This window comes from Nicotiana tomentosiformis, chromosome 8, assembly GCF_000390325.3.
Source record: "Nicotiana tomentosiformis chromosome 8, ASM39032v3, whole genome shotgun sequence".
Lineage (NCBI taxonomy): Eukaryota > Viridiplantae > Streptophyta > Magnoliopsida > Solanales > Solanaceae > Nicotiana > Nicotiana tomentosiformis.
The window spans coordinates 129,157,023-129,301,201 of record NC_090819.1 but is presented as its reverse complement, the minus strand read 5'-3'; the positions used below and the strand labels follow the sequence as shown (position 1 = coordinate 129,301,201).

Here is a 144,179-nt window from a genome sequence, read left to right as displayed (position 1 = left end):
TGAAAAAAGAAAACTCATAAATTTAAGATTAAGAGGAATGCTTATTTTATATTAAAGTTTTGGAGTTTCTTTTTTGAGTGTTGTTGCTAGATACCACATATAAAATAATAGAATAGAGAAAAAATATAAAAAAATACTAAAACGATAAATAGAAAATTGGGAGGTAGCCGAAAGGGGCAATGACTACAAAAGAAACCTATTAAAACCAAATATCGTAGGGTATAATTATACTTCATTTTTTTTTAGTTTCATAAGTAAATAAATACTTTACAAGATACTTTATACTCCCAATTTTAAAACACCCAACAAGAAATATGTATTACTAATATCCGTATTATTAATCTCTGCGTTACTAAGTTATACATGCACCTCGGTAAAGTTCATCGACTTTGAGCTTGGATTGTTACTGATTTGATGTTAACAAGGAGCAGAATTCTCTACCACCATATGTCAAAACCTATGACTAAAATGTACATAACTCGATGTCTTAATTCGAATTGACATTTAGTCAAAATAAACCTAGATCACCAACATATTGCATACATAGTTGCTTTGGCTGTACATATGATCATATATTCTTCTTCTTTCTTAAGAAATTGGTTGATGTCATAAATATTCGAATATAGTTTATTTTTATAATCAATTTTGCAAATTTACATAAAAACAATTACTACTATAAACGTAAGCATGTTGTCAGTCCAAAATGAAGAAAAGGTCAAAATAAGTACAAAAGAATTATGTAAATAATAAAATAAAATAAAATAAAATAAAACCAATTTCAACTTGTTGATTTTCACTTCGTTAGAAAATTAAGTAATCACCAAGAATTATGACGGGATAGTTAGGATCCTTCGAGAGCGGATCTATAGCCTTAATCATGGGGCACGTGTACTCGTGATTCTTTCGTCAAATTAAATATTTTATATTTGTATTTTCTAGAATTGTTCCAATATTATGTATTGATACTCATGCTCTATATTAATTGAATATTACACTTGTTTCAATACTTAATTATTTACTCAAAGAAATACAGATCAATTCTCACTTTATATTTTTTCCTCAAATGAAAAAATTCTAATAAAGAGGGCTTGTTTGTTCGTTTAATTAATCTTGCGCAATACGAAATCAGATTAGTCAGTAGCAAAGTAGTACGGGATCCGTGTGGAAAACAGAATCAATTGCACGTGTTGGCCATGACTTTTGAAAAAATTGTCTTTGGTTTACGTCATAATGAGTGAATATTATATTTCAACGAAAAATAAAATACTGCTGAAATGATAAGGATGGAGAGCAAATTAAATAATGGAATGGAGAGCCGCCTAAAAATTTGTTTTCTTTTTTGTTTTGGGAGTGAGTGAGGGTAGCCGCTGATTTGCAACTTGGCCCACTAAGTATTGAGGAGTGGCGAATCTACCCTGCTAAAGAAATTATATATTCAGTGAAAGTAGTAGTATAACTATAAACCAAGCAGCTAGTAGTGTAAAAATTGAAATCATAAGAATCGGCTAGTAGTATAAAAATTAAAATCATAAGAAAGGGCAGTCCGGTGCACTAGAATTATAAGAATGATAAATAAAAATAGGTATAAACAATGTTTAAAAAGCGTGGGCGTAAAACGAGACGTTTTACATATTTCTCAAAGAGGCATAATGTTACAACCCAGATTTTTGAGTTGTAACTTCGGCCAGGAACAAGTGAGAAAGGGTCCTTCTGATGGTCTAACGTAGAGACGTCTACTCGGGCAACTTGGGCTTTTTAATTTTAAGCATATATAAGGGGGTATAGGTGATGAAAGCTCCGACCTGCCTCCCCCATGCGTGCTGCCACCGAGCCGCATAAAACGAGCTGCCTTGGGGGCGAACCCCAAGGGCCTGCCTAGATGACTCAAGGGAGTGTCAAAGGTATCCATGCGAGTTTGGGAACTCGTATGGGCTGCGCAACGCCTTAGGGCTTGCGTTGGGCATCAATAGGGAAGTGGAGGCTGCTATCGTGGAACGGCCAGCCCCGCGGGCTGCCGAGTGTTGGAAAGAGACCTCCACGCCGATTGGATACTTGACGCACCTGTCATAGGGGCATCATGTGTCGACTTGTGAGCATGGCTTTGGTTCAGCCATGCAAGCAAGGGTCCGTTGGCCTAAAGGTGCAGGTGTTGGCGACACTGCACTACTTCGGAATGGAAGCGTGCTGCAAGAGGGCTATGTATGGGCATGGCACGAAAGAGGCGCATGACAATGGCCAAGGACTAAAGGTTGCCTTACTCGGGCGAGGCACGAGCTAGTCGCGGATGCACTAGACGAGTGTAAGCTTGAGGATTGGGCTGTACACGCGAGAGCGATGCTCAGTCTTTGGCTAAGGACAAGACATGTCCTAAGCCAAGTCCCCAGGGCGCGCAAGGATTGTGATCCTAAGGTGGAGCGCCACGACATGTCTAGGGCCAAGGGCCTAGGCATCTTACGGGCGGCACAAGTTGGGGCGAGGCCCCGACCTACAGGCACAGGATCGTGCTTGGGAAATCCTGGGACGGATACGAAAGGCTGGCCCGCGACACGAATGGGGAGTCCGCGGGCGCCGCACGGGCGGAGCATGTGCCGCTACCCAATGTAAGGAAATGGGCCCGTGACACTTGGTATCAGAACAGAAATAGAATCATTCTAATACGACTTGGTATCAGAACAGAAACAAAATCATTCTGATACGACATGGTATTAGAGTTGATTGAGGCCATACTTTGCCATGGCACAATGTCAAAGCAAATGGTGGATATGGCTTGTACATTTTGGATGTCAGTGCCGAGATCACGTCAAAGCAGAGATTGATGTTCATATGCCACCAAAGATTGAGAACCAGATACTAATGGTCGACGAAGGAAATGGGTGATTCCATTGTCTTTCGTCAGTCTAAGGTGCTACTGAATGAGGTGATATGCCGATGAGTCGGATGGCCAAGAGAATGCCATGTTTGCCAGGTCGCGTAACCATATTACGAAGAGTAGGCCATGGACTATAAACTTAGGGCATGATCTTAGCGGAGATCTTACCAAGGATGCGTACAACGCATCAAGCTGAGTGTCTTTCCTTCGGGAAAAGACTTTGGATTGCCTGAGGGCATTGCCAAGGTGAGGAAAAGAATTTGAAAGCATAGCAAAGCAAGCGGAATGGGGCAAGTTCCCAGGTTTAGACGGGGTCATCATTCTGGAAAGCGGTATGTCGAATGATCGGGGACCGAGAGTGTCCAAGTGCGTGGCACACCGAACCGGGAAGCCGTGCTAGCAGGACCGAGAGAGTACCTGGCTATAGGGCGAGTATTGAAGTACTACCGGCAGCATTGGCTACTTGCTGAGGAAGTGACGGACGGAAGACAAAGAACTTTGTCCGGAAAGGCAGCGACGCTATGACTTTGGGAATGTAGTACTCACCGAGGGTCGTCTCAAGAGCTGGCCGAATGCCAAGTGAGACGACAGGGCTAATATGTATCCTCCACATTGAGTGTGGGAGGATCCCACCTATGCAAGAGGCATAAGGGCGAAGTCATGAGTCTGGGAGCGAACACATCTTCAAGGTTGGGGGCAAAGAGAGCCACAGGAGCAGAATGCTACGTGAGCTATGCCAGGGGCGTTTGAAGGTCAAGTAAGCGATGGAGCTACTTGGACCGCGCCAAGGAGGGCGTCATAATGCTACAGGAGCGAAAGGCTACGGGAGCCATGCCAAAGAGGGCATCTTGAGGGCTACGGAAGCGGATACTACGGGAGCGACGTCGAAATAGCACATTGAGGTGCTAACCTTTGAAGTAAAGCTTCAGACAGACATGAAGACCGTGAGGGTCATGGTGTGATTTGACTAGTGTGAGTCAATCACAAAGTTAGACACCAGAGGGTGCAAGTGCGGAGGCACTTTCCAAGTGAACACCGAATGGAGGTAAAGTGCAGAGGCACGCTTGGAAGATACTTGGGAGGAGGAGTGCATGGCGCACGACTCCTTTTTGAGAAAGGACTTCGAGGAAGTCCAACCCACCGGACTAAGGGAGCTGGAATAGGCATACCTGATGGGGCAGACTCCGGGATGTCTTAAACCATTATGTGCCATCGGGACGATGACATTATGAGTGTGGGAGGATGTTACAACCCAGATTTTGGAGTTGTAACTTCGGCCAGGAACAGGTGAGAAAGGGTCCTTCTGATGGTCTGACGTAGAGACGTCTACTCGGGCAACTTGGGCTTTTTAATTTTAAGCATATATAAGGGGGGGTATAGGTGATGAAAGCTCCGACCTGCCTCCCCCATGCGTGCTGCCACCGAGCCGCATAGAACGAGCTGCCTTGGGGGCGAACCCCAAGGGCCTGCCTAGATGACTCAAGGGAGTGTCAAAGGTATCCATGCGAGTTTGGGAACTCGTATGGGCTGCGCAACGCCTTAGGGCTTGCGTTGGGCATCAATAGGGAAGTGGAGGCTGCTATCGTGGAACGGCCAGCCCCGCGGGCTGCCGAGTGTTGGAAAGAGACCTCCACGCCGATTGGATACTTGACGCACCTGTCATAGGGGCATCATGTGTCGACTTGTGAGCATGGCTTTGGTTCAGCCATGCAAGCAAGGGTCCGTTGGCCTAAAGGTGCAGGTGTTGGCGACACTGCACTACTTCGGAATGGAAGCGTGCTGCAAGAGGGCTATGTATGGGCATGGCACGAAAGAGGCGCATGACAATGGCCAAGGACTAAAGGTTGCCTTACTCGGGCGAGGCACGAGCTAGTCGCGGATGCACTAGACGAGTGTAAGCTTGAGGATTGGGCTGTACACGCGAGAGCGATGCTCAGTCTTTGGCTAAGGACAAGACATGTCCTAAGCCAAGTCCCCAGGGCGCGCAAGGATTGTGATCCTAAGGTGGAGCGCCACGACATGTCTAGGGCCAAGGGCCTAGGCATCTTACGGGCGGCACAAGTTGGGGCGAGGCCCCGACCTACAGGCACAGGATCGTGCTTGGAAAATCCTGGGACGGATACGAAAGGCTGGCCCGCGGCACGAATGGGGAGTCCGCGGGCGCCGCACGGGCGGAGCAGGTGCCGCTACCCAATGTAAGGAAATGGGCCCGTGACAATAAGCTCTATAGATATTTAATTTTGTAATATTTTATAAAATAATATAATTATAATAAATATTTATAAACAGATAAAATTGCATAAAAATTAAAGAAAACTATATATATGTGTGTGTGTGTGTGTGTGCGCGCGCGCGCGCGTACGCGCTCTATCCCCATAAAAAAACTAGTCAAAACAATATATTATACGCTACTTAGAAGCACAAGTAACTTAAGTCGAAAAGAATAAAGTTTTCTACATGGAGGAACAAAAAGGATGACTAACCTACAATTTGAACGTTGAACTTGCTGCTATAAAGGAGAATATAGTTCTCTTTGTATTTGAAAAAAAAAATTAAATATTCGTTGCTTTTAGAAGATATTAGCAGACTAACAGACAAGATAAAGAATTGGGAAATATCATAAATTAGCGCTTCAATCCATAAAAAAGGTTTTGACTTTTAAATTTAATATATTTCAATTCCTTTTTAAAACTTTTGAGTAATTATCAAGCTTAATTTTCAGAATTTGGGTATTATATGAATGACTTATTCAACAATTTTTGTTTTAATTTGAAAAAGTTTTTGGGCTTACGTCTCACTAAAAAAACGCGCCTCAAATTTTCGGGCGTACGCGTCTTGAGACTTTCGCCCCAAACCACCGCCTCAGGGCATTTTTGGTACGCCTCTCCCAGGACTCGTCCCGAAAACGTCTTTTAAAACACTGGGTATAAAATGACAAAGAAATTTGCATACCAACATATATAACATTAACCTGCATTCGTTGGTTAAAGTAGAAAACTTAGCATTCAATGATTATTTACGTGTGTGAAATAAATTATTTGTAAGATTATTTAGTTGAACCAGGTACGCGCAATTTTGTCTGGACATATTAAAAAGGATTATTTAGTCAAATTAGTAAACGATCTCTCTATTTTTAGACACCCCATTATTACGATCGTGATTACCTATTACTTCTTTAGATAGAGTTAAGCGCAAAAATACAAAGAACTAATGAAGCTAGGACATAAATTTTAAAAAGATAAAAGCCAAATTTTATGGGCGAAGAAGCTGATATCAACCAATTACAAGTTCTTCTTTTTCTCTATTTTTTATACTCCATTTCTTTTGCTAGCAGCTATTATTGGGAGGTGGAATGATGTTGGGATCGATAACTTCTCGATTAGCAGTATCACTAAAAGAAAGCACTTTACTTTTAGGCTTTTAGCAGAAAGTGTTTGAACGGTTTAATACTCATTATTACAAAAAAAAAACACTTAAAAGAAGTACACTATAGTATTGTTTAAGATAACTGCGGGAGTGGGAATGTGAAGGGTCCGCGTGTAAAACCTCTTCCTTTTGTTCTTAAATATTTTTAAAAACTAGGCACCCGCAAAAACATTCTAATTATTATGAAATACACTATAAAAAGTTTACATTTTTTTTAATTTTACGTAGATAGACATTTTAAAAATACAATTAAATACTCAATTTGATATTTAAAAGAAAAAGCAAATCAATTAAACTACAGAAGTTACATTTTGACATTGTAGACATACTCTTATTCACGACTTACTTTAGACATTTAAAAGTCAACTACTTGAGAATGAAAATAATGGTTATTAATTTTTCCCAATAAACCAAGAATTGAATGCCCCTTATAAGTAAAAAAAAGTTGTAAAAAGAAATTGAGCCTTTCGATCATAAGCGACTTTGTTTACCCGAAAAACAGATATAGTTGAATTTATACGTAGTTCTAAGGATACATGGTATAACTTGGTACAAATTAGAAAAATAAGTAAAGATATATCGAATATTAACTGTAAAAAGAAATGAATACAAACACAAATTGAGCAGAGAATGATTGATAAGTGAACAGGATAAATCAATATCAAAAGCCCCAAAAAGGATAATATTTGCTAGATGTTATGTAAATCTCAATAAAATCTAAATTTGAGAATGTATGAATGTACGAATGTATGAATGTACAAATGTATGAATCAATCCATCCTTTACAAATGTTAACCACTCCTAATATAGTGGAGGAATCCTACTTTGGATATAATTTAAAATACATACTGGGGATCCACGCTTTTCTTTGATTCAAGCCGTGATTTCAGCCGAGATTCTCTCCCCAAATGCGGCTATAACGACTTTGTTGTTCCTTGGCTCGGTCTCGATCTTGGTCGGTCTCTGGGTCTCGAGCTCGACCTTGACTTGATCTCGGTATTTGATTGGTCTCTGGATCTCGAGCTCGACCTTGACTCGATCTCGATACTGATCGGTCTCTGGGTCTCGAGCTCGACCTTGACTCGATCTCGGTACTGATCGGTCCCTGGGTCTCGAGCTCGACCTTCCAACTTCACATCACAACTCGATATTATAATAATGAACATTGGTCCATCATGCTCCAATCTTGATTAGTCGCATGAAGGGCAAACTCGGTTTTGACCGTATACAGATAGTCCCCTCGTTTCTCGGAAAGATGATGGCGAGAAACGATATGTTTTTTCAACCTCTGACTAGATAAATACTGACGTCTGCGATGAGCCCGATTATGACGTATGTGGCAAATGTCTCGTCGGTCCAGTTACCAAAGTATTAAATGTGCGTCAGTCGATGGTCGGCCACTGCAAAATTTGAACCGTCACTGTGAAATCTATAAATAGCCCCTTCTTCATTATTTCAAACTTTTACCTTCAAATCTCTTTCATTCCAATCTTCACAATTCTTCGCCTTACCCAAGCTCTCTATTTCCAGATTTTGGAATTTCTTCTCTTGTTCTTCTCAAAACACCAAATACTTCACTCTTCCTTCTTCTTTGTTCACAAAAATTTAGATGGCAAAAATATCTAAAACTGTTCCGCAGAAAGAGGCTGCTTCCTCATCTCGGCCGGCCAGCGAGAAAACAGTGGTGGAGCCATGCCTTGAAGAACTTGTTCCCGGGGAGTGGGGGGGTGTATTATTGATTCCAATTTAAAGGTCGAGAAACCTTCATCGGTGGTTGGTCGATGCGAGCCGGTATCGAGATATATATGCTTGATACTAAAAAATCTTCTAGACATGGTAAAAAAAATGCAATTAGGAAAATAAAGAGGTTGTGATACCGGGACCAGATGAGGCGATCACTACCCACGTGGAAGGGTACCTCAGTGTTTACATTTATCCTTTCATGCTGGGTCCCCTCGATTTAGTCATCGTCGATTTTTGCAAGAAATACCAGGTGACCCTCGGTCAAATTCACCCTTCTTTTTGGAGGATTGTGATATTGCTACGTTTCTTTGTGAGCAAAATCGACGGGCTTCCCTTCACCCTGAACCACCTCGTAAGATTATGTAGCCCCTGTCTTTACCGAGGTGGGCTGATAAAGATCTAACGCCGGGCCACCAAGGCGTTCACCTCGAGTATAGATGAAGACAAAGATCGGGGTTGGATAAGCCGGTTCGTTCGAGTGAAGACCTCAGACTTAATCCTGACTGAGAATATGCCATTTTTCCGAGAAATGGAATATGAACCGTAAGTGTGATCCCGTTTTTAGTTTTTGTTGTTTTTACTTCTTCATATTTTCTTATAAGTGTTTTTCTTGACGTATCCATTGCTTGGATGCTGGGTGCGGTTCCTCATCTCGAGAACTGGGTCAGGAGCTTGGTTTTGACATCAACATACGCCGAGCGCGCATGGCGCGATTTGTCAAAGGGCTAGTGAGAGGCTCGTACTCATGGTAAACCTTCTTCTTGGCTCACTGATTTGTTTACCGTTCAAGCATTTTTTTCAGGCATAAGTTTTACTTACTTTTCTTTCTTTGTAGGTCTCAGAAAAGATGCGGTTATGAGACCCCATAAGGTGATGAAGAAGCTTTACCGCCTATCTCAAAATCGGAGAAGATGATTAAGAGAAAAGGGGCCTCGGACTCCGAGGGCAAAAACCCAAGAAGAGAGCGGCTTGTAAACCCAAGGTGAACATAATCCCTCTAACTATGGAGTCAGTCCTAAGTCTAAGAGATGAAGAAAAAGAAGAAAGTGACTCCAGGCTGGTGGCCCATGCACGGGCTAGCACCGATACTCAAAATACTTCGGTATCGTTGGGAGTTGATACTGATCCGTCCAGGCTTGATGAGGTCGAGGAGGAGACTTTGACCCAAGTTCTCGAGCCGAGGGGGACCAAGGATGTTTTACCTCTGGGCAAAGAGACCGTCGAAGAAGCTGTGGATGCCGGTGTGAAAATCGAGCTTGAGGCTCCCCAAGACGGAGGTGAGACCTAAAAAGACCTACTCAGGGCAATAGAGATCGGGGATTCCCCCTCTTTCCTTTCATTTTCCCAGTCGATGATACGTGATGCTCAAGCTGTGGAGACTTTTCATGGGGAAGGAGCCCATGGAGAGGAGGATCCTTTCCGTGGTTATTTTATCGGGGTAGAAGATGTCACTGGTCCGAGTGACTTAGAGGCTCCGAAGAAGAGCTCGAGCGAGGTGGGAGCGCTTTGCCTTTTCAACGAAGCCCAATAGGTCCTGAATCGGGTAAGTTTATACTTTCTTTGCCAATTTTCATACTTGTGTTTTTATTTCCTTGTATAATCCTTCTTTTTATTTTTGTAGGCTTCTATGATTCATCACGAGGCATTTTCCCAATCCCTAGGGGAGCTGAGCCGGTACGAAGCCGAAGTTCGAAGGCTTTCTGAGGAGAGAGATGCCTTCAAGCTTCTCAGTGAGCAGAGATAAGGAGAAGTAAAAGGACTTGGGGCTGAGCTAGAAGCATCTCGAAATGAACAAGCTGAGCTGGCCGAGCAGGTAAAAAGAATCTTTAAATTTAATGATATTGACTTGGGAATGATGGCTAATAGTTTGGTCCCGCAGGTCGAGCAAAAGTTTGATGTGATCAGGCAAATTTGTTTTGAAGTGGACGCAATGAAATCAAAGGCCGGGGTATGGAAGAAGAACATGGACCGCCTCGCCTCAGAAAAGGAGACTGCCCGAACTCAACTGGCTTCGGCTGAGGCCCAACTCCGAAGCTTGAAAGAGAAAGCCTTGGTGCAAGCCAAGAAAATCGAGGAGTTCCAGTATCGGTTGAGCTCAACAAATTCTGATTGAGAGAGACTGGCCACAGAACTTGCAGCGGCCAAATCGGAGGTCAAAAAAACCATGGCCAATGCTGATACAATGGTGGCCGTTTATCGATCTGATGCCGAAGCTGCTCAGGTTCAAGCAAAGGAGCTTGCTGAGGCTGCTCAGGCTCAAGCAAACTGGGTTGCCGAGCATGCTAAATGCTAGTCTCGAAGGGAGACTCTCGAAGAGATCCATGCTCGTGGCTTAGATCTTATAGCCGAGATCGAGAAATCTAAGGAGCTTGAAGTCGAAACCAGAGTGTTGGCCTTACCCGATGATGATGATACCGGGAGTACGATTGGATCTGAAAGTGAAGGGGGCCTTGAGGGCGAAGATGCTGCTCCCGAGGTCGAAGATGCTGCTCCTAGAGAGGACTAAGTCCTTTAGTATTTTTTATGTTTATTGTAAGACCGTTTTGGTCTTTTGTAGATAAATTTGATCGGGCCATGATGCCCTTGTAAATGATTTTTGACATGTATAAAAAACTTTCTTCCTTTATGCCTTATAGAATTGTGAAGTTGTATTCTAAGGTCGGGGTTTAGATAATATGATCAAAACCGAACTAGTGTAGCCCTTAGGCCTTTTAATCGAGTGAGTGCTTGCTCGAACGCAAAGTAAAGTAACACTTAGGTTTTTATTTGAGCGAGGATGGTCTTTCGAACTCAAAGAATAAAACAACCCTTAGGCTTTATGGTCAAGTGAGTGCTTGCTCGAATTCGAAGTAAAGTAACCCTTAGGTTTTTAGTTGAGCGAGGACGGTCTCTCGAACTCAAAGCAGAAAACAGCCCTTAGGCTTTATGGTCGAGTGAATGCTTGCTCGAACTCGAAGTAAAGTAACCCTTGGGTTTTTGTAAAAAGTATTATTTATGGTTTTGTCCCCTTTCCGACTTGAAAGAGTTTCTTATCATTCATATTTGTGAAATTTGTAATGCCTTAGCATGAAATAGGGAATTGTTCGAGAGTTCGAACAATTTTGTACTCATAAGAGTTTTTGAGGCTTGACATTATCGAAATTCGGACATTTTAACCGGTTTATGAGTGATTTTGGAGGCCTGTTTTGATACGGAATTCGGACGTCTCCAATTCGTGTTAATTCAGTCGTAGCTTCTTTAGTCTGGGATTTGCGTCTTGGACTTATTTTCCTGTTTTACTTTCGAGCTTTCCCGAAATATCAGTCCCCGAGTGGGGTGGCCGTGACCTATAGAAATCCCTCTTTAGTTCGGGATTTGCCTCTTGGGCTTATGATCTTCGGAGTTTATATAATTTGATCTCGTTGATTTTTCGGATGGTAGTCTTCGATTTGCGGGGGTAATCATTCGAACTCCGGTCATGGTCGACCCTTAAGAATATTTGCATAATAGATCGAGAATATGAAGTAGAAGAACCTTTCTGAGGTATGAGATATCGGTAAAGAAGAAATTTCTCTTTATAAGTCAATATACATGCGTTCATGTTTTGTGCCAGGGCTCGAGCAAACTATGCGGGCATGGTTCGTTTGACCATTTGGCCGTTACAATTTTTTCCTATCGAGACCATGTTGACATGAAGTAACTTCCTTGCATCGAACTTGATATTCGAGGGCAATGGCCCCCAGTATTCGAGGTTGATTTGTACAGAGGCCTCAGATACTGTTGAATTGTTCTAAGTTAGCACGATCAATGGCTGCCTCATCAAAAACCTCACCGGAAAACCCATTTGGGATAAAACCGGTCTAGGGGGAAAAGAGTGCAACACGTGCTTTCAGACCTAATGGCTTCGAGTTGAAGAGTCCATCCCTTTTTCTGGTTGAACACCTGCAAGGGTTAGTTTCGAAATACAAATGAACATGGGAGGGTCGTACCTTAGTAGTAGTATCGTTTTAGGTGCGATACGTTCCAATTTCTTAGTAGTTGTTTGCCGTTTAACACACCGAGCTTATAGGATCCTTTTCCGATGATTTCGAGAACCTGATACGATCCTTCCCAGTTCAGACTTAGTTTCCCTTCATTCAGATTTCGTGTGTTGAGGGTGACTTTTCTTAGCACCAAGTCCCCAATTTTAAATTGTCGAAAATTGGTTCTTCGATGGTAGTACCTTTCGACCCGTTGTGTATGGGCTTCCAATCGGACGAGAGCGGCTTCTCATCTTTCGTCCAACAATTCTAGGCTCGTATTCATGGTTTCGTTATTCGACTCCTCTGTTGCATATCGAAACATGATGCTAGGTTCTCCGACCTCGACCGGGATCAGAGCTTCGGCACCATAAACCAACGAGAATGGTGTTGCTCTAGTACTGGATTTTGATGTTGTGCGGTATGCCCATAGGATATCTTGTAGTATTTCTCTCCATTTTCCTTTGGCGTCAGTCAATCTCTTATTAAGATTTTGGATGATGGTTTTGTTGGTCGATCCGGCTTGTCCGTTCCCACTGGGATGATAAGGTGTTGATAGGATCCTCGAGAAATTTAGTTACTTTGCTGCGATGAATTATTTTCCAGTATCACAAATAATCTCGGATGGCATCCCGAATCGACATATGATGTGGTCCTAAATGAAGTCTATAACTTCTTTTTCTCTGACTTTCTCGAAATCCTGTGCTTCAACCCATTTAGAGAAATAATCAGTCATAAATAAAATAAATTGAATTTTACCTGGGGCCGATGGGAGGGGGCCAACGATGTCCATTCCCCATTTCATGAAATGCCTTGGAGATAGGACTGAGTAGAGTAGCTCCCCGGGTTGATGAATCATGGGCGCATGTCTTTGGCGTTTCTCACATTTTCGAACGAACTCCCTTGCATCCTTACCCATATCGGTCCAATAATACCCTGCTCTGATTACTTTGTGGACCAGCGAATTGGCACCAGAATGGTTTCCGCAAGTTCCCTCGTGAATTTCCCGTAGGATGTAATCGGTATCTATTGGTCCCAAACATATTGCCAATGGTCCATCGAACGTCCTTCTAAACAGCGTTCCATCTTCGAACAAGGTGAACCGTGTTGCCTTTGTGCACAGAGTTCTCGATTTCTTTGGATCTGATGGAATTTCCCGTTCTTGAGGTACTCTATATATTTATTTCTCCAATACCAGGTTAAACTTGTGGAGTTTATCTTGGTGTGACCTTCTTCGATTACCGGTCTCATGAGTTGTACGACAATCCCCGAGTTGAGTTCGTCATCTTCAACCGATGAACCTAAGTTTGCAAGAGTGTCGGCCTCGCTGTTCTGTTCTCGGGGTACATGGTGCAAGGTCCATTCCTTATATCGATGTAGAGTCACATGTATTTTATCCAAGTACCTCTGCATTCGATCTTCTAGAACTTCGAAAGTCCCGTTAACTTGGTTTACCACGAGGAGGGAATCACACTTAGCCTCTACGACTTCCGCTCCCATGCTTTTAGCTAGTTCGAGACCTGCAATCATGGCCTCATACCTGGCCTCATTGTTAGTCAATTTTGTAGTTCTGATAGACTGTCTAACTACATTACATATGGGTCATTTTAGTACGACGCCTAGTCCGGACCCCTTCGCGTTCGAGGCACCATCCGTAAAGAGGGTCCAGACTCCCGAAGAGCTACCCGATTTTATAAGTAGTTCTTTTTTAATCTCGGGTACGAAAGCCGGCGTAAAGTTAGCCACGAAGTCCGCCAAGATTTGAGATTTGATGGTGGTTCGGGGTCGATACTCAATATTGTACCCGCTGATTTTTATGGCTTATTTGGCCAATCAACCCGAAAGCTCGGGTTTGTGCAAAATATTTCGTAGAGGATAAGTTGTTACAACATATATCGGATGACACTGAAAATATGATTTTAGTTTCCTAGAGGTGCTTATTAATGCAAGCGCCAATTTCTCTAAGTGTGGATATCTAGTTTCGGCCTCGCCTAAGGTCCGACTAACATAATAAATAGGGAATTGCGTACCTTGGTCTTCTCGAACCAGAACTCTACTTTGTGTTATCTCTGAGACAGCTAAGTACATGTAAAGCTGTTCATCTACTTTCGGGGTATGAAGCAGCGACATGCTGGTTAAATACCGCTTTAGTTCCTCCAAAGCCTGCTCGTATTCTGGAGTCCATGCAAAGTTGCTTTTCTTCTTAAGTAGTGAGAAAAATTGGTGGATCCTATCTGAGGACCTCGAAATGAATCGTCCTAGGGCAGCTATCCGTCTCGTTAGCCTCTGCACGACCTTTATATTATCTACTACTGTGATGTCCTCGGTAGCTTTGATTTTATCGGGGTTGATCGCGATTCCTCGATCTGACACCATGAAACCAAGAAACTTGCCAGAGCCAACCCCGAATGCACATTTTTCGGGATTGAGATTCATATTGTACTCACTCAGCATGTCGAAAGTTTCCTACAAATGCTTTAAATGGTCATCTGCTCGCAGGGACTTAACTAACATGTCATCAATATAAACTTCCATTGATTTTCCTATTTGTTTTTTGAACATTTGGTTTACTAGGCATTGATAAGTTGCACCAGCATTTTTAGACCGAATGGCGTTACGTTATAACAGTAGGTACCGTACTTAGTGATAAACGAGGTCTTTTCCTGATCCTCCAGGTTCATCTATATATGGTTGTACCCGTAGTAGGCATCGAGAAAAGTGAGAGTCTCGTGGCTGGCCGTGACATCGATTATACGATCGACATTAGGCAAAGAAAAAGAATCCTTAAGGCATGCTTTGTTTAGGTATTTGTAATATATACACATTCTAAGTTTGTTTCCCTTATTAGGGACTACCACCATATTTGCTAGCCATTTGGGGTATTTTACTTGAATGGATCCTATTTTAAGAAGTTTGGTTACCTCGTCCTTCATGAAGGCATGTTTGACCTCGGACTGGGGCCTTCTTTTTTGCTTTACCAGATGGAATTTCGGTTCCAAGCTTAGTCTATGAGTGGTTATTCCCGGTGGGATCCCTGTCATGTCAATATGGGACCAAGCAAAATAGTTCATGTTAGATATAAGAAATTGAATAAGCTTTTTCCTGAGCTCGGGATCTAACCCCGTGCCCAGGTATACCTTTCGCTCGGGCAAATGTTCGATTATAGTGATTTTCTCCAGTTCTTCGATCGTTGATTTGGTAGCGTCAGAATCATTGGGGACCAAAAAGGATCGAGGGATCCCATAGTCATCATCTTCGTCAGTCTTCTGCTTTTCTAGTTGGGTCGAGGCTGACGTTTGTGATTGCTATTTGGTATCCCATTTCTCCTTCGAATCTGATCCCTTTGTCGATGATAGTGAAGATATCAGAATTACTTCATCGACGCCAAACATTTCCTTTGCGGCCGGTTGTTCCCTGTAGACCGTTTTGATTCCCTCCGATGTTGGGAATTTCAGAACCTGGTGAAGGGTCGAGGGTACTGCTCTCATGTTATGGATTCATGGCCTCCCGAACAGGGCGTTATATCTCATATCGCCCTCGATCATATGGAACTTCGTTTCTTGGATGGTCCCGACCCCTTTTTACTGGCAAATGTATCTCACCCTTAGTAGTTTCACACGCCATATTAAATCCGTTTAGTACCAGGGTTACAGGCACGACCTGGTCCTGTAGACCGAGTTGCTCTAAGACCCTTGATCGAATGATGTTGGCCGAACTACCTAGATCAATTAACACATACTTAACTTGGGGTTGCATGATTCCTTTCGCGTCTTCGTCACTAAAGGACAAGGTTCCTTTAGGTGTGTAATCCTGAGTCCGAGATCGCTTCTATTTTACAATCGACATCTTAGTGCGTTTAAGCACCGGCTCCTCGGGGACATCGATCCTCTGATGATCATGTGGATGATGTGTTGTGGCTCTTCTTATTCGTTTTGTCTATTGAAATCTCTATTTTTGAAATGGTTTTTGGCTCGGTCACTTAAAAATTCTCGAAGGCGCCCTTCATTGAATAACCGGGCTACCTCTCTCTCAATTGCCTGCAGTCTTCAGTTCTGTGGCCATGGGTGCCATGGTACTTGCACATTTGATTGGGACTTCTCTGGGCTGGATCAGATTGCAGAGGTCGAGGCCACTTAGTATCTTTAATGCGTCCGATAGCCGACACCATGGTGGATGCATCAATGTTGAAGTTATATTCTGATAACCTTGGTGCTTTCTTAGGTCCGGTATGCCTGTCGAACCCATTCTTGTTCATCAGCCCCCGAGACCCTTGGCCTCGATCACTTCTCATTTTGCCTCGTACGGAGTTGCCTGCAGGTTTGCTACCCCTACGATCTCTGTTATACGGCCAATATCGGTCCTTGTTCGACCTTGGTTCTCGGTCGATGTCCCTTTTAATAACAGACCCAGAACCCAACTGGTCACCTTTGACTCTAATCTTCGATTGATATCGATTGTATACATCGGCCCAGGTAACATCCGGGTACTCAATCAAGTTCTGCTTCAACTGTAGTGAAGCCATCGAGCTTCGTTCGTTCAGTCCTTGAGTGAAAGCTTGAACAACCCAATCCTCCGTGACCGGTGGTAGATCCATTAGTTCTATTTGGAAACGAGATACGAACTCTCTTAGCATCTCGTTATCTTTTTACCTTACCTTGAAAAGGTCCGACTTCCTAGTCTCGACCTTTATGGCTCCGACATGTGCTTTTACGAAAGAATCTGCAAGCATAGCAAAAGAATTGATAGAGTTAGGCGGTAAATTGATACCATATCATTGCCCCCTTTGAACGGGTTTCCCCGAACTTCTTCAATAATACAAATTCGATCTCGTCCTCTTCTAGATCGTTCACTTTAATGGCACATGTGTAAAAGGTGACTTGTTCTTTAGGGTCAGGCGTCCCATTATATTTAGGAATTTTGGGCATGCATAACTTCTTGGGGATCGGTTTGGGAGCCGCGCTTGAGGGGAAAGACTTTTGTACGATTTTTTTGGAATCCAAGCCTTTCAATACCGGTGGTGCACCCGAGATCTGATCAACCTTAGAGTTATAAGTTTTTATTTTTTTGTCGTTTGCTTTAATCCTCTTTTCTCCTGACTCAATTTGTTTTGTTAGTTCCTCGAGCATCCTAATAATTTTGGGATTAGTCCCCGATTCTTGTTCATTTGATCTTACTTCAGTTGACCCCGTTTTGTGGGTGACTTTTCTGGGTGGACCGAGCTCGGCCCTCCTTGGTGCCTGGGTTTGGCTCTGCAACTGAGCTATTGCTACCTGTTGAGCTTGCAATATTTTGAAAATCATACGCAGGCTGATCCCGTCTTCTCCAACATTTTGGGTATTTCGAACTGCATATCGAGTTCTACCATGAATGCTATTTTCGGGGTCAGAATGTTGGTTTGCCTTAATGGCCACATGTGAATTAACGTTAATTGAATCTACGACTCGAGTTCCAACGGGATAGATGAGTGGCCTTTCATCCCCGGTCGTCAGGTTGTTGTTCTCATCTTGAAGACCAACTTCGTTGTCGATAGGTAGGGCCATTAATTGAGAGTTCATCATTTTTAACCTTAAATCAAATACATTTCCAAGAGCAAGCGTAAAATGGTGTGTTTTACAGAGATTCGTACCAAATAACCACTGTTATTCTTAGTCCCACGGTGGGTGCCAAACTGTTTACCCGAAAAACAGATAGAGTTGAATTTATACGTAGTTCTAAGGATACGTGATATAACTTGGTACAAATTGGAAAAATAAGTAAAGATATATAGAATATTAACTGTAAAAAGGAATGAATACAAACCCAAATTTCTGTGGTGAGTGACAATTGTCTTTCTTCTTTTGCTTTACTGTCATTGATTGGTTGTTGCATGTCTCTCATATTATGCTTGATCTTTTGCTATGTAATATAAGTAACCATGATTATTTCATTTTGGATGTTTGTGTTGATAGAGAATAAGGTAGTAGGAAAACTGGAGAAAGTGAGAGCATGAAGCCTACCAGAATTTCCTTGGAAATGTTTCTTTTCTTTTCCCTCATCTTTATTAACATACTAAAGTTTGTTAGCAGTTTCTTCACCTTTTCCTCTAACTCTTTCTTCTAAAAAGAATATATATTTTCTTCAATATCAAAGCATGAAAAAGCTATTTCGTTGAAAACCATGTTTCTTGTCCGTACAAATTTCTGCATCAAAATGAGCATTGGAGTAGTTAGAGGAGATGAAGTCTATATGTGGCTTCAAAAGTTCATCTTAACTTCTGCTTATGTGCTTTGTTAAATGACACAATGCTGAAAGTTCAGACCCTGACTTCTTCTACTACGAGTCAAACTAGGAAGCTGTAAAAATACAGAAGAAACAAAGAAAGTTAATTTGGATGAGTCTCTAAGCACACCTAATGAAACTATTTCCTGAGTTGGGGACACTTATTCTACTTTTTCCCTTGCGACGTAGATGTAGTATAAACCTGCTTGGTTGAAGTTAAATCCATTTCAGTAAAGAGAAACTTAGGAACTCAATAGGATTCGTTATACTAAAAAGTTTGGATATTGCTTTCTGGTTATTTCAAAATCAAAAGAAAATGATCCATAAGAATCCAAACCTGGAAGTGGATAAAACATTTGATTCATGATAATAGTTAGTAATTGTTACAAATATTTTTTTTTTCTTTCAGGGGATAAAGATAGAGGTGAGCACAAAGCAGAAGTATTTCTCTAAACTGTTTTCAGATATAGTATAGTTCCTTCATTTGCAAATTATTGTTGAAAGATCTAGGGGAAAATAGTTGTGCTGCGATATTTGTTCCTTACTTTACAGATTCTGGAAAGGGAAAAGAAGATTTGAAGTTTCAAATAACTGTAGCTGGGTGAATACTTGATAAATCCATTCTTGTTAAGGCTATTTATGTTCTAAGTTTCCTTTGGAGGTTACACATCTGATAAGCATCGATTTGAACATTTAAAAAGTAAAACAGTTGTACCAAAATGTTTTTGGAGTTTCAAATGTAAAAACGGTGAGAATGTAAATCTTAATTTGAAATGATATCTTTACATGTGTAGTTTATGATGTTATCTTCATATGATTGTTTATTTTAATAGAAATGATTATACTTGAAATAGAGCATTAGTTTTGTGGCGTAAAGTTCAGTGTCATATAAGTCCAAACGTGATCAGAGTGTCTTTTCAGGAGACAACTTTCTTTTCAAAGAAACACTGCATTGTTGAATACCTTATGTGATTGTTAGTTATCTTCTTCCTCAAGTTTCTGAGATTCTAGCATCATGTTTGTTTGGAGATTGCTCTTTGGAATACTTTTGACAGAGGGAGGAAAATAATATCGTGATGTGAATGATAGAAGTGACCTAGAGCTTGTTTAGCCAAGATTCTATGATGCCACAAGTACTTTTTGGAAATTTAAGGTGTTTGGCCAAGGCAGATGTAATACTCATTAAGAAAAGGGTAATTAGGTAAATTGCAAAAAAGAGAGCAACAAATAAATAAATAATACAAGACAAACAAAAAGAAAGAAAGAATACAATTAAGTGGGCTTAGCCCATTGGTTAACGTGACAGAAGCAGGTACATAAAATAGAGGTCGAGGTGCCGGAGATCGTGTTATTGTGAATCAAGGGAAATGGAATGCTGGTAGAGGTCAGGCGAGAGTTTTTGCATTTAGTAGATAAGATGATCAGGCCTCGAATGTTGTGGGTATAGGTATTCTTTCTGTATGTACATTTGATACACTTGCGTTGATTGATCCGTGATCTACTCACTCCTATGTGTCCTCATACTTTGCTTTGAGTTTTGGTAGACAACCTGAGCTATTGAATGATCCTTTTCTAGTTGCTACTCCTATTGGAGAGTCTCTATTAGCTGAATACGTGTATCGTGCTTGTCAAATTCAGGTTGAGTGTAGAGATACTCTAGCTGACCTTATTGTACTTGATATGATTGACTTTGATAGGAATTGATTAGTTATATTCTTGTTATACTATCGTCGATTGTCATGCAAATAGACCCACATAAATGCTTAATCGAAAGCTTTGTCCTCCTTCCCCCCCACCAGGTCGAAAAGAAGAAGCTTGCTCTACCGACCCAAAAGGCTTTTGCCGTGATATTACATGTACAATTACGATGCTTGCTCCGAATGGAAGAGAGAAGGCTTTCCTATTGGATGTTCCAAACGCACAAACAAAATAATGTAGTCAGCGGAAGAAGTTAGTTAAGTTTCAGATAACGAACAAACCTAGTTTTATCCTAAAAGGGGGTCAGGTTCCAGAGATTTGCAAAGTTGTATCTTTTATGAAGGCTCAACGGCTTCTGAAGAAAGGTTTCTTGGGTCTCTTAGCTATTATATATGACACAAGAGAGGAAACAATTAGTATATAAAATATACCAGTGGTGAGAGAATTTTCTGATGTATTTCCTGAGGATTTACAAGGATTACCTCTACTACTAGAAATAGACTTTGGTATTGATTTGCCACCTGGCACACATCCCATATCGAGACCCCCATGTCGGATGGCACCATCAGAGTTGAAGGAGCTAAAGCAACAATTGCAGGATTTGTTAGGTAAGGGTTTTATCAGACCGAGTATATCTCCCTGGGGTGCACCAGTACTGTTCGTAAAGAAGAAAGAGGGATCTTTGAGAATGTGCATTGACTACATACAATTAGATAACCATACACAATAAATATCCTTTGCCTCATATAGATGACATGTTTGATCAGTTACAAGGAGCTGCCCTATGGTCTCGTTATCATCAGCTTAGAATCAAAGGTGAAGATATTTGTAAGACTTCTTTCAAAACTCGGTACGGGCACTATGGGTTTCTTGTGATGCCTTTCAGACCGACTAATGCTCCAGTTGTATTCATGGATTTAATGAATAGAGTGTTCAAGCCGTTTCTGCATAGATTTGTAATAGTATTTATTGATGATATGCTGATATATTCTCGTAGCCAAGGTGAACACGAGAATCATTTGAGGACTGTGCTGCCGACATTGCAAAAACATCGGCTTTATATATGCTAAGTTCTCAAAGTGTGAATTTTGGCTAGACATAGTATCATTTCCGGGGCATGTTGTATCTAAATATGGAATTAGGAATTATGGTAGATCCTAAGAAGACAAAAGCTGTGCAGAAATGCCAGACCTACTTCTCCTATAGAGATTCACAGCTTTTTAGGCTTAGTAGGCTAATGCATGCGTTTTGTGCAGGATTTCTCCAGAATAGCAACGTCACTGACTAAGCTAACACAAAAAATGCAATGTTTCGGTGGATGGAAGAATGTGAGAAGAGCTTTCAAAAACTCAAAACGTGTCTGACAACAACACCAATATTAGCTTTATCATTGGGTTATGGAGGATTTACGGTATTCTGTGATGCATCAAGGGTAGGATTAGGATGTGTTCTCATGCAAAATGGTCGCGTTATAGCTTATGCTTCGAGACAATTAAAAAAGTACGAGGAAAACTATCCTACACACGATTTGGAGATGGTTGCAGTGATATTTGCTTTAAAACTTTGGAGGCATTACCTATACAGTGAAACTTGTAAGATTTATACTGACCATAAGAGTTTGAAGTACATTTTTCAACAGAGAGATCTGAATCTTCGGCAGCGTCGGTGAATGGAACTACTCAAATACTATGACTGTTCTATTTTATATCATCTTGGAAAAACTAATGTGGTGGCTGATACATTGAGCAGAAAATCTATGGGAAGTTTGGCACATATAGCTCATACAAAGAGACTTTTGGCCAATGATATTCAGAGACTTGAAGGTACATGTATCAAATTTAGTGTGGCTTGTGTTCAAGCCAAGTCTTCATTACTCGAGCGTATTAAGGGCACCCAATTTGAGGGTGAGCGATTATGCAAATACAGAGATGAGGTCTTAGCTGGTAAAAGAAAGGATATGATTGTTGAAAGTGACGGTGTTCTTTGAATGGGTAACATGTTATGTGTAGCAGACGTAGATGGGTTAAGACATGCTATTCTTGAAGAAGCCCACAACTCTAGATACACTATACATCCTGGATCCACAAAAATGTACCATGACCTGAAGCAATTTTATTGGTGGGAAGGCATGAAGAAATATGTTGCTAACTTTGTTTCTAGTTGTTTGACTTGTTAGCAGGTCAAGGCTGAGCATCAATGACCCACAGGACTACTACAACAAATTGAGATTCCAGAGTGGAAGCGGGAAAGAATTACCTTGGATTTTGTGATTGGACTACCCCGTATCCTTAGAGGTTATGATTATGTGTGAGTAATTGTAGATCGACTAACAAAATCAGCACACTTTTTGCCAGTGAAGACTACATATGGTGGAGTGAGGTATGCACAAATATTTATGAACGAAGTTGTCCGACTTCACGGAGTTCCAGCATCCCTCATCTCTGATAGAGGATCACAATTTACTTCATGCTTTTGGAAATCCTTTCCCACTTGTGAGAAATTATTGGGTTTGTTGTTGTTGTTGTTTTGAAAATCCTTTCAAGAAGCATTGGGTAAACGAGTAGATCTTAGTATTGCATTTCATCCATAGACAGTCTGGCAGTCAGAACGTACAATACAAATCTTGGAGGATATGTTGAGAGCTTGCATTCTTGAGTTTGGAGGTAGTTGGGATGCTTATCTACCTTTAGCTGAATTTGCTTACTAAATAGCTTCTAGTCGAGTATTCAAATGGCACCGTACGAAGCATTGTATGGTAGAAATGTCGTTCTCCTGTTGGATGGTTTGAAGCTGGTTAGACTAATTTATTGGGACCCGACTTAGTACAAGAAGCTATTGACAAGGTCCAATTAATCAGGCAAAGATTACTCACAGCTCAAAGCAGACAAAAATCTTATGCAAATAAGAGAAGAAGAGATTTAGTGTTCACAATTGGGGATAGAGTGTTCCTACGGGTCTCCCCTATGAAAGGAGTGATTGTCATGACCCAAACTAACCCTGTCGTGATGGCGCCTATCGTGGAATTAGGCAAGCCGACACATTTCCAAAACAAACTAATATTTCATTTCAAAGAGACATTCAAGGCTATTTAACATAAAAACCTTCGTAAAGGAGTTCAAATCAAAACAAAAGCCTGAATAGGTGTTACTAGTCATGAGCATCTACTACAATTTGCCTGACAATATCGAGACTAACATAGTCTGGAAAATAGCTAAATACAACTAAAGGAAGATAAGAGGGAGAAGAGTAGGGCTGCGATCACCAGGCAACTTCCTTGCTATCCCCGAGAAAATCTGCAACCGGAATAGTCAACAGCCGCTACCGTGTCCAGCTACACCTGGATCTACACACAAGGTGTAGGGAGTAATGTGAGTATGCCAACTTAGTAAGTAACAACAGTAAATAAAGACTAAGAAGTGGTGACGAGCAATAAAGCATATAAAGTTCATATCATGAAATCTCATGAAAATACAACATGCTTTAAAAATCAGTGTTTAAATCAAATCATCTCGTTTAAACCCAGTTCCTGTAAAAATCATTTAAAGATATTTTTCAACAGTTTTTCAAACAAAGGCTCAATGCAAAGGTGAGCAAAAATGATGAAATCATAATCATCCCCTCGGGCAACATCAATCGTATACAGCCCCTCAGGCAAACCTCACAATCATTCATATACAACCTCTCGGTCATACCTCACAATCACTCATGCCTCCCGGGCATACCTCACAATCACTCATGCCTCTCGGGTATACCTCACAATCACTCATTCCCCTCAGGCATACCTCACAATCACTCATGCCTCCCAGTCACTCAGCACCCGACACTCACACTCAGTAGGTACCTGCACTCACTGGGGGTGTGTACAGACTCCGGAGGGGCTCCTTTAGCCCAAGCGCTATATCAAGCCAAATCATGGCATAAATTAATCAGGCCCTCGACCTATATCAAACATGTTGCGACGTGTAGCCCGATCCCATAAATATCCTCACAAATCAGGCCCTCGACCTCACTCAGTCATAAACCTCTCAAGCCACTCGGGCTCTCAGTAAAACATGGTATTCAGCCCGAAACAACATTTATAAGCATCAAAATAGAGTAATAAAAACTGAGTTATGCAGTAAACAGGTATAACCATGACTGAGTATAGAATTTCAATCGAAAACAGTGAGAGGACAGTAAGAAAAGGCCCCTAAGGCTCCAAACAGCACTAGCACAAGGCCCAAAAAATGACATTCAACCCAATTTACAGAAACTCTTTCTAAAACATATAAGTATCATATGGTTTCAACAAAATACGCAACTTTATAGTTGCCACGGGATGGACCAAGTCATAATCCCCAATAGTGCACGCCCACACGCCAGTCACCTAGCATGTGCGTCACCTCAAAATAGTAGAATGATACAAAATCCGAGGTTTCATACCCTCAGGACTAGATTTACAATCGTTACTTACCTCAAACCGGTCAAATCTCTACCCCGCGATGCTCTTGCCTCTCGACTCGGCCTCCAAATGTTCTGAATCTATTCACAATCTGTACAATACCATCAATATATGCTAATGGAATGAATTCCACAAGAAAAATTATCAAATTAGCCCAAAATCCCAAAATCGGCTCAAAACTGGCCCTTGGGACCACATCTCGAAATCTGAAAAAATTTACAAAACTAGAAAGCCCATTCACTAACGAGTCCACACATATGAAATTTATCAAATTCCGACCTCATTTGGTCCCTCAAATCCATAAATCAAATTCTCCAAAATCCCAACCCCTAACCCCTCATTTTCACCCCTAATTTCCACTAATTACATGATTAAACAATGGAAAATCACTATAAATACAAGTATTAGGGCTCAAGCAACTTACCTCACTGATATCCTCTTGAATCCCTCTTCGCAATCATTCCCAAAAGCTTCAAAACCGATTGAAAATGGTGGAAATGAACCAAAATTCGCGAAGTGTGCTATCTATACATTCTGCCCAGGTTTTCGCACCTGCGGGCTCTTTCCCACGCCTGCGAGACCGCACCTGCGCTCAAAACTATCGCATCTGTGGAACTCACTTAAGAGCCTAGGTTCTGCATCTGCGGACCAAAACCTCGCGCTTGCGAAAGCGCGTCTGCGCATTTTCTTCTTCTTCTTCTCCGAAGCCTGCCGAGAATCCACCTCTCCGCATCTGCGCCCCAGGCCTCGCACCTGCGGGCTTGCAGATGCGACCTCACCTACGCACTTGCGTACCCAGCCTGCCTTGACACTGTCGGCACCTGTGAACTCCCACGCACACCAGCGACCTTGCACCTGCGACTCCCCTTCCGCAAGTGCGGAAACACCAGCAGAATACACACCATCAGCTCTCAAACACCAAAAACCAATCCGTCGACCATCTGAAACATGCCCGAGGCCCTCGGGACTTCAACCAAAAATACCATCAAGTTATATATCAACATACAAACTTAGTCGAACCTTCGAATCACTCAAAACAACATCAAAACACCAAATTACCCTCGGATTCAAGCCTAAGAACTTTTAAACTTTCAAATTCGACAACCGATGTTGAAACCAACAAAACCACATCCGAATGACCTCAAATTTTTCTCACACGTCACACATGACACTACGAACCTAATCTAACTTCCGTAATTTCATTTCGACCCCGATATCAAATTTTCCATTGCCGACCAAAATCGCCAAATTTCTAACTTTCGCCAATTCAAGCCTAATTCTACTACGGACCTCCAAATCATATTCCAAAATCACCTAATGGAGCTAATGGAATCATAAAAATTCAAATCCGAGATCGTTTACACATAGGTCAATATCCGACTGACTTTTCCAACTAAAACTTGTAAATAGGAGACTAAGTGTCTCATTCCACTCCGAAACCACTCCGAACCTGAACCAACTAACCTGGTATAACATAATACGGCCGAATAACACATAAAGAAGCAGAAATGGGGGAAACTGGGCTATAACTTTTGGAATGACCGGCCGGGTCGTTACATCCTCCCCTTCTTAAACAACTGTTCGTCCTTGAACGGGTCTAGAAACATACATGGCGTCTGAAATAGGCGTGGATATCTGCTCCGCATCTCTCGCTCGGTCTCCCAGGTGGCCTCCTCTATAGGCTGACCTCTCCACTGCACCTTCACCGAAGCTATGTCCTTTGACCTCAACTTTCAAACCTACCAATCCAAAATGGCCACCGGCTCCACATCATAAGTCATATCACCCTCCAACTGAACCGTGCTGAAATCCAAAACATGGGACGGATATCCAATATACTTCCGGAGCATGGAAACATGAAACACTGGGTGCACGCTCGACAAGCTGGGTGGCAAGGCAAGCTTATAAACCTCCTCCCCTATCCTCTGAAGAACCTCAAAAGGCCCAATGAACCGGGGGCTCAACTTGCCCCTTTTCCCAAACCTCATAACACCCTTCATGGGTGATACCTTCAGCAAACCCTTCTCCCCAACCATGAAAGATACATCACGAACCTTCCTGTCTGCATAGCTCTTCTACCTAGACTGCACCGTGCGAAGCCGCTCTTAAATCAATTTCACCTTATCTAATGCATTTTGGACCAAGTATGTACCCAAGAGCCTAGCCTCATCCGGCTCGAACCATCCAACCGGAGATCTACACCTCCTCCCATATAAAGCCTCGTACAGAGCCATGTGAATACTTGACTGATAACTGTTATTATATGCAAACTCCGCGAGTGGAAAAAACTGGTCCCATGAACCCCCAAAGTCAATGACACAAGCGCATAACATGTCCTCCAATATCTGAATAGTGAGCTCGGACCGCCCGTCCGTCTGCACCACCTCTATCTTCTTCGAATCCACCTGAATACCCTCACTGGACACCACGTCCCCCAAGAATGCTACTGAACCGAGCCAAAATTCACACTTGGAAAACTTTGCATAAAGCTTCTTCTCCCTCAATCTCTGTAATACAATCCTCAAATGCTGAGCGTGCTCCTCCTGGCTACGAGAGTACACCAGGATGTCATTAATGATTACAACAACGAATGGGTCCAAATAGGGCTGGAATACACTGTTCATCAAATGCATGAACATTGCTGGGGCATTGGTCAGCCCAAAAGACATCACTAAGAACTCATAATGGCCATATCGGGTCCTGAAAGCTGTCTTAAGAATATCCGAATCCCGAATCTTCAGCTGGTGATAACTGGACCTCAAATCAATCTAGGAGAACACCCTCGCTCCCTGAAGCTGGTCAAATAAACCATCAATACGAGGCAAAGGATACTTGTTCTTGACTGTGACCTTGTTCAACTGCCTGTAATCAATGCACATCCTCAAGGAACCATCCTTCTTCTTCACAAATAGAACCGGTGCACCCCAAGGTGACACACTAGGCTAAATAAACCCCTTATCAACGAGTTCCTGAAGCTGTTCTTTCAATTCCTTCAACTCCGCCGGTGCCATACGATACGGTGGAATATAAATGGGTTGAGTGACCGACACCAAATCAATACTGAAGTCAATATCCCTGTTAGGCGGCATGCCCGTCAGGTCTACAGGAAACACATCCGGAAAATCACGTACCACCGGAACATCAATGGCAGGAGTCAGTGCACTAACATCCCTCACAAACGCCAAATAAGATAGGCGATCCTTCTCAACCATACCCTGAGCCTTCAAATATGAAATCACCCTACTAGGTACATAATCTATAGAACTGCTCCACTCAACCCTCAAAATCCAGGCATCACCAAGGTCACGGTCTTAACGTGACAATCTAGAACAACATGACATGGAGATAACCAATCCATGCCCAATATCACATCAAAGTCAACCATACTGAGCAACAATAAATCCACTCGGATCTCCAGACGCCCAATAGTCACCACACATGATTGATATACGCGGTCCACAATAATAGTATCTCCCACAGGAGTAGATACATGAATAGATGAAACTAAAGACTCACGGGGCATATCTACAAAATGGGCGAAATACGAGGAAACATATGAATACGTAGAACCAAGGTCAAATAATACTGAGGCATCTCTGTGACAAACTGAGACAATATATGTAATCACAACATCTGAAGCAATAGCATCTGATCTGGCAGGGAGGGCATAGAAACGGGCTTGGCCACCCTTGATCTGCCTCCCCCTCTAGGGCGACCCCTAGCTGACTGACCTCCACCCTGAGCTGACTGGGTGGGTGGTGAAGTAACTTGTTCTGAAGTCAAAGGCTGACTCCTCTGCTGAGATAGACCTCCATGACGATGAGGACACTGCCTCCACATATTCCCAAACTACCCACACTCAAAACAACTCCCTGGTGCTGGTGGCGGGAACTGAAGGGAACCCTTAGCACTAGGATAACTGGTAGAAGAACCTGGTATGGAGGAGCTTTGAGCTGATGGAGCACGGGATGAACTCTGGTCTGGAAGGGCACTAAGTGATGAGTGGCCCTAATGAGAACTGTGAGAACCATGGCCAGATGATCCACCACGGTGAAATGGCCGAGCTGACTGAGCCTGTCTGAAATGACGACCTCTACCGTGCTGGAACTGACCCCCAAAAGGAGCACCACCAAATCCACCCTGACCACGAGGCCTCTTGGCCTCCCTATCAGCCCTCTCCTGACCGCGAACCATCTCAATCTGTCGAGCAATGTCGACAACCTCATCAAAGGTAGCACCAGACACCCTCTCTCTGGTCATAAGCAACTGTAGCTGAAAATTGAGACCATCAATAAACCTCATGATCCTCTCCCTGTCCGTGGGAACCAACCAGATAGCATGACTAGCCAACTCCGAGAATCGCATCTCATACTGCTTCACAGATATATCACCCTGGCGAAGCTGCTCAAACTGTCTGCGCAGCTCCTCTCTGCGGGACCGAGGCACGAACTTCTCCAAAAAGACCACGGAGAATCGCTGCCATGTAAGGGATGCTGCGCTAACAGGCCTACACCTCTCGTAAGTCTCCCACCATCTGAGTGCAGCCCCAGAAAACTAAAAAGTAGTGAATGAGACCCCACAAGTCTCCAAAATACGAGCAGTATGGAGTATCCTCTGACATCTATCCAAGAAGTCCTAAGCTATCCTCTCTCTCTGTGCCACTGAAAGGTGGTGGTTGGAGTCTCCCAAACCTCTCTAACCTACGCTGATCATCCTCAGGCATAACAAGAACCACATAATTCTGTGCAGCTACAACCGGCTGGGCTAGTGGTGCCCTTGGTGTCTGGAGTCCCTGACCAACCTCCTCGGGTGTGCGAGCGACGGGATTCTGAGTGCCTGTGCCTCCCCCGACCTGAGAAGTGGCTGCGGTCATCGAGATAGAGACCGCCTGAGCAAGGCTGGTACACACTATCGGAATCTGAGTTAGGGCCTCCTGAAGACCTGGAATCACAATAGGAACATGTGGTGTTTGAGTTGGTGCATCAACAACTGGAATCTGGTCCTGATCTGGGGCAACTAGTTGATCTGTAGGCACTGCCCCAGCTGCGGTGCGTGTTGCACCTCTTCCCCTACCACGGTCTCTACCTCGGCCTCTCGCGGTCCTGGCTGGTGGTACTGGTGGCTGGCCCTCCTGGCCGGTAGTACGAGTCCTCACCATCTATGGGAGAATGAAACAGCAGATGTTTAGTTACTAGAATCAACAGATTCGCACGACAAGAATTCAAGAATGCGGAATTTCCTAAGGGTTCTGCAACCTCTCGAAGATAATAACAGACGTCTCCGTACCGATCCGCAAGACTCTACTAAACCCGCTCATGACTCGTGAGACCTATGTAACCTAGGCTTTGATACCAACTTGTCACGACCCAAACTAACCCTGTCATGATGGCGCCTATCGTGGAACTAGGCAAGTTGACTCATTTCCAAAACAAATCGATATTTTCATTTCAAAGAAAAATTCAAGGTTATTTAACATAAAAACCTTCATAAATGAGTTCAAATCAAAACAAAAGTGCAGAAAAGAAAAGCCCGACATCGGGGTGTCACTATTCATGAGCATATACTATAATTTATCTGATAATACTGAGACTAACATAGTCTGAAATATAGCTAAATACAACTAAAGGAAGATAAGAGGGAGAAGAGCATGGTTGCGATCACTAGGCAGCTACCTTGCTATCCCCGAGTAAATCTACAACCGGAATAATCAACAATCGCTACCGTGTCCAGCTACACCTGGATCTACACACAAGGTGCAGGGAGTAACGTGAGTATACCAACTCAGTAAGTAACAACAGTAAATAAAGACTGAGCAGTAGTGACGAGCAATAAAGCATATAAAGTTCATATCATGAAATCTCGGTAAAATAGAACATGCTTTAAAAATCAGTGTTTGAATCAAATCATCTCGTTTAAACCCAGTTCCAGTAAAAATCATTTAAAGATATTTTTCAACAGTTTTTCAAACAAAGGCTCAATGCAAAGGTGAGCAAAAATGATGAAATCATAATCAGCCCCTTGGGCAACACCACTCGTATACAGCCCCTCGGGCAAACCTCACAATCACTCGTATACAGCCTCTCGGTCATACCTCACAATCACTCATGCCTCCCGGGCATACCTCACAAACACTCATGCCCCTCGGGCATACCTCACAATCACTCATGCCTCCCAGTCACTCATCACTCGACACTCGCACTTAGTAGGTACCTGCGCTCACTGGGGGTGTGTATAGACTCCGGAGGGGCTCCTTCAGCCCAAGCGCTATATCAAGCCAAATCATGGCATAAATCAATCAGGCCCTCGGCCTATATCAAACATGTTGCGGTGTGCAGTCCGATCCCATAAATATCCTCACAAATCAAGCCCTCGGGCTCACTCAATCATAAACCTCTCAAGTTACTTGGGCTCTCTGTAAAAAGGGTATTCAACCCGAAACAATATTTATAAGCATCAAAATAGAGTAATAAAAACTGAGTTATGCAGTAAATAGGTATAACCATGACTGAGCATAGAATTTTAATCGAAAACAGTGAGAGGACAGTAAGAAAAGGCCCCTAAGGGTCCAAACAGCACTGGAACAAGGCCCAAAATATGGAATTCAACCCAATTTATAAAAACTCTTTCTAAAGCATATAAGTATCATATAGTTTCAACAAAATACGCAACTTTACAGTTGCCACGGGACGGACCAAGTCACAATCCCCAACAGTGCACGCCCACACGCCCGTCACCCAGCATGTGCGTCACCTCAAAATAGTAGAATGATACGAAATCTGGAGTTTCATACCCTCAAGACTAGATTTACAATCGTTACTTACCTCAAACTGGTCAAATCTCTACCCCGCGATGCTCTTGCCTCTCGACTCGGCCTACAAATATTCAGAATCTATTCATAATCAGTACAACACCATCAATATACGCTAATGGAATGAATTCCACAAGAAAAACTATCAAATTAGCCCAAAGTCCCGAAATCGGCTCAAACCTGGCCACCGGGCCCACGTCTCGAAATACGACAAACTTACAAAACTAGAAAGCCCATTCACTCACAAGTCCACACATATGAAATTTATATAAATCCGACCTCATTTGGTCCCTCAAATCTATAAATCAAACTTTCCAAAATCCCAAGCCCTAACCCCTTATTTTTACTAATTACATGATTAAACAATGGGAAATCACCATAAATACGAGCGTTAGGGCTCAAGAAACTTACCTCACTGATACCCCCTTGAATCCCTCTTCGAAATCACTCCCAAAATCTTCAAAACTTAGTGAAAATGGTGGAAATGAACAAAAAATCGCGAAGTGTGCTATATATACATTCTACCCAAGTTTTCGCACCTGCGAGCTCTTTCCCGTGCCTGACCACACCTGTGCTCAAAACTATCGCACCTGTAGAAATCACTTAAGAGCCCAGGTTCCGCATCTGCGCCCCAAAATCTCGTGCCTGCGAAAGCGCACCTGCGCATTTCCTTCTGCTTCTGCGAAGCCTGCCCAGAATTCTCCTCTCCGCATATGCACCCCAGGCCTTGCACATGTGGGGTCGCAGATGCGACCTCACCTATGCACCTGCGGACCCAGCCTAATCGACACTGTCCGCACCTACGAACTTACACGCGCACCAGCGAACTCGCACCTGCGACTCCCCTTCCGCAGGTGCGGAAATACCAATAGAATACACACCAGCAGCTCTCAAACACCAAAAACCAATCCGTCGACCATCCAAAACATGCCCGAGGCCCTAGGGACCTCAACCAAAAATACCATAAAGTCATATATCAACATACAAACTTAGTCGAACCTTCCAATCACTCAAAACAACATCAAAACACCAAATTACCCTCGGATTCAAGCCTAAGAACTTCTAAACTTCCAAATTCGACAACCGATGCCGAAACCAACCAAACCACGTCCGAATGACCTAAAACTATGCAGACATGTCACACATGACACTACGAACCTACTCCAACTTCCGGCATTCCATTTTGAACCCGATATCAAATTTTTCACTACCGACTAAAATCGCCAAATTTTTAGCTTTCGCCAATTCAAGCCTAATTCTACTATGGACCTCCAAATCACATTCCAGACGCACTCCTAAGTATCAAATCACCTAACGAAGCTAACGGAACCATAAAAACCCAAATCCTAGATCATTTGCATATAGGCCAACATCTGGTTGACTTTTCTAACTTAAACTTCTAAATAGGAGACTAAGTGTCTCATTCCATTGTGAAACCACTCCGAACCCGAACCAACTAACCCAGTATAACATAATACGGCTGAATAACAAATAAAGAAGCAAAAATTAGAGATACGGGGTTGTAACGCTCGGAACGACTGGCCGGGTTGTTACAATGATGCGGTTTAAAAAAAGAGGTAAGTTGAGCCCGAGATTTATAGGACCGTATGAGATACTAGGCCCAGTGGGAGATATGGCTTATCGTTTGGCACTTCCTCTTGAGTTGTATTTTATTCATCTAATGTTTTATGTCTCAATGCTAAGAAAATATATATCAGACTCATCTTAGGTTCTTGAAGTACCTACTATACCGCTTGATGAGAAGTTGTCTTACGAGGAGGAGTCGATGGCTATTGTTGATAGACAAGTAAGAAAGCTACGATCAAAATAGATTGAGTTCTTGAAAGTCTTATGGAGAACTTATGTAGTTGAAGAAGCTAATTGGGACTTGGAAAGTAGAAAAAGATATGCAAGTGAAGTATCCTCATTTATTTCAGTCACAGGTATGTACCTGAGCTAAATTCGGGGACCGAATTTCATAAGGTGGGGAGAATGTAATACTCATTAAAAAGGGTAATTAAGTAAATTGTAAAAAAAGGAGCAACAAATAAATAAATAATACAAGACCAACAAAAAGAAAGAAAGAATATAATTAAGTGGGCTTAGCCCATCTGGTTAACGTGGCAGAAGCTAAAAGGGGTTGAAAAAGAGAAAATCGCCTTTAGCCAACGCCAAATGCCGTGACAGAAGCATCAACAGGGAAAACGAAGGGGGGGGGGAGGGGAGTTTCTGGTGTTGCCTCAATTACAAATACCGTTTCCATTTAAACATTGACATATATTCTTTAGTCTCAACAATAAGCTCCAGGTAATTACATATATTTTTCCTTCTTCTGAAACAATAGTAATTTTTATATATATGATTCCTTGCGAGACTAAGTAAATATAATGTTGGGATTTGATTCTGAGATAAAAAGAAAAGGTTAGGGAACTTAAAGAAATCCATAAGACTTTTCATGAATTAAGTGGGTATATTATATGAATAGGCTAAAAGGTTACAGGTTGTGGGCTAGTTGAATTACTCATAGTATGGGTAAATATAATTCGGTAAATTGATGGTCAACCATGAAACTCTGAGGGTTTATATATTCTAAATTAGTTATGGATTAGCCTAAACAAGGAAATTAACACGATATCGGTGTTGATGTGGTTATAGATTGATTGAAGAAAGTCATACAGATCATTCGAGGTCACAAGTTTTGGTATTTCACACGAGTACTGTGAGTAGTAACCTTATCGCAATTGTGTTTTTATAACTTATATGATTTACACATGATTTTTAATATGAACATGTTATCGATTATTTTGAATTTGCATGTGAGACACATCATTTACTCGATATGATACCGAAATAATTGTTTGTGATGATTACAATTGTTATAAATATTCTCATTGTTACTAGATATGTTTTACCGTTACTTGATATATGATTACAGTTACCGAACGAAATTACATGACTTGATAAGAACTGAAATGCCCTGTACTGTTTTAAAAATATTTTCATATGCGTATTGACGGATTATAATGACAAGAATAGATGGGAGGAGACTTTGAAGGATCCTGTAGTTAACAACAGGTTCGTTAGACCTGGTGCACCTTGTATATACAGATTACCGATTATAGTTATAGCCCTCACTAGTGGGAAGGTAGAACTAGCATACAATTACAGTTTTCTCCCGAGTAGTGTAATGACTCAACCGAACATTTTAACTTTTAGAACCCCGTTCCTCTAAATAAAACTCTCTGTATGTGTTTTTATTAATTTATGACTTGCGGGGATGGTTGGTTCAGAATTTAGAAGTGATCGGGTTGAAATCGGAACAATTGGTTCCTTAGTTTGGCTTTTAAAGACCAAGTTTGACTTAGGTCAATATTTTGAGAAAACGATCCCAGAATCGGGATTTGACAGTTCCAATAGGTTAGTATGATGATTTCGGACTTGGGCGTATGTTCGAATCGGGTTTGGAATAACCCGGGAGCGTTTTAGCGCTTAATAGTGAAAGTTAACTATGTGAAGGTTTAAAGTTCTTTAAATTTGGTTTGGAGTAGGTTTTAGAGTAATCCAGGTCCGTTTGAAATTGTGAGTTTGGGAATAGTTTTGTATGGTGATTCAAGACTTGCACGCAAAATTTGGTGTCATTCCGAGTAGTATAAGTATATTTCGGCGCGTTCAGAGTAAGTTTGAGGAATTTGAAATTTCTAAGATGAATCAATTTGGTTTGGGGTATGATTCTTAGATTTGATGTAGTTTTACACGTTCTGAGAGTTCGAGCGAGTCTGTTTTATGATTTCAAACTTATTGGTATGTTCGGGCGGGGCCCCGAGGGCCCCGAGTGTTAACTGGACGAGGCTCAGACCAATTTTAGAATTTGGAGGAAGAACTGAAGTTTTTTGCTTCTGGTACGTTCGCACCTACACTTGGACAACTGAATGTGCGACCCTCGTAGATGCGAATTTTATTCGCAGAAGTGGAGAGGGAAGGGGAGGCCATCGATCGTAGATGCAGAATTATAGCGCACCTGCGAACGCGCAGGTGCGAAGCAGGGTGCGCAGATGCGAAGTTGGTCTAGGCGAGTGAAACTTGAACCTGCGAGGAACTTTCGCAGGTGCGAAGCCGCAAGTGCGGTTACTCCATCGCAGGTGCGAAAAATCTGCTTGGGCAAAACCTTAAAAACAGACGAGGCTCAGTTCATTTTAGTCTGTTTTTCTTCCATGTTTGGGCGATTTCAGAGCTTTTTGAGAGGGGCTTTTCACTAGCAACTTGAAGGTAAGTTAATTCTACACACTTTGAGTTTAATACATAGATTATGGATAGATTAAAATATGTAAATCTTAGAAATCAAGGGTTTAGATGAAAAACCTAGATTTTTATAAAAATGAGATTTTATCCACAAAAATGGTTATGGAATTTGATAGAAATTATATATTTGAGTTCTTGAGATTATGGGTAACGTCTTCCTCTGAAAATTTCCGGAATCCGAGCACGTGGGCCCGGGGTGAATCTTAGGAATATTTCCATTTTGGATAGGGTAATTTATTTAATAGCTGAATTTCGAATTATTGAACATGCATTAATTATTTTATATAATTTTTGGATAGTTTCGGATTTTTTGGCATCGAATTGAGGTTTTTACGCGACATTTGATCGGAAAAGTGGACTTTGAGACAAGGTAAGTTTCTTGTGTAATCTTGTGAGGGGAAATTTACCCCATAGATGATTTAAATTAATAATTGTTGCTAAATGTGGGGGCTACGTACGCACGCGGTGACGAGAGTCCGTACGTAGCTACTATTTATGCTAAAGTCCGGGTAGTTTAGGACTCAAATCATGAATTACGTGTATAAATTATATTATTTATTTAATTAAATTATTTTAAATATATTGTGAATTGTTAGTGAAGTATAGTAAAAGATGGAAATCTAATATACTTAATTTTTCTGTATAAATTATTTTATTGTTAAAAGAAATTGTGCATCCTCTCCTATTAATCTATCAATGAATAAACTCTCATTCCGGAGGTACATAAGAAAATGTCCTCCTTTCTTGTGGAGCGGCCCGAACGCCGCGGCAATATAGATGCATCTATGGATCGTGCTGCACGTCCCTCGGCAGTATACACGACACTCTGGATCGGGCCGTACGACCTCGGTAGAAATCGTGCCTACTAATAATAATAATTACACGATACTTTGATACTTTAATTGCATCTTGTGAATTTAATTAATAAATTGGTAATTATTGCATTTGAAGGAATTTAATTATTTCTGTTGGTTAAATAAATTTATTGTTAACTCGGTGAATCATGTTGATTTAAAATATTTCTATTTTTATTTTATTTATTATTATTGACCCTTAGTGAGTGTCAAAGTCGACCATCTCGTCTCTACCTCTTCGAGATTAGGCTTGATACTTACTAGGTACATGTTGTTTACGTACTCATGCTACACCTGCTGCACTTTTTGTGTAGGACCTGATACATGTGCTATAGTTGGACCTATCGGCGCGCACCCACGATATCTAGAGGCTTAGTGGTGAGCTGCCCTTCTGAGCCATTCTAGAGCAACCAGTGCCTCTTCCTGAATTTTTATTCGGTCTATTCTATTTCAGACAGTATTTGAAGTTTTGTATAATCTACCAGATGCTCATACACTTGTGACACTAGGTCTTGGTACACACACTAGTAGAATTTGTGAATTTAATTATTGTCTTGATTATTGCAAGTAAGAAGAGTTTAATTACTCGGTTAATTTTAAAGAATAGAATATGGGTTTAAATTATTGGTTGGCTTGCCTAGCTGTAGTGTTGGGCGCCATCACGTCCTATAGGTGAAATTAGGTCGTGACAATATGGTATCAGAGCACTAGGTTTACGTAGGTCTCACAAGTTATGAGCAGACCTAATAGAGTATTGCGGATCGGTACATAGATGTCTGTACTTATCTTTGAGAGGATATAGGGTGTTAGGAAACTACCTTTCTTCATATTCTATCGCCCAATCGATGTAGCACTAAATATATTTCTCTTATTCTCTCACATATGGTGAGAACGTGCTCTAATGAGGCTCCAGACCAGAGAAAAGCTACTCCCCCAATTACTAGAGGCCGAGGCAGAGGGAGGGCTCCAGCCCGTGGTAGGGGCGAGGACGTACCAGGACTATTCCAGTTATGCAGCCAGTGGGTCTAGAAAAGAATCCCATTGTTGAGAAACAGGGTGAGGTGCCTGTGGCAGAGCCAGCTCCGGTGGATTTCATGTCTGCACCGGGATTCCAGGATGTCATGGGTCGTATGCTGCGGTTCATGGACACTATGACCCAGGCCAGTTTTTTTTCCGGCAGACCCAGCCACATCTCAGGCGGGCGGGGGAGAACAGACTCCAACCACACAAGCTTATGGGCAGAAAACTGCTGTATATCAGACCTAGGATGCACTACCCGTGGGTGGAGCCCAGCAAGTTGCAACTGCTATACCTGAGCCCAGGCCAGCTGCAGCTAGCGATCCGTAAAAACTATTGGATAGATGGACTAGACTACATCATCCTGTCTTTGGGGGTGAGTCACATGAGGATCCCTAGGACTTCATTGATCACTGCAGGGACAGACTGCACAACATGAGGATATTGGAGTCTCATGGGGTTGACTTTGCTATTTTTCAACTAGAGGGCCGAGCCCGTAGATGGTGGAAGTCTTATCTTTTTGGAAGACCAACAGATTCTCTTCCCATGACTTGGGACAGGTTCACCCATATTTTCCTGGACAAGTATATTCCACCCTCCCAGAGGGAAGAGTTCAGGTGTCAGTTGGAGCAGCTCCAGCAGGGGCAGATGTCAGTGACCGATTATGAGGCGAGATTCTCTGAGTTATCTCGCCTGCGCTTATGATACTCCCTACTGAGGCGGAGAGAGTGCCGAGGTTTGTTGCGGGTTTACATACTGGCATTCAGGACACTATGGCTCGAGAGGTTGAGATGGGTACTTCTTATGAGCTAGTCTTGGAGATAGCCCGGAGGATTGAGGGTGTGCGTCAGCGTAGCCGAGAGTAGTTGATGAGAGATAAACGGTTTAGGTATTCTGGAGAGTTCAGAGGTGATTCGTCTGGGGGAAGAGGTCAGTTCGTGAGAGGGCAGTCCAGCAAGCACCCATATACTGTACCACCACCTCCTCGGGGTCCTCCAATGCAACCTTATTTCAGTGCTATGACAGAGAGTTCTTATCGTCCACCAGCTATTCATGGTTCTTCCAGTGGGTATTCAAGTTCCTAGGGTCACACTTCTAGTCAGCAGCCCATCGCACCGAGAATTTGTTACAAGTGCGGGGATCCCAATCATATGTCGAGATTTTTTCCAAGACTTCGGGGTAGACCAGTGCAGCAGGGTCAGCAACCTATGATTACCGCACCAGTTGCTCCACCAATCGTCCGACAACCAAGAGGTGGAGGGCAGGTGGGTAGGGGCCGTCCTAGAGGTGGAGGTCAGCCAGGCGGAGGCCAGTCAGTTGGCGCTCCAGCTCAGTTCTCTGCTTTTACGGCCAGACCAGATGTAGAGGCCTCAGATTCCCTAATTACAGGTATTATTTCTATTTGCGGCAAGGATGCCTCCGTATTATTTGATCCAGGTTTTACATATTCCTATGTGTCATCTCTATTTGCTCAATTTCTGGGTGTTTCTCATGAGTCCTTGAGTAATCCTGTTTATGTGTCCACTCTTGTGGGCGATTCTATTGTTGTGAATCGGATCTACCGGTCCTGTATTATTACATACCGTGGTTATGAAATTAGAGCATAACTCTTATTGCTTGAGATGACTGATTTTGAAATTATCCTGGGCGTGGACTGATTATCTCCATATCATGCCATTCTAGTTTGCCATGCCAAGATTGTTACCTTGGCTATTCCAACATTGCGTAGGATGGAGTGGAAGGGTTCGTTTGTTAGTGCATTTAATCAGGTTATTTCTTTTATGAAGGCTCAACACATGGTTGAGAAGGGTTGTTTAGCTTATCTAGCCTATCTTCGGGATACTACTATATAGACTCCGACTATTGATTCAGTGCTTGTATTTCGGGAGTTCTCCGATGTATTTCCTTCAGAACTTCCAGGCATGCCACCAGATCATGATATTGATTTTTGTATTGACTTGACTCCAAATACCCAACCTATATCTATTCCACCATATCGCATGACTCCAAAAGAATTGAAAGAACAACTTGAGTAGTTACTAGCCAAAGGGTTCATCAGACCGAGTATATCGCCTTGGGATGCGCCGGTATTATTTGTGAAGAAGAAGGATGGTACTATGCAGATGTGTATCGATTAATGACAATTGAACAAAGTCACTATTAAGAACAAGTACCCGTTGCCGCGTATTAATGATCTATTTGACCAGTTGCAGGGTGCTAGGGTGTTCTCTAAAATCGACTAGAGGTCGGGGTACCATCAGTTGAAGATTCGGGATTGTGATGTTTCGAAGACTGCTTTCCGGACCAGATATGGTCATTATGAGTTTCTGGTGATGTCCTTCGGTTTAACTAACTCCCCGACAGTGTTTATGGATTTGATGAACAGGGTATTCAGGACATATATTGATTCATTTATCATTGTCTTCAGTGATGACATTTTGATCTACTCGCGCAGTAAGGAGGAGCACGAGCAGCATATGATAGTGGTGCTTCATACGTTGCGGGAATAAAAACTATATGCTAAGTTCTCCAAATGTGAATTCTGGATAAAGTCTGTAGCATTGTTAGAGCATATTGTATCGGGCGAGGGTATTAAAGTTGATCCCAAAAAGATCGAGGCAGTTCAGAATTGGCATCGTCCCACTTCAGCGACCGAGATCAGAAGTTTTTTGGGTTTAGCTGGTTATTATCGTCGGTTCGTGGAAGGTTTTTCATCTATTGGAGCACCTTTGACCAAATTAACCGAGAAGGGTGCTCCTTTCCGATGGTCCGATGATTGTGAGGGGAGCTTTCAGAAGCTCAAGACATCATTGACTACATCACCAATGTTAGTGTTGCCTTCCGGTTCGGGGATGTATACAGTGTATTGTGATGCTTCACGCGTTAGCTTGGGTTGTGTATTGATGCAGGAAGGGAGAGTTATTGCATATGCTTCACGTCCGCTGAAGCGCCATGAGAAGAATTATCCAGTGCATGATTTGGAGTTAGCTGCGATTGTTCACGCTCTTAAGATTTGGAGGCATTATCTTTATGGGGAGGCTTGTGAAGTTAACACTGATCATCGTAGTTTGTAACATTTGTTCAAGCAGAGGGACCTAAATTTGAGGCAGCGCAAATGGCTGGAGTTACTAAAAGATTATGATATTACTATCCTGTATCATCCGGGCAAAGCAAACGTGGTTGCAGACGCCTTGAGTAGAAAGGCGGAGAGTATGGGTACTTTGCCTTTCATTTCAGTAGAGGAGAGGTTATTAACTTTGGATATTCAGTCTTTGGCTAACAGACTTGTAAGGCTGGATATCTCAGAGCCCAGCCAAATTCTTGCATGTGTTATGGCCCAGTCTTCACTATTTGAATAGATCAAGGCTCGCCAGTATGATGATCCACATTTAATGGTTCTTCGATAAACGGTACTGCGGGGTGGTACTAAGAAAGTTGCTATTGGCACAAATGGTGTTCTGCGACTCCAGGATCGTCTATGTGTTCCTAATATGGATGGACTGAGGAAAAAGATCCTAGAGGAAGATGTATCGTGACTTGAGGCAGCATTATTGGTGGCGACGAATGAAAAAGGACATAGTTGAGTATGTAGATAGGTATCTAAATTGTCAACAAGTTAAAATATGAGCACCAGAGGCCAGTGGCCTACTTCAGCAGATGACTATATCGGAGTGGAAATGGGAACACATTACTATGGACTTTGTAGTTGGGTTACCGCGTACCTTGCGGAAGTTTGATGCAGTTTGGGTGATTGTTGATAGGTTGACCAAGTCGGCACACTTTATTCCGGTTGTGACTACGTATACTTCAGAAAGGTTGGCCCAGATTTATATTCAGGAGATAGTTCGGTTGTATGGTGTGCCAGTTTCTATCATATCAAATAGATGCCCTCAATTTACTTTACATTTCTGGAGAGCAGTATAGAGTGAATTGACGACCCGTGTAGAGCTCAGCACAACCTTTTATCCGCAGACCGAAGGGCAGTCAGAGCGGATAATTCAGATTTTGGAGGATATTCTTAGGGCATATGTGATTGACTTTGGAGGCAGTGGGATCGTTTATTGCCTTTGGCCGAGTTTGCTTATAATAACAGTTACCAATTTAGGATCGAGATGGCTCCATTTGAGGCTTTATATGGTCGGCGATGTCGTTCGCCCATCGAATGATTTGAGCCTAGTGAGGCTAAGTTATATGGTACTTATTTGGTGAAGGATGCCATGGAAAAGGTAAAGTTGATTCAGGAGAGACTTCGTACAGTACAGTCCAGACAGAAGAGTTACGCGGATCAGAAAGCGCGTGACTTATCTTTTATGGTAGGTGAAAAAGTTCTCTTGAAAGTTTCGCCGTTGAAGGGAATCATGGGATTTGGGGAAAAGGGGAAATTGAGCCCAAGGTTTATAGGCCCGTTTGAGGTGTTGAGACGAGTTGGGGAGGTTGCTTATGAGGCTGCCGTGCCTCCCAGTCTATCATGACTTCATCCGGTTTTCCATGTATCTAGGCTTCGGAAGTATCATGTCGATCTATCACATGTGTTAGATTTCAACACAGTTCAACTAGACAATATCTTGGGTTATGAAGAGGAGCCAGTTGCCATTGTTGATAAACAGGTTCGCCAGTTGAGGTCTAAGAGGATTTCTGTAGTAAAAGTCCAGTGGAGGGGCCAACCAATCGAGGAAGCGATTTGGGAGGCCGAGGAAAACATGTTGGAGCAGATATCTACACTTATTCAGCACTCAAGATACAATTCTAAACCCGTTCGAGGACGAACGTTTGTTTAAGAGGTGGAGAATGTAATGACCCAATCAGTCATTTTGACTTTTATAACCCCGTTCCTCTAAATAAAACTCTCTGTATGTGCTTTTATTAATTTATGACTTGTGGGGATAGTTGGTTCAAAATTTGGAAGTGAGCGGGTTGGAATCAGAATAATTGGTTCCTTAGTTTGGCTTTAAAATGCCAAATTTGACGTCAGCCAATATTTTAAGAAAACGACTCCAGAATCGAGATTTGACGGTTCCAGTAGGTTCGTATGATGATTTCGGACTTGGGCGTATGTTCGAATCGGGTTTTGGATAACCCGGGAGCGTTTTAGCTTAATAGTGAAAATCAACTATTTGAAGGTTTAAAGTTCTTTAAATTTGGTTTGGAGTAAGTTTTGGAGTAGTCGAGGTCTGTTTGAAATTGTGAGTTTGGGAATAGTTCCGCATGGTGAATTAAGACTTGCACACAAAATTTGGTGTCATTCCGAGTAGTATAAGTATATTTTGCCGCGTTCGGAGTAAGTTTGAAGAATTTGAAATTTCTAAGTTGAATCAATTTGGTTTGGGGTATGATCCTTAGATTTGATGTTATTTTACACATTCCGAGAGTTTGAGCGAGTCTGTTTTATGATTTCAAACTTGTTGATATGTTCGAGAGGGGTCCCGGGGGCCCCGAGTGACGAGGCTCAGACCAATTTTTGAATTTGGAGGAAGAACTAAAGTTTTCTGCTTCTGGTACGTTCGCACATGTGCTTGGACAGCCACAGGTGCGACCCTTGCAGATGCGAGTTTTGCTCGCAGAAGCAGAGAGGTAAGTGGAGGCAATTGACTGCAGATACGGACTTTTGGTGCACCTGCGAATGCGCAGATGCGAAGTTGGTCCACGCGAGTGAACTCGTACCTGCGAGTAACTTCCGCAGGTGCGGTCATTCGATCGCAGGTGCGCAAACCCTGCTTGGGTAGAACCTTAAAAACGGACGAGGCTCAGTTCGTTTTTGTCCGTTTTTCTTTCATGTTTGGGCGATTGCACAGCTTTTTGAGAGGGAATTTCAACTAGCAACTTGAAGGTAAGTTAATTCTACATACTTTGAGTTAAATACATAGATTATGGGTAGATTAAAACCTATAAATTTTAGAAATCAAGGGTTTAGATGAAAAACCTAGATTTTTATAAAAATAAAATTGTAACCACGAAAATGGTTATGGAATTTGATAGAAATTATATATTTGAGTTCTTGAGATTATGGGTAACGTCTTCCTCCGAAAATTTTCGGAATCTGGGCACGTGGGCCCGGGGTGAATCTTAAAAATTTTACCATTTTGGATAGGGTAATTTATTTAATAGATGATTTTCGAATTATTGAACATGCATTAATTATTTTATATAACTTTTGGATAGTTTGGGATTTTTCGGGATCGAATTGAGGTTTTTACGCGATATTTGATCGAAAAAGTGGACTTTGAGACAAGGTAAGTCTCTTGTTTAATCTTGTGAGGGGAATTTACCCCATAGATAATTTAAATTAATAATTATTGCTAAATATGGGGGCTACATACGCACGAGGTGACGAGAGTCCGTACGTAGCTACTATTTATGCTAAAGTCTAGGTAGTTTAGGACTCAAATCATGAATTACGTGTGTAAATTATATTCTTTATTTAATTAAATTATTTGAAATATACTGTGAATTGTTAGGAAAATATAGTAAAATATGGAAATCTAATATACTTAATTTTTATGTATAAATTATTTAATTGTTAAAAGAAATTGTGCATCCTCTCGTATTATTCTATCAATGGATAAACTCTCATTCCGGAGGTACATAAGAAAATGTTCTCCTTTCTTGTGGAGCGGGCCGAATGCCTCGGCAGTATAGATGCATCTATGAATCACGCTGCACGTCCCTCGGCAGTGTACACGACACTCTGGATCGGGCCGTATGACCTCGGCAGAAATCGAGTTTAATAATAATAATAATAATTACACGATACCTTGATACTTTAATTGCAGCTTGTGAATTTAATTAATAGATTGGTAATTGTTGGATTTGAAGGAATTTAATTATTTCTGTTGGTTAAATAAATTATTGTTAACTCGGTGAATCATGTTGATTTAAAATATTTTTATTTTATTTATTATTATTGACCCTTAGTGAGTGTCAAAGTCTACCATCTCGTCTCTACCTCTTCGAGATTAGGCTTAATACTTACTGGGTATACGTTGTTTACGTACTCATGCTACACTTGCTGCACTTTTTGTGCAGGACCTGATACAGGTGCTATAGTTGGACCTATCGGTGCACACCCACGATATCCAGAGGCTTAGTGGTGAGCTGCCATTCTGAGCCATTCTCAAGCAACCAGTGCCTCTTCCTGAATTTTTATTCTGTCTAATCTATTTCAGACAATATTTGAATATTTGTATAATCTACCAGATGCTCATACACTTGTGACACCAGGTCATGGCACACACACTAGTAGAATTTTTGAATTATTATCTTGATTATTGCAAGTAAGAAGAGTTTAATTACTCGATTAATTTTAAAGAATAGAATATGGGTTTAAATTACTGGGTGGCTTGCCTAACTGTAGTGTTGGGCTCCATCACGGCCTATAGGTGAAATTGTGTCGTGACAAGTAGGGACCTATAGTTATATTTGACTCCTTTTACGAAGGGGTCCACACAATGATACAAATTACATGATCCTTTCTTGTAAACTCCCAAACATAAAGATTTGCTATGACACAATATTTACCGAGTTTATTATCGATTTGTTACATTGATTTCTGTTAGAGGAAACACATGAATATACTGATTATATTTATCGTTTTGAGAGGGCGTTTTATTTTTATGATAGTTCTTATTATTATTATACAAGCATATTTTCTGACTTGTCCTCAATTAAAAACGGTTGTGGTTAAGTGTTATTACTAACTTAGCTAGCGACTCACTCCCCACTATTTTTTGACAGAGACAGTAGTTGACGCAGGCAAGTATTTCGTTAATTAGAGCGCACAGGTTTATAGTTCTTGGTGAGCCCCACACTCGTTCGCGTGGGCAAAAAGTTTTATTTATTTGCTATAGTCTTTTCTTTTGAACTCTTAGAGTTGCTCCATCATTATCTTATTAGTGTCGTGAGTATTCATTTGTTAATATGGACTAGTTACTAGTATTACACTTTCTTTCCGTATTTTTAGAGTTGGCTTTGGTTTTATTATGTTGAAGAAGTTAGTAATATTGGTAGAAACGCGTTTGTCGTTAGTTGATGAAGACTGTGACTGATTTAGGTGAATATTTGTTGTTTGTTATTTGTTTATGAGACATAAATTTTTTGGATAGTCCAACAACGGGTGAAACTCTGTCCGTTTTTTTGTAAAATACCAATAAGACTTACTTGGGAGCACTTGCTCCAAAGCGCCGGTCATGATCATAAATTGAGTCGTGACAGCAGAGAAGTGCTTTTGAGTACCATGAGAAGTAGTTTTTCTGCTTTTTGGAAGAAGTTACAAGTTCTAACTTCTTTCAAGGAGTAGAAGCAGAAAATTAATTTTTTCATGACAAATGTATCCTTACCAAAAATTTATATATTTTAAATTATCCCTTGTTAATTTAATTTTTTTCTTTTTTGTTTCTGCCATCCATTTCTTTATTTTCTCATTTTTCATTGTTTTCTATTCTTCTCTTGACCTTCTTTGAAATAGTCTCTCTACAATAAATAGATCTTTTCTTTTATATAGGATTTATGGTTAGAATTTTTATTTATACCGAACGATATGTATTGATATGTTTGAATCATCATGTAAATAATAAGCAATACCATATACCTTATATTATTTCTTTGGGTAATTATATTTTATATTGATTAAAATCTTTAATATATATTTTGGTTTATGTTTTATAAATTCAATTCTCTTTTACAAATAATACTAATAGTAAATTGAATATTTATTGTCTTTTTTCGTAATATGATACTCAAAAATATTTTTTGAAAAGACTGATCAAACGCAGTTTGCTTATCAAATATTGCAAAAAACGTTTCTAAAATGAATTGACCAAACAGAAACTACTATTTTTCAAAAGTACTTTTTCTAATAACATGAACAAAAACACTTCTCAATATATGCAGCTTGGCCAAACGGGCTCTTAACGAATTCCAAACGAGATCAAGATCATTCGTTATTTATCCAAAACATTGCTTCGTGAGTTGTTGCTCTTCTGAAATAAGCATGTCTGACTAGTTTGGAAACATGACCGAAGGCTCTGGTTGTCTTAACAATGTAGACTTAACAAATTAATGTTGGATCAGGTGCGTATAAAGACAATAGTTTCTCTCTATTTCACATCCCAAGAAGGGTTTGAGTGGTCATAGGACATGTAATTTGTTTTATTGGTTCTGTCCTCTTAAGGAGCTTCTCTTCTTCTCTGCTCCACTGTGTTTTCCTATATCCTCGTTTGGTGACTTTGCACGTCTTTTATTTCTTTTGGTGCTCCTAGCTTATAAAAATTCTTTCCACCATATTTTCATGAATACATAAGTTTTTGATTTGATATGTTTTAGATCTGTTTGTGAAGTCATACATAGGTTTTTTGTCTATAATATTTGGCCATAAAATGAACTACAAAGTGTCAATATTGATCAGCAAAAGAAAACTTTAGATTAAGTAGGAGCGCACCTGATAAAGGGCAGAACACTCCATAAGATTGGATGTTTATTACCTTAATTCTTAACTTATATATTGCATAATTGATCTAAATGAGTAAATTTTTTATGTTGCCTTATATCCATCGCATGTATCTTTATTTAGCGCAGATTTTTTATTTTTTTTCTGCTACTTCTTTTTAGGTATGCCTCTAGTGCCAACCCTACAGGATTTTGTCGTTCATCCCAACTTAAAGTTGCTGATTTCTCATTCAACTTTCTTATCGGAAGCATGCCAAAGTGCTTGGGTTACCTTCCAAAGTCAGTTCTTAATTCTTCGCTTATCTTCTCTGTTCCTGAATGCCTGTTATTTTTATTGCTATAGATCTAGATTCAATGAAATTGTTGCTAGAGAAAATATCCGAAGCATCGCTCTGATGCTCAATAAATGTTGTTTTCTATTGCCTTTTATAATTTCTGAATGCCTGTTATATTGTGTTGACATAGATCTAGCTTTCATGGAAATTGCCTTCAGCAGAAAGATCCAAAGCAGCGCGCTGCTTCTCTATGTGGTAAGTAATGCTGCTCAAGCATTTCTCTCTTAAGCCAGTAAACAATCTCTGGGTACTATTTTCCACAGAATGAATTGTTTGTGTAGCATGTTAACTTTTTATTTTTTCCTATACAGTTACAGTCAAGTAGATTTATTATTATAATAAGACTGAACTGGTTGTTTTAATATCGCGTTATAGGTGGAACTCCACCTCCCACTAGCCATGCATCAACAGTCAAATAATAAGCACCGGTCTGTTGAAGAACCGATATCTAGAGCTTTATTTTCAGAAAGAGGCGAGACTCATTCTTTCTTCATGTATGTAGCTACTGTTTCCATTGTAAGTTTCATGCTCTAACTTTTACCATAGGTGGCAGAATTGGCCAGAATAAATCACGAGAATGCTGGGAAACTTCTAGGCTATTGCAGAGAAAGTAGTCCTTTCACGAGGATGTTGGTGTTTGAGTATGCATCCAATGGGACATTATATGAACACCTTCATTGTGAGTAAAGTAAATTGGTTTTTGCGTCTACTTCAGTATGGTTCGAGGCGAAATCCTAACTCTTTGAAGTTATTCACAGATGGAGAAGGATGCAACATATCTTGGACACGCCGGATGAAAATAGTTATCGGCATTGCTAAGGGACTGACATATCTACATTCAGAACTTGACCCTCCATTTACTATATCAGAACTGAACTCAAATTCTGTATATCTCACGGAAGATTTTTCTCCCAAGGTAAACAAAAGACCATTAATGACGTATAAAACAGTGACATTATCTATCTTGTATACCCATTATGCTCTTAAGCAGTCACAAAAACTTTGGCATTCCATAGTGTCGTCTCAGAATTTCATTTTAATTGGTGCAGCTTGTTGATTTTGAAAGTTGGAAGTCGATAATTTCCAGATCAGAAAAGAATTCGGGTGCTATCAGTAGTGAAGGAGCAATTTGTGTCCTTCCAAATACTCTAGAGAGCCATCATCTCGACGTCCAGGGTAACACTTATGCATTTGGAGTACTGCTACTGGAAATAATCAGTGGGAGACCTCCATATTGCAAAGACAAAGGGTGCTTAGTAGATTGGGTTAGTATTTCTTTTCGTGCCAAAATTTATATATGCGATTGACTTTTCAGGCAGAAACAGCTCTGCTTAAGCTTTGGCAGGAACTGAATTTGACTTTTATGTTGCAGGCTAAGGAATTTCTTCAAGTGCCGGAGGTATTATCCTACGTTGTAGATCCCGAGTTGAAACATTTCAATTTTCAAACAAGAGAATCTCAAAGTGATTTGTGAGGTGATTAACCTCTGCATCCTCCCGAGTTCGAGCAGACTTGTGTGCTATGTTGGAGAGAAACATTGATACTTCCATCACTGCAGAGCTCAAGGCATCTTCTTTGGCGTGGGCCGAGCTTGCGCTTAATTTCATCCTAACTGACAGAAGGCTTAACAGTATATATACATCGGAAAATTGTAATTGTCTGTCTACCACTTTCTCCTTTCCTTTTTCTTAACTGTTTTCTTTTTGATCTCTCGATCTCGTTCCCAATGTTCTAGAGTCATGGTTGAGTTCATGTAAATTTTGTGTCTAGTAGAGTTGAAGAGAGTTGATTCTTTGTAAACAACTGGTTCTTTATTAAACAAAGGATTGAAATACCCTAAGAATAATTTAGGCACAAGCAAAAAATTCAACAAAGACTATATAGAAAATTTTTATTAAACTAGGGAGAGAACGTGGTAGGAGGTTTTTTCAAAACTCATAAACTCTTGAATCTCTCTACATCATATCTACCTCTTCACACTAGAAAATATGTAGTAGCACTCCTATTTATAATACTACAAAACAAGATTTGAATAGAATATAGGAAACCTATTCCTACATGATTTTGGTTGTGAATCCTAATTAGATATAAATTAAATAAACTAGTAAATATCAAATCTTAGACGGCGTAGGAATACCAATTAATCTTGGTTTAATTTCCAACACTAAATGATGAGTGTTGATAGTGAATGAAAGGAATGTTGGCTAGATTTTACTTATATACATCAAAGCTAAGTTGCTCCGACGCGGCAGTTCTGATGTTCGTGTCAACACGAATCTTAGAATTTATATCTCGAAGAATTCGACCTCTAGATTTGCACCTACGTCGGACACCTACACGCGCATCTGAGCAACTTAGCTTCAAAGTGTTGCTTCTTCAGCTTTCTGTATTATTGAGCAATAAGTTCATTGTAGTGTATAAAACACCATACAAATTATCTTTTGAACTTTGATCTAGATATTAGTTAAAATTCATAATGTAGAACAAGACATCATATTTTCTTGAAAATAGAAAGTAAAGTTCGTCATAGTATTAATTAACATGATGTATCGACCTCACCATGTCCTCCATACAATACAAAATGCTCCTTTCCACTTCTAAAATATGGTATATCCAAAACATCATACAAATTAGAATCACTAACTTGGACGTTCATTGATTCTACTATGGGTATCGTCTCACCTTTATCATTTAAAACATTAGGTCTCCTACAATAAGCATCATACCTAGGATCTACAGCAAGCGAGCAACCGGCGCCCATTGGAGGTTCAGGCACACCTGGTGAACTATATGCAACTCCTCCCATCTCAACGTTAGTAGCAAAGCTTGCCAAGTCAGTGAAAATCGCTTGAGGCCAAAAACCAACTTGTTCGTGGTTTTCACCAATCAAAAGCCACCAGTTTCCATTAGCGAGATCCTACAGAAGAAAATATCTGTATTCTTATTTTGTACCTTTTAAGTTCTAATCCATGCTTGTATTATTGGAAAACTAACTCAAGAACTTGAATTTGTTTTTAAAAAAAGATAGAAAAAAATGTACCCGGTCGATAAACATTGTGATCTCTGCCATTTGTTGATCTCCACGGTGTGAAATCTCATCAAAGACCATATCAACAGGTAACTCAGTATTTACTAGGACAAATCCAGGACATAGTGCATTGAAGCAATGTGTATTGCCAGCCTAATAAACATGAAATTTGTTGTAATCTTTCCAATTGAGGTAAATAGCTAACTTTACAATATATACAAAATCATTGAATTACATACCGCAGTTTACCTGAAAATGTACAAAAAGCCTAGTCTTATTGTCCTTGTATAATGTTGGATCCACCTAGAACATGAAATATGGTTATCTTAAATTCCCTCTTCCTTTTTCTCTCCCTTACCTTACCTCATAAAAATAATTAAAAAGCAAAAAAGCCATCACAAAATAAATTTAAAAAATAATTTAAGTACCAAAGTATCAATGAACGAGCTATTAAACTTACTCTCCAACCAACTTGTAAAATATCTGACCCTTTTTGAATTTTTAGTCGGCATGCACTGTGTTGTTGACCTTCAACATGAGGATTCCATAAACTAGCTGTCATTCCGGCTCCCGCAAACTTATTATTCGGATTATTTTGAACTTGGGCTGATGCAAGCTGAATATAGTAAATGAATATTTTTGTTAACCAATGACAAGGTATACCAAAATTAGCATATATTTATATTCATCTAAAAGAAGCACATTTTGTATTCAACACTCTAAAATTATAAAGATTACTTTGCTTGGTCATTAGATTGCGATAAAGGAAAATACAAAATTGATAAATGAAAAGATGATAAATATTCATATTCATATACCTTGTATCCCTGCGACGATATGTAACTTCTTTTTGACTCACTATTGTTGTTAGTCTGTGTAAAAACAACAAAAAAAATGAAATTTGTCCCAAAGCAAATACCACACATCGAATGAAAAAACAAAAAAGAAAAAATTATTCAAGTTATCAATGATTTGGATAACATAATCTTACATTAATAAATTGAACTTCGTATGAGATAGCTTTTGGTGACGGAATACTTATGTGTCAAATAAGATCATCTTTGATAACTCTTTTAATAGGAACTGTTCCGAAAGGACAACCTCTTTCCTTTAACCATATGCTAGATGACCAATTAGTTGCTGAGGTATTTGAATTTTGCCGTGTCCTAGCTAAAGTAGGTTTCATCTGTCCATCAGAAACATAAATTATGCTTGATAACAATCTCATATCATTATTAAAAGATTGAAGATAAAATAAAAAAAGACTAGAGACATACCTTGGGATGAAAATCGTGATTCTTTAATAATGGATGATCAAACGCAGGTTGTTTGTAGAAATCAACACAATCGTATATATCCCCATATTTTGTCTGTGACCCAAAACGTTGCAATTGGATTATAAATAATGTTGGTGACACTAATTGAATGTCTTGTTATCAAAATGTGACTTTTGAATGCGTAAACATTATACCATATGCAAAGTGAAGTTAGAAACTAGAAAGTATTAGGAAATACAAAAATCATAATTTTCGAATACGACGTCACTTTATATAAAAAAGGAATATAGAATAAAATTAATCTTAAAGGGTTAGTAAGGCTATTTCGAAATCTTCAAGTACAAATATGGAATGGAAGTATATTTTCTTTTATCTATAAAAGTGCTATTAACACAATAATCACTTGAGAAACTTATGAACACAATGATTTTCTGTTCCGGATATATACCTTAATTATTTTGGTTGCTGGCTTGTTCAAAAGTTTAAGTTGCTTCTCCAACTCTAAATCCTCTACTTTGGATAATTTTATTTCTCCTTGAACTCCGTCATAACTCAGAAGAACATATAGCACCATCAAAATTTGTAGAACAACCTTTCGCTGCATCAACATGGTCTGAATCCATTAAAAGTATTTTAACGGCCTGAATGCGAAATATTTATATACACAAAAAAACAAATATTTAAAGAAAAAATTATTTAACAAAATATTGAATTACTAAACAGTGAACTTACTTGATTTACTAGATACATGAGGTCGAAGTTCTTGAGCTCCTATAATTTTTCTTTTATGAGGAAGAAGCTATGTATAGGGATAGAAAATATTTAAAATGGCTATTATAGGAAGAAGTCATATATAGTGATAGAAGAGATTTAAATGGCAGAGATTTAAAATGGCTATTATTAGTTATATATTTTTCAAATCATGAGTAGTAGAATCCAGGGAAGACTGTCTGGTAAGGAATGCCAATTATTCTCTTCTATGTATATTCCAAGAAGATAATCTGACCAGTGATTACTTGTAACATTAAAATTAGGGGCGTACAAAGGAAACCGACAACCGCATCAACCTGATAATCTGAATCAAACTGAGAAGAAAATCCGACTATTGATTTGGTGTTGAAAAAAAATTCCGACCATAATTGGTTTGATTTGGTTTTAACTAAAAAAAGTCAAACAGAAACCAAACCAACCCGACATTACATATATAAAATTTTGAAATATATTTAATACATAAAAATATTTATTGTAATGTAGTTTATAAATATTTCTTAAATATTTTCATAATTTTATCTTTTAACGTATTATTTTAAACTTGAACTTATAATTCTTGAATGCTACAATAAGCTTTATAGTCAATATTAACACTAATAAAAAATATTCAATTAAATTGTACTAGGAATAACAATAGTGTTGGATATTTATTTTTTTAGTTTTTTTATGGTTTAGATAATTTGCACAGTTAATTGTTTTATAGTGTTTAGTCATGTAAAAATAGTACTTGTTAGTCGTACTTATTTTAGCAACTTAGTAATTTTATATTATGTTTATTTTTATTATGTCCTATTAATAATATTTGTTTTATACGATTTTATTATCTTCATCGTTGAATATTTTAATACAATGCCATAACTCATCTCATATTTTATGTTAATGTTTTGAAAAGCACCTTATATAGTTATGTCTTACTAGGATCAAAGAAATATTTGGAGCACAAATTCAAAAAAATCCAAAAAAACCCGAGATTAAAAAATCCGACTTTTATTGGTTTGGTTTGGTCTTTAGATTTAATAACCCGACACAATTGGTTTGGTTTGGTAATTAGAAAATCATAACCAAACCTACCTATGTACACCCCTAATTAAAATAATCTACATGTTTCATGTTAATCTATTATACGTGATAGGAGTGTTCAAAGAAAACCGACAAATTGCACCGAACCGACAGATTGAGTCAACCTGAAAAAAGCTAATTAATGGTTTAGTATTTAAAAAAAGTCCGGCCATAATTAGTTTGGTTTGGTTTTATATAAATAGTTAAACACAAACTAAATCAAACCGACTTTATATGTATACAATTCTTTAAAATATTTACACTTAAGAATATTTATTATTTTGTAATTTGTATATATTTCTTAAATTTTATTTTAGTTTTCATTTCTCAATATATTATTTCAGGTTTGAACTTATAATTTTAAATATGACAATAAGTCCGTTGTAAAATTATAGCTCATAGATGTCTAATAACCCATCCAAATCAAATTATGTTCCTCATTTCATGATCTCTTACTAACAGTACTTGTCGTCTTGGTTTTCATTATATTTAATTTAATGTTGGGACACTATATTTTTGCATAATCTCATAATTCATTTCACATTTGACATACGAAATATTTGGAAGCACTGGTTACACGTTGTCTTGTGGAGACCTTATCGAGAAAAAAGTTGAAAAAATCGAAATAAGAAAGCAGCTTTTGTTGGTTTAATTTAGTTTATAGATTTAAAAAACAGAAATAGTTGATTTGGTTCGGTAACAAAAAATCGAACCAAACAACTGTCACGATCCAAAATCTCACCACAGGCGTCGTGATGGCACCTAGTCTCTAAGATTAGGTAAGCCGGTTTCAATTAAATTTTGAAGCTATTTTTTTTTTTGAAACTAACAGCGGAAATTAACACGGCAACGTAATAAAATCAATTCATATCACAATTTGACCAATGCCCACAACCAAATTCCAAAGATATAACAAAAATTAATTAATTTCACAACAAATAGCCCAAGGCTCCACACAATGTATATAACACCCAAAAACAATCAATAGAGATAGAAATTACTCAGTATAAAGCAAAACCTTCATTAATGCAAATTTAGATAATAATATTAACATTTATTCTTAAGCTTGCTTAAATTAATTATTTGCATAAGAAAATTCATATTGGAATTTAATTTCCAAGAAATATTAAACCAACAATACTCACGAAATTTCATAAATATTTCAAGTAACAATCACATCAAATTATCATATAAAAACAAATTCAACAATAAGAATTTAGGCATGGCAAACAGATGATTTAATAATTTTTCACAATTTTTCAATTTACTACACAATAATGTCTAAGACTTTAATTCAATGAATTTTGCACGTATAAGCCCGAGTACGTACTCGTCACCTCGCGTACACGGCTTTTTTATATTTCACAAATTGCACATAAGACTCAATGCCTAAGGGGTAATTCCCCCACTCGAGGTTAAGCAAGACACTTACCTTTTTGAAGTTAGGCCGGAATTCCAAAATAGCCTTCTTGCTTGAATTGACCTTTGGACAACTCAAATCTATCCAAATTAATTGTATAACTTCATTAAAATTCATCGAAAACTATTTTGGATAATAATACATCGACTTAAAATTTTATTCCAAAAAGTCAACAAAAGTCAACGCGAGACCCGCCTCTCGGAACCCGACATAATTTTCATGAAATCCGAACACCTATTCCGATACGAGTTCAACCATACCAATTTTATCGAATTCCAATAACAAGTCGACCTCAAAATCTTAAATTTAAACTAAGAGGGTTTTCTAAATTTTTCAACCCAATTCACTAATTTAGTGATAAAACAACAATAGATTCATGTAATTTAACCAAAATCAAGTTAGGAATTTTTACCCTAATATTTTTCTTGAAATATTCTCGAAAGATCGCCTCACCCGAGCTTCCTTGGTCCAAAAATGGAAGAATGACACGAATTTGGACTTTATTCTACTGCCCAGGGATTTTTTTTCTTCGCGTTCGCGATGAACAAATTCTTCAAAAGTCATTTTCAAACTCTTTTCAGTAGCTTTTAGTATAATAGTCATAACATTTTGTACAAAAATTCAAATGATAAATGGTTTAACTTTCTGAAAACTAGACTCCAAGAACTATAACTTTTATTTGTTGCTTATCTCCCAATTATTTATAGATTACGAGATATAAGCTTCCAAAGTCAGCCTTATGCAACAGAGATTTCCAAACTCTTCCCGGACAGCCTATAGTATATCCACCATAACCTTTTGTACACAACTCCAAATGACAAATGGTTTATCTTTCTGACAACTAAACACAAAGGGCTAAAACTTTTATTTTTGGATCATCTCCAAATTCCTTATAGATTGCGAGATATGAGCCTCTACAATCAGACGATGAACATTAAAATTTCCTTCTTCGCGAACGCAAAGAACAAAGTCCTAACCGCGAGCACGTAATTTTTGTCCGACTGAAAATACTCCTATAAAACTCACAAAAAAATAGATTTTTCTAATTATTTTAATTTTTATAGAATTTTTTAGGATTTAATTGCATGAGTTAATTGCATTACTAAACGAAAATCACAAAAAATATGGTCGTTTTTACATATTTTTTAGTTTTAAAATTAGTATTTTTCTTTCATTAGTTTCAAGTTAATTAATTATTTTAATGTTAGAAGTAGATAATTAATTTAATTCTACAAATTAGATTGTTTTAGAACTTAACTTAGGTTATTTTTAATCAATTTTATTAGGATTTAAAAATTCAAAAAAAAAAAATGAAAGAAAGGCTTTGTTTGGTTTCGGTTTGGGCCAAAGCCATTTTTCAGTGGCCCAATTCATCTCAAAACCCAACTCGCCCCGAGCCCAGTCCGTTCCAGCCCTCACTTAACCAAAACGACGTCGTTTTAGTAACGACGATCTTAGCCGTTGATTTTCTTTGATCGAACGACTGAGAACTCCATATCTGAAACCTTTATAACTATCCTAAGACCCTCCTCCCAAACCCTAGACACCCCGCCCAAACCCCTCTCATCTACCTCTCTCACCACCGCCCGTCGGACATCGCCCCACGGCGGCGGCCCACCTCCAATTATCTCTAAATTTTCACCCTACACTCCCCACACCCCTAATCACTAATCCACCATTAGTTTCTCCAAAATCCCCACCCATTTTTCTTTAATTTCAAATATGAAATTCAAGAAAAAACCCTAATCCGCCTCCCTCTACTTTTTCTTGGAATCCGTTTTTATTCGATTGAGCAAAATTGGTGCTAATCGATTGTTTATCATCCGAAAATAATGATTAAGACCTATTTTGGGTCACTTCGAAGTCGCCATATTCCAGTCAAGTCATCACTGACCGTCCACGCTTCGTCGCCATCATCGCTCGTTGATTCGCCTCAATTATTGTCTCTCTTCCGGCCAAATTAGTACTTTTCTCTTCCCTTCTTCCTTGTTTCTGTTCCGTTTATCTTCCGACCAAGTCTGTCTTTAATCGTTGATTCCTTGTATTCTGTTTTGACCGGATCATACCTAAATCTGGCCAGATTAATTTTGTTCACATATTTAATTAGGTGCATAATCACTTTATTATATTTTTAATTAGTTAAGTACTTAGAATAGTTTAAAAGTTGAATATTGTTGTTTGTGATTTGATTTTTGACTTATCCGAAGCTTTTATGATAATTGTTTATAATTACTGAAATTCAGGGTTCTAAAAGAAATGAAAAAATGAGGAATTTGTTTTGTTTGGTTGGAAACTCACCAAAATAGAAAATCAGTTTAAATGTGGGGGTAAGAATTGAGAGTTAAAAAAAGAAGTTCAAAGGGTCTGAAAATAAAAGAAGCTTCTAGAATAGCGACAGCTGCCCCAATTTGTTAAGAGAAATATGCTGAAATTGGATAAGAAAGGGACTGCTGTAACAAAATCAGTTAGAAAAGATATCATTTCTCCTTAATTTCAGGGAGGGCACATGGGAGTGGAGCTGATCCTATTTTGCCCTATAAAAAAGGGGATTGCCCTGGCATAAAAGGGGAGGTTAAAATTTTTTCTGCATCTTCACTCTCAAAAGGTATCAAAACTTAGATAGAAAAAGAGAAATTTAAAAGGCTGCTCCAACATTACTGTTTCCGGGTGCATTTTTTGGGCTTAGAAGCTGCTGAATCTTAACACAATGGGATGTTGATTACTGTTTAGCTGCTCTTGTTCAATCAAGCTCTATTTGCTCGCAAGTTTGGCCTTTATTTGGTCGTTCTTTCTTCTATTGTTCTTGTTGATAGGTATGTAATCTACTTATCCTGTTGGATCATCAGTAAATACAGATTCAAAGATCTAATTTGTTCTTATTATGCCTATGATTAGATTTTGTGCATAAAAAAAATGAGTGGTTTTTCTTGTGTGTTGTCAAATCCACCCATTGTTTGCTTTTTGTCTTGACAAATGGGTTCTATTTTAGCTGTGATTATTGATTGGGTTGCTGTAAATCTAGTTAAGATAGGGCTATTTGATCTCAAGTCGAAATAAGCTAATACAAGTTTAATTTATGAATGAAACAAGCTTGATTGGTATATTAGCATCTGTAGTTTTCTTTTAAAAGTTGAATCCGAGTGTGAGTTGTTTACTTTCAGGGATCTAATTGAGTATGAACGTCGTTGTGAAGTCTGTAGTAGTTTAAGTAGTAATATGAACATGATTTAAGTTAATGACATGAACTTACAAGCAATAGTATGACTAACTTTTGGGGTTTTGAATTGCTGTGGTTCTTATTTGTTTGTTGTTGGTCTTGTGGAATTGTTTGAGCCGAGCTTCATTCTTATACCTCCAAATCTACATTTATCCACTATTTACTGTTTTTCACACTCTTAGGTATGTAAACGCTCAACATAAATTTGTGATGTTTGAGGATTCAGGTTCACTTGCAACCTCCAGTTCTTTAAAATAACATATTGAAAGAAGTTGTTGGCATGCCTTTTCTCTTATTATCCCTTTGTGTGTTGAAATCATGAAAAGTTATAATCGTTTGAATCTTAAACTGTTGTTTTATTTGTTTCTATTGTGATAAGTTGGATGCAGATTTGCAAGTTAGCTCTGTAGTTATCCTTGTAAATACGACACTGTTTTTGAGAATTGCAAAGTGTCACATGGGCCAAAATTGAGTGTCTTAGAAGAAGATAATGAGATGGGAAGCCAGGAGTTTATTTTTATATGAAGTCACAACTGATAATTAGCTAGATACATGGATCGCTAAGTTTATTTTGTTTATGACTAGATCTATGTAAATTCATTATCCATTTTGTATAATTTCGATTGATAGCTAGTTCTACGTTTTTCAAAGAGTTTATATGGATGTTTCTGTCTTCTCTCTGAGGCCTGGGGCGGTAAACATGCCTTATACATTCTTCACATAAAAATAGATGTTTGAAAAGGAACTATTTTGCTAATGCTCTTTCTATTCTTATCTGTTGTGGCTTCTTTGTTTATCCCAGATGTTCTAATGCTAGATATTCTAATGCTAGAGTAGCTAGCGTATTTGGCAGATGTTCTGTTTCTCTTTGCTTTCTACCTCCGTCCATATTCACCTTTCAAGTTATTTTAATTAGCTCAAATGATTTTGATATGGAATTTCACTAACTAATTTTGAAACAAGCCTTTGAGATTTAAACATACACATGCTCTGAGTCAGAAGCTAAATTGATACTCTTTCCCAATAAAATACACTCCATAAATCTAGACTTTGCACGCAAATCCCAAATTTTAGGATAATAGAATCATAAATAATCGTAGCAATGCTTTAGGCGCGCGTTTAATCGATTGTCATAATTGTGTACACGTTCGCGTGACATGATTATAATTTCTCAAAATAAGTCAAAGTACGCGTTCGTGCGACTTTGGCCAACAATCTTAATATTAATAAAGCGAGACTAATTGTGTACACGTACGCGTGACATGATTTTAGCGCACCGAATAAAACGGATTCACACACATGTGATCCATTTCAAAGATAAATCCATAAGTGTCATATCTAAAAGTGGTAAAAGGTAAAATGCACATAGGTTCTAAAATACGTAATTAAACAATTTGATTAAGCCATGTATGATTTAAGCGACCGTGCTAAAATCACGGAATCCGGGAGTGCCTAACACATTCTCCCGGGTTAACAAAATTTCTTACCTGGTCTTCTAGTTTTCGCAGACTTTAAACAGAGTCAAAATTCCTCAATTTGGGATTTAAAATAAACCGGTGACTTGGGACACCATAAAATATCCCAAGTGGCGACTCTGATTAAATAAATAATCCCATTTCGATTAATGTCAGTTTAATTGGAAAAACTCCCCTATCCCCTCGAAAAAAGGAGGTGTGACAGCTCAAACGACTCTGCTGGGGAACGAATCCAGAATCTCTGGTTCAGAGTTCAAGAATTCAAGCTTGTTGTTGTGATTTTTACTTGGCTTTATCAATTGTTATTACTGTATTTGTGGGCCTAATGTGCTAATTGCCGCTCATTTACCGCTTTGATATTATTTGAATTGTATTAAATTGTCTTCTTACTCCTCCCTTCTGAGTCTTCTAAACATATGGTGCACAAGTACGCGTGGCCCACTTTTCTGTTAGAGGTCATACCAAATAAAACGAGGATGGATCAGCCACTAGGCCGGGTAGACTTTCGTGCTCCTGGTATGTCTCTCCCACCTCGGCTCAAGTTGTCCACTTGGGTAAGCCATGTCTAGAACACACCCCCAGATTTAAACCTAGAATAACATAGCCTTATGCCGAGTCCCTAGTAGGAATATTTGCTTGCATCACGTGCATTTGACTTAGGGGACTCAACACAGGGGTTGGGTCCGTCTAGGACAGGTATGCCCGAAATAAAGGCCATCCTGATGCATCTTACCTGCTATGTGTGCATTTATTTCGGCTTATTTGTTGACCGGTTAAGAAAATAAAAGAAAAAACAAGAATGAGGTAGCATAGAAAATTCACTCGGTTCTGAAAACTCCGGTATTTGAAAATGCCTCGAAACTCTGCCAAACATTTTGAAAAAAGAGAGAAAATGCATTTCAAAAATAAAAGTAAATCAATATCATGCTCTTCCAATTATGTCAAAATTGACCGAACTATGCGGGTCTGATTCTTACCGGATGTGAGATACGTAGGCAAACCTCATCGGTACCAACCCCAATTTTTTCAACCAAATAAATAAAGTATGTCCATTGGTCAAAAAATAAAACCGACCCAGTTTCGGTTAAGTTCTGCGCCGTTTTTGCTGGAATAGCCTTAGAATACTTTTAAATTGTCGAAGGGCTAGTCTCGCCAAGAACGGACATGTCTTTCAATAAGACATCACTTTTCTCATAAATTACCTTACCCCGACCTCAAAACTTTATTTGAAAGTGGGAAGGGGCCATTATTGTAAAGATGACCATTTTGGCCAACGCTGCACAACTAGTCACCTTCACGTGATTTCCCTTTGAAAAAAAAAAATTTGAAAACTTGTTTTTGCAAAAAAGTCCGCTGGTCTATCTTCCGAGCTAGAGTCAACCCTAACCCTAACCATTCACAGGTACAAAATGAACACTGTCCTGAACCCGCCGTTAAATATTGTAGAGCAAGCTCCACTGCAGCTTCAAATGTGGTGGTATGACTTGGGGTAAAGATGGTCAAGACTGGGTAGTAGAACATTTGGGTGCTCTCACGGATATTATGAAGGTCAATCCCCTAAATGATCTGATCAAGGCTTTAGTGCCCTTCTGGGATCCCGTTCACAATGTCTTCCGCTTCTCGGACTTTGAGCTCACTCCCACCCTGGAGGAAATAGCAGGATATACTGGTTTCGGCCGGGATTTGAGGAAACAACAACTTATATTCCCAAGGCCTCCCTCTGTGCGCCGGTTCTTTGATATTTTAAACATCAGTAAACAAAAAAGGAAGAACAATGTAAATAATGGATGTTGCTCTTTCTACTTCCTGTACTCCAGGTATGGACATCCAAATGGGTTTGAAACGCATGAAAAGGGGTTGAACAACAAGCAAAGCAAAGATACTTGGAAAATCCATCGTCGCTTTGCTTTCATAGTGGCATTCCTGGGCATCATGGTCTTCCCAAATGAAAAAGGGACAATTGATATCTGTATGGCTAGAATTGCACAAGTCCTAACTGCCAAAGAAGACCACACACTTGCTTCACTTATATTGTCAGATATCTATCGTGCATTAACACGGTGTAAGTTTGGGGCGACGTTCTTTGAAGGTTGCAATATCCTTCTACAAATGTGGTTAATTGAATATCTTCGCCATCATACGAAATTTATAAGCTACGGCCCAAGCAAGAGCAACTTAATTGAGAGTTATGAGGAGAGGGTAAAAGATTACAACTCTCCAGAAGGGGTTGAAGCTTGGATTGCCCACTTGAGAACTTTAAAGGCGAATCAGATTGAGTGGACTTTAGGATGGCTCCCAGTGAGGGAAGTCATACACATGACAAACACAAAGAACTATTTGCTATTGATGGGCTTGAGAAGTATCCAACCATATGCGCCGCAAAGGGTTCTAAGACAATTGGGAAGATATCAAGTGGTGCCTGAGGATGAAGATTTGAGTGTCCAAGTTATTGAGCTACACCCCGAAGCCCCATCTTGTAAGAGGAGAAGTAGATCCGGGCTATGCCATATGGTTCGAAAGAAGAAACTGCATTAATGATGAACCAGAGCCCGAGCCTGAAAGGCCCGCCAAAAGGCCTCATATTCAGGCTTTTGATGACAAAGTCCGAGAGCATTTGGCCTGGGGAGAAAAGGAAAAGAAATATCACGCCACCATCCATGCCTTAGAGGAAAAGTTGAGGAACCTCGCATTTGAGAATGACTTACAGGCACAAGTAACCGAAGGTGAAAAGAGAAAATTGTCCCGAGAGAACGAGGCGCTCTGAGCCCAACTCCGAGACATGAGGATAGCCTCCGAAACGCCTGTAAGGAGCGAAAGAGATGAAAAACTCATCGGCAACCTAAGGATGAAGGTGCATGACTATGAGGCTGACTTGACAAAGTCCGAAAAAGACTTGTTAAATGCTCAAGAAAAGTTGGCCAAAGGTGCGGAAGAACAAGCTAGATTAGCCCACCAGTTGAAGCAGAAATATGACAAAGAAGTAGCAATTGTACAGAAAAAGCTGGTTGCCCTTAAGAATGAAATGTTCAAGCAAACAAAGGATTTCAAGGCAGAAAGAGAGCACTACTACGCATTGATTTATCAACTACAAGAAAGCATGCAGCAGTTACAAGACCAAAACAACACAGACACACAAGTGTTGGAGGCTCGGGCCTAGCAGATTGGATGTTTGCTTCAAGAAAAGGGTGTCATCAGAATAAGGATTAAAGAGATAGTTGATTATGTTGTAATAAAATGCCATGAATGTGAAGACATGACCAGGTCTATGTTTTTTCCTTCTGTGATGATATTCATTCGCCAGGTGATGGTTGACCTAGACCACCTTCAAGAAGATATTGCCCGTAGGCCCGTGCGGAGACCGGCTGATGTCTCGCAGGCTCCTAGAGTTCCAGTGGAGGCTCTCATGTACTTTTGACTTTCCAGTTTTTTGAGTTTGTACTTTACTGCTTTCTAGAGTTTTGTTCAAAGTTGTTTATTTTGAATCTATATGTTTTCTTTTGTAGCCGTTAGTACTTTTAAGTCCTTGTAATAGAAAACAAAAAAAAGATGATGTGACTTTATCAATGAAGTATTGAAAACCCAAAACTCATTTCATATTTATATCCTTGAACTACGTAATGATCTGATTCATGTGGCATCATGATACGTAGGCAATCCCCATAGGATTCTATCATAGTCTTAAAATAAAATAAAAGACGAGAAAAAAGAGAAAGAGAGAGAAAAATAAAAAAAGGAGGGAAGAAAGAAAAGAGGGGACAAACAAAAGGAAGAAAATATAATGAGAATTAAAAGACCGAAACACAGCAAAAGGAGAGAGGAAAAAATCAGGATTTGAAATTTGGGAAAAGAGCCGGGATGAAACACATAAGCCGTCGCAAAGCATTTAGAAATGTTTAACTGCTCAGGTGCATTGCATCCCCAATATGCGATTCCCTATCTGTTAAATGCTTCAAAACTGACCAAGTTATTGTGTGTGCATAAAAAGATAGGTTCTATTTAGGTGGTTAGTTTGTTGGCATCCTGGCAAGTCACCCCTATAACACCAGATCAAAGCGCAAGTCAGCCATGACTAGCAAAGAGTCGGACACGGGTGTTGTTGACCCGGTGAGGGAGATTGTAGAATCGGAGTCTGAATTGAAAGATGAGGTCCACAGGTTGAAGCATCAAATGGCAAAAATGTATCAAGCCTGGATTAGGGGGCATCCTCCACCTTTATTCCCCGATAACTACACAGAAAATCCCGCTTTCATCCTACCACTGGAACAAGCCCAGAATCCCACCATCGTTGATCTTTCCCCTCAACATGCACCGGGTTTTACCCCTTTCCACCACTATCCCGGCACCTCGTCTCAAACTTTCCATGCTCCACCAACCAAAAAAATTGCATACCCTGCTCCGACATTTTCCCCTGTTTTCATAGCCCATCCGTGAGCTACCCTCCATCGATCTTCTAGTGAACCTGCGTTTTAAAATCCAGATACCCAATATTATGCTCCAGAACCAACTTTCAAAATCATAGATCCCTATTCCTACACCCCTCACTTTGAACCTCCTGTTGAAACTGAGAAACCATCTCGGAACGTGGAGCAGGATGAGATATTCAGGAAAGTGAAGAGTTTAGAGCAATCTTTGAAGAACATGCAAGGGATAGGAAGCCAAGTAAGTGTGGCTTACAAGGATTTAAGTTTATTCCCTGATTTCCAACTGCCTGCTGGGTTCAAGATGCCCAAGTTTGACATGTATGATGGACATAGAGATCCCGTGGCCTATTTGAGAGGATTTTGCAGCAAGATGAGAAGTGCTGGTGGGAAAGACGAATTATTAATGGTGTATTTCAGTCAGAGTTTGAGTGGGGAGGCTTTGGAATGGTACACCCGCCAAGACGCTAGCAGGTGGTACACATGGGACGACTTGGCTCAGGTCTTTGCTCAGCACTTTCAGTACAATATAGACATTGTCCCAGATCGCCTATCTTTGACCAAGGTAGAGAAGAAGCCTTGTGAGAGCTTTAGGGAATATGGTTTCAGATGGAGAGAACAAGCTGCACTGGTCAATCCTTCAATGGAAGAAGATGAGATGGTCGAGTACTTTCTTCAATCCCTAGAGCCTACTTACTTTGGCCATTTGATCTCAGCCATAGGTAAGTCCTTCAACGATGTGGTAAAGATGGGAGGAATGGTGGAAGAGGGACTCAAGTCGAGCAAGATCATGAGCTACTCCGCCATAAAAGCAACCACACAGGCAATTCAAAGTGGCATCGGAAGCCTGTTAAGAAAAAATAAGAAAGATGATGTCGCTATGTTTATCTCTGGATCATGGCATGGCCCAAGGGGTTTGCCTCACCAGTACACCCGACCTCGACCCCAACCTCAAGCCTACACCCAAGATCCATATAATCTATCCCAATATTATTTCCCACCACAAGACCCTCAATATTCAGTCAGACCACCCCAATACCATGTTCACCACGTACAGTCATATGCACAACCCCCTCCTTACCCGCAATGGCGTGCTCCAACTCCACAAAATCCTTATCCACCCCCACAACCATATCGAAACCTTACTGGTCCAAGCTTTCTACCAAGGCCGGATTATAGGAAAGAGAAGCAGCAGTGGAAAGAAACCTTCACCCCTCTTGGAGAGTTGTATGCCAGTTTGTTTCAAAGGTTGAGGTAGTTGGACGTTTTGAGGCTGATTGAGCCAAAGATACCAAATCTACCTCCAAGGAACCTTGATTATTCCCTCAGATGCGCATATTGTTCTGATGCCCCAGGACACGACACAGAGAAGTGTTGGCATTTGAAGAGGGCGATCCAAGAGCTTATTGATACAAATCAAATTGTGGTCCAGATCCTGGAGGTGCCAAACATCAACCAAAATCCTTTGTCGGCCCATGCAGAGACACATATGATTGAGATAGTTCATAAGGATGGGGAGCCCAAGAATTATTCTAAGTTTGTCATGATGATCCGGGCTAGCAAAAGTAATCCAGTTAAAGCTCCAGATTCTGCAAAAGCAATGCCCTTGACAGTTGAAGGGGTGTCGGAGAATCTAAGCACGCTCAACGTGAAGCCATCTGTATTGGTTGTGAAAGGGCCTCCGATTGATGCTGAAGCGAACCAGGAAAAGCAAAAAGTAGTTTTGTCAGGGGTCCCGGGAAAGCCTATCATAATCGTGGAAGGGGCTCGTATTACCCCCGTTATTATTAAGCCAGTGACCCAATTACCAATGGTTGACACAAAGGTCGTCCCGTGGAATTACAAACAGGTGATAGTAACATATAAAGGGAAAGAAGTAGAGGAAGAAGTCAATGAAACCGGAGGACTGACTCGTTCTGGGAGATGTTTTAGCCCAGAGGAACTGAGGAAAGCCAAGCCATTCAAGGATGGCCACATCTCAGTAAAGAAGCCGGTCACCGAAGAAGAGGCTGAAGAGTTCCTGAAAAAGATGAAAATACAGGACTATTCCATTGTAGAGCAGTTAAGGAAAACACCAGCCCAGATCTCTCTTTTGTCTTTGCTGATACATTCAGATGAACACCACAAAGCCCTGATGAAGATTTTGAATGAGGCCCATGTTCCTGATAAGATTACGGTGAACCACTTGGAAATGATTGCTAACAAGATTTTCGAAGCAAATAGGATCACTTTCTCAGATGATGAACTTCCTATCGAGAGTACTGGTTGATAACGGTTCTAGTGCAAATATTTTCCCTCTGTCCACTTTACAAAAGTTAAATATCGACACTGAAAGGATGCACATGTACAATGTATGTGTTTGAGGTTTTGATGGAGGAGGGAAAGATTCTGTCGGTGATATAATGCTCGAATTGTCAATAGGGCTAGTTGAGTTCACTATGGAGTTCCAAGTGCTATATGTGGTTGTATCCTACAACTTGTTATTGGGCAGGCCATGGATACATGCTGCCAAGGCAATCCCGTCTTCTCTGCACCAAATGGTAAAGTTCGAATGAGACAGGCAGGAAATAGTTATGCACGGTGATGAGAACTTGTCTGCTTACAATGACACGACTGTTCCATTTATTGAAGTTGAAGATTATAAAGAGCCTTGGGTTTACCAAATGTTCGAAACAGTGTCTGTCGAGAAGATTCCTAAGGGAAAATGCATTCCAGGTCAGAAGCTACCCTCCGCGTCCGTTATGGTAGCAAATGAAATGTTGAAGAATGGTTTTATGTCGGGCAAAGGTCTGGGTTCATCTTTGCAGGGTATTGTGCCTCCTGTGTGTCCACGTGAATGTTTTGGTATATTTGGTTTGGGATTCACATTAACAGGGAAGGACGTGAAAAGGGCTAAAAGTTTGAAAAGGAAGGCATGGTCACTTCCTAAGCATGTTCCACACATCTCCAAGTCTTTTGTATCAGTGGTCCCAAAACCTGTGGTCAACTTTGATGAAGAGCTAATCAAGAGGTTCCAGAGTCCATTTGATGAGGTTAATACGGTACAAATCGGGGAAGGTTCCAGTAATGCCGATGTGCAGCTTGTTGGGCCAAATCTGAAGCTTAGTAATTGGAAAGCTACTCCTCTCCCCATCCGAAAGGAGTTTTGGTAGTTTGCTTTGTTTTCCTTTCTATCATCTGGGTTATTCCAGGGTTGTAATCTAGATTTTTAATTTTTTTTGCTTGTTTTGATGTACAAACCCTTCTATCCTTTATTTTCAATGAAATACAATTTCCCGTTTTCCATTATTCCTGATAGCGTTTCATTTTTTTCCCTCTTTACAGTTCTTTTTATGATGGTTTCAATGACGTGACATGCATGAGGAATTTTCAGCCAAATCTTAAAAGCCAATCTAATTCTGAAATAACAATCCAAGAAGTAGAGTGTGATGATGAAACAGAATATGATGAAAAAGCAGCATTTGAGGAAATCAATAGAGAACTAAAACACTTTGAAGAAAAGACCAAGCCTAATTTGAATGAAACTAAAGCAATCAATTTAGGAGATCAAGATAATGTCAGGGAAACCAAGATAAGTGTGCATCTCGAACCACAAATCAAGGAAGAAATAATCAAAGCACTGTTTGAATATAAAGATGTTTTTGCATGGTCGTATGACGACATGCCGGGTTTGAGCACTGATTTGGTAGTTCATAAATTGCCAACTGATCCGGCATTCCCTCCAGTCAAGCAAAAGTTAAGGAAGTTCAAGACTGACATGAGTGTGAAGATCAAAGAAGAAATCACAATGCAGCTTGACGCAAAGGTCATTTGGGTCACTCGATATCCCACTTGGTTAGCTAATGTTGTGCCAGTACCAAAGAAGGATGGTAAGACCAGGGTATGTGTTGATTATCGTGATCTCAACAAGTCAAGTCCAAAGGATAACTTTCCATTGCCGAACATCCACATTCTGATTGACAATTGTGCCAAGCATGAGATCGGGTCTTTTGTGGATTGCTATGTGGGATATCACCAGATCCTGATGGATGAAGAAGAAGAAGAAAAGATAGCATTCATCACGCCATGGGGGACATATTACTACCGGGTAATGCCATTCGATTTGAAGAATGCTGGGGCAACTTACATGAGGGCAATGAATACCATATTTCATGACATGATACACAAGGAAATTGAGGTTTATGTAGATGATGTGATCATAAAGTCAAAGAAGCAGTCCGACCATGTTGGGGATTTGAGAAAAATTTTCCAAAGGCTTCGCAGGTACAAGCTCAAGCTTAATCCGGCGAAATGTGCATTTGGTGTCCCGTCCGGGAAACTGTTGGGATTCATAGTCAGTCGATGCAATATTGAGTTGGACCCGTCAAAGATCAAGGCCATCCAACAATTACCACCTCCAAAGAATAAAACTGAGGTGATGAGCCTGCTCGGGAGGTTAAACTACATCAGCAGGTTTATTGCTGAACTCACAACGACTTGTGAGCCCATTTTTAGGTTGTTGAAGAGGAATGCTGCACGTAAGTGGACTGACGAGTGTTAGGAAGCATTTGATAAGATCAAGAGGTACCTGTCAAACCCACCTGTGTTGGTCCCGCCCGAGCCTGGGAGACCTTTGATTCTCTATCTGACAGTCCTGGATAATTCTTTTGGTTGTGTACTGGGTCAACACGACATCACAGGCAAGAAAGAGCAAGCCATTTATTATCTCAGCAAAAAGTTCACTCCTTATGAGGTGAAGTATACTCTTCTTGAAATGACGTGTTGCGCCCTGACTTGGGTAGCACAAAAGTTGAAGCATTATCTGTCGTCCTACACTACTTACCTCATTTCTCGCATGGATCCTCTAAAGTATATTTTTTAGAAGCCTATGCCCACAGGAAGAATTGCAAAGTGGCAGATTTTACTCACAGAATTTGACATCATCTATGTGACCCGGACCGCGATGAAAGCCCAAGCCTTGGCCGAACACTTGGCCGAGAATCCAGTGGATGAAGAGTATGAACCATTGAAGACTTATTTTCCTGATGAAGAGGTAATGTATGTTGACGAGGTTGACCTTGAGGAAAAGCCTGGTTGGAAACTCTTCTTTGATGGAGCTGCTAACATGAAAGGCGTCGGAATAGGGGTTGTACTCATTTGTGAAACAAGGCATCACTACCCCGTAACAACTCAACTTCGATTTTATTACACCAACAACATGGCTGAGTACGAGGCATGCCTTCTGGGTTTGAGACTAGCTATAGACATGGGAGTTTAGGAAATATTGGTTTTGGGTGATTCAGATTTGTTGGTTCACCAGATTCAGGGAGAATGGGAGACTCGGGATTTGAAGCTCATACCATATCGATAGTGTCTGCATGATCTTTGTCAACGATTCAGGTCAATAGAATTCAGGCATATTCCCAGGATTCATAATGAGATTATCGACGCCTTGGCTACTCTAGCGTCAATGTTACACCATCCGTATAAGACTTATGTCGACCCTCTGCATATCCAAGTCCGTGATCAGCACACTTATTGTAATGTGGTTGAAGAGGAAATTGATGGTGAACCTTGGTTCCATGATGTCAAAGAATACATCGAGTCGGGGATATATCCGGTACATGCCATAGGTGATCAAAAGAGAACCATTCGACATCTGGCTAGTGGATTTTACTTGAGCAGAGAAATCTTGTACAAGAGGACTCTAGATCTGGGACTACTAAGGTGCATAGATGCTAAACAATCTTCGACTATCATGGCCGAAGTGCATGCCGGATTTTGCGGGTCACATATGAGTGGTTATGTCTTGGCAAAGAATATTCTTCGAGCAGGTTATTATTGGCTCACCATGGAACGAGATTATATCAGCTTTGTTCGCAAATGTCATCAATGCCAGGTGCGCGGTGATTTGATTCATTCCCCGCCATCTGAGTTGCACACAATGTCTGCACCTTGGCCCTTTGTCGCTTGGGACATGGATGCCATTGGACCAATTGAGCTGGCAGCGTCAAATGGGCATAGGTTTATTCTAGTGGCCATTGATTATTTTACCAAGTGGGTCGAAGCTGTAACTTTCAAGTCCGTGACCAAGAAGGCGGTGGTAGATTTATTTCATTCAAATATCATCTACTAGTTTGGAATTCCCAAGGTAATCATCACAAACAATGCTGCTAACCTCAACAGTCATTTGATGAAAGAGGTATGTCAATAGTTCAAGATTATGCATCGAAACTCCACTCCGTATCATCCTAAGGCGAATGGAGCTGTTGAGGCTGCTAACAAGAACGTAAAGAAGTTACTTCGTAAGATGGTGCAAGGTTCCAAACAATGGCATGAAAAGTTACCTTTTGCTTTACTTGGTTATCGCACTACTGTTTGCACTTCAGTAGGTGCAACTCCTTATTTGCTGGTATATGAAACTGAGGCATTTATACCTACGGAAGTTGAGAATTCAATCCCTTCAAATCGTTGCTGAAGCTGAAATTGATGATGATGAATGGGTCAAAACTCGACTAGAGCAGTTGAGTTTGATTAATGAAAAAATATTGGCAGTAGTATGTCATGGTCAATTGTATCAGAAAAGAATAGCAAGAGCATACAACAAGAAGGTGCGTCCCCGGAAATTTGAAGTGGGCCAGCTGGTATTGAAACGCATCCTTCCACATCAGGCTGAAGCTAAAGGCAAGTTTGCCCCAAACTGGCAGGGGCCGTTCATTGTGACAAATGTGTTGCCCAATAGTGCTTTGTATTTAACAGACATAGAAGGTAAATGTGTGGATATGGCTATCAATTCTGATGCAGTCAAGAGATATTATGTATGATTTCTTTGCTTATCTTCAATCGCATTTTGTACTATGCATGTTCAAAATTGGAATGACGAAGGCATTTTATTCTGTTATCCCAAACACTTTTATCATTTGTTACCCTATTTTTTAGCCTTATTTATTTTCTTTCATGCCCCTCTTTTGGAATCAGAAGTAGAGCTGGAAATAGAAAAGAAAAAGAAAAGACAAAAAAAAGGAAAAGGAGAAAAGCAAAAGAAAGAAAAGAGAAAAAGAAAGATGAAAAAGAAAAAGAAAAGCAAAGTAATAAAAACAAAAAAACTTTTACTAGTTTTAACTACGTTCGACCTGATTCCTTTTAAGGATACGCAGGCAGCCTTACACGGTTCGGTCCCATCAAAATAAGAATACAAAATTCCCCAGATTTGAAGAAACCGGGGCAGAAGTTTTAGTTTTGTAAAAAGATCTGATTCCAAAAGTTGTAATTTTGAATCCCTTCATCTTAAATTATTTTGAGCCTGCATGCCACCCTTTCTTTCTAACCTTGTCCAAAACCTACACTACAGTCCAAAGAAAGACCTTCTGATCAACTTTGAGGATTCCAAGTCAAGTGAGATGGAGGTATGATTTACATCATGGGTAGAACTTTTGTTCATGGGCACAAGGAAAAGTGAATAAATGAGAGAGTCTTATTGGTGAAAATCCTCATGGGCACCATAAGGCGATGTTGAGTCGAGAGAAAATTCAAATGAGAGAGTCTTATTGGTAAAAACCCTTACGGGCACTGTAAGGCGACAGTGAGTTGAGAGAGGAGCAAATGAGAGAGGCTTGCTAGTGAAAACCCCTCGGGGCATTACAAGCCGAATAGGGTTCATGAATTTACAGAGAAATTGAATTATGAAAACCCCGATTTTGAAGTATGAAGACATGGCATGAACTGAAATGTGATTAATTGGATGGATTAGGCTGATCAATCTGAAATTCATGTCATGATCATTGGAGCCAATTGCTTCATTCAAATAAGTCTCTTTTCTACTTTGCTTCAAATAGTCATCTCTGTTTTTTCTTTTTTATTCCTAATTCTCAAAGTCACTTCGTTTCGTTTCTTTTGGGTCTATTTTTCTAAGTCTCTATCAAATTAGTCTTTGTTAAGCAAGCAAGATAGGACTTCAAACTCATTACCAACTTTTTATTTGCACCAAGAAAAATTCGGCCAGGCACATCACAAGTGACATGATTTAGAATGAGCAATGCGGTGGTAATTAAAGTTCAAGTGGTCAAGTGATTCGTGAATTTGTAGGAAATGCAAAGGTTCAACAGTTGTCAGAATGAAAGTGCCATACGACGAGTTGAGTGTAAGGGATTCAAGTCATTTAGAGGTTTTGTGGTCAAGGTCCGATCAAAAGGTCAAACAATTCTTTGTAGCCCGAAGCAGCTAATCAAAATGAAGCGGTGTAGTGGCAGAAGCAGACACTTTCAACAAGGATGCCACAAACTAACCGCCACATTTTCAAACTGACAAAATTTTCTTTGTTTTAAGGAGGGGTAAGAAATCTTGATTGCTTTGCCAGGAATCCCCCATGAGGAAAGCAAGTTCCATATAAGTTCAGTTTTAAGTTTTCAGACCCTCCTGGATAATGGGAGTTAATTTCAATTGTTCAGGACCCCCTGGATAATGGGATTTAATTTCAGGTTTTCAGGAACCTCCTGGATAATGGGATCTAGTTTTAAATTTTCAGGACTCTCCTGGATAATGGGATTCAACTAACAATCAATGAATGTTCCTGGTATAAACTGGGGCAGAAAAGTTTCTCTGTTATGTCTATGTTGTTGTGATAGCAGGCGCCCACCTGGAGAATGAGGGATTTTATTTCAAGTTTTAAGTCAACAGGCGCCCACCTGGAAAACGAGAGAATTCATTTCAAGTTTTAAGTCAGCAGGCACCCACCTGGAGAATGAGGGAATTCATTTCAAGTTTTAAGTCAACATCAGGCACCCACCTGGAAAACGAGGGAATTCATTTCAAGTATTAAGTAAGCAGGCGCCCACCTGGAGAATGAGGGAATTTGTTTTAGTTTTAAGTCAGCACAGGCGCCCACCTGGAAAATGAGGGAATTTATTTTAGTTTTAAGTCATCAGGAACCCACCTGAAGAATGAGGGAATTCATTTCAGTTTTAAGTCAGCGCAGGCGCCCACCTGGAGAATGAGAGAATTTATTTCAATTTTAAGTCAGCGCAGGCGCCCACCTGGAGAATGAGGGAATTTATTTCAGTTTTAAGACATCAGGCGCCCACCTGGAAAATGAGGGAATTCATTTCAAGTTTTAAAATAGCAGGCGCCCCACCTGGAAAATGAGGGAATCCATTTCAAGTTTTAAGTCAGCAGGCGCCAACCTGGAGAATGAGGGAATTCATTTCAAGTTTTAAGTCAACATCAGGAACCCACATAGAAAACGAGGGAATTCATTTCAAGTTTTAAGTCAGCAGGCGCCCACCTAGAGAATGAGGGAATTTATTTCAGTTTTAAGTCAACACAGGCGCCTACCTGGAAAATGAGGGAATTTATTTCAGTTTTAAGTCATCAGGAACCCACCTAGAGAATGAGGGAATTCATTTCAGTTTTAAGTCAGCGCAGGCGCCCACCTGGAGAATGAGGGAATTTATTTCAGTTTTAAGACATCAGGCGCCCACCTGGAAAACGAGGGAATTCATTTCAAGTTTTAAGTCAGCAAGCGCCCACCTGGAGAATGAGGGGATTTATTTCAAGTTTTAAGTCAGCATCAGGCACCCACTTGGAAAACGAGGGAATTCATTTCAATTTTAAGTCATCAGGAACCCACCTAGAGAATGAGGGAATTCATTTCAGTTTTAAGTCAGCGCAGGCGCCCACCTGGAGAATGAGGGAATTCATTTCAGTTTTAAGTCAGCGCAGACGCCCACGTGGAGAATGAGGGAATTTATTTCAGTTTTAATACATCAAGTGCCCACTTGGAAAATGAGGGAATTCATTTCAAGTTTAAGTCAACATCAGGCACCCACCTGAAAAATGAGGGAATTCATTTCAAGTTTTAAGTCAGCAGGCACGGGAGAATGAGGGAATTTGTTTCAAGTTTAAGTTAACATCAGGTGCCCACCTGGAGAATGAGGGAATGTATTTCAAGCTGTAAGTCAGTATCAGGTGCCCACCTGGAGAATGAGGGAATTTATTTCAAGTTCAAGTAAGAGGTAGCAATAATCCACTCAAGAATGCAAGTCGATAGTTCGAGATGCACAACAGAACTGTAGAAGATTCAAGATCAAGTTTCTGAAGACTTATAGATAGGAATCTTGTAACTCATAGCTAATAGATTGCTTAGTTTCTTTTCTTTTCATAGGGAGTTCAGCAAGCAGTAACAGCAGCAACAACAGTGAAATCACAGCTTCTCGGTAGTCCCAGCTATCAAAAATTTCCAGAACTACACTGACCTGATTCCTTTATAGCCAAGGATATGTAGGCAACCTCGGAAGCAAGGTTCGGTCAAACATTTTCAAAATGCTTCCCATGGAGTATCCAAACGGGGAAAAATTGCTCGTAATTGCTCACTTTATCTTTGCCCAAAAACTCTTCGTGTTTCCGAGCAAAGAGGGGCAACTGTGAGCATGTAATTTTTGCCCGACTGAAAATACTCCTATAAAACTCACAAAAAATAGATTTTCTAATTATTTTAATTTATATAGAATTTTTTAGGATTTAATTGCATGAGTTAATTGCATTACTAAACGAAAATCACAAAAAATATGGTCATTTTTACATATTTAGCTTTTAGTTTTAAAGTTAGTATTTTTCTTTCATTAGTTTCAAGTTAATTAATTATATTAATGTTAGAAGTAGATAATTAATTCAATTCTACAAATTAGATTGTTTTATAACTTAATTTAGGTTTTTTTAATCAATTTTATTATGATTTAAATATTCAAAAAAACAAAAAATGAAAGAAAGGCTTTGTTTGGTTCCGGTTTGGGCCAAAGCCATTTTTCAGTTTCTCCAAAATCCCCACCCATATTTCTTTAATTGCAAATATGAAATTCAAGAAAAACCCTAATCCGCCTCCCTCTACTTTTTCTTGGAATCCTTTTTTACTCGATTGACCAAAATTGGTGCTAATTGATTGTTTTTCATCCGAAAATAATAGATTGACACCTATTTTGGGTCACTTCGAAGTCGCCAGATTTCGGCCAAGTCACCACTGTCCGTCCATGCTTCGTCGCCATAATTGCTCGTTGATTCGCCTCAATTATTGACTCTCTTCAGGCCAAATTAGTACTTTTCTCTTCTCTTATTGTTTCTATTCCGTTTCTCTTCCGGCCAAGTCTGTCTTTAATCATTGATTCCTTGTATTCTATTCTGATCAGATCATACCTAAATCTGGTTAGATTAATTTTGTTCACATGTTTAATTAGGTACATAATCAGTTAATTATATTTTTAATTAGTTAAGTACTTAGAATAGTTTAAAAGTTGAATATTGTTGTTTGTGCTTTGATTTTTGAATTATCCCAAGCTTTTATGATAATTGTTTATAATTACTGAAATTCAGGATTCTAAAAGAAATGAAAAATGAGGAATTTGTTTTGTTTGATTGAAAACTCACTAAAATAGGAAATCAGTTTAAATGTGGGGGTAAGAATTGAGAGTTAAAAAAAAGTTAAAAGGGTCTGAAAATAAAAGAAGCTTCTAGAATAGGGACAGCTGCCCCAATTTGTTAAGAAAAATATGTTGAAATTGGATAAGAAAGGGACAGTTGTAACATAATCAGTTAGAAAAGATACCCTTTCTCCTTAATTTCAGGGAGGGCACATGGGAGTGGAGCTGATCCTATTTTTTCCTATAAAAAGGGAACTCCACTGACAGAAAGGGGGAGGTTAAAAAATTTTCTGCATCTTCACTCTCAAAAGGTATCAAAACTTAGACAGAAAAAGAGAAATTTAAAAGGCTGCTCCAACTTTACTGTTTCCGGGTGCATTTTCTAGGCTTAGAAGCTGCTAAATCTTAACACAATGGGTTGTTGATTACAGTTTAGCTGCTCTTGTTCAATCAAGCTCTATTTGCTCGCAAGTTTGGCCTTTATTTGGTCGTTCTTTCTTCTATTATTCTTGCTGATAGGTATGTAATCTACTTATCCTGTTGGATCATCAGTAAATACAGATTCAAAGATGTAATTTGTTCTTATTATCCCTGTGTTTAGATTTTGTGCATAAAAAATTGAGTGGTTTTTCTTGTGTGTTGTCAAATCCACCCATTGTTTGCTTTCTGTCTTGATAAATGGGCTTTATTTCAGCTGTGATTATATATTGGGCTGCTGTAAATCTAGTTAAGATAGGACTATTTGATTTCAAGTCGAAATAAGCTAGTACAAGTTTAATTTATGAATGAAACAAGCTTGATTGGTATATTAGCATCTGTAGTTTTCTTTTAAAAGCTAAATCCGAGTGTGAGTTATTTGCTTTCAGGGATCTAATTGAGTATGAATGTCGTTGTGAAGTCTGTAGTAGTTTAAGTAGTAATATGAGCATGATTTAAGTTAATAACATGAACTTACAAGCAATAGTATGCCTAACTTTTGGGTTTTTGAATTGCTGTAGTTCCTATTTGTTTGTTGTTGGTCTTATGAAATTGTTTGAGCCGAGCTTCATTCTTATACCTCCAAATCTACATTTACCAACTATTTACTATTTTTCATACTCTTAGGTATGTAAACGCTCAACATAATTTGTGATGTTTGGGGATTCAGATTCTCTTGCAACCTCCAGTTCTTTAAAACAACATATTGAAAGAAGTTGTTGGCATGCCTTTTCTCTGATTATCCCTTTGTGTGTTGAAATCATGGAAAGTAATAATCATTTGAATCTTAAACTGTTGTTTTGTTTGTTTCAATTGTGATAAGTTGGATGCAGATTTGCAAGTTTGCTCTGTAACTATCCTTATAAATGCAACACTGTTTTTGAGAATTACAAAGTGTCACATGGGTCGGAATTGAATGTCTTAGCAGAAAATAATGAGATGGGAAGCCAGGAGTTTATTTTTATATGAAGTCACAGCTGATAATTAGCTAGATACAAGGATCGCTAAGTTTATTTTGTTTATGACTAGAGCTATGTAAATTCATTATCCATTTTGTATAATTTCGATTGATAGCTAGTTCTACGTTTTTCAAAGAGTTTATATGGATGTTTCTGTCTTCTCTCTGAGGCCTGGGGCAGTAAACATGCCTTATACATTCTTCACATGAAAATAGCTGTTTGAAAAGGAACTATTTTTCTAATGCTCTTTCTATTCTTATCTGCTGTGGTTTCTTTGTTTATCCCAGATGTTCTAATGCTAGATATTCTAATGCTAGAGTAGCTATCGTATTTGAAAGAAATTATGTTTCTCTTTGCTTTCTACCTCCGTCCATATTCACCTTTCAAGTTATTTTAATTAGCTCAAATGATTTTGATATGGGATTTCACTAACTAATTTTGAAACAAGCCTTTGAGATTTAAACATACGCATCCTCTGAGTCAGAAGCTAAATTGATACTCTTTCCCAACAAAATACACTCCATAAATCTAGACTTTGCACGCAAATCCCAAATTTTAGGATAATAGAATCATAAATAATCGTAGCAATGCTTTAGGCGCGCGTTTAATCGACTGTCGTAATTGTGTACACGTTCGCGTGACATGATTATGATTTTCCAAAATAAATCAAAGTACGCGTTCACGCGACTTTGACCAACAATCTTAATATTAATAAAGCGAGACTAATTGTGTACACATACGCGTGACATAATTTTAGTGTACCGAATAAAATAGATTCACACACATGTGATCCGTTTCAAAGATAAATCCATAAGCGCCATATCTAAAAGTGGTAAAAGGTAAAATGCACATAGGTTCTAAAACACGTAATTAAACAATTTGATTAAGCCATGTATGATTAAAGTGACCGTGCTAAAATTACAGAATTCGGGAGTGCCTAACACCTTCTCCCGGGTTAACAGAATTCCTTACCCGGTTTTCTGATTTTCGCAGACTTTAAACAAAGTCAAAATTCCTCGATTTGGGATTTAAAATAAACCGGTGACTTGGGACACCATAAATTATCTCACGTGGCGACTCTGATTAAACAAAAAATCCCATTTCGATTAATGTCACTTTAATTGAAAAAACTCCCATATCCCCTCCAAAAAAAGGAGGTGTGACACTAACAGCAAAATCCTTCTTCGCGAACGCGAAGAACAACACCAGAACCAGCAACTAGCAACATCAAAATACCCAAACTTGGTCCGGAACCACCCCGAATCAAACCCGAGGCACCCGGGACCCCGTTCAATCGTACCAACCAGTCGCAATACATAACACGAACCTGCTCAAGGCCTCAAATCACATCAAACAACATCAAAGCCACGAATCATACCCCAATTCAAGCCTAATGAACTTTGAAATTTTAAATTCTATATCTTGTGCCAAAACACATCAAATCAATCTGGAACGACTTCAAATTTTGCACACAAGTCATAATTGACATAATGAAGCTATTCCAATTTCCAGAATCGGATGTTGGCCCCGATATCAAAAAGTCAACCCCCGGTCAAACTTCCCAAAAATTCATCTTTCGCCATTTCAAGCCAAATTCCTCTACAGACCTCCAAATAATTTTTCGGACACGCTCCTGAGTCCATAATTACTATACGGAGCTATTGACATCATCAAAATTCCATTCCAGAGTCGTCTTCACACAGTTCCGACTACGGTAAAAATCCTAAGACTTAAACTTCCGTTTTGGGGACCAAGTATCCCAAATCACTCAAAATCATCCGATAACTGAATTCAACCACGCACGCAAGTCAATACACATAATAAGAAGCTGCTTAGGGCCTTATGTCGCCAGACGGGGCTTAAACTCTTAAAAATGACAAGTCGGGTCGTTACAACAACCTATGTACACACCCCTACTATAAGATATCTTAAATTAGCGTAATTAATTTTCTAAAGCATGATTAACAAGATCTAGGGAAGGTTTCATTTTTTAAAGCATGATTAAATCAGTGTATTTTTCTAAATATTATACGATTGGTCTAATGATTTCTTCGTTCAAATTAAGCTTTATAGGCTAGATGTCATATATTTTTTTCTAGTGAGAATGAGAGAGTTTTGTGAGAAGAATTTTTTAAGTCGGGCAACGTGCGAAATTTATGACAAAAAGCAAAAAAAAAAAAAAAAAAATCATATTTATTTGAAACATAGGAAAGTAAACATCGTCATATCAGTAATTAACACCATGTGTCGATATCACCACGTCCTCCATAAAATATAAAATGCTGAAACTTTTCATGTCTCCAATGGGGTACATCCCTAACCTCATATAAATTAGGATCCTCAGCTCGTGCAGTCGTTGTATCTACATGTACCGTCTCATGACTGTTATCGTATAAAACATTAAGTCTCCTACAATAAGCATCATACCTAGGATCTGCAATAGGAAAACAACTAGAACCCATCGGAGGTTTAGGCCCACCTGGTGGAATATATACGACTCCTCCAAACTCAACATGAGTAGCAAAGCTTGCCAAGTCAGTAAAAATTCTTTGAGGCCAAAAACCAACTTCGTCGTAGTTTTCACCAATCAAAAGCCACCAGATTCCATTGACTGGATCCTTTTTCATAGGAAAATATATGTATTACAATTTTGTACATTTCAATTTTAATCCTTGCAATTGTATTATTATAGCCAACTTCAAAAACTTCATAAATAATTATACATAAAAAAAATTATAAAACGTACCCGTTCGATGAACATTGTGATCTCCACTACGACTTTAGCTCCACGATGTGAAATCTCATCAAATACCATATCAACAGGTAACTCAGTATTTACGAGGACAAATCCAGAACATAGTGTATTGAAGCAATGCATATTACCAGCCTAGTAAACATAAATTATATATGGATCATATGTTTCCAATTGAGGTTAATAGCTAAGACGATTTAAAGTAGATAAGACGGTTTACCTGCGTATGTATATAAAGTCTAGTATTAGTATCTTTATATAGTGTTGGATCCACCTGAAATGTGAAATAGGATTATCATGATTATTAAATGGGAGCAACCAACTATTCATGAACAATCGGCTAAACTTACTCTCCAACCAACTTGTAAAACGTCTGATCCTTTGAAGATTTTCAGTCGACATGCACTGTGTTGACGACCTTCAACATGAGGATTATATATATTGGCCGTCATTCCAGCTCCGGCAAACTTATTATTTGGATTATTTGGAATTTGAGCTATTGCACGCTGAACATAGAAAAAAAGAATATTTTTGTTAACAAATGACTGGGTATATCAAATTTAGCCTATTTATATTCGCCTAAAATCCTAATTTAGTTATGTCACATTTTCACTCTAATTTATGACTTAACTACGATAAATTAGTATAATTTAGTGTAATTCCCGATCGCGCATAAATCTTTACCCAATATGACATTCTAAAAAGTCCCTTATTGTGTCGGACTTTAAATCTTGATGCATTTTTTTGTTATTAGAAAAGACAGCCGTTTTAAAAGCTGGTTCTTTGCTTGGTCATTGGATTATCATAAAGGAAAATACAAAATTGCAAAACTAAAAGATGATAAACATTCATATTTAAGTACCTTGTATCCCTGCGAGGATATGTAATTTCTTTTGGGCACGCTATTATTGTTAATCTGTGAAGAAACAATGTATGAGTTGCCGCAATGAGGAAACTAAGCATTATTTTTATTTTCTTTATGTACTTTTTCTTCTTATTATTATGATTTTATTAATGCTTATTAATTCTACAAATGAAGTCAATAGTTGTTTTTCTAAATGAATATTCAAGTTAAGCAATGACTAAGGATAACATTATCTTACATTAGTCAATTGAGCTTCAACGATAGTTTCTGGCGGCGGAATATGTCTGTGTCTAATAAGGTCATCTTTAGTAACTCTTCTAATAGGAACGGTTCCAAAAGGACAACCTTTTTTCTTTGACCATATGTTCGATAACTTATTAGCTGGTGAGATATCTGAATTATGCAGTGTCCTTGTTAAAACAGGTTTCATCTGTTCATCAAAACTTAAATGCGGCATGTTAACAATTCTAAATCATTATTAAAAAGTTGAAGGTAAAATAAAAGGAGGCGATACATGCCTTTGGATGGAAATTGTGATTCTTTAGCAACGGATGATCAAATGCAAGTTATTTGTAGAAATCCACACAATCATACGTATCTCCATATTTAGTCTGTCATCCAAAACATTATAAGATACGTAAACTTGATTACACTAATTGATGTTCAATATGTGACCTCTGAATACGTAAAAATTTTACCCAATAAAAAAAGTCCACGAGATGATAATCACTATTCCATCTTTGGATTAATTAATCAATGTTGAGTTTCAAAGGAAATTAATATGCATTTATCAAAGCCATTTTCATTCATTTTGTAATTTTCAAGATAAAATGAAGTTAGAAACTAGGCGGAAAGTATTACGACATACAAAAATCTTAATTTTCTAATACAATATCACTTTATAAGAAAAGAATATACGATAAAATCAATTTAAAACAATTTAGTGTTATTTCGAAATCTTCAGGTATAAAAGTTATTCAATTGAAGTGTATTTTATTTTTTCTTTTCTATGAAAGTAGTATTAGCACAATTATAAAATAATCACTCCAGAGACTTATGAATATGATTTTTTTCTCAGAATATATACCTTAATTGTTTTGATCGCTGGCTTGTTCAACAGTTTAAGTTGCTTCTCCAACTCTAAATCCTCTAGTTCGGATAGCTTTATTTCTCCATGAACTCCGTCATAGCTCAGAAGAAAATATAACACTAGTACAGTTTGTCGAACAATTTTTTGACGAATCGGCATAACCTGAATACATTAAATTATCTTTACAGATTTGAATGCTAAATATTTATATATATATATTTTTTTTTAAAACTACTTTAAAGACAAAATTATTAACACATTGAAGATACTAAACAGCTAACTTACTTGACTTAAAAGATGTATGAGAGTTTAATTTGAAGATTTTGAGCACCTATAATTTTTCCTACTATTGGGAAGATGTTATATAAAGGGGCAGAGGAAATGACTATTATACATATATATAATAAATAAGTGTAATTTATTAAAGCGTGATTAACATAATCCAGGGAAGATTTTCTGGTAATGAATGCTGATTGTTCTCTTCTATGTATAATCCAAAAAGATAATCAGATCATAGATTATCAGTAAAATTAGTAGAATCGACAGGTGTCAAAGTTTATTAAGCATTTAAGCTTGATTGTTCACCTCTAACTCTAAGTGATTTAAAAAGACAAATCTGACCATAGATTGTCAACTTGTTTTAAAAATTTGGGTAAATTCACTTTGCCCCTCAAACTTTGCCCAATGAACTGCATTTCCCTCCTAACTATTTTTGGGATCAATAATAATTTTTTAAGTTGAAATATTTGATAGAAAATCAAAACTGCTTGTAAGCATGTAATTTTTGACCCGCGCAACTTTTAAAAGCAGTATTTTTAAAATATTTACTTATTTTTATTTTAATAAGATTTCAGTCAACTTTTAATTTTAATTTTAAAACATAAGTTTAAAAACGCAAAAAATAGTTTTGTAATATTTCTTCTCTTATTATATATCTTTTTATTTTATCCTTTTTTATTTATTTAAGCTTATCAGTATTTTATAATGATAATATTTTAATTTTTATCATTACTTTAACATAGTTTTCTCTACCTTTTTATAACATTAAAAAAAATACCAAAAATATTTTTATTTTTATATATAGTTCACTTTAATAGTTTATTCTTATTAACTACGATTAATTAGTATATTTGGGTTGTATTTTTATTTTTACTTTTGTTCATCGAGAAAGAATTGAATTTGAGTCAATTGGGAGCTCATTTTGAAATTTTAGTGGCCCAGCAAGACAAATGTCCATTCTTTCCAACTCATTAGCCCACTCTTCACTAAAAATGCAAGATTTAATCTTAGTCATTTATTCCCCTCTAATTCAATGGCCAATACTTATTCCCCACCACCGTATAAAAACCAAATTAACGCCCAACATAGGAGGGAACTAATCTCAAAAGTGAGCAGCGACACCCCACAAGAATCGAGACCCATAAACCTCCATCTCTTAACCACCCCGCCACCGTTTCCATTCACAAATGGCATAATTTACACTGCCAGTCACTAAAAGTTGCCATCGCTAAGAAATTTATACTCATGTTTTCTGAAAATTAAGAGTCTAACGTTAAACTTGCTTAGCAATAACAATGATATTGGTGCCTGCAAAAGGGAAAAGGAAAGTTACATACTTCTACTCTTTACGTAATGTTCCCCTTGGTTTATTGGAATATTACATAATCAACATAGAGGTCCACCAGACAATCACCATGAGCGACCATTAACGTTCTCTGGTTCAGGTAGTGTCCGAGTTCGTCGGCAGGGTTCAAATATCTCCGGCGAAGTTCGAGGTATGTTTGAGGTTCCCCGTCAAAGCTCCGGTTGAGGCACCCGTTCGAGGTCCCCGTTCGATTTTCCGGTCTAGGCCCTGTTCTTCAGTCTTCAGTGGAGATCTTGTTTGACGTTTTGTCGCGCCACATCTCCAAACTGTCAAACAATTAAATTTCAGATTCATTCGAGGTCTATTTCTCTCTTTATTCTACTGTTTTATGCCTAATATCATATCTTGCTTTTATTATTTCTCTGCCGTTGCTCTGTTCTGTTGAATGACTTCGTGCTTCATTGTTCTGTTTTCAGTATGTCTTAATATTTATTTCCTCAACTTGTCTGTTGTTTAATTTAATGGGTTGGAATGAATTCAATGGCATAAATTCACCGTTGCAATTCTTCATTGAAATATAGATTCTTAGGCTTCAAGGTTAACATTCTGCCAGCATAAGAACTAAATTAACTAATTGATTAGATTGATTGGCGGCTTGGATATTGCAACAAGTGTTAGACCATGGGGTTGGGAATCAGAACGAAAAAGACATTGAGCATGTCATGACTTGTTCTATTTAATTTTCTTTCATTTATATTACCATATCACCTGCTAGCAGCATGTATTAGGCCGATCATACTTGGGTAGGTAATATTAGGACGTTTTAGTAATTATTGAGGTAAGAGGTTGTTCCTTTAGTTAAATATGTTCGGGGAATGCCCCGAAGGATTTGTAGATATTTTATTCCGGGAATGCCCCGTAGTATTCTGTAATTGGAGGCCAAAAGGAGAACTTGTAGTATTTTATTTTTATTTTTATTTCCTTTTATTAAGTGGGGACGACCTCGATCCTCTTTTGTATTTATTTTTCTTTTTCATGTTTTTACCTCAATTTGAATATTTTAAAAGCCAACTAGATCCAATACGCAACCGTACTAGTTACGGAACTCGGGTAATGCCTAACACCTTCTCCCCGAGTCAAATGAACCCCCTTATCTAAAATCTCCTGTGCAAATTAGTTTAGAGTCAAATATGTTTTTAAGGGAAAATTAATTTTAAATGATGATTTGGCACACCGAAACTAAATGTCAGGTGGCGACTCTGAAAAATTCTTCGAAACACAATCTTTTGTCACTTTTCAAGTTGAAACCCTCTTGAGCTTTACAAAATCTTTTTATATATTTTAAAGGGGTTGTTAAGGTGAAAATAGTGTGTGACATTGCTCATCTTTGGATGACTTAAATCGCTCAAAGTATATTAAGGGGACTATTTTAAATGCACCCTAAAGATAGGGGACCACTTTTGTCATTTTATCTACCAAAGAACCGCGGAAGCTGGATCTTGTCAAGGGGTGTCAATGGATATTCGAAAACCGACTAAACCTACCGAACAGTACCGTACCAAATCGATTTTTAGGTTTCTTTTAAAGAAACTATAGGTTTTTATATAAATCTATAATCGCACCGATAATTAGGGTGGTTTTTTATTTTATGAAAATAAATTGTCACGACCAAAAATCCGCATGTTGTGATGGCGCCTATCTCAGTACTAGGCAAGCCGACAACTTCATTAAATCACAATTTTTTTTAAGTTTGAAAAATATAATATTTAAATTTAAAAGAAAATCCCATAAATACGGATATAAATACACTCCCAAAATCCGATGTCACTGAGTACATGAGCATCTAAATAATAATAAAGTCTGACTGATAAACATATTGTCCAAAGATATAGAACAATACAATAACTGAAAGGAAAGAGAGTCAAGGTCTGCGGACGCCAAACAACTACCTTGATAGTCTCCAACAGATGAAACTCTTATATCTAGCAGCCACCATATCCGAAAGTACCTGGATCTGCACACGAAGTGTAGGGTGTAGTATGAGTATAACCAACTCAATAAGTAACAAGACTAACCTTTGGGCTGAAAGTAGGGACTAGCTCAACAGGTACAGTCTTGTATAGAAATAACCGTACAGAAATATAGGCATGCTTTCAAGTTCAACAGTTAAACTCAATACAAGTAAAATAGATCAATTCTGAATGATATGAGGAATATGACATATCTGCATCTACATGCCAATGTACGTACTGTATGTGATGCACCTCAATGAAAATCTTGCGTACTCAAAATCTCAAGATACTCAATCACTCATTACTGTATTGTCACGACCCAAAATCCTAACATGTCGCGATGGCACCTAACGTAGTACTAGGCAAGCCAACATCATCGATAACCCACAATTTCTTTTAAATGCGAAAAACATAATAATTAAGTTTAAGACAAAATCCCACAAATACTAGATAAAAATACACTCCCAAAATCCGGTGTCACTGAGACATGAGTTTCTAAATGAATACAAAGTCTGACTAATAAAAACACTGTCTGAAAATATAGAACAATACAATAACTGAAAGAAAGAGAGTCAAGATCAGCGGACGCCATGCAACTATCTTAATAGTCTCCAACGGATAGCACTCTGAGATCTAATAGTTGTCGTGTCCGAAAGCACCTGGATCTGCACACGAGGTACGGTGTATAGTATGAGTACAACCAACTCAATAAGTAACAAGACTAACCTTTGGGCTGAAAGTAGTGACAAGCTCAGCATGTACAGTAGAATATAGAATAACAGTATAGAAATGTAGACTTGATGTCAAGTTCAACAATTAAATTCAGTACAAATAAAATAGACATATTCTGAACAATTTGAGGAATATGGCATCTCTATATCTACATGCCCATGCACACACCGTATGTGATGCACCTTAGTGAAAACTTCGTGTACTTACAATCTTAAAATACTCAATTACTCAGTACTGTATATGGCCAATCCAGCCCAGGGAAGATCCATCCCAAGTATATATGTATATCCATCAACTGACAGTCACTCACTCAGTACTGTATAAGGTCAATTCAATCCAGGGGAAGATCCATCCCCGAATATCAATGATTCGGACAATATCCATGTCGAGGGAAGATTCATCCCTCAATATATATATATATATATATATATATATGGCAAGATCCATGTCCAGGGAAGATCCATCCCCCATATATATATATATATATATATATATATATATATATATATATATCAACTGCGCTCACTGTGGGGGTGTAGACTTCGGAGGGGCTCTTTCAGCCCAAACACTATAATAGCTAGATCCAGACATACATAAATAAATAAACATAATTATCATTCAGAATCTCTAGCCTCTCGGGCTCTCAATGACATGAAAAATCAACCTGACATGATGATATGAAGTATCAATGAATGACAACAGAGACTGAGATATGATATGCAAGTGCTAGATGTGATTGAGTACAAAATTATAAATTTAAACAAAATAATTCAGCAACAATACGACCCATGTGGGTCCCAAAATATATCAGCGTGTAGCCTAAACATGATCTTAATATGAGTCTCAGCTCAGTTTCTCTAACACATGGAGGATATGCGGACAATGACATTTATTTAATTATGCAACTCCATGGATACAATTTAAGTCACATTTTTCATGTTGCACGCCCACACGCCTGTCACCTAGCATATGCGTCATCTCCAATTCATAACACAAAATCCAGTGATTTATACACTTAGAACCAAGTTTAGAAGTGTTACTTGTCTCAACCCGTGTAATTATTTATTCTGCAATGCCTTTGCCGCGCGAATCGGCCTCCAAACACCTCAAATCTAGTCATAAATAATTTGATTCAGTCAAAATAAATTATAGGAATTAATTCCATATGAAAATACTAATTTTACAACAAAATCCGAAATTCCACCTAAAATCGCATCTCGAAACGTGACAAAAATTATAAAATATGAACGACCATTCAACCACGAGTCCAACCATACAAATTTTACCAAAGTCCGACATCAACTTGACCTCCAAATCTCAAATTCTTATTTTGAAATTCCTAGGCCTAAATCCTCTAATTTCACCTCAAAAATATGTAATCTAGTCAAAATACTTAATGATTATCCAATATTATTGACTAACAATGATCATAAATGACTTACCTCAAGATTTTCCTTGAATTCTCTCTGAAAAATTGCCCAAAACCGTGCTTTAAATGTCAAAAATGACAAAAATGTCAGAACTCCTCTGTTTTGTACACTGGCCAGTACTTTTGCACCTGCGGCTAAATTTCTCGCTTCTGTGAGGCCGCTTCTATGGCGAAGATTCCTCTTTTGCGAAGGCACGCCCAGTCCTCGACTCGCGCACCTGCGCTCAAAGTCCCGCACCTGCGGGCGCTCTTCTCCGAGCCCCTCACCGTGCTTGCAACCACGTAAGTGCGGAAAAATCGTCGTACCTGCGAGCTTTACCCAACTCCCTTCATGGTCGCATCTGCGCTCCTCAGCTCGCACCTGCGAGCTCACACCTGCGACCAAAATTCCGCAGGTGCGATTGCACCAGAAGACTGAAATTTCCAAATTTTTCCTTAAGTTTAAATTTGATCCGTTAACCATCCGAAAACTTGTCTGAGGCCCCCGGGACCTCAACCAAATGCACCAACAAGTCAAAAAATATCATATGAACTTAGTCGAGCCTTCAAATCACATAAAACAACCCTAAAACATGAATCACACCCAAATTCAAGCTTAACGAAGACTCACAAATTCCAACTTCTACATTCGATGCCGAAACCTATCAATTCAATTCCGATTGACCTGAAATTTTGCACACAAGTCATAAATGACATAACAGACCGATTTCAATTTTCAGAATCAGATTCCGGCCCCGATATCAAAAAGTCAACTCCCCGGTCAAACTTCCCAAAAATTTAACTTTCGCCATTTCAAGCCTAATTCCACTACGGACCTCCAAATCACAATCCGGACACGCTCCTAAGTCCAAAATCACCCAACGGAGTTAACATAACCATCAAAATTCAAATTCGGGGTCGTTTACACATAAGTAAATATCCGGTCAACTTTACCAACTTAAGTTTTCAATTTTGAGACTAAGTATCTCAATTCACTTCAAAATCCTTCCGGACCCGAACCAACGAACCCGGTAAGTCATAAATAACTATAAAGCATAAATTGAGTAGTAAATAGGGAAATAGGGATGTAATACTCAAAACGAACGGCCGGGTCGTTATATTCTCTCCTTCTTAAACAAACGTTTGTCCTCGAACTAGTTTAGAATCATACCTTGAATCTCAAATAGGTGTGGATATTTGTTCTGCATCTCCCGCTCAATCTCCTAGGTAGTTTATCCGACTGTCTGGCCTCACCATTGTGCCTTCACTGAAGCTATATTCTTTGATCTCAGCTTTTGAACCTGCCGGTCTAAAATTGCCACTGGCTCCACATCATAAGTCAAATTACCATCCAACTGCACTGTGTTGAAATCCAAAACATGAGACGAATCCCCGACATACTTCCGGAGCATGGATACATGAAACACTGGATGAACACCCGATAGACTATGTGGCAAAGCAAGTTCATAAGCCACATCTCCAATCTTCTTAAGTATTTCAAAAGGCCCAATATACCGAAGAATCAACTTGCCCTTCTTACCGAACCTCAACATACCCTTCATGGGTGAAATCTTGAGCAGAACCTTCTCCCCAACCATGTAAGCAACATCCCGGACCTTCCTGTCGGCATAAATCTTCTATCTAGACTGCACAGTGCGAAGCCGCTCCAAAATCAATTTAACCTTCTCTAAAGCATTCTGAACCAAGTCAGTACCCAATAGCCTAGCCTCACCTGGCTCAAACCAACCCACTGAGACCGACACCGTCTCCCATTTAAGGCCTCATACGGAGCCATCTAATGCTTGATTGGTAGCTGTTATTGTAAGCAAACTCCGCAAGTGGCAAAAACGCATCCCAAGAACCCCCAAAATCAATGACACAAGAGCGTAGCATATCCTCCAATATCTAAATAGTTCACTCGGACTGTCCATCCATCTGAGGGTGAAATGATGTACTCAACTGAACCTGTGTGCCTAATTCTCGATGCACTGCTCTCTAAAACTGTGATGTAAACTGCGTGCCCTGATCTGAAATGATAGACACTGGTACACCGTGTAGGCGAACAATATCGCAGATATAAATCTCAGCCAACCACTCCGAAGAATAATTATTACCAACTGGAATAAATTGCACGGACTTGGTCAACCGATCTACAATCACCCAAACAACATCAAACTTCCTCAAAGTCAGTGGGAGCCCAACTACGAAGTCCATGGTAATACGCTCCCACTTACACTTCGAAATTTCAAGTCTCTGAAGCAATCCACCTGGTCTCTGATACTCGTACTTCACATGTTGACAATTTAAACACCGAGCTACAAACCCAATTATATTTTTCTTCATTCGCCTCCACCAATAGTGTTGCCTCAAATCCTGATACATCTTCGCGACACCTGAATGAATAGAGTACCGCGAACTGTGAGCTTCCTAGAGAATCAACTCATGCAAACCATCTACATTAGGCACATATAGCCTGCCCTGCATCCGTAATACACCGTCATCCCCAATAGTGACTTCCTTGGCATCACCGTGTTGAATTGTGTCCTTAAGGACAAGCAGATGAGGGTCATCATACTGGGATCCTATGATACGATCATAAAGAGAAGACTGAGAAACCACACAAGGCAAAACTCGACTCGGCTCAGAAATGTCCGATCTGACAAACTGGTTGGCCAAGGCCTGAACATCCAAGGCTAAAGGCTTCTCTGCTACTAGTAAGTACGCTAAGCTGCTCAAACTCTCCGCCTTACGACTCAAGGTATTGGCCACCACATTGGCCTTTACGGGATGATAGAGAATGGTGATATCATAATCCTTAAGCAACTCCAACCACATCCACTGCCGCAAATTAAGATCCTTCTGTTAAAACAGATGTTGTAAACTCCGGTGATCGTTTTAAACCTCACAATGGACACCGTACAAATAATGCCGCCAAATCTTCAAGGCATGAACAATAGCTGCTAAGTCAAGGTCGTGGACCGGATAATTCTTCTCATGTACCTTTGACTGTCTGGATGCATAGGCAATCACCTTACCGTCTTGCATCAGCACTGTGCCGAGACCAATACGCGACGTATCACAATACACAGTATAAGATCCTGAACCTATAGGAAACACCAATACTGGGGTTGTAGTCAAAGCTGTATTGAGCTTCTAAAAGCTCTCTTTACACTCATCCAACCACCTGAACGGAGCACCTTTCTGGGTCAATTTAGTCAAAGGTGATGCAATAGACGAGAAACCCTCCACAAAGCGACAATAATAACTAGCCAAGCCGAGAAACCTCCGAATATCAGTAGCTAAAGATGGCCTGGGCCAACTCTGAGCTGCCTCTATTTTCTTCGGATCCACCTTAGTTCCTTCACTAGACACTATGTGCCCCAAGAATGCCACCGAACTAAGCCAGAACTCACACTTAGAGAATTTGGCATAAAGCCTCTCCTCTCTCAGCCTCTATAATACAAATACCCAAGTATTGTGCATGTTCCTCCTGGCTACGTGAGTACACCAGGATATCATCAATAAATACTACAACAAATAAATCAAGACATGGATGAAATACATTATTCATCAAGTGCATAAATGTTGCTGGGACGTTGGTCATCCTAAAAGACATCACGAGAAATTCATAGTGGCCATAACTAGTTCTGAATGCCGTCTTTAGAATATCTGAATCCTGAATTTTCAACTGGTGATACCCAGACCTCAAATCAATTTTGGAGAACACCCTTGCTCCCTGAAACTGGTCAAATAAATCATCAATACGTGGCAAAGGATATTTATTCTTGATTGTAACTTTGTTCAACTGCCTGTAATGCGCATCCATATAGTACCATTTTTCTTTTTCACAAACAGGACCAGTGCACCTCAAGGTGACACACTAGGCCTAATAAAACCCTTATCAAGGAGTTCTTGAAGTTGCTTTTTCAATTCATTCAACTCAACTGGTGCCATACGATATGGAGGAATAGAAATGGGCTGAGTGCCCGGCATCAAGTCAATACCGAAATCAATATCCCTGTCGGGTGGCATACCCGACAAGTCTGCAGGAAATACATCCGAAAAGTCTCGTACTACCGGTACTGAATCGATAGTAATAGTATCTGCATCAACATCTCTCATAAAGGCCAAATATGAAAAACACTCCTTCCCAATCATACGTTGAACCTTCAAATAAGAAATTACCATGTTGGGAAAATAATCTAGAGAACCTCTCCATTCGACCTTCGGCAATCCTGGCATTGCAAATGTCACAGATTTTGTGTGACAGTACAGAATAGCATGACATGGAGACAACCAATCCATACCCAAAATTACATCGAAATCAACCATATTGAGCAATAAAAGATCAACTCTAGTCTCTAGTCCCCCAATAGTTATCACACATGACCGATACACACAGTCCATAATAATAGTATCGCCCACCGGCATAGATACACGAACAGGTGAAACTAAGGGGCATATCCAGGTAATGAGTAAAGTATGATGATACATACGAATAAGTGGAACCAGGGTCAAATAATATAGAAGCCTCCCTGTGGCACACTGAGACAATACCTGTGATCACTACATCTGAAGCAACAACATCTGGCCTGGTAGGAAAAGCATAGAATCGGGCCTGACCGCCAACTGATCGGCCTCCCCCTCTTGGGCAACCCCTAGCTGACTTAGCCCCATCCCGAGCTGGATGGGCGGGTGGTGGAGCAACTGGTGTAAAGGTTGTAGCATGACTCCTCTGCTGAGCTGAACCTCACGTAAGGCGAGGGCAATATCTTTTTATGTGGCCCAAGTCTCCACACTCAAAGCAACCCCTTTTTGAAAATGCCGATAAGTTCTGAGGCGGACCTCGAGAACCAGAATAATTGCTAGAAGCACCTGGTGTAAATGAATCCTGAAATAAAGGAGCATATGACGTAATCTGGGCTGGAAAGGCATTGAGAGATGACTGACACTGATGAGAACTGTATGAACCATCGCTGGATGATGCACCGCGGTGAACTGGATGACCCGTCTGAGCGTGCCTATAAGGACGAACCCTGTTGTGGTAGGACTTCCCTCCAGAAGGTACCCCACCAGAACCACCTAAACCTCGAGGTCTCTTGGCCTCCCTTTCTCCACGCTCCTGGCTACGGACCGCCTCTATCTACCGAGTAATGTCACCAAATACCCTCTCCCTAGTCATAAGCAATTGCATCTGATACGTTAGGCCATCAATGAAACTCCAAATCTTCTCCCTATTAGTGGGAACCAACCAAACTGCGTTACGAGCCAACTCAGAAAAACTCATCTCGTACTGGGTCACAGAAATGCCATCCTGCCGAAACTGCTCAAACTGTCTGCGTATCTCCTCCCTACGAGACTGCGGCACGAACTTCTCCAAAAAGGGAACAGAGAAATCCTGCCATGTAAGTTGTGCTGCACCGGCCAGCCTTCACCTCTCATAAACCTCCCACCATCTGGAGGCAACCCTAGAAAACTGAAAAGTAATGAATGAGACCCCACTGGTCTCCAAAATACCCGATGTCTAAAGCATCCGCTGGCACTTATCCAGAAAACTCTGAGCATCTTCTGACTCAGCACCGCTAAAAGATGGAGGTCAAAGCCTCACAAATATCTCAAGTCTCCTTTGCTCATCATCTGCCATAACGAGGACTACTGGGGCATGAGCAGTTACAGCCGGCTGGGCTGGTAGTGCCCCCGGTATCTAGAGTCCCTACACTACCTGCTCTGGAGTACGGGCAACAGGGTTATGAGTACCTCCATCGGCCTGAGAAATAGCAAGTACGGCTTGAGACGAAACCACCTAAGCAAGGCCAGTGCAAACTGTCAATATCTGGGCCAAAGCCTCCTGAAGGCCTGGAATCACAATGGGCACAATTGGTGCCTGAGTTGGTCCTGTCGGCTCGGCTATAGCTGGAATCTGCTCCTGAGCTGGAGCAACTAGTGGTGCTACAAGTGCTGCTCCAACTGTTGTATGAGCTACACCGCGACCCTTACCTTGGCCCCTGCCTCTACCACGGCCCCGACCTCTCGCGGCCCTAACTGGTGGCACTTGTGGTTGATCATCTGATCCAGTAGTATGTGTCCTCACCATGTGAGAGAGAATAGAATAACAAAAATTTAGTTTCCGGAATGAACAAATTTGCACGACAGAATACAAAAAAGTGAAATTTTTCCTAAGGGTTCGGCAGTCTCTCGAAGATAAGTACAAACATCTCCGTACCGATCAACAAGACTTTACTAAACCTGCCCATGACTCGTGAGACCTATGTAACCTAGGCTCTGATACCAACTTATCACGACCCAAAATCCTAACATGTCGTGATGGCGCCTAACGTAGTACTAGGCAAGCCAACACCATCGATAACCCACAATTTCTTTCAAATGTGAAAAACATAATAATTAAGTTTAAGAGAAAATCCCACAAATACTTGATGTAAATACACTCCCAAAACCCGGTGTCACTGAGTACATGAGCAGCTAAATGAATACAAAGTCTGACTGATAAAAACACTGTCTGGAAATATAGAACAGTACAATAACTGGAAAAAAAAAGAGTCAAGGCCAGCGGAAGCTAGGCAGCTACCTTTATAGTCTCCAACGGATAGCACTCTGAGTTCTAACAGTCGCCGTGCCCAAAAGCACTTGGATCTACATATGAGGTACAGAGTGTAGTATGAGTACAACCAACTCAATAAGTAATAAGACTAACCTTTGGGATAAAAGTAGTGATGAGCTCAACAGGTACAATACAATATAGAATAACAATACAAAAATGTAGGCATGCATTCAAGTTCAACAATTACACTCAGTACAAATAAAATAGACAAATTCTGAACAATTTGAGGAATATGACATCTCTATATCTACATGCCCATGCACATACCGTATGTGATGCACCTTAGTGAAAACTTCGTGTACTCACAATCTAAAAATACCTAGTCACTCAGTATTGTATATCGCCAATCCAGCCAAGGAAAGATCCATCCCAAGTATATATGTATATCCATCAATTGATAGTCAGTAACTCAGTACTGTATAAGGTCAATCCAGTCCAAGGGAAGATCCATTCCCGAATATCAATGATTCGAACAATATCCATGTCAAGTGAAGATCCATCCCTCAATATATGTATCTATGGCAAGATACATGCCCAGGGAAGGTTCATCCTATATATATATATACATCAACCAACTGCGCTCACTGTGGGGGTGCAGACTCCGGAGGGGCTCCTTCAGCCCAAGCACTATATAGCTAGATCCAGGCATAGATAAATAAACATAATTATCACTCAGATTCTCCAGTCTCTCGGGCTCTCAATGACATGAAAAATCAAACGCCTCAAATCTAGTCATAAATAATGCGATTCAGTCAAAACAAATTAAAGGAATTAATTCCATATGAAAATACTAATTTTACAACAAAATCTAAAATTTCAACCAAAATCACATCTTGGAACCTCACAAAAGTTATAAAATATGAACGACCATTCAACCACGAATCCAACAATATAAATTTTACCAAATCCCGACATCAACTCGACCTCCAAATCTCAAATTCTTAATTTGAAATTCCTAGGCCCAAATTCTCTAATTTCACCTCAAAAACATGTAATCTAGTCGAAATACTCAATGATAATCCAATATTATTGACTAACAATGATTACAAGTGACTTACCTTAAGATTTTCCGTGAATTCTCTCGAAAAATCGCCCAAAACCGTGCTTTAAATGTCAAAAATGACGAAAATGTTGGAACTCTTCTGTTTTGTACACTGCACAGTGCTTATGCACATGCGGCTAAATTTCTCACTTCTGCGAAGGCACACCCAGTCCTCGACTCGCGCACTTGCGCTCAAAATCCCGCACCTACAGGCGCGCTTCTGCGAGCCCCTCACCGTGCATGCGACCACGCAAGTGCGGAAAAATCGTCACACCTGCAAGCTCTGCCCAGCTTCCTTCATGGTCGCACCTGCGAGCTCGCAACTGCGACCAAAATTCCGCAGGTGCGATTGCACCAGAAGACTGAAATTTCCAGATTTTTTCTTATGTCTGAATTTGATCTGTTAACCATACAAAAACTCGTTCGAGGCCCCCGGAACCTCAACCAAATACACCAACAAGTCCTAAATTATCATACGAACTTAGTTGAGCCTTCAAGTCACATAAAACAACACTAAAAACATGAATCACACCCTAATTCAAGCTTAACGAAAACTAACAAATTGCAACTTCTACATTTGATGCTGAAACCTATCAATTCAATTCCGATTGACCTTAAATTTTGTACACAAGTCATAAATGACATAACAGACCGATTTCAATTTATAGAATCAGATTCCGACCCCGATATCAAAAAGTCAACTCCCCCGTCAAACTTTCCAAAAATTTAATTTTTGCCATTTCAAGCCTAATTCCACTACGGACCTCCAAATTACAATCCAGACACGCTCCTAAGTCCAAAATCATCTAACGGAGCTAACAGAACCATCAAAATTCAAATCCGGGATCGTTTACACATAAGTCAATATCCGGTCAACTTTTCTAACTTAAGTTTTCAATTATGAGACTAAATGTCTCAATCCACATCGAAATCCTTCCGGACCCGAACCAATTAACCCGGTAAGTCATAAAACAACTATAAAGCATAAATTAGCAGTAAACGGGGAAATGGGATTGTAATACTCAAAACGGCCGTCTGGGTCGTTACATGTATATTGCCTATCCAGCCTAGGGAAGATTTGACAGTCAGCTACTCAGTACTGTATAAGGCCAATCTAGCCCAGGGGAAGATCCATCCCCAAATATAAATGATTTGGACAAGATCCATGTCAGGGAAGATCCATCCCTCAATATAAATGCTTCAGGCAAGATCTATGCCCAGGGAAAAATCATCCCTCAATATAAATCAATCGCGCTCACTATGGGTGGTGCAGACTCCGGAGGGACTCCTTCAGCCCAAACGTTATAATAGCCAGATCTAGGCATAAATAAATAAAACATACTGCGGCGTGAAGCCCTATCCCATAATTGTCACTCAAAATCACCAGTCTCTCGGGCTCTCAATGATATGAAAATCAACCCGACCTGATGATATGATGTATCAATGAATGACAATAGAGACTAAGATATGATATGGAAATGATAGATGTAATTGAGTACATAATTTTAAATTTAAACAATTAATTCAACAACAACACGACCCTATAGGTCCCAAAATATCGGCACGTAGACTAAACACGATCTTCAACATGAGCCTCAGCTCAATTTCCTCTAATACGTGGAGGATATGTGAAAAATAACATGATTCTTTAATTATACAACTCCACAAAATTTATTTTAGTCACAATTTCTGTGGTGCACATCTACACGATCGCCACCTAGCATGTACGTCACCTCCATACAATCCACATAACACGTAATTCAGGGATTTATACCCTCACTACCAAGTTTAGAAGTATTACTTACCTCAAACCGTGTAATTCTTTACTCCAATATGCCTTTGCGTTGAGAATTGGCCTCTGAAAGCCTCATATCTAATCACAATTAATTCGATTCAGTCAATACAAATTATAGAAATTAATTCTATATGAAAATACTAATTTTCCAACAAAATCTGAAATTTAACTCAAAAATCGCCTGTGGAGCCCATGTCCCGGAACCCGAGAAAAGTTACAAAATATGAACTCCCATTCAACCACGAGTCAAACCATACCAATTTTACCAAATTCCTACATCAACTCGACTCTCAAATCTTCAATCTAAACTTAAGGGCTTTCATAATTTTCCCAACTTAAAACACCATTTAAATGCTAAAACAGCAATAGATTCGGGTAATTTGAACAAATTTGAGTTAAAAACACTTACCCCGTTATTTCCCTTGAAAATCTCCCGAAATTCGTCTCTTCCCAAGCTACAAATCATTCAAAATGGAAAATGGGACGAATCCCATTTTCAGAACTTATTTTCTGCTACCCAGTTATTTCCTCTATGCGATCGCGGACCAAGTCTCGCGATCGTAAAATACAAACTTTCCACTACCCAACTTAACCTTATGCAATCGCGGATAAGTGCAGGCAATCGCGAAGTTTCAGCTCCACAAACCTACGCGATTGCGAAGTGTAACTTCGTGTGACCGCTTGCTGCCTCACTTCCTCTACATGAATGCGACGTGACTCACGCGTTCGCGATGCGTGAGTTTCTCCAGCTACGCGATTGCAGCCCAATCTATGCGATCGCATAGAACAAATGTTTTAGCAGTCCCAATTAAGCCTACGTGATCGCGAACCTTCTCACGCGACCGCGTAGAAGGAAACCAGACCTCAACACCAAAACTTTAGTAAAACACCAAGTCCAAAATTCAATCCGTTAACCATCCGAAACTCACCCGAGGCTCCCGGGACCTCAACCAAATACACCAACAAGTCCTAAAACATCATACGAAATTATTTGAAATCTCAGATCACATCAAACAACACTAAAAACACGAATCATACCCCAATTCAAGCCTAATGAACTAAGAAATCCAACCTTCTACATTTGATGTCGAAACATATCAAATCAAGTCCGATTGACCTTAAATTTTGCACACAAGTCATAAATGACATAACAAACCTATTCTAATTTCCAGAATCGGATTCCAACCTCGATATCAAAAAGCCAACTCTCCAGTTAAACTTCCAAACAAAATTTCTATTTTAGCCATTTCAAGCCTAATTTAACTACAGACTTCCAAATAATTTTTCGGACACGTTTGTAAGTCCAAAATCACCATACGGAGTTGTTAGAATCATCAAAACTTTATTCCGGGGTCGTTTACACATAAGTCAACATCTGATCAACTATTTAAACTTAAGCTTTAAACCTTAGAACTAAGTGTTCCATTTCATTCCAAAAACTCACCGAACCCAAACCAATTACCCCGGAAGTCACATAATAATTGTAAAGCACAAATTGAGCAGTAAATGGGGGAACGAGATTGCAATACTCAAAATGACCGGCCGGTCGTTACATTCTCCCCCTCTTAAGCAAACGTTCATCCTCGAACGAGTTTAGAATCATACTCGGAGTCTCAAATAGGTGTGGATATTTGCTCTGCATCTCCCGCTCAGTCTCCCAAGTTGCTTCTCCGATTAGCTGGCCTCTCCACTGCCCTTTCATTGAAGCTATGTTCTTTAATCTCAAGTTTTGAACCTACCGGTCCAAAATAGCCACCAGTTCTACATCATAAATCAAATTACCATCCAACTACACTGTACTGAAATCCAAAACATGAGACGGATCTCCGACATACTTCCGGAACATAGATACATGAAATACTGGATGAACACCCAATAGACTAGGCGTCAATGCAAGTTCATAAGCCACATCTCCAACCTTCTTAAGTATTTCAAAAGGCCCAATATACCTAGGACTCAACTTGCCGTTTTCCCGAATCTTATAATACCCTTCATAGGCAAAACTCGGAGTAGTACCTTCTCTCCTACCATGTAAGAAACATCGCGAACCTTCCGGTCGACATAACTCTTCTGTCTAGACTGTGTCGTGTAAAGTCGATCCTGAATCAATTTAACCTTTTCCAAAGCATCATGAACCAAATCAGTACCCAATAACCTAGCCTCACCCGACTCAAACCAACCCATCGTAGACCGACACCGTCTCCCATATAAAGCCTCATACGGAGCCATCAGAATGCTTGATTGGTAGCTGTTATTGTAGGCAATATCTGCAAGTGACAGAAACTGATCCCAAGAACCTCCAAAATCTATAACACAAGTGCGTAACATATCTTCCAATATCTAAATAGTGCGCTCAGACTGTTCGTCTCAGGGTGAAATGTTGTACTCAACTGAACTTGTGTACCTAATTCTCGTTGCATTGCTCTTAAAAACTATGATGTAAATTGTATGCCCCGATATAAAATAATGGATCCTGGCATACCATGTAGGCGAATAATCTCGCAAACATAAATCTCAGCCAACCGCTCCGAAGAATAAGTAGTACCAACTAGGATAAAATGCGCTGGCTTGGTCAATCGATCCACAATCACCCGAATAGCATCAAACTTCCTCAAAGTCCGTGGGATTCCTACTACGAAGTCCATGGTAATATGCTCCCATTTCCATTCCGGAATTTCAAGTTTCTGAAGCAATTCGCCCAACCTCTGAAGCTCGTACTTCACCTGTTGACAATTTAAACACCGAGCAACAAACCCAACTATATATTTCTTCATTTTTCTCCACCAATAGTGCTGCCTCAAGTCCTGTTACATCTTAGCGGCACCCGGATGGATGGAATACCATGAATTGTATGCTTCTTCAAGAATCAATTCACGCAGCCCATCTACATTTGGCACACAAATACGACCCTGCATCCTCAACATCCCATAATCTACAATAGTAACATTTTTGGCATTACCGTGCTGAACTGTGTCTTTCAGGACAAGAAAATGGGGATTATCATACTAGCGCTCTCTGATGCGGTCATTAAAGGATGACCGAGAAACCACACAAGCTAGAACCCGACTGGGCTCCGAAATATCTAATCTCACGAACTGATCGGCCAAGGTCTGAACATCAACTGCAAGAGGCCTTTCACCAATAATAATGAATACAAGGCCACCCATACTCTACACCTTCCTACTCAACGCATCGGCCACCACATTGGCCTTCCCGGGATGATACAAAATAGTAATATCATAATCCTTTAGCAGTTCCAACCATCTCCGCTGCCTCAAATTTAGATCCTTGTGTTTGGTTAAGTGTTAAAGACTCCAATGATCTGTAAATACCTCACAAGACACACCATAGAGATAGTGACTCCAAATCTTTAATGCATGAACAATAGCTTCCAATTTTAAATCATAAACAGGGTAGTTTTTTCGTGTGGCTTCAACTGGCGCGAAGCATAAGCAATCACTCTACCCTTCTACATTAAGACACACCAAATACCGATCCGAGAAGCATCACAATACACTATATAATAGCCTGAAGCTGAACATAAAACTAGAATTGGAGTTATGGTCAAGGCACACTTGAGCTTCTGAAAGCTCTCTTCACACTCATACGACCACCTGAATGGAGCACCCTTCTAGGTCAATTTAGTCAAAGGCGATGCAATAGACGAGAAACTCTCCACAAAGCGATGATCATAACCAGCCAAGCCGAGAAAACTCTGAATCTCAGTAGCTGAAGATGGCCTGGGCTAACTCTGAACTGCCTCTATCTTCTCGGATCCACCTTAATTCCTTCACTGGACACTATGTGTCCCAAGAATGCCACTGAACTAAGCCAGAACTCACACTTAGAGAATTTTGCATAAAGTCTCTTATCTCTCAGCCTCTGTAATACAATACCCAAGTGATGTGCATGTTCTTCCTGGATACGTGAGTACACAGGATATCATCAATAAATACTACGACAAATGAATCAAGATATAGCTGGAATATACTGTTCATCAAGTGCATAAATATTGATGGAGCGTTGGTCAGCCCAAAAGACATCACAAGAAATTCATAGTGACCATAATGAGTCCTGAATACCATAATTAGAATATCCAAATCCCAATTTTTCAACTGGTGATACCCATATCTCAAATCAATTTTGGAGAACACCCTCGCTCCCTGAAGCTGGTAAAATAAATCATCAATGCACGGCAAAGGATACTTGTTCTTGATTGTAACTTATTTCAACTGCTTGTAGTCGATGGACATCCGCATAGTACTGTTTTTCTTTTTCACAAACAGAACTGGTGCACCCCAAGGCGACACACTAGGCCAAATAAACTCTTTATCAAGAAGTTGCTCTTTCAATTCTTTCAATTCATCTGGAGTCATACGATACTGAGGGATAGAAATGGGCTGATTACCCGACACCAAGTCAATATCGAAATCAATATCCCTGTCAGGTGGTACACCTGGCAGGTCTGCAGGAAATACATATAAAAAGTCTCGCATTGCCGGTATAGAATCAATAGTAGGAGTGTATGAATCAACATCTCTCAGAAAGGCCAAATATGACAAACACCCCTTCTCAACTATATGTTGGGCCTTCAAATAAGAAATTACCCTGCTGGGAACATAATCTAGAGAACCTCTACATTTGACATTCGGCAACCTTGGCATCGCCAACGTCATAGTTTTTGCATGACAGTCCAGAATTGCATGACATTGAGATAACCAATCCATACCCAAGATTACATCGAAATCAACCATACTAAGCAATAAGAGATCAACTCTAATCTCCAGTACCCCAATAGTTACCACACACGACCGATACACACGGTCCACAATAATAGTATCGCCCACCGGCGTAGATACATGAACATGTGAAACTAAGGGCTCACAGGGCATATCCAAATAACGAACAAAATATGATGATACATATGAATATGTGGAACCAGGGTCAAATAATACAGAAGTTTCCCTATGGCACATTGAGACAATACATGTGATCACTGCATCTGAAGCAACGACATCTGGCCTGGTAGGAATAACATAGAATCGGGCTTGACCGCCACCTGATGGGCCTCCCCCTCTTGAGCGACCCCTAGCTGACTGAGCCCCAACCCGAGTTGGTTGGGCAGGAGGTGAAGCAACTGGTGCAAAAGTCATAGCCTAACTCCTCTGCTGAGCTGAACGTCTTGTAAGACAAGGGCAATATCTCTTTATGTGACCCAAATCTCCGCACTTAAAGAACCCCCTCTCTGAAAATGTCGACAAGTTTTGAGGCAGACCTCGAGAACCAGAATAACTACCAGAAGAACCTGGTATAGATGAACCCTAAACGGATGGTGCACGAGATGAACTCTAAGCTAGAAGTGAACTAAGAGAAGACTGATTCTGTCGAGCACTGTATGAACTATGGCTAGCTGATGCACCACGATGAGCTCAACGAGCCATCTGAGCGGGCCTATATGGTTGACCCTTACTGTAATAGGGTTATCCCTAGAAGGAACACTGCTGGAATTACCCAGACCACGAGACCTATTGGCCTCCATCTCCTCATGCTCCTGAGTACGGACCATCTCTGGTTGAGTCCATTAATGAACCTCCTAATCTTCTCCCTCTCAGTGGGAACCAACCAAACTACACGACGAGCTAATTTTGAAAACCGCATCTCATACTGAGTCACGGACAAGTCCTCCTGACGTAAATACTTGAATTGCCTGTGCAGTTCCTCTTTGTGGGTATGTGGAACAAACCTCTCCCGAAATAATACGGAGAACTTATGCTATGAAAGTGGTGTTGCACCAACTGGTATGTTCCTATGATAAGTCTCCCACCATATGAAGGCTAATCCAGTCAGCTGAAAAGTATTAAATGAGACCCCACTGGTCTCAAGAATACCCATTGTACAAAGCATCCACTGGCATCTGTCCAAACAATCCGGAGCATCATCTAACTCAATTCCACTAAAGTTGGAGGATGGGGTCTCCCAAACCTCTCTAATCTCTTTTGCTCCTCGCCATTCATAATACGACCCACCTGGGCCTGAGCAGCTGCAACCGACTGTACTGGTAGTGCCCCCGGTATCTAAAGCCCCTTCACTACTTGCTCTGGAGTACGGGCGATAGGGGTATGAGTACATTCCCCGGCCTGAGAAGTGGCTGGCACGGCCTGAGCCGAAACCACTTGAGCAAGGCCAGTGCAAATAGTCAATATCTGTGTTAGAGCCTCCTAAAGGCCTGGAATCACAATAAGCGCAGCTGGTGCCTGAGCTGGTCCCGTCGGCTCAAATATACCTGGTATCTACTTCTAAGCTAGGGCAATTGGTGGTACTATAGGTGCTACTCCAACTGTGGTACGAGCTACACCTAGACCTCTACCTCGTCCCCTGCCTTAACCATGACCCCGATCTCTCGTGGCCTTAACTGGTGGCATTGGTGACTAACCGTCCAATCTGGTAGTACGTGTCCTCACCATCTGTGAGAGAATATAATAACAAAAATTTAGTTTTCGGAATTAATAAATTGTCACGACAGAATATAAGAAAGTGAAATTTTCCTAAGGGTTCGGCAACCTCTCGAAGATAAGTACAGATGTCTCTGTAACGATCCGCAAGACTCTACTAAACATGCTCATGACTCGTGAGACCTATGTAACCTAGGCTCTAATATCAACTTGTCACGACCCAAAATCCGCATGTCGTGATGGCGCCTATCTCAGTACTAAGCAAGCCGGCAACTTCAGTAAACCACAATTTCTTTTAAGTTTGAAAAATATAATATTTAAATTTAAGAGGAAATCCCACAAATTCGGATATAAATACACTCCCAAAACCAGTTGTCACTAAGTAAATGAGCATCTAATAATAAAGTCTGACTGATAAAAACACTGTCTGAAGATATAGAACAATACAATAACTTAAAGAAAAGAGAGTCAAGGTCTGCCGACGCCAAACAACTACCTTGATAGTCTCCAACAGATGAAACTCTGATATCTAGCAGTCGCCGTATCCGGAAGTACCTGGATCTGCACACGAGGTGCAGAGTGTAGTATGAGTAGAACCAACTTAATAAGTAACAAGACTAACCTTTGGGGCTGAAAGTAGTGACGATCTCAACAGGTATAGTCCCATATAGAAATAACCGTACAGAAATATAGGCATGCTTTCAAGTTCAACAGTTAAACTTAATACAAGTAAAATAGATCAATTCTAAATTATATGAGGAATATAACATCACTGTATCTATATGCCAATGTACGAACTGTGTGTGATGAACCTCAGTGAAAATCTCGCGTACTCAAAATCTCAAGATACTCAACTCAATAATGTATATGGCCAATCCAACCCAGGGACGATGCATTATATATATATATATATACACACACACACACACCAACTGACAGTCAGCCACTCAGTACTATATAAGGCCAATCCATCCCAAGGGAAGCTCCATCCCTAAATGTAAATGATTCGGACAAGATCCATGTCGAGGGAAGATCCATCCCCCAATATAAATGCATTGGGCAAGATCCATGCCCAAGGAAAATCCATCTCTCAATATAAATCAACGACACTCACTGTGGGGGGTGCAGACTCCTGAGAGGCTTCTTCAGCCCAAGCGCTATAATAGCCAGATCCAGGCATAAATAAATAAAACATGATGCGACGTGCAGCCCGATCCCATAATTATCACTCAAAATCTCCAGTCTCTTGGGCTCTCAATGATATGAAAATCAAACCGACATGATGATATGATGTATCAATGAATGACAATAGAGACTGAGATATGATATGAAAATGATAGATGTGACTGAGTACATAATTTTAAATTTAAACAATTAATTCAACAGCAACACGACCATATGGGTCCCAAAATATCGGCACGTAGCATAAACATGATCTTCAACATGAGCCTCAACTCAATTTCCTCTAACATATGGAGGATATGTGGAAAATAACATGATTCTTTAATTATATAACTCCACAAAATTTATTTAAGTCATAATTTCTATGGTGCACATCCACACGCCCGTCACCTAGCATGTGCGTCACCTCCATACAATTCACATAACACATAATTTAGGGATTTATACCCTCAGAACCAAGTTTAGAAGTGTTACTTACCTCAAATCGTGTAATTCTTTACTCCAATATGCCTTTGCGTCGCGAATTGGACTCTGAAAGCCTCGCATCTAGTCACAATTAATTCGATTCAGTCAATACAAATTATAGAAATTAATTCCATATGAAAATACTAATTTTTCAACAAAATCTAAAATTTAACTCAAAAATCGTCCGTGGGGCCCATGTCCCGGAACCCGACAAAAGTTACAAAATATGAACGCCCATTCAACCATGAGTCCAACCATACCAATTTTATCAAATTTCGACATCAACTCGACCCTCAAATCTTCAATCTAAACTTAAGGGTTTTCATAATTTTCCCAACTTTAAACACAATTTAAATGTTATAAATAGCAATAGATTCGGGTAATTTGACCAAAATTGAGTTAAGAATATTTACCCCATTGTTTACCTTGAAAATCTCCCTAAAACCTCTCCTCGAACTCTGAATCGTTAAAAATAGAAAATGGGACGTTCTGTTGCGCAGTTATTTCCTCTATGCGATCGCGGATCAAGTCCCGCGATCGTGAAGCACAAGCTTTCCACTGCCCAACTTAACCTTACGCAATCGCGGATAAGTGCACGCGATTGCGAAGTTTCAGCTGCACATACCAACGCGATCGCGGACTTGTCCACGCGATTGTGAAGTGTAACTTCGTATATCCCCCTGCTGCCTCACTTCTTCTACGCGAACGCGACGCGCCTCACGCGTTCGCGATGCGTGAGTTTCTCCATCTATGTAATCACAGCCCAATCTATGCGATCGCATAGAACAAATTTTTCAGCAATCCCAATTAAGCCTACGCAATCGCGAACCTTCTCACGCGATTGCGTAGAAGGAAACCGGACCTCTACACCAGAAAAATTCAGCAAAACACCAAGTCCAAAATGCAATCCATTAACCATTCGAAATTCACCCGAGACCCTCGGGACCTCAACCAAATATACCAACAAGTCCTAAAACTGCTTCTTTTTAAATTCAGCTCCCAAATACTTGAAAGCTACTTTTATTAGCTAATCCAAAGAGCTCTTTGTTAGTCGTTTCAGTGGATAACAATTTAGGGGTGTCAATGGTTCGGTTCGGCCGGTTATTTTATAAAATTTGTACCATACCAATTTTTTAATTATTCTATTATGTATAACCAAATTAAACTTTTCGAAACCGTCGCAATCATGCTGGTTTCTCTCCAGTATCGGTACGGTTCGGTTAATTTTTGATACTTTTTTAAATATCATGTAAAATTCACCAGTAGAAGTAGAATGCAATAACATATGTTCTTTTATATAACTTAGCAAAACTCACTAGACATTTTTACTGTTTAAAGGGTGATGAATTAAAAAAATGAAAGATGGCTAGAGTATAGATCCATCAACTATTGTACAACAACGTAAAAGAAATCCAACAAAGACAAAAAAAATATATAAAGCACACGAGTGGAAAGATATTAACCAAGTTGAGACTCAAGAATAAAGTCTATAGAAGATTAAATATTCAAAAAGATAAATCTAAACTATATGAAAGGAAACATATTCAGTACATTATAGTTTGCTACTCATAATCGCTAGAATACTTTGGATCTTGCTAATGAAGATACTTGAAATAATTTAGTTTAAGTAGAAGTAGCATAATAGGTTTTAGGAATTAATATTTTGAGTTTAATTACTTGTTAGCTTGTAACAATTTTCATAATTCCAAGGCCCAAAGAAAAATTTAATGCATTATTATTTTTAAACTTAATATATAAATATATTTTTCACATGTAAAATTTATTCGGTACGGTTCGATATTTTTTTCGGTTTATGTAACGACCCGGCCTGTTGTTTTGAGTATTACAATCATGTTTCTTCATTTACTGCTCAATTAGTGCTTTACAGTTGTTATGTGACTTACCGGGGTAATTGGTTCAGGTCGGGTGAGATTTTGGAATGAATTGGAACACTTAGTTCCAAGGTTTAAAGTTTAAGTTGAAATAGTTGACCGGATGTTGACTTATGTGTAAACGATTCCGGAATAGAGTTTGATGATTCCAATAGCTCCATATGGTGATTTTGGACTTAGAAGCGTGTCCGAAAAATTATTTGAAAGTCCGTAGTTAAATTAGACTTGAAATGACTAAAATAGAAATTTAAGTTTGGAAGTTTGACCGGGGAGTTGACCTTTTGATATCAGGGTCAGAATTCGATTCTGGAAATTGAAATAGGTCAGTTATGTCATTTATGACTTGTGTATAAAATTTGAGGTCAATCGGACATGATTTGATAGGTTTCGGCATCGAATATAGAATGTTTAATTTTTTAGTTCATTAGGCTTGAATTGGGGTATGATTCGCGTTTTTAGCGTTGTTTAATGCGATTTGAGGTTTCGAAAAAGACTGAAATATCTTTCAAACTGTTAACACTACAAAGGAGTTTGTTCGACGTTATATAATTGAATACTCTTCCTTTAGAGCACTCCACTGTGACAACAATATTCACGTGGTATGATATTTCGCTGAGATGGACGACGCCACTTAGAATATCACCTCATCACCGCCTCCAATTCAGTTTTACCCCATTGTTATCTCAACCTGCTATCTAAGATAAATGTGACGAATTTGACTTTTAAAATATCTTTATCAAAAACATATCCAGCCTTCAATGATTGAAACAGCAAAATCGTTAACGGTAACCACATCAAATCATGAGAAGTGAAGTAAATTTTTGACATAAAGTTATCAAGTTTCACTGAGGCATATTCACAAATACCTTGAACGTTGGGGCTCCGCCGATCCATCTTACACTTCTAGGAGAAGCCCGTAAGCATCAGTAGAAGGAGTGGGGGAGAGGTAGAATAAAATTTGAAGTGGCGATGAGGTGGCATGTCACGTGGCGTCCATCTCAGCGAAATATCAGACCGTGTGGATGTTGTTGGCCACAGTGGAGTGCTCTAACGGACGAGAGGTATTTTGCACCAATTTTGTAATGTCGAAGCTAATAGTAAACCGAAATTATAACAGTGGACATAAATGATTTTTTTCGCATAAACTTTTTGCAATTTTATTTTCAGGTGACTTTCTCTGGATAAGAAATAAGATGAACATGGTAGGCAGGAATACTCAGTTTCATATTAGTACACGTGAGCTTCCCTTTTTAGTTTTTCCATTTTTATCGGAAAAAGTAATATCAATATTTTCTTTTGAATTTTGATGATATACCAACTCACTAAAAATAGATTGCACAAAATAAATTCTAAAGATGAAAAAAAAAAAACTGAAGAACGGGGAAATTGCGAGAGGCCAGATAAAGATGGAGACAAGGAAGAAGAATGTCCATGGTAGAGTAAAGAAAGAAGAGAAAAGAAATATTGTGGGAATTGATTTGAAGGTATTTTTGGAATTATAAAAACATATAAGGGATATAATAATAAAATGCTCAGTCAAACATGCATAACTTTTAAACTAAAAAGCATTAAGTTGTTATTGTCAAACTTATAGCTTTTGATTTATTTTAAGTACTGTTAACTTATTTTAACATCTTTCTGGCCTAAAGCCAATATTTATGAGAGATCTTGACTTTTTTTGGAACAAAACAATTATTATATTTTTTATTTGAAGTCTATTTTTTAGTTTTTTTAGATGCAAAATTATTAAAAACACTTATAATTAATTTCTCCTAATAAGTCTTTCTCAATTGACTATATAGTTAATCCATTTAACCTCTCTTGATACGTTGTTGATCTTAGGTAAGATTTTATCAGTTTTAATTTTTAAAAAAAAAATTCCGCTGAAGTAACAATAACAAGAGTTACAAACTTTATTTTATAAGCAATATAAGCATTTGAAAAGAAACAAATCTTTTTATTTGATTGAGTATATCAATTAAATTGTTATCTTCTAATTGTACTACTTTTCTAAACAGTTAATTCAGAAAATAAATTTAAACCATCAATATCAGATTGATTATTATGCTTTAAGGAACATGCAAGATTAAGACTTTTTTTTTCCTTCAAATTTCCATCTTCTGGTGATTTCAGTTTTTTACAGCTAAATTAGAAAGTCAAAAATATTTTCATATGCTTCGAATTGTTCAAATCTATTTTAAAATGAAAAAATAGCTTTATCTACTATGTATAAAAAGTAATAAATTCTAAAAGAATTTTCGAGAGCTTATGAGATTTTATTATCAACATTATCATCAAATTATTCCTTCCTATATATCACACGTTTCTTACTATATTCTGGTTCAATATTCATTTCAAATGCAATTTCTTAACAGAAATTATAGCAGTTGCAAATTTTTCTTTGCTATATTTATTAAAGAATGAAATCAAACATTTTTACTTCACATAACTTTTTTTAAATCTTATATATAACATATTAGGTGAAACAATAAATGGGGCCCCACAAATGTGGGATCTAAAGCAGTTGCTTTACGTGCTTTAGGGAAGGACCGCCCCTATTTCTCAACATGCCAAAATATTTTTTAAGAAATTAAATAAAAAGAGCTTAAAAGTTAGTTTTATCTTAAACGTAAATTCAAACACCCTCAAATTCTGGATTTTAGAGTGCCATGGTCAACAAAGAAAATGCGAAATTTATTGAAAAATTATTGAAATACGATCGAGTTTTTAATTTGTTGAAAAACTTTTCCTACTGAAGTGGGAAATCCAGTTCAGTAGGAAAAACTAAAGAGGCTAAGTAAATATCTTCAAAATTTTGACAAAGAGAGTGACAATCTCTGGTCAAAAGTTCTTTTCTGGATATTATGTCGAACAATCAATATTCATTAATCTGCTGAAATCTATGTTCTAATATTGTTATTTTGGATATTACCGGGGCGGCTCCGGGGCATTTGAGCTTAAGATCAAAGTCAAATGTAAGGCCTAAGTATTTAAATTTTTAAATGATATGTATGGAGTAAAATTAATGAAATGCCAAATACCAAAATAAACAATACTAGAAAGATATTACCCGATTACTGATTCAGGAAATTTGAAGAATGAAGACTTTGAGTCCAAAATATCTAGTTATTGCTTGTCTACTTCAAAATTCTTGCTGTAAAACTTGAAAACTATACTATATTTTTTATAAAGTAATAAAAGTATAGAACTATTGGAATATTAAAAATATTATATTTTTTATAAACTTGAAGATATGTAGGTTCTAGAATATGAAGAGTAAGATTGAAAGAAAAGGAGTAAAAAATGGAATTATCAAATCAACTCAAATTGAAAATTATTCATCTATCATTTTTAAGTAAGTCAAATTTTTACTTTATTTACTCTAAAATATTTTCTTTCTATTTATATAAAAAACACAAAAGTACTACTACATATTCTTTTTTTAAATATCTATAATATATATATTATTTCTGAAAAATGAGTTTCCTCAAAATTGGGTGCCTAAGGCACATGCCTTACCCACCATACTGTTAGAGCCGGCCTTTGATATTACTTAGAAATGAGCAATAAACATTTATTAAAAGAACTTCTTTGTAGATTCTGTTAATCATGTTTCAGAAGATTACATAAATTTAATATCATGGTATAATAGTCAAATTAACGCTCTTCTACATCTTTATATAACTTCATCCTCACAGTAGCAAAGGTCTCATATACCTAGCAAACCAAGTATACTTTTTAGAGATTTCATATTGTATAATTAATTCGATTGTTTAAAACATTCTGACATTCACACAGACAAAAAATGAAAGAATTCGGGATGCATCAAAGAATTGTTGGACAAACTTTGTTGGTGCTATATTTTCTTTTGAGTTATAATTGTGTTCAAGGAGAAAAAAAGCTATCTGAACTAGAAGATGCAGAGTTGGAAAAGCAACTAAAACTTATGAACAAACCTGCCGTAAAACAGTTAAGATATTTGTTTTGGATTTAAAATGATCACTGTATTAGTAATCTCTTGAGCCAATATTGTTTCTATTTGATAATCTCATTTTTGTAGAAAAAATGCAATTCCTCTATTGAATGATCTTTTGCCCAGAAGAGTTTCCAAATCAAATTAACTGGGCATTTAATTTGGCCATAAGTTTTGAATTTTTTTAAAAAAATAATAATTCAAATATGTGTTTATTTATAGAATTAATCTAGTTTTTGGGAAATTTTGAAAACCAAAAGTTCAAACCCCAAATATAGCTGAAGACCTCTTTTTGGGCCAAATCATGGCCATTGGGATTTTTTAACTGCAAAAAGGACTTTGTAACATGTCAAAACTTGCCCCAAAATTCATGTCCAAACACATTTTCAATTTCACATTAAACTTCATCCAAATCAACTTTTTCAAATAAAAATTAAAATTGGGAATCTATGTACAAAAGGTCCTAAATTTGGGGAAATGAACTTTATGTTGTTTTGCTTGTTGTAAATTCGTGTATTTGAAATTGAACGCTCAACATTATAATATTCTTTACATACTTATTACTCTGTTTACATTAATCTTGCAAATTAGCAGACAAAATGCATAAGAATGGCTTTGATCAAAACATATTTTGACTTTAAAGTCTAATAATATCAATAAATTAAAAAAAAATAGAGTAGTCATCATCTACAAACCATGTTTGAGTGAAATTGTTTTGGGTCTAAGTTACGTATTGAATAGCCAGATGTGTAATTACTGTTTAGCTTGGGTTACTCATTAATATACGATTTTTTTGTTCACGGACTAAGAGGGGAATTATACGATTGTATAGATTTTCTACGAACAACCTGCATTTGATCACCCGTTGTTGAAGGAATATAATTTTCATCCTAAGGCATATCTCTTCTCTATCTCCATTCTACTTTCAATTTTTTTTTACGATGATATGATACCGTTGACATGAAATTAAACATTTTGTTGAATAGATGAAACCTACACTATCTAGGATAAAGCAAAACTCAGGTTCTTCAACAGCCAGTCCGTCAGCGACGATATAGTCAAAAGATGGAGGTTGCCTTTTTGGAACTGTTCCTATTAAGAGAATTACAAAGGATGATCTTATTAGACGAAAACGTATGCCACCGTCAGAAGATGTTACATTCGACGCTCAATTGGCTGATGTAAGATAGTTTATGTCAATTTACTCCTATGTCTTGAATAATTCATATCTAAACATGAGAATCAATTATTTTACAGTTCATGCACAAACAGAAACAAGCTTAGTTTTCAATTATCGGCACACTAATCATATATTGTTGTCCATTTAATGCAGAGCAACAACAATAGTGAGCCAAAAGGAAGATACATATCTTCACAAGGATATAAGGTACATGAGCTCTATTTCCCCTCATTTCCTAAACATCTTATGTCGTACTCAGACTTTTAAAAAGAAAAAAAGAAAAAAATACTTAAGATTTAATGTATATACGTAGATTAGTTTGGATACTATGCAGTATGAGTTAATACAAAGCTTTATTTCTTTTATTCAGGTTGCAATAGCTCGAACTCCAAATAATCCAAATAATAAATTTGCGGGAGCTGCAATGGTAACTAGTTTGTACAATCCTCATGTTAAAGGTCAGCAACACAGTGCAAGTCGATTAAAAATTCAAAAAGAATCAGATATCTTACAAGTTGGTTGGAGAGTAAGTTTAACGCGACCTTTTTCATCAATTATTTAATTGTTTCATGGAAGAAGGAAATGTTGTAATTTGTAATCATTGAATATTGTACATTTATTATGTAAAACACTCAATATTCAATAATCATGATACGGGGATACTGAAACCAGGTTTTTTATTCATTTCCAGGTAACTTATCTTGATGATTTCCATCTTGATTTCATGAAACTAGCTATATTTAACTGTTTACCTCAATTAATTACAAGAATTCATGTAGCGGATATATCTTCATGTTTTCTAGGCTGGTAAAGCTCTTTGCTTCAATACGCTTTGTCCTGGCTTTGTACAAGTAAACAACGAGATACCTCTTGATCTTTCATACCAGGATACTATTTCACAACGTGGCAGGAATACTTGGGAGGTTATGATGTACATTGATCGGGTACATTTTATATTTCATTTCTTCAGAGCTTTTATCAAGTCTGTACGAGTATATGGATTATAATTCAGAGAGCTCGTAAATATTAACATTAACATTTTTTTTAATAAAAAAAACTAAGGATCTAGTTGGTGGCTTTTAATGGAAAGAAGCTATAAACAAGTTAGGTTTCTGGCAGCAAAGGATCTTCACTGGCTTGGCAGGTTTTGCTACATGTCACACCTCCTTTTTTCCGAGGAGATTAGGGGAGTTTTTCCAATTTAAGTGACATTAATCGAAATGAGATTATTTATTTATTTTAGTGTCGCCACTTGGAATATTTATGGTGTCCCAAGTCACCGGTTTATTTTAAAATCCAGATCGAGGAAATTGACTCTAATTTTATGGTCTGCGAACACAGAAGACCGGATAAGGAATTCTGTTAACCCAGGAGAAGGTATGAGGCACTCCCGGATTCCGTGGTTTTAGCACGGTCGCTCAACTATTAATAATTGGCCCAACTATCTGACTTATTATATATTTAAAACCTATTGTGTTTTTTAGCCTTCTGACCGCTTTTAATTATTTATGGAGTTTGTTTGAACAAGTCGCGATGTCGTACACTTGTCATTTTGGCACACGTCGCAAACCGCGCCACATGAAATGCACCTGCGATTTACGACATGCTTATTTTATCAGTGTTTGAAGTTATGGTTGGGTCACATGAAATGCACACCCGAATTTGGATTTATGGTTTTAGTACACATTGTGAATCGTGCCACGTGAAATGCACCCGCGATTCACAACATGTTAATTTTATTGTTGTTTGAAGTTATGGTCGGGTCACATGAAATGCTAACCCGAATTGGAATTTACGTATCGCGATTATGCCACGGAAAACATACCCATAGTCACGATGCTTTATTTATCGCGCCTAAAGCAAGCTACGATTGTTAGTTCACTCAAATATTTGAGATGCATTGTGGAGCATACAAGTTATAGATATCACTTTGTAGATGAAGTATACAATTTGATCACTATAAATTATTTGGGCTTCTGGCCGAACTTATCTTACTATTATTAAACTCAAACAATACCATGTCCCAATATTATTGTAACAAGCTCCAGCTCCTCTATTACGATATAATTTCAATAAATTAAATCCATCTCTTATACTATCAACAAACTATATATTTAAACTACTGCCACCACTAATTGTTTTTGCATTTTTCAACTAACAAATAAAAAAGAAGAAACCAAATCATGAACAATTAAAGCATTTCCTAACAAATATGCAGAATATCCAAAACATAAAATGAAAAGATGGCAACATTTTAAATCAGAGAGTAAATCAGAACATACAAGACCATATTAATGTGGCCACGTTTTATTCAATCTCGGCATGAACTAGTACAAGATGAAGCAAAATGAAGATTCAAATCTAAGAGTTTAAAAAAAACGGACCTTAGTGAGCGGATTTATCTCTGATTAATGCAACTCTGAATTTACATTTCTGTTTAGTCGAAAAGCAAATGAGAATCTGGCCGAAAATTTGAGCAGCGACCAAAGATGTTAACGGGGACACGAACGCGACGGATCCTCCAACAAAACCTCGCGCCGATGATAAATCGACACTCTCCGCTTAGACCGGAATACTCGATCAGCTTTTGAGACGAGGAAGAATTAGCTGGAGGTATTATTAAAGTAAAACCTTCTAATCCTTCTGTTTTCTTTTGTAAAGCTTTCGTTTCCAAGACTTCAAAATCGAAAAAGTGATGATTATGGAAGTAGCTTTTGTGTGTGTATGCGTGTAGTGAGTGTCATTTGGTTAAAAAAATCAATTATGCGGTAAGATGAGGTGTCGGCGCAGCGGCTTGGTTCTTGTGAATTAGCTTAGAGTTTTTGGGTGTTAATTTAGTTTTTATATGGTAGTGGGGAGTGAGTATTGGCCTTTGGATGAAAGTATATCAATGGCCATGATTAAGGGAGGGGTTTGATGGGTGAGAAAAGGGTTTGGGCTAAAAGGGATTGGGAAGAATAGGCCTTTGTCTTGTTGGGCCACCAAAATACGAAAATGAGCTCCCAATTAGCCCAAATTAATTTCTTACTCATTGAACAAAAAATAAAAATAAAAATACTAATACTAATACTATCAAAATATACTAATTAATAATTTTTTGTTGTTGTTATTTTCAAATAATAATAAAAACAATATCTTTCTAAAAATACTTAATACCTAAATTAAATAGAGAAAATGAAACTATTTTTGTATTTTTCAATTTTTGTGCTTTAAAAAAAAATAGAATTAAAATTAATAATAAAGTGAAATCCTATAGAAATAAACTCAAATAAATATTCTAAAAAATACTAGGACTATTAAAGGCAATTCTAATATGTGGGTAAACAATTACGTGCTTACAGCTGCCCCTCTTTGCTTGGAAACACAAAGTGTTTTTGAGCAAAGAAATAAGTAAGCGACGTAATTGATTTCTCACCCGACACTTATTCAAAAAGATTGTGACCGAGCCCTGGTATCTGAGCTGCCTACATATCCTTGGCTATAAAGGAATCAGGCCACGTGTAGTTTAAAAGTGATGGAGTGTGTGGAGAGGATGAGAGAGTCGAGTGAGATACCGTTCCGTCGAGATTTTCAGTCTGCGATCCTGTTATTACATCAAAATCAAAAATGAAAAAGACTAACTAAGCCTATCACCTATGAGTTACAAGATTCCTATTTATAAGTGTGAGCACCTAATTTTTTACCGTGTTTGAATATTTCCCGCTCCCGTCTTTCCGCGCGTGTCCCCACCATACCGGTCCCCCATGTTTTGTCCCCCCATTGTTTTTGTCCCCCATGTTTTGTCCCCCTATTGTTTTTGTCCCCTATGCTTTGTCCCCTCCCCCCCCCCCCCATGTTTTGTCCACCCATGATGGTCCCCCCTACATCTTCCCTATTCCTTAAAGAAGACAAAAGGAGCACCCCTCCCTTTAAAAAGGGGAGGGCAATGAGCAGTGCGGAGAAGAGGGGAAACAGATTTTTCCGGAAAAAAAAAAATCTCATTCACATCACCCCGACGAATCAGACGACCTCCTCTCCAAAAATACCATAAAATTTCTCACCTTTAGCTACCATTCACATCACCTCGAGGTCCATTTCTACCAGTAAAGAAACTCTGAAATCGGCAGTCTTCAGTAAACGAAGGTCGTCGTTTGAGTCGCTTGAGCTTCGAGATTTCCGTTGTGGTCTCCGTCTTACGGTTTGTTCGTGTTCAGCTAGCGTCACGTTCTTCTTATAAACCAGTTTGAAGATCTTTATTATATTGAAAGGTTTTAAAGGTCCGTTATTTTCTTCTTTACCGTTTTGCTCGGAAGATCATGCTTGGTTAAATGTCTATAATATGTTATGGCTGTGTCGTTTGAATTTTTCGTGTTAATACATTTTATTTTATTGTGTGGTGGAATATTTTTGTGTTCTCTTAACTTTGTTGTGAAGAATATAAGTGCTTAATTCTGAATTTTTAACCCCAAACTATAAAAATGAAGAGTGATGAATGTTTTGCCATAAAAATCATTTTCGCTTGGTTTGTCTCATGTTTGTTACTGCATCTTCTTGTTAGTCATGAAAATTGCAAAGATTAATTGAATAATGAAAGGATTAGCAATAATGGACAATTATTTACAATCTAACCCGGATAGAGCCTACTTTTTCATAAATTATGCCTCACAATAATGTCAAAGTTTAGGAAGAATAACGAACACTGTTAGAGTGCTTTAGGTACGCTTTTAATTAATGTATCGCAATTATATATACGTCCGCGTGGCATGATTGTTATTTCCAAAATTAAAACCGAAGTTTGTGTTTCACGCAACTTTGACAAAAACCAATCTTATATAATAAAAACGCTATTAATGGCGTACGCGCGCGAGTGACATGATTTTGACATAATAAATAAAACGGCTTCACACACGTGATTCGTTTTCAAAGATAATTCTATATTTGAATAATTAAAGTGGATAGATAAAACATGGAAACCAATAAATCACAATTTATCTAAAATTAATTCAAGCCAAGTTGTAGTCAATAAAGCGACCGTGCTAGAATCACGGGATTCGGGGAATGCCTTACACCTTCTCTCCGGTCAACGGAATTCCTTACCCAGAGTTTGTTTTGCAGACCAATAATAAAAGAGTCAAATCTTCCTTTGACTAGAGATTCAAACAAAAGGTGACTTGGAACACCCAAAAATCAATTTCAAGCGGCGACTCTATAAATAAAATAATCCCTATTCAAGTTTGTCACTTTAATTGGAAAAACTCTTTAACCCACCATCCACAATCAATAATACTCATTTTATCATTTTGGGGGTAAAAAGGAGGTGTGACAGCTCTGGCGACTCTGCTGGGGAACTTCAAGAATTCGAGCTTGTACATTGACTTTATTTGACTTTATTAATTTTTGTATATATTGTGATTTATTTGGGACTAATGTGCTACTTGTCGAGTTTTTACCGTTTTGATATTGCTGAACTGTACATATAAATTGTATCTTCTCTCGCATCCCTCTGAGTCTTCTGATAATTAGTTATGTTGTGTTTGCCTACCAGCATCACAAATTTTCTGTCTTGAGATAAAGCCAGTTAGCCTACCAGCTTCTGGTGAAGGATTTAGTCACACATGTTTAGGCGGGAGAGCCGTTAGCTAGCCAGTGTTGTTCTACTACTGGTAATGCTTGACGCTCCTCGGCTCGGGTTGTCCGCCCGAGTAAGCCAGGTCTAGATACCATCTCCTTTAGGATTTACAAATTTAGAAGAACAAGCCACAAGCAATGAATACCCCTAGTAGGTTGTGCTTTATTTGCATCATGTGCATTTGACTTAACAGTAGTCGACTCATGGGCCGAGTTCTGTTTTAGGACAGGTACCTAGTTGAGACCATTATGTCAGGTTATGTGCTACTTGTTGCATTATTTGGGAGGCTTGCATGTCGACCGACTTTTAGCATAAAACAGTTGAACGAACAGAGAAAAAATGATGTAGTCTAGCGCATATGGTTTTTGAAGATTAATTTTCATTAAAAAAAAGGGGGGTTGATTTTCACCGAACTACGTGGGTCTGATTCTCACCGGATGTGAGATACGTAGGCAAACCTCATCGGTTCCGGCCCCAATTTTCAAAAAAAAAAAATCAAAAATATTTTTCTTTTCCTTAATTCCCTGTTTACAATTCTTTCCTTAGAAAAAAAAAAAAAAAAACCAAATCCAAAAATATTTTTTATAGTCCCACAGTTGAGTTTTTGTTTATTTATTTATATTCTTTTATGGAGTCAAAACCCGAGAAATCAGAATTTTTGTGTGTCAATAATATGTTTGATCAAGGCCTAACCCCGTGTCTGGTTAGACAGGTATACCATGAGTGGGGAAAGAGGTAGGTCTGAAAAGAGGCCCAGATCAGAAGGGATACCAGATTTTCTGATTGTCGATCAGATACCACAGTTGTTGTGGGATTGGTGGAGAGACTTTAAGGAATATGAGCGGAACCAGATAAAGAAATACTTGGGACATTTGGTTCACATGATTACGATAAAGCCCAGGAGGGATGTGATTGAAGCTTTGATTCCGCATTGGGATCCTGAAAATAATGTGTTCCGTTTTACCGACTGTGAAATGACTCCGACCTTGGAGGAAATCTCCCATTTCTAGGGGTGGGGCCGCAACCTTCGCCGCCAAAGGCCCATAGTACCAAAAAATATGAATCAGGGTAGGTTTCTAAAGCTTTTGAACATAAATTACGGACAATACGAAGGTCTAGGAGTCAAATGGGTTAAGTTGGGCCTTTTGTTTCAGTTGTATGGCCTAGAATGCAATTTCGAAAGGAATGTGGAAAAATTGAAATCGAAGGAAGATAAGGAAACATGGAAGATACATAGAAGGTTTGCATTTATGGTCACTTTTTTGGGGCGTGTAGTTTTCCCGGAAAGAGAGGGACGCATTGACATCCGTTTGGCAGGTGTAGTTGAGGCTCTGACCTCAGAAGGGAGTGATTATACTTTGGTTCCTATGATTCTTTCTTGCATTTTTCGTGCTTTAACTAGATGTAAAATGGGCGCGCGAAACTTCGATGGTTGCAACATTTTGTTACAGATATGGTTTTTGGAGCATTTCTATCGTCATCCTACGATCACTAATTTTAGTGAGCTATGGCCCAATCATACTTACGATCACCAGAAAAGGATTGATAAATGTGACTTACCAGAGGGGATTGGCGCCTGGAAAGAACTACTTCTTACTCTGTCTGCCAAACGGATCACTTGGAACTACGATTGGTTCTCCTCCAAAGAGGTCATTTGTGAGTCTGCATACCACTCTTATTTGGTACTCATAGGATTGGATGGTGTTCAGTCTTATGCTCCACTTCGGGTAATGCGCCAATTTGCACGACTACAGGAGGTGCCACCAACACGAGATATGAGCAAGTTCTGTTATGATTTTGGTAAAGATCAACCTCATGACGAAGAAGAAATTATGAAAATTTGGTATGCAAGTAAAGTCTCGGAGTTGAATGATATGGTAGAAGACCGCGATCGTGGAGAGGTGATCCCTGAATATATTACCTGGTTTCATAACCCTTCGTTTCTTAGAGATAGGATTGAAGGATCCAACAGGAGGAGAAACGATCAAAGAGCTATAGAAAGGTTAAAAGAGGAATTGGAGCATTCCTGGATGACCATATCTAAACAACAAGCCCAAATGCAAGCCGGAGTCGCTCAGATTCGTTTAAATGTTGAGAAAGATTATCAATCGGCCTTACAGGGCATGGATAAAGATCTAAAGCATGCTAAAAATGAGGCGGCCCGCTTAGAAGAAGAATTGGCAAGCACTATTGGTTTAGTTAGAAGAGTTGAGGCAAATAAAAATGCTGAAATGCGTAAGCTGCAAGAAGACTTGAGTATCATTGAAGAGGATGCGCACCAACAACAATTAGAGTTTGATCAACAGAGAGAGCAGTTTGCAAGGGAAAGGGCCCATTCGATACGTTCAAAGGGTCAGTTTCTTGCACAATTGGAAGAAACGAAAAGTCATCAACATGCAGATTTTGAGGTTGAGCGGCGTCAGTGGATGATTGAGAGAGCTGTGCTAAACCGCCGGATTGAAGAATATGAGGGACGCGAGACTGATATGGGTAACGCCCTCAACACTACCCAGATATGGTTGCAGAATTGTCACATGAATATGGGGCAAGCTAGAGAGCAAGTACTTCAATTGGCAGAGAAAGCAGCATATATCCATGATGATCATCGTCATCTAAACAATGAGCAAGTTGGTCAACAGGCACGTGCCCTCGTTCCACAATTGCCGGGAGTGTTTCAGAATTTGTACGAGATGTTGGGGGGAGAGTGGAGGCCAAGGGATGCAGATCATTGATGATATCAGTTTAAGAAAGAATGCCAATGAAGATTAAAGTTTTAGTGCAGTCAATTAGTTTTTAGTTTCATTTTGCATTTGTCGTATTTTTAATTTTATATTTGTCGCATTTTCAGTCATATTTATGTCTTTAGAGTCATTTTGAAAAAGAAAAAAAAAAGAAAAAAGGAAAAAAAAATTGTTATTTTGTCTCTCCTGAACTACGTAATGATTTGATTCATGCGGCGATATGATACGTAGTCAATCCACAAAAGGTTAGATCAAAATATTTTTTCAATGATTCTAAGATGATGGATCAAAATGAGGCGTGACTGGAAAAAAAAGAAAGAAAGAGCGTCAATAAGAAGCTACCTCATAAGCCGGAATGAAACATGAAGCCTCCAAAAGCATGTTAGAAATATTGACAATGATAGGAGCATGGCACATTATGTGATTCATATCTATAAAATGCTTAACCCTAACACGTTTGCCGTCTCTTTTAAAGTAAGCTTAGGGTGGTTGGTTTGTGGTGAAACTGGCAACACACCATTACTTCACTAGATCTAAGGGAGCGGTAGTAATGGCCAACGATGATGAGATCGAGTTGATCAGTGACGATCCACAGGGTCAATCAGTTGAACAAGAGTCAGAGGAAATAAGAAAATTGAGACAACAATTGTCTGATGTGTATCAAGCTTGGGTGTCTGGTCAGCCTCCACCCCGTGGTCCCTCAGAGGGAACTTCCACCGTACCCCTGGCTACTCAACCACCGCCCCATGCAACGAGCAACCACATCCTACCACCAGGGTATGTGCCAAACTACAACCTCCACGTTGCTCCCGGTACCTCTAATGTGCGACCTCCAGTCGCACCGGTCGGGAACACTCCTCTAGTCGTGTCTGGCGCACCGGCATACACAATCACGCCTCCACATCCTGTGAAGAGGCCAATCAACGAGCCACCATCTCATGCTTATGATGGCCAATACTACTCTCCAAACATGGTTTTCGAGGTCTCGGCTCCATATAATCAGACTCCTCAATACGAGTCACCAGTGGAGAATGAAAAGCCTGCCAAGACGGTTGAGTCGGATGAGATGGCCAGGAAAATGAAAAGTCTTGAACAGAATATAAAGAACATACAAGGACTAGGGGGTCACAAAAGTGTTTCGTTCAGTGATTTATGCATGTTCCCTCACATCCATTTGCCACCAGGGTTCAAGACCCCAAAATTCGAGAAATATGATGGGCACGGCGACCCTATTGCCCATTTGAAAAGGTACTGCAACCAACTGAGGGGTGCAGGTGGAAAAGAAGAATTGCTGATGGCTTATTTTGGAGAAAGTCTTGTGGGGGTAGCCTCTGAATGGTTCATTGACCAAGATATCTCTCACTGGCATGTCTGGGACGACATGGCCCAAGCCTTCGTCAAACAATTTCAATACAACATAGATATTGCATCGGATCGCAATTCCCTGTCCAATATGAAGAAAAAACCGACTGAAAGCTTTAGGGAGTATGCAATCAAGTGGAGGGAGCAAGCAGCTAGAGTTAAGCCACCCATGGATAACCACGAGTTGATCACTATTTTTCTGGAGGCCCAAGAGCCTGATTACTTTCAGAACATGATGTCCGCAATGGGTAGACCTTTTGCAGAAGCGATCAAAATAGGAGAAATGGTCGAAAATGGCCTCAAGACTGGCAGAATTGTAAGTCAAGCTGCTCTCAAAGCCACCACCCAGGCTATCCAAAATGGGTCGGGAAGTTTGGCAAATAGAAAGAAAAGAGATGAAGGGTCCATGATGACTTCGGGATCCAGGGAAGTTCAAAGAGGGGCATCGCACCCTTATGTGCAAGCTCAGCAGGGGCACTCCAGCTACCCTCAACATTACTATCCCCCGCCAATTCCTCAGTACTCTTTGGGACCGCCACAATATACAGTGTTTAATGCTCAATCATATGCTCATCCTCCTAATCAACAGGTACGGGCACCAGCTCCAAGATTACCCCGACCTCAGCAGCAAAATTTTCGGGCACCCTACAACGCTCGTCCTAGGCAGGATTATGGTCGAGAGCAGAGGCCAGTGGAAAAATTTACTCCATTGGCGGAATCATACTCTAGTCTGTTCCAGAAGTTGAAGCAGATAGGAGTGATTGGACCCATCGCTCCCCACCATATGCATCCCGATTCACATGGATTTCAAGCAAACGCTAGATGTGAATATCATTCAGGTGCTCCGGGGCATAGCACTGATGATTGTTGGACCCTGAAAAGAGCCGTAGAAAGACTCATTGTTGAAAAATTGATTGTAGTCACGAATGGTGAGGACCCTCCTAATGTGACCAATAACCCGTTACCAGTACACAATGATGTTCATTTTGTGGGAATGATTGGCCGAGATCATGAATACAAGCCGGTTGGTCGAGCAGAAATGACAGTGGTAACGATTCAAGAGGGAACCAAACTGGAAGTAAATCCAAGCCTAGATGCACCGTTGATTGTGAAAGGTGCCCAGAGCTCAGAAGGGGCAATTTTATATGTTCCAAAAATCTCGAGGTTGGAGGTTCGCTCCAATGCTCAAAGCCCAAAGTTATACGTCCTTGGAGGTCACCCCATCACAAAGGAGAATCAGGGCGGTACGACGGGTATAATAGAGCTGATCATAATCAAGCCTGCCACACAACCTCGTATAACAAATACGAAAACCATCCCTTGGAACTACAACAAAACTGTAGTAACCTACAAAGGTAAGGAAATCATAGAAGAAGTGGGGGAAATTAGAGGTTTGACTCGATCAGGAAGGTGTTACTCTCCAGAAGAGTTGAGGAAGGCTAAGCAAATAAGAGACGGCCAAATGCCAATAAAGAAATCGGTCACTGAAGAAGAGGCGGAGGAGTTTTTGAAAAAGATGAAAGTTCAGGATTACTCAATCATTGACCAGCTGAGAAAGACTCCTGCCCAAATCTCTCTGTTATCTCTGCTTATACACTCAGGAGAGCATGCCCGTGTACTAATCAAAATCCTGAACGAGGCACATGTCTCAGAGAATACCACTGTGAATCAATTAGAGAAGATGGCCAATAGATTTTTTGAGGTGAACTGAATTTCCTTTACTGATGATGAACTTCCTGAGGAGGGAGCCGGTCACAATAGGGCTTTGCACTTGACTGTCAAATGCGAGGGGCATTATGTGAAGCGAGTCATGGTTGATGGAGGCTCGAGTGTAGATGTATGCCCTCTTTCTACCTTGCAAAGAATGAAGATCAATACAGACAGGATCCGACCCAGCAATGTTCTCATCCGGGCTTTTGATGGCTCAGCGAGGGATACCATTGGGGAGATCGACCTGACCATGACGATTGGGCCTGTTGATTTTGAAATTGTCTTCCAAGTATTGGACATGAAAACTTCTTATAACTTTCTTCTTGGAAGGCCATGGATCCATACGGCCCGAGCTGTGCCATCCACCTTGCATCAGATACTCAAATTCGAGCACGACAGGAAAGAAATTATTGTTCACGGAGAAGACGAGTCATCCATTTATAAAGACCCGCTAATCCCATGTATTGAGGCCAAGGAAGGATGTGAGTCCATTGTCTATCAGGCTTTCTAAGTAGTTGCTGTGGACCATGTTGAGGAAGGAAAACCCATTCTACATCCGCGTCTCTCTGCCACATCTGTAATGGTGGCTGCACTTATGATGAGACAAGGTTATGAGCCAGGAAAAGGTTTGGGGAAATCATTGAAAGGAATTTCAGAACCCATTTCTCCGTTAAGTAACAGGGGTACTTTTGGTTTAGGCTTCACGCCAACACAAGCAGACGAAGACAAAGACATGCACCGCAAAAAGCACGGGTGGGTCTTGCAGAAACCTATCCCCCACATTTTCTATACTTTTGTCGAGCCACGATTCAAGCATGGTCAAAATTCCTCGGTGCATGTAAACATTGATGAAATTTGCCATGACCTCAGGCAGATGTTTTCTGAAGTGAACATGATCCAGGCGGGTGAAGGCACTAATCGTGCCGATATGCAACTAATTAGCCCAGAAACCATGCTCAATAACTGGGAAGCAACTCCTCTCCCCACAAGGAAGGAGTTTTGGTAGTTGACTTTTGCAGCTTTTTCTTTTGTACTTTGGGTTACTTTCAGGGTTGTAATCCGAATACCTTAGTATGTTTGTTTTATTTTGACGTTAACCCTTCTATCCTTTCAAATTCAATGAAATGCACTTCAGTTTCGTATTTAAATTCTGTATCTTTTCCTTTTCCTAATTCCTGCCATTTTATTTCCATTTCAGTTTTGTTAATGCCGGCTTTAATAACATGACATGCATACGGAATTCACGCCCAGATCTCAAAAAGTTGTCTAATTTCGAAATAATGAATTAAGAGGTCGAATATGATGAAGATAAAGGTTTTGATGAAATAAAAAGAGAGTTGGAACAATTTGAAAACAAGCCTAGGCCAAACCTCAATGAAACTGAGCCAATTAATATCGGAGGTCATGAAGAAGTCAGAGAAATAAAGATAAGCATTCACACTGAACAAAAAACCAGAGATGCCTTGATTCAACTTTTATTTGAGTATAGAGATGTGTTTGCTTGGTCTTATGATGATATGCCGGGTTTAAGCGCCGATTTAGTTGTTCATAAACTTCCCATGTATCCTGATTTTCCACCAGTCCAACAGAAGCAGCGTAAATTTAAAACGGACATGAGTGATAAAATCAAAGAGGAAATAATGAAGCAATTGAGCGCCAATGTTGTCAGAGCCGTACGATACACCACCTGGGTGGCAAATGTTGTGCCTGTGCCAAAGAAAGATGGAAAGACTAGAGTCTGTGTTGACTACCGAGATCTGAACAAAGCAAGTCCGAAGGATAATTTTCCTTTGCCGAACATCCATATTCTTGTAGATAATTGCGCAAAGCATGAGATACAATCGTTCGTGGATTGCTATGCTGGGTACCACCAGATTCTAATGGATGAGGGTGATGCAGAAAAGACTGCTTTCACCACTCCATGGGGCACCTATTGTTACAGGGTCATGCCATTCGGTTTAAAGAATGCAGGGGCAACTTACATGAGGGCCATGACCACCATTTTTCACGACATGATGCACAAAGAGATTGAAGTATATGTCGATGATGTCATCATAAAATCAAAGACACAGACTGACCACGTGAATGATTTGAAAAAGTTCTTCGAACGGCTTCGAAGGTATGACCTTAAGCTCAATCCAGCCAAATGTGCGTTTGGGGTTCCATCTGGGAAACTCCTCGGTTTTATAGTCAGTCGAAGAGGCATCGAATTGGATCCATCTAAGATAAAGTCCATTCGAGATCTGCCACCCCCGAAGAACAAAAATGAGGTCATGAGTTTGCTCGGAAGGTTGAACTACATCAGTAGGTTCATTGCTCAGCTCACAACCACGTGCGAGCCCATCTTTAAGTTGCTGAAAAAGGATGCTGGAATCAAGTGGACAGACGATTGCCAAAATGCTTTTGACAGGATCAAAGATTATCTATCAAAACCCCCTGTACTGGTCCCACCTGAACCTGGTAGGCCTTTGTTTTTGTATCTATCAGTGATGGATAATTCTTTTGGATGCGTTCTGGGGCAACATGATGCGACATGCAAAAAGGAACAAGCAATATATTATTTGAGCAAGAAGTTCACAAATTATGAGGTTAAGTACACCCTTTTAGAAAGGACATATTGTGCTTTGACTTGGGTCGCTCAGAAGTTGAGACATTATCTTTTGGCCTATACTACTTACCTCATATCTAGAATGGATCCTCTGAAGTATATTTTCCAAAAGCCAATGCCCACCGGCAGGCTCGCAAAATGGCAAATCCTGCTTACTGAGTTCGATATCGTCTATGTCACTCGCACTGCGATGAAAGCACAGGCTTTGGCCGATCATATGGCGGAGAATCCAGTTGATGAAGAGTACAAGCCACTTACCACATACTTCCCAGACGAAGAGGTCAACTCAATAGAGGAAGTAGTTCCAGACGACAACCCTCTATGGAAAATGTATTTTGATGGAGCTGTCAATATCAAAGGAGTTGGGATCGGGGCCATACTCATCTCACCTATTGGACAGTATTACCCTGCAACAGCCCGACTTCGGTTCTTCTGTACCAATAATACGGCAGAATACGAAGCATGTATCATGGGTTTGAAAATGGCCCTCGATCTGGATGTGCATGAACTATTGGTTATGGGAGATTCTGACTTACTTATTCGGCAATCCCAAGGTGAATGGGAGACTCGAGACATCAAGCTTATTCCATACAGACAATGTGTACAAGATTTGAGCAAAAGATTCAAATCCATCGAGTTCAGGTACATTCCCAGGTTTCACAACGAGCTAGCAGATGCTTTGGCTACTTTAGCCTCGATGCTCCCTTATCCGGGAAACACCCATATCGATCCACTAGAAATCCAAGTTCGGAATCAACACGGTTACTGCAATACAATTGAGACAGAACCAGATGGTGAACCATGGTATCATGACATAAAACGATTCCTGAAAATGAGAGAATACCTAGAGCACGCTAAGGGAGATCAAAAAAGAACTATAAGGAGGCTCGCCAGCGGTTTCTTCCTGAGTGGGGAAATTTTGTACAAAAGGACCCCAGATTTGAACTTGTTGAGATGCGTAGATACAACAGAAGCTGAGCGGATCATGAGTGAAGTGCATTCGGGGGTATGCGGACCTCACATGAATGGATATGTTTTGGCGAAGAAGATTCTGCGGGGAGGGTATTATTGGCTTACAATGGAGCGAGATTGCTTCAGTTTTGTTCGCAAGTGTCACCAATGCCAGATTCATGGTGACCTGATTCACTCGCCACCTTCAGAGTTGCATCCCATGTCCTCTCCTTGGCCTTTCGTTGCTTGGGGAATGGATGTTATTGGGCCAATTGAGCCAAAGGCTTCAAATGGGCATAGATTCATTTTGGTGGCAATTGATTACTTCACCAAGTGGGTGGAAGCCGTCACTTTCAAAGCAGTCACCAAGAAAGCAGTGGTAGACTTTGTTCATTCCAACATCATCTGCCGCTTTGGTATCCCAAATATCATTATCACTGACAATGCAGCCAATCTCAATAGTCATTTGATGAAGGAAGTATGCGAGCAATTTAAAATTATGCATCGACATTCTACCCCTTACCGGCCAAAAGCCAATGGAGCCGTTGAAGCGGCGAATAAGAACATCAAGAAGATTCTTAGGAAAATGATCCAAGGCTCGAGACAATGGCATGAAAAGTTTCCTTTTGCTCTTCTAGGATACCGCACGACTGCTCGCACATCGGTTGGTGCAACTCCTTATCTGTTGGTATATGGGACAGAAGCTGTAATACCGGCTGAAGTCGAGATTCCCTCTCTTCGGATCATTGTGGAGTCGGAGATGGAAGATGCAGAATGGGTAAAGACTCGATTAGAACAACTAATGTTGATTGATGAGAAACGGCTAGCAGCAGTGTGCTTTGGCCAGTTATACCAACAAAGAATGGCACGCGCTTACAACAAGAAAGTGCGTCTAAGGTACTTCGAGGTAGGCCAACTCGTTCTGAAACGCGTTCTTCCACACCAAGTAGAAGCTAAAGGAAAGTTCGCCCCAAACTGGAAATGACCCTACATCATCAAGAAAGTGTTACCAAAAGGGGCCTTGCACTTGGTAGATGAAGAAGGACGGGTACCAGATATGACTATTAATGCAGATGCAGTCAAAAGATATTATGTCTGATATATACTCACTGTGGAACTTTCGCGCATGATTTTCTTAGATCGAGATGACGAAGGCTACCATTGCTCGTTATTCCAAGAAAGTGTCACCCTTTTGTTACCCCTTTTAAGTTGTATTTTTCTTCTTCCTTTATTTTCCACTTTTTGGAACATGTGTACTTAAAAAAAAAGAGCAAATTTTCTGAGTCATTGAACTACGTCCGACCTGATTCCGAAAGGATACATAGGCAGCCTTACCCTGGGTTCGGTCCCATTGCAACAAAAATCCATATTCCCAATATTCCAAAACTAGTTTTTATCTTACAGTGTTTTCCTATAGAAACAGTTCCAAAGGTTGTAATTCAGTTCAAGGTTCCTTTCACATTTTCCTGTTAAGAACTTCTGATCGATCTTTGAGAATACTTGAAGTCCCCATGCCAAGGGCATCAGCCAACCTTCCCGCGGGTCGTATCTTAGTTAAAAAAAAAAAAAAAAGAAGAAATGAGAGAGTCTTACCGGTGAAAACCCGTATGGGCACTGTAAGGCGCCAGTGATTAGAGAAATGAGAGAGGTGAGTTAGTGAAAACCTGCAAAGGGCGCTACTAGCCGAATGAGGGTCTTCCATGCTCCGACATGAGCACAACTAAGACAGTTTCAAGATGAACATTTGCGACGTATTTTGAGAATTAGACAGCTCAGACAGATAAGGTGTCCAATCCAAAATACATGTCATGATTCATTGAAGTCGGCACATATCTTCAGATAAGTCTCCTTATTTCTCTCCGCGAAAGGTACACCTTTTTTTTAGACACAATTCCTTTTTCGTTTCCAATTGCTCTTCTATTCTTTTCCATAATTTTTCTTAGATTCTCTTTCGGTCTAATCTTGCATCAAAAGCAAAGCAAAGATGGCTGCAAAACTGGCTACAGCTTTCCCGTAATACGAAGCATAATTTGGAGCATATACGACATTGACGAAGGTAGTAATCCATATGTGATCTCTTTTTAAGGTGGACAAAGTGTCTCAAAGAAACTGAAAAGGTCTCTTAAGCAAGACTTGCTTCATGGGAAAAGTTGATAAGCACTACAGACAAACATTGGTTCTAGGTGAAAGACCACTAAGTTTGATTTTAAAGGAAAATTGCCTTGACTTAGGAACAAGGATTAGCGGTACCATGGACATCCGGGTATGAAAAAGCCAGGGGCACCGTCAGAAAGACAATGTCTCTAGAAAGCAATACAGAGTATTCGGGAACCTCGGTATCACACTGACAAAATCAGTTCTTCGACAGCGGAGGGGTGAATTCGAACTACTAAGGGCATCAAGGCCACAAACCGACCACCACTTTAAAAACTCACAAATTTTTCTTTGTTTGAAGCAGGATCAAAGCAGTGCAGAATGGCGATTTTCAACGGGCGAATGTCACCAAAGGTAAGTTTTCGCGAAATCTCAACTTTCCTTTATTTGCAGCATGCATCATTACTGTCCATACCTCCCATTTTCGTAGCTTAAACCGGGTAGAACCTTTTCTCCTAGGGGGACCCAGTTCATATTTCCGGGTAGAAGTACTCTTCGCTCAGGTTACTTTTCGTAGCTTAACCCAGGTAGAACCTTTTTTGCCTAGGGGGATCTAGCTCATAGTTCCGAGTAGAAGTACTCTTCGCCCAGGCTGTTTTACGAAGCTTAACCCAGGTAGAGCATTTTCACCTAGGGGGATCCAGCTCATAGTTTCGGGTAGAAGTACTCTTCGCTCAGGATGTTTTTCGTAGCTTAACCCAGGTAGAACCTTTTAACCTGGGGGGATACAGCTCATAGTTCCGGGTAGAAATAATTTTCGCTCAGGATTTATTTTTTCGTAGCTTAACCCAGGTAGAGCATTTTCACCTAGGGGATCCAGCTCATAGTTCCGGGTAGAAGTACTCTTCGCTCAGGATGTTTTTCGTAGCTTAACCCAGGTAGAACCTTTTCGCCTAGGGGGATACAACTCATAGTTCTGGGTAGAAGTAACTTTCGCTCTTGATTTATTTTACGTAGCTTAACCCAGGTAGAACTTTTTTTCAGTAAAACAGGGCACCAACCTCTGGTTACATTTTCTTTTCAGTAATACAGGGCGCCAACCCCTGGTTACATTTTCCTTTTAGTAATACAGGGCGCTAACCCATGGTTACATTTTCCTTTTAGTAATACAAGACGTCAACCCCTGGTTACATTTTCCTTTTAGTAATACAAGACGTCAACCCCTGGTTACATTTCTTTTTCAGTAATATAGGGCGCTAACTTTTTCAGGGGATTGGTGTACCCTGTATTATTGAGAAGAAAAAGTGTACCCTGATTATATTTCTTTACCAGTATAGGATACACCAATCCCTAGCTGTGTTCTCCAACATAGGGTACACCACTCCCTGGTATCATTGCCAGTATAGGGTATCCCATTCCCTTGCCATATTTTTTCCAACATAAGGTACACCAATACTTAGTTGAGACATTCTTTTGGGATTATGACCTTTTCAGGATACACCATTTCAATAAACAAGTAGTTTAGAATTTTGTTACAATAACTCACGAAATTTTCCTAGTGAAAACTGGGGCAGAAAATTTCGTTCTTTTGTTTGTTGTGATGTCTGAGCAGGTTTTACCTCAAGGCACAAGGTTCGAGATGAACAAAAGACAAAGTCTCAATCCAAAATAAAGAAAAGAAAAGGAAAAGAAAGGGAATCCACATGCAGAAGCAGATGGAAAGGATACGGACTATTCAAGACATGACTGAAGTTACGAGCTTCATATTTTCCGTTTTGCTCACAAGAAGCCATAGAAGAATGCACTAGCACTTACAGCTAGCAAGCATCAAGGTTCAGATCAGAGCTTGCATGAACAACCAGTCAAAATTCAAGATCAAGCTCCAAAAGACTTATAGATAGGAATCTTGTAACTCATAGTTGATAGGCTTGTTTAGTTTCTTTCAATTTTGATGTAATAGCAAGACCACATACCGGAACCTCGACGGAACCTCACTCGACACTCCAACTCATCATTCTATCACTTTCCTTGAACTACACGCGACCTGATTCCCTTATAACCCGGGATATGTAGGTTGTCCAAAACCAGGACTCGGTTGTACCTTTTTCTTTTATTTTCTTCCTCTCTTGAATAACGATATGGTCAAAACTTAAGTCACTCGGCTCACTTTATCTTTGCCTGAAAACCTTTAATGTTTCCAAGCAAAGAGGGGCATGCTGTGAGCACCTAATTTTTTACCGTGTTTGAATATTTCCCGCTCCCGTCTTTCCGCGCGTGTCCCCACCATACCGGTCCCCCATGTTTTGTCCCCCCATTGTTTTTGTCCCCCATGTTTTGTCCCCCTATTGTTTTTGTCCCCCATGCTTTGTCCCCCCCATATTTTGTCCACCCATGATGGTCCCCCCCCACATCTTCCCTATTCCTTAAAGAAGACAAAAGGAGCACCCCTCCCTTTAAAAAGGGGAGGGCAACGAGCAGTGCGGAGAAGAGGGGAAACAGATTTTTCCGGAAAAAAAAAAGTCCATTTCTACCAGTATAGAAACTCTGAAATCGGCAGTCTTCAATAAACGAAGGTCGTCGTTTGAGTCGCTTGAGCTTCGAGATTTCCGTTGTGGTCTCCGTCTTACGGTTTGTTCGTGTTCAGCTAGCGTCACGTTCTTCTTATAAACCAGTTGGAAGATCTTTATTATATTGAAAGGTTTTAAAGGTCCGTTATTTTCTTCTTTACCGTTTTGCTCGGAAGATCATGCTTGGTTAAATTTCTATAATATGTTATGGCTGTGTCGTTTGAATTTTTCGTGTTAATACATTTTATTTTATTGTGTGGTGGAATATTTTTGTGTTCTCTTAACTTTGTTGTGAAGAATATAAGTGCTTAATTCTGAATTTTTAACCCCAAACTATAAAAATGAAGAGTGATGAATGTTTTGCCATAGAAATCATTTTCGCTTGGTTTGTCTCATGTTTGTTACTGCATCTTCTTGTTAGTCATGAAAATTGCAAAGATTAATTGAATAATGAAAGGATTAGCAATAATGGACAATTATTTACAATCTAACCCGGATAGAGCCTACTTTTCCATAACTTATGCCTCACAATAATGTCAAAGTTTAGGAAGAATAACGAACACTGTTATAGTGCTTTAGGTACGCTTTTAATTAATGTATCGCAATTATATATACGTCCGCGTGGCATGATTGTGATTTCCAAAATTAAAACCGAAGTTTGTGTTTCACGCAACTTTGACAAAAACCAATCTTATATAATAAAAACGCTATTAATGGCGTACGCGCGCGAGTGACATGATTTTGACATAATAAATAAAACGGGTTCACACACGTGATTCGTTTTCAAAGATAATTCCATATTTGAATAATTAAAGTGGATAGATAAAACATGGAAACCAATAAATCACAATTTATCTAAAATTAATTCAAGCCAAGTTGTAGTCAATAAAGCGACCGTGCTAGAATCACGGGATTCGGAAAATGCCTGACACCTTCTCTCTGGTCAATGGAATTCCTTACCCAGAGTTTGTTTTGCAGACCAATAATAAAAGAGTCAAATCCTCCTTTGACTAGGGATTCAAACAAAAGGTGACTTGGAACACCCAAAAATCAATTTCAAGTGGCGACTCTGTAAATAAAATAATCCCTATTCAAGTTTGTCACTTTAATTGGAAAAACTCTTTAACCCACCATCCACAATCAATAATACTCATTTTATCATTTTTGGGGTAAAAAGGAGGTGTGACAATAAGTCTTCTGAAGCTTGATCTTGAGTCTTGAATGGTTTTTCATGCACACTTTTGATTTGAACCTTGATGCTTGCTAGCTGCAGGTGCAGATTCATCTCTTCAGCTTCTTCGGATCAAGACGGGGGATGCAAAGCTTGCGACTTCAGTCATGTCTTGAGCAGCCTATATCTTTTCATCTGCTTCTACAGTTTGAATTCACTTCTTTTTTTTCTTTTATTCTGGATTGAGCCTTCTTCTTTTGGTCATCTCGGACTGTCGACTTGCATTCTTGAAGCGAGCTTCTGTACTTCTAACTTGAATTGAATTCTGAAATGACTTCCCTCGTTCTTCAGGTGGGTGTCTGCAACTGACTTGAAATTTGAAATGAATTCCCTCGTTCTCCACGTGGGCGCCTGATGACTTAAAACTTGAAATAAATTCCCTCGTTCTCCAGGTGGGCGCCTGATGACTTAAAACTTGATATAAATTCCCTCATTCTCCAGGTAGGCGGCTGATGACTTACACTTGAAATGAATTCCCTCATTCTCCAGGTGGGCACCTGATGCTGACTTAAAACTTGAAATAAATTCCCCCATTCTCCAGGTGGGCGCCTGCTGACTTAAAAACTTGAAATGAATTTCCTCATTTTTCAGGTGGGTGCCTGATGTTGACTTACACTTGAAATGAATTCCCTCATTCTTCAGGTGGGCGCCTGATGCTACAACAATATAGACAAAACAAAAGAAACTTTTCTGCCCCAGTTTGCACTAGGAAGATTTGTGAGTTGTTAGCAGAACTATAAATCCCCTATGTTATTGATGAATGATGCAATGATGAGAGTAAAATTAAAGACTCGACTAGGATGTGCGTCTCCTGTGAGTAAAACCAAGAAAATTTCAACTAGCAAATGCATCTCCTAGGGGTGAAACTTGAATGAACCAAATTAGGAAGTATGTCTCCTAAAGAAATAAAAATCTGAAAAACCCAAACTAGGAAGTGCGTCTCCTAGATTTGAGATAGATCTTGAAGAAAAATTATAAACTGAGCTTTGACTAAACTAAAAACTAACCCTATTTTTCAGGCGGGACCCTTGATTTCAAGAAAACTAAAGATTGATAACTTAAGTAAACTGAAAATTGACCCTTTTTTATTTTAATCCAGACTTTCCTTTTCATCCGACTAAGATTTTGAGTCTAGGAGAAAATTCATCAGACTAGGTCTATTTCTTTTTTAGGAGAAAATTCATCAGACTAGGTCTATTTCTTTTTTAGGAGAAAGATTCATCAGACTAAGATTTCTATCCTAGGAGAAAGTTCATCAGACTAGGTCTTCAATCTTAGGAGAAAGATTTATCAGACTAAGATTTCGATCCTAGAAAAAAATTCATCAGCCAAGGCCTCTTTTTTGTGGTCTTGAGTCTTGGGCAGCTTGGCTTTTGCTCAATCAACTTGAGTCGGTTTCAAGAGACTTTTTGCTTTACATCAACCCTGATCGTTTCACACCCACTACCATTTGTATTAGTGGCTCAATCAGCCTTATCCCAATTGGAGATCTTTGCTTAGGTGACCTTTTCTATGTCTTGAATGTCTTTCTGCTTTTTTAGCAATCTGTCTGTCAGAGAGAATCACAACTGGTAAGTGTCTTTTGCATGATGTGCACACTTCATAGTTCTTGTTCAGTACTACAGAGAGCCCGAGCCCCTAATTAACCTTGAAGTTATCTTTGCTTGCTTTAGTCAAGTAGGCTGACAAAGGTATTTTGGGGGGAAGCCTTTGCATGAATCCTCAAGGCATGTTGATTGTAACACATGACTGTGCTGGCCAAATTTACTTTGTGCAACTGAAAAGCTGGTAGCAGATTTTGAAATCTTTTCTTGCTTGTTTTGACAAGGACTGACTAAGAGTGAAGGGGCACAATGTTGCAAAGAAACAAGTATTAACAAGAAATGCCCCTGTCGGAAGGACAGAAGGAAGAGTTTTTTTTTTCTTTTTATTTTGCGGTAACTAGCCTTAGTGATCATGACATGCATTTTGGACTTAACGGTCTGATCTATCAAACTGACAATCTTTCCTTTTACTATTCTTATTACCTTTGAAGTCGGGCTTGCTCGTGCCAATCCTTGGCATCAGCTTCACAACTCACTTTCGACTAGTGGTGCCCCGAGAGATTTTCACCAACAAGCCTCTCTCATTTATTTATATCTACTTACCGTCACCTTATAGTGCCCGTGAGGGTTTTCACTAGTAAGACTCTCATTTTTCTTTTATTTTCCTTTTTCTTTGCTTTCTTGTGTGAGCAACTTGATGGTGTTCTATGTCGTGTGACAACTATTTCTCATTGCATGTGTCTCTTGGCATTCTTGAAAGATGATTAGGAGGTCTTTATTTGGAAGGTTTTTGGATAGGGTTGGAAAGAAGGGACAGTACAAGGCTTCAAGTAGACTCAATATGATGGGTTGTACACTTACAACTCTCGGAATCGACTCTTTAAAAAAAAAACTAAAACAAACTCATGCCCCAGTTTTATATACTGGGGATTTTTGGATTTTTTTTCTTTTTTTTTTTGAATTCTTATTTGGTCGGACCGAACCGTGTAAGGCTTCCTACGTATACTTTTTTAAAGGAATCAGGTCAAACGTAGTTCATATCTCTGAACTAACTATTTTTTTTTATCTTTCTTTCTTTTTCTTTTTCTTTTTCTTTCTTTTTTCCTCATTTTTTCCTTCTTTCTTCTCTTTTTTTTTGTTTTCAAAATAAACTGCCCCGGCTTACATTTTCTACGGGCATGGACCTTCGAATGTTCTTTTTTCTTTTTCTTTTTCACTTGAACTTTCTAAGAGTTTTCTAGTTTGTACTTTGGGAGAACTTTTCTTTTCATTTTTTTTTAATTTTGACTCTAAACTTGATTCCAAAAGAGGGTGATCAAAGAAAATAACACAGGCTCAAAAGGTGTAACAAAGGGTATAAAGTGTTTGGGTAGCAGAACAAGGGCCTCCTAGCCTCTAGAGTGCCAATCATGGTTTCCTTTCGCGACACAGCATTGATGAACATGTCTGTCATCTTGGTATGTCATGGTCGGAAGACACTGTTCACCCATTAATGTCAAACTTTCCAATAAACTTCAATTGATTCTTCCTCAAACCCGACCTTCACAATGATTTAAAGGTAAAGATCATTAACCTCAACGGGCCATTTTATTCGAGCTTAATTCCAAAGTGTTTCAACTCTTTATTCATCCTCAAAAGTTCCTTTTTCTCATTTATCCAATTCAAGCTTAAATCAGTTTTCTAAGATCTGGCCAAAAATTCCGCTTGCATGTCATATCACTAAAACTAGCGGAAAAAGAACTAAGCATGGAATGACACAAAAGGACAAACTGTATTTTATTGAGTAAACAACAAGACAAACAACCTAAAATCTGAGTTACAGCCCTAAAATAACCCGGCTAATGAAAATAGCAACAAAACGGAGAGATAAGACTCACACAAACAAAATAGAGGGATAGAAGGGTTTGACTCAATAAAACAAATAAAATCTGGATCACACCCTGGAATAACCCAGATAATAGAAAAAACATCAAAACAAGCTACCAAGATTCCTTCCTAGGTGAGGAGGGAATGACTTTTCAATTGCTAAGCTTGACATTTAGCCACAAATTTGCTCATCAGAATCACCATGGCCCTCTCCAATTTCAGTTGGCAAGTTCCCGAGAGGATTCTCACACTCCATGTCACCATACATCATCCCCACAAAGTGTGCATCATCATGTGCATGTAAAGGATTTTGCGTGATATTCTGGGTGTCATTATCTTGGATCACAATCAGTTTTCCCTGGATCATCCTTTCTATTTCTCTTTTCAAATCCCGACAACTTTCAACATTGTGCCCCTGGGCATTGGAATGGTATTTACACCTTTTAGAAGGGTCAAAGCTTCTTGCACGTGGGTTCCACATGATTTGGAGGAATAGGTGCAATCATATCATAATGCTTTAATTTCTCAAACACACTTGCATAGGACTCTCCTATTGGTATAAAATTTTCTTTCAACCTTTGTTCCCCTCTATACCCCTGGCTTGGATGTGGGTTATATGGCACTTAAAAATTTTGTGGAGGCTGGTGGAGATTTTGCAGTGCTGGTGCTCGCCTTCTGGGGTGTCTTGGTGGCTGGACAACGTACTGAAGTGGAGCAATATAGTATTGTGGGTTCTGAGGTAGATAGTAGTGCTCAGGGGAATTATCGGAAACCTGATGAGGCTGCTCATACCTTCGAGATGTTCTCCTAGGACCTCTTCCCGACCTTATTGTCATCATGGTTTCTTCATCCTTCTCATTCGTGTCACTAAAATTATCAGATTCAATCTGGACAGCCTGAGTTACAGCTTTGAGAACTGCTTGACTTATAATTTTGCCTGTCTTAAGGCCATTCTCAACCATTTCCCCAATTTTGATTGCTTCCGAGAAGGATTTGCCCACTGCGGACATCATGTTTTGAAAATAATATGGCTCTTGAACCTGAAGAAAGACAGTGATTAGCTCGTGGTCATCCATGGGTGGCTTAACTCTAGCCGCTTGCTCTCTCCATTTAATGGCATATTCCCTGAAGCTTTCAGTCGATTTCTTCTTCAAGTTAGAAAGGGAATTGCGGTCTGGGGCAATGTCGATGTTGTACTGGAATTGTCTGACAAAGGACCGGGCCATCTCATCCCAGACATGCCAGTGAGAGGTGTCTTGATCAATAAACCATTCAGAGGCTACCCCTGTCAGGCTTTCCCCAAAATAAGCCATTAGTAATTCTTCATTTCTTCCAACACCTCTTAGCTGATTGCAATACCTTTTCAAGTGAACTATGGGGTCGCCGTGTCCATCATACTTTTCAAATTTGGGGATCTTGAAACCAAGTGGCAAACGAACATTGGGGAACATACATAGATCCTTGAAGGCAATACTCTTCTGACCTGCCAACCCTTGCATGTTTTTCAACTGTTGTTCTAAGCTTTTCATTTTTTGGGTCATTTCTTCTTGTGCCATCTTTTGGGCAGGTTTCTCAATTTTTGCAGGAAGATCAAATAGGTACGAGTGGTACTCAGGAGAATGGTACTGTTCTTGCTGGGTAGCAAATTGTGACTCATGAGTTTTCTTTTGTACCACTGTCGGCTGTGGGATGGTGAAGATGGCATAACAGTAGTGGTTGTCTGATTGGTTGCTAATGGCACACTTTGGGGGCGCGCAACAGAAGTTCCAGTTGTAGTCATACAATTGGGATAAAGACTCAACCCAGTTGGATAAGATTGATCATGCAATGAGACCGGAATGGTAGTAGTCGAAATGGATGTGAACTCTAGGAAACCATGAATAGAAAAAGGCGGTCCTTGGCCATTGGCCCATGCTTGACACATTTCAGTCATTTGCTGCTTCAGTACTCTATTTTCCTTAACCACAGTAGACTCTTGTTGAACCCTCTGACCCTGAGTCTCTCGAGCACTTGTAATAGCTTCAATGCCAGTTGCCAATGGCATTTTTCCCTTGGATCTTGTGTTGCCAGCTTACCACAAACCGACCACCTCAAACTTTTTTTACAATTCAAAACAAGAGACACGTTAGAATGGACTCAGTCAGTCTTTATTATTATCATCATCATTTTTTTAACACTTTTTTTATGGTCGATCGAACCTGATGTGGGTTGCCTACGTATCATGTGGGAACATGAATCAGATCTTACGTAGTTCGGGAAGATCAGAAATAAAGGAAATAACTTAACTCTTTTTTTTTGGATTTCTGAAAGAAAGACTTATAAATAAGAAAGAAAATATTTTTGGATTTCGATTTATTATTTTTTGAATTTTTGAAAAGAAAGACTTCTAAAGAAGAAAGAAAATATTTTTTTGAGTTTTGTTTTTCCGGAATTTCGAAAGAAAAACTTCTAAACAAGAAAGGAAATATTTTTGGATTTTTAGAATTTTATTTTGAATTTATGAAAGAAATACTTATAAAGAAAAAAAATGAAAATATTTTTGAATCTTGAATTTTCTTTTCAATTTTCGAAAGAAGAATGAAAATATTTTTGGATTTTGAGAAGAAATTAAAAGTAAAATGTTTTTGTACATATATATATATATATATATATATATATATATATATATATATATATATATATTTGTTTTTAAAAAGTTTGGGTCTAAAAGAAAGACTTTCCAAAGAAGGAAGTAAAGGAAAGTATTTTTGGATTTTTAAAAAATTGTGGTCTAAAAGAAAGACTTTCTAAAGAGGAGGTAAAGGAAAATATTTTTAGATTTTTTAAAAATTCTTGGTCGGAACCGATGATGTTTGCCTACGTATCTCACATCCGGTGAGAATCAGACCCGTGAGGTTCTGCAAGTTTTGACGGAACAGGGGAAACATGAATTTTGAAAATATTAGCTTATTTTCTCTCTTTGTTTTCCAAATTTCGGCAGAGTTTCGAAATGTTTCAAATACCTACCTCACTCTTGTAGTTTTTTTTCTTCTTGATTTTCTTTCCCTATTCTAGAAGTCGGTTAACATACAACCCGAAGCAAATGAATACACAAGTAGAACGTAATGCATCAGGATGGTCTTTTAATTTGGGTACACCTGTCCTGGACGGACCCAACCCATGTGTTGAGTCCCAAAGTCAAATGCATGTGATGCAAACAAACGTTCCTACTAGGGAACCGACATGAGGCTATGTTATTCTAAGTTTAAATCCTGGGTGTATTGTTCTAGACCTGGCTTATCCGAGCGGACAACTCGAGCCGGGGAGGGGGGGGCAACGTACCGGGAATACAGAAGCTTCACCAGCTTTGCAACTTGTCCGAACCTCGTTCTAAAATTAGGATATAACTCTAACAGAAAAGAAGCCACGCGAAGTGCACGCTTCCCAGAAAATTTAGAAGACTCAAAAAGAAGAAGGATTTCGTAGCAGTTTATATACAATTCATACAATATCAAAGCGGTAAAAAAAAGTGGCATTTAGAACATTAGGCTCAAACACATAAAAATCAGACAATCATGAAAGTCAATCATAGCAGCTATTCTAAGCTCGAATTCTGAACCCTGAACCAAAGATTCTGGGTTCTTATCCCCAGCAGAGTCGCCAGAACTGTCACACCTCCTTTTCCCCGAGGGGATTAGGGGAGTTTTTCCAATTTAAGTGACATTAATCGAAATGGAATTATTTATTTATTTCAGAGTCGCCACTTGGAATATTTATGGTGTCCCAAGTCACCGGTTTATTTTAAAATCCCAGATCGAGAAAATTGACTCTAATTTTATGGTCTGCGAACACAGAAGACCAGATAAGGAATTCTGTTAACCCAGGAGAAGGTATGAGGCACTCCCGGATTCTGTGGTTTTAGCACGGTCGCTCAACTATTAATAATTGGCCCAATTATCTCACTTATTATATATTTAAAACCTATTGTGCTTTTTAGCCTTCTGACCGCTTTTAATTATTTATGGAGTTTGTTTGAACAAGTCGCGATGTCGTACACTTATCATTTTAGCACACGTCGCAAACCGCGCCACATGAAATGCACCCGCGATTTACGACATGCTTATTTTATTAGTGTTTGAAGTTATGGTTGGGTCACATGAAATGCACGCCCGAATTTGGATTTATGGTTTTAGTACACATTGTGAATCGCGCTACGTAAAACGCACCCGCGATTCACAACATGTTAATTTTATTGTTGTTTGAAGTTATGGTCAGGTCACATGAAATGCACACCCGAATTGAAATTTACGTATCGCGACTATGCCACGAGAACCGTACCCATAGTCACAATACTTTATTTATCGCGCCTAAAGCAAGCTACGATTGTTAGTTCACTCAAATATTTGAGATGCATTGTGGGGCATACTAGTTATAGATATCACTTTGTAGATGAAGTATACAATTTAATAACTATAAATTATTTGGGCTTCTAGCCGAACTTATCTTACTATTATTAAACTCAAACAATACCATGTCCCAATATTTTTGTAACAAGCTCCAGCTCCTCTATTACGATATAATTTCAATAAATTAAACCCATCTCTTATACTATCAACAAACTATATATTTAAACTTCTGCCACCACTAATTGTTTTTGCATTTTTCAACTAACAAATAAAAAAGAAGAAACCAAATCATGAACAATTAAAGCATATCCTAACAAATATGCAGAATATCCAAAACATAAAATGAAAATATGGCAACATTTTAAATCAGAGAGTAAATCAGAACATACAAGACCATATTAATGTGGCCACGTTTTATTCAAGCTTGGGATGAACTAGTACAAGATGAAGCAAAATGAAGATTCAAATCTAAGAGTATAAAAAAAAACGGACCTTAGTGAGCGGATTTATCTCTGATTAATGCAACTCTGAATTTTCATTTCTGTTTAGTCGAAAAGCAAACGAGAATCTGGCCGAAAAATTGAGCAGCGACTAGAGATGCTAACGGGGACACGAACGCGACGGAACCTCCAACAAAACCTCGCGCCGGCGATAAATCGACCCTCTCCGCTTAGACCGGAATACTCTATCAACTTTTGAGACGAGGAAGAATTAGCTAGAGGTAGTATTAAAGCAAAACCTTCTAATCCTTCTATTTTCTTTTGTAAAGCTTTCGTTTCCAAGACTTCAAAATCGAAAAAGTGATGATTATGGAAGTAGCTTTTGTGTGTGTATGCGTGTAGTGAGTGTCATTTGGTAAAAAAATCAATTATGCGGTAAGATGAGGTGTGGACGCAACGGCTAGGTTCTTGTGAATTAGCTTAGGGTTTTTGGGTGTTAATTTAGTTTTCATATGATAGTGGGGAGTGAGTATTGGCCTTTGGATGAAAGTAGATTAGTGACTATGATTAAGGGAGGGGTTTGATGAGTGAGAAAAGGGTTTGGGCTAAAAGGGATTGGGAAGAATAGGCCTTTGTCTTGTTTGGCCACCAAAATACGAAAATGAGCTCTCAATTGGCCCAAATTCAATTCTTACTCATTGAACAAAAAATAAAAATAAAAATACTAATACTATCAAAATATAATAATTAATACAAAACATATTTTTTGGTATTTTCAAATAATAATAAAAATAATATCTTTCTAAAAATACCTAATACCTAAATTATATAGAGAAAATGAAACTATTTTTGTATTTTTCAATTTTTGTGCTTTAAAAAAAATAGAATTAAAATTAATAATAAGGTAAAATCCTATAGAAATAAACTCAAATAAATATTCTAAAAATACTAGGACTATTAAAGGTAATTCTAATGTGTGGGTCATAAATTACGTGCTTACACTACAAACGCTGAATGGGAGGAGTTGTATATAGTCCGCCAGGCGTACCTGAACCTCCGATGGGCTCAAGCATTTTCCCCGTTGAAGACACTATTTATGATACTTATTGTACGAAACTTACAGTTTTAAACGAGAAAGGAAAGACGATTGAAATAGATAAAACGACCACACATACTGACAATCCTAATTTGTACAAGGTTTTATTTGAACGACTTTGGTATGGTTCACTAGGTGTGCTTTTTGTTCTTTATGGGGGACCTGGTAAGAGTGCACGGCGGACCACATTGGAATAATAAATGCCCACATGCACAGATGAACGCCCATCAAGTTTTTGAGGATGGGACGGAAAGTCTAAGTCTTGTTAATTACTAGTCCTATTATGAAGACATTTGTCTTGAATATCTAAGGAAATATATTGATCAGCAGCTCTCGGAATTAGTTCAAGACATAACTTGTGCAGTAACAGAACATGCAAACCAAATCAAAGGGAATTAAGGGCAAAAAATTACAACTAGTTTTTCACTAGTCATTTTCCTAGACAAAGCTCTCACCAGAAACTAAGATCACATTAGTTTTCTGAGATGCCCTTTGTATAGCAAATGAATAAAGTAGAAAAGTCGGAGAAGAATAATTAAAAGACAATTATATATATAGCAAATGAATAGAACCAATTCAAACAACAATTTTGATACTTCAGATTATTAATTACAGAAATTGAAACATGAAAAAACAATAAAACCGACATGCATTAATTAAGAAAAATATTAATTCTCTGATCGATCGAGTTAAAGGAAGTCAAAGAAACAAAGGGTGTACGAATGACGCATATATTCCAACCACACAAGAATAAGAAGTAGTTAAAGAGAAAAAGAAGGTTTGCTGACAAAGCTCATCGGAAATAGGTAGATCTATCGTTTGTTGTCTTTGAATAATAAATAAAATCACCAACGTAAAACACGTAAGAATATTCATGTGACTATTTTTGTTGTTGTTGCTGTTGTAATTTTCTATTTATCTCAAAAAATAATAATATAAAGAAGACTAAAAGTGAAACAAATTGAACATGTATAAGAAAACTAACATTAATATGAAACTCAAAAGAATCAGTGAAAGACAGAAAAAATACCGAGGAAAAATGAAGTTTGAGGGCTCTTGATTGGCATGTGAAAGTTATGGCCCAATATTTCTTTTAAAAGACTCTTTCTTTTTTTTCTCCCTTTTCTTTTTCAAATCTTTGTCTCTCCATTTCATAGCTTAATTCTTCAGGCCCTCTGATGGCAGATGAAACATCTATTCTTATTCTGTGATTCACGTGCTCTTCTCTTTCTTCCCTTTTCTTTCATAATATCTAGTAAAACAAAGTGTCGTATTACATATATCTAATAGTGCAAACTCTTTGTATTCAGCTCGGTTTGAGATTTGAACAGTTTGTTTTATGGCCCACGACCACAACTTAAGATCAAAATGTCAATATATCTGTTGGAATGCTAATACATGCACATTTTAGGATATTCAACTTTGTAACAATTACAACAAGACAAAGCTTAACTAAAACTAAACTACTGTGCTACGATACGACTATAATCGCGGCGACAAGTCGGGCATGTCATCTCCTGAGCCATCCAAGTTGAAATGCATCGATCTGTGGTAGTAAACATGGCGCACATATTCCGTCCGTTTAAAGTCTGACAGACATATGTCACACATACTATTGCTGTAGCTCATGCCCTCTACTGCATTGTAGTGCATTCGCGGAAATAATCTAACTATATATTCTTTGGCTCTGTCTTCTAGAGGCGCGTTTTCGTACCACCTTATAAACTACATATACCAATAGGAGGAGAATTGCCCAGACCACCAACGCTATGGAAGGTAGGATCTGATGATGACATGGCCGGCCAATTAATATTTTAGTAGGAAATAATCTAACTCCGCTGCATTGTTTAAATGTTTTTAGACTATAATTTTTCCTAGGGTAACCTTTGAACCGCTTTGAAATTTTGAATGACTGCGCCGCTATATATAGTAGAGGGAATGATACCTTTCTTGACTTAAGGGCATTGTGAAATTCAATGGTCGGTTGATACTAAATAGAGTAAAACTAAGAAGATAGAAGCAAGAAAAATATAACCCTCTTGAAAGTGAGTCAGAGCCACGAGTGAAGTGAGGTACAGACAAAATCAGAGCTGAGAAAATTGCTGAACTTAAGGGCATTTTGATATATTCTAAATTAAAACATTATGGCCTGTTTAGTTAGAATATTGTATTCTAAATTAGAATATTATGGTAAGTTAGATTTGGATTGTATTCCAAAGTAGAATATCGTGATATGTTTTGAAATATATGGAGGTAT

At 39.2% G+C, this 144,179-nt stretch overlaps 5 protein-coding genes, 3 long non-coding RNA genes and 1 pseudogene across 9 annotated transcripts; 5 read left to right on the top strand and 4 right to left on the bottom strand.

Annotated features, from left to right (window-relative positions):
* The first annotated feature begins 38,562 nt into the window (after nucleotides 1–38,562).
* On the top strand, nucleotides 38,563–48,743 carry LOC104092143 (probable LRR receptor-like serine/threonine-protein kinase At1g63430; annotated as a pseudogene).
* A 107-nt stretch (nucleotides 48,744–48,850) lies between these two features.
* Nucleotides 48,851–50,777, bottom strand: LOC138891374 (protein neprosin-like). Its single transcript, XM_070184179.1, has 5 exons — nucleotides 50,676–50,777; nucleotides 50,465–50,518; nucleotides 50,228–50,368; nucleotides 49,870–50,104; nucleotides 48,851–49,023 (listed from the first exon to the last, which is right to left on the bottom strand). The coding sequence occupies exons 1-5, from the start codon at nucleotides 50,775–50,777 to the stop codon at nucleotides 48,851–48,853; spliced, it is 705 nt and encodes a 234-aa protein (XP_070040280.1).
* Nucleotides 49,723–52,318, bottom strand: LOC104101389 (protein neprosin-like). Its single transcript, XM_033657432.2, has 9 exons — nucleotides 52,225–52,318; nucleotides 51,941–52,090; nucleotides 51,493–51,585; nucleotides 51,207–51,401; nucleotides 51,034–51,087; nucleotides 50,676–50,831; nucleotides 50,465–50,518; nucleotides 50,228–50,368; nucleotides 49,723–50,104 (listed from the first exon to the last, which is right to left on the bottom strand). The coding sequence occupies exons 1-4, from the start codon at nucleotides 52,240–52,242 to the stop codon at nucleotides 51,261–51,263; spliced, it is 402 nt and encodes a 133-aa protein (XP_033513323.2). The 5' UTR covers nucleotides 52,243–52,318; the 3' UTR covers nucleotides 49,723–50,104; nucleotides 50,228–50,368; nucleotides 50,465–50,518; nucleotides 50,676–50,831; nucleotides 51,034–51,087; nucleotides 51,207–51,260.
* A 4,839-nt stretch (nucleotides 52,319–57,157) lies between these two features.
* On the top strand, nucleotides 57,158–58,704 carry LOC138896733 (uncharacterized). Its single transcript, XR_011410133.1, has 2 exons — nucleotides 57,158–57,555; nucleotides 58,339–58,704. It is a non-coding gene; the product is annotated as an uncharacterized lncRNA (long non-coding RNA).
* A 4,795-nt stretch (nucleotides 58,705–63,499) lies between these two features.
* On the top strand, nucleotides 63,500–70,655 carry LOC117278000 (uncharacterized). Its single transcript, XM_070184178.1, has 10 exons — nucleotides 63,500–63,746; nucleotides 63,912–65,087; nucleotides 65,208–65,913; nucleotides 66,413–66,862; nucleotides 67,177–67,427; nucleotides 67,542–67,732; nucleotides 67,871–68,369; nucleotides 68,730–69,000; nucleotides 69,232–69,901; nucleotides 70,224–70,655. Exons 1-10 carry the CDS (start codon nucleotides 63,500–63,502, stop codon nucleotides 70,653–70,655), a joined length of 4,893 nt encoding a protein of 1,630 aa, XP_070040279.1.
* Nucleotides 70,656–75,343: 4,688 nt separating this feature from the next.
* Nucleotides 75,344–76,901, top strand: LOC138896732 (uncharacterized). The gene is made up of 2 exons (XR_011410132.1): nucleotides 75,344–75,758; nucleotides 76,540–76,901. It is a non-coding gene; the product is annotated as an uncharacterized lncRNA (long non-coding RNA).
* Nucleotides 76,902–79,753: 2,852 nt separating this feature from the next.
* LOC104101392 (uncharacterized) lies at nucleotides 79,754–80,749 on the bottom strand. The gene is made up of 2 exons (XM_033657431.2): nucleotides 80,531–80,749; nucleotides 79,754–79,933 (listed from the first exon to the last, which is right to left on the bottom strand). The coding sequence occupies exons 1-2, from the start codon at nucleotides 80,747–80,749 to the stop codon at nucleotides 79,754–79,756; spliced, it is 399 nt and encodes a 132-aa protein (XP_033513322.2).
* A 4,163-nt stretch (nucleotides 80,750–84,912) lies between these two features.
* Nucleotides 84,913–107,804, bottom strand: LOC108946032 (uncharacterized). 2 transcript variants are annotated; one of them, XR_011410130.1, is made up of 4 exons: nucleotides 107,433–107,804; nucleotides 104,688–104,755; nucleotides 103,481–103,588; nucleotides 103,247–103,438 (listed from the first exon to the last, which is right to left on the bottom strand). It is a non-coding gene; the product is annotated as an uncharacterized lncRNA (long non-coding RNA). The 2 variants fall into 2 exon arrangements; XR_011410131.1 differs by lacking the exons at nucleotides 103,247–103,438; nucleotides 103,481–103,588; nucleotides 104,688–104,755 and adding exons at nucleotides 84,913–84,981; nucleotides 96,586–96,653 and having other exon boundaries at nucleotides 107,433–107,770.
* Nucleotides 107,805–107,972: 168 nt separating this feature from the next.
* Nucleotides 107,973–112,802, top strand: LOC138898138 (uncharacterized). Its single transcript, XM_070184177.1, has 6 exons — nucleotides 107,973–108,050; nucleotides 111,640–111,720; nucleotides 111,873–111,926; nucleotides 112,090–112,245; nucleotides 112,523–112,663; nucleotides 112,782–112,802. The coding sequence occupies exons 1-6, from the start codon at nucleotides 107,973–107,975 to the stop codon at nucleotides 112,800–112,802; spliced, it is 531 nt and encodes a 176-aa protein (XP_070040278.1).
* The last annotated feature ends 31,377 nt before the right edge of the window (nucleotides 112,803–144,179 follow it).

Excerpts from the sequence above, each read along its gene's own strand:
- LOC138898138 (XM_070184177.1), top strand. The coding sequence starts at position 107,973 with ATGGAGACAAGGAAGAAGAATGTCCATGGTAGAGTAAAGAAAGAAGAG. Across the intron at positions 108,051-111,639 it reads TTGTGGGAATTGATTTGAAG|AGAATTACAAAGGATGATCT; the intron begins GTATTTTTGGAA and ends GTTCCTATTAAG. Across the intron at positions 112,664-112,781 it reads TTATGATGTACATTGATCGG|GATCTAGTTGGTGGCTTTTA; the intron begins GTACATTTTATA and ends AAAAAAACTAAG.
- LOC104101389 (XM_033657432.2), bottom strand. Across the intron at positions 51,586-51,940 it reads CAGCAACCAAAATAATTAAG|ACAAAATATGGGGATATATA; the intron begins GTATATATCCGG and ends TTTGGGTCACAG. Across the intron at positions 51,402-51,492 it reads ATCACGATTTTCATCCCAAG|ATGAAACCTACTTTAGCTAG; the intron begins GTATGTCTCTAG and ends TCTGATGGACAG.
- LOC117278000 (XM_070184178.1), top strand. The coding sequence starts at position 63,500 with ATGACTAGCAAAGAGTCGGACACGGGTGTTGTTGACCCGGTGAGGGAG. Across the intron at positions 66,863-67,176 it reads GATGAAGAGCTAATCAAGAG|TTCTTTTTATGATGGTTTCA; the intron begins GTTCCAGAGTCC and ends CCCTCTTTACAG. Across the intron at positions 67,428-67,541 it reads TGTCAGGGAAACCAAGATAA|TTCATAAATTGCCAACTGAT; the intron begins GTGTGCATCTCG and ends CTGATTTGGTAG.
- LOC138891374 (XM_070184179.1), bottom strand. The coding sequence starts at position 50,777 with ATGACAGCTAGTTTATGGAATCCTCATGTTGAAGGTCAACAACACAGT. Across the intron at positions 50,105-50,227 it reads TCACAATGTTTATCGACCGG|GATCTCGCTAATGGAAACTG; the intron begins GTACATTTTTTT and ends TTTCTTCTGTAG. Across the intron at positions 49,024-49,869 it reads TAATGTTTTAAATGATAAAG|GGTATTTCAATCCTTTGTTT; the intron begins GTGAGACGATAC and ends AATTATTCTTAG.
- LOC104101392 (XM_033657431.2), bottom strand. The coding sequence starts at position 80,749 with ATGCCGCATTTAAGTTTTGATGAACAGATGAAACCTGTTTTAACAAGG. Across the intron at positions 79,934-80,530 it reads TTGAAGCTCAATTGACTAAT|CGTGCAATAGCTCAAATTCC; the intron begins GTAAGATAATGT and ends TTCTATGTTCAG.